Source organism: Homo sapiens, chromosome 19 (assembly GCF_000001405.40).
Source record: "Homo sapiens chromosome 19, GRCh38.p14 Primary Assembly".
In the NCBI taxonomy this organism is placed as follows: Eukaryota; Metazoa; Chordata; class Mammalia; order Primates; family Hominidae; genus Homo; species Homo sapiens.
The window spans coordinates 21,132,280-21,275,761 of record NC_000019.10 but is presented as its reverse complement, the minus strand read 5'-3'; the positions used below and the strand labels follow the sequence as shown (position 1 = coordinate 21,275,761).

Here is a 143,482-nt window from a genome sequence, read left to right as displayed (position 1 = left end):
CCATCTCTACTAAAAATACAAAAATTAGCCAGGCATGGTGGCACATGCCTGTATTCCCAGCTACTCAAGAGGCTGAGGCAGAAGAATCACTTGAACCCGGGAGGCGGGGTTTACAGTGAACCGAGATCGTGCCACTGCACTCCATCCTGGATGACAGAGCGAGACTCTGTCTCAAAAACAAAAACAAAAAAAAGTCAAGTACAGGTTTTTATACTTCCCAATTATTCCATCTGCAGATGAAAGTAACAATACTGGACACATATATTTTACACCTTGAAATAAAAAATGTGAATACTGAAAAAAAATGCTCAACATCACTAATTGTCAGGAAAATGCAGATTAAAATTACAATGTGATACCACCTTACTCCTGCAAGAATGGCCACAATTAAAACATCAAAAAACTAGATATTGCCATGGATTTGATGAAAATGGAGCATTTTAACACTACTGGTGGAAATGTAAACTAGTACAATCACTATGGAAAACAGCTGGGAATTTTTATTATTATTATTATTTTTTGAGATGGAGTCTCACTCTGTCACCCAGGCTGAGTGCAGTGGCGTGATGTCAGCTCACTGCAGCCTCTGCCTTCCAAGTTCAAGTGATTCTCCTGCCTCAGCCTCCTCAGTAGCTTGGACTACAGGCACATGCCACCATGACTGGCTAATTTGTTTGTACTTTTAGTAGAGATAGGTTTTCACCATGTTGGCCAGGCTGGTCTCAAATTCCTGATTTCAGGTGATTTACCCACCTTGGCCTCCCAAAGTGTTGGGAATATAGGCTTGAGCCAGCACACCCAGCCAGGAGATTTTTTTAAAGAACTAAAAGTAGAACTACCATCTGATCCAGCAATCCCACTACTGGGCATTTACATGAAGAAAAAAGTCATTATATAAAAAAGACACTTGCACAGTCATGTTTATAGCAAAACAATTTCCAATTGCAGAAATATGGAAGCACCCTAAATGCCCATCAACCATCAAGTGGATGAAGAAAATGTGATATGTATATACCATGTAATACTCAGCCATTAAAAAATGGAGTAATGGCATTCACAGCAACTTGAATGGATTAGAAGATCATTGTTCTAAGTGAAGTAACTCAGGAATAAAAAATCAATATCGTATGTTCTCATTTACAAGTGGGAGCTAAGCTATGGGGATTCCAAAGCATGAGAATTATATAATGAACTCTGAGGACTTGAGGGGAAGAGCAGGAGGAGGGTGAGAGCTAAAAGACTACACATTGGGTACAGTATACACTTCTTAGTTGCTGGGTGCACCTAAATCTCAGGCATTACTGCTGAAGAACTTACCTATGTAGCCAAACAACACCTTTACCTCAAAAGCTCTTAGAATAATAATAACAACAATTTAAAAAAACCCACAGAAGTTTACGTTGCTATGCTTTGGCATTTTTTTAGAAAGGATTTCACTCTTTCACCCAGGATGGAGAGCAGTAGATTGATCATGGCTTACTGCAGCCTCAAGCTCCTGGGCTCAGGCCATCCTCCTACCTCAGCTTCCTGAATAGCAGGTAATGCAGGCACTGGCCACCATGCCCAGCTAATTTTTGTTTTCTTTTCTTTCTTTTTTTTTTTTTTTTGAGACGGAGTCCCTGTCGCCCAGGCTGGAGTGCAGTGGCATGATCTCGACTCACTGCAAGCTCTGCCTCCTGGGTTCAAGCGATTCTTCTGCCTCAGCCTCCTGAGTAGCTGTGACTACAGGTGCCCACCACCACGCCCAGCAAACTTTTTGTATTTTTAGTAGAAACGGGGTTTCACCATGTTAGCTAAGATGGTCTCAATCTCCTGACTTTGTGATCTGCCTGTCTTAGCCTCTCAAAGTGCTGGGATTACACACTTGAGCCACCGTGCCCAAATGTTAATTTTTGTATATTGGGTAGACATGGGATTTTGCCATGTTGGTATCAAATTTCTGGGTTTAAACAGTCTTTGTTTCTTGGCCTCCCAAAATGCTGGGATTACAAGTGTGAGCCACCATGCCTGACTAGAATCTTATTTTTATATGATATAGAAAAGCTAAATATATTTAGATCTGTAAGTTAGCAGAAAGTTTGAAAAAAATATTTTATTAAAAATATAAAATGGTTTTACCTCCAGCTTAACTTTGTAACAATTCCAACCAAACGTGAAGTTTTCTTGCCAGAACTCAGAGGAGGGCGTGAATCCAATGTGCAGACTTGACAGGTGGAAAGGTGTAAAAGTCCTGCTTGCTCTCTTTGCCAGGAGGCTGGTAGCCTGGGGCAAGTTCTCAGCCCTGCTCACCCACTCCCTGAAAACTAACCTGGTGCTGTCGGGGGGAGAGGCATCATGGGAGCTAGACTGGCCTTTTGGGTTGTGTGGGAGTTGGGTGAGGCCTGTGACTGTCTGCTTTTTCCCACTTTCCTGACAACGTGCATCACCAGCAGAGGCAGCCATAATCCTCCTGGGAACATAACTCCATTGACCTGGGAACCACACCTCATCCCACCACAGCAGCCACTGCAAGCACCTCCAAAGGAGAGTCTCAGCTCAGACTTGCCTAACCCTGCCCCCACCTGATGGTCCTTCCCTACCCACTCTGGTAGACAAAGACAAAATTCATATTCTCTTGAAAGTTCTAGGGTCCTGTCCAGTAGCTGATCCTCCCTATACTACCACAGCTGATGCTCTCTTGAAGGTGCCACCTCTTGGCAGGAGGCCAACCAGCAAAAAACTAGTTCATTAAACAATTACAATTAAGGATGCAACAGAGTCAATTTCACTCCTCTGCAACTTCCACCACAGCAGGTGCTGGTGTCCATGGCTGAGAGACCTGAAGATGATTCACATCACAGGACTCTGTGCAGACACCCTCAAGTACCAGCCCAGAGACTAATAGACCTGCGTCCAGAAGAGAAATAACAATCACTATAGTTCAGCTCTTAGGAAGCTACATCCCTAGAAAAAGGGTTAGGGTATTACATCGAGGGAGCACCCTGTGGGACAAAAGAATCTATACAGCAGCCTTAAGCCCCCAGATCTCCCCTCTCACACAGTCTACCCAAATGAGAAAGAACCAGAAAAACAATTCTGGTAATATGAAAAAACAATGTTCTTTAGCACCACCCAAAAATCATGCAAGTTTACCAGCAATGAATCCAAACCAAGAAGAAATCCATGTAGTGTCTAAAAAAAAATTTAGAAAGTCAATTATTAAACTAATCAAGTAGGTACCATAGAAATGTAAAGTCCAATTTATGGAAATCAATGAATAATACAAGATATGAGGGGAGAAATCTTCAGTGAAAAAAATAGAATAAATAAAAAACAATAACAACTTCAGGAAATAAAAACACACTTAGAGAAATGCAAAATGTACTGAAGAGTCTCAGTAATAGAGTTGAACAACTAGAAGAAAGAAATTCCGAGCTCCAAAACAAGATTTTTGAATTAACCCAATCGAACAAAGGCAAACAGAAAGAATAAAAAAATCAGCAAAGCCTCCAAGAAGTTTGGAATTATGTTAAATTACCAAACCTAAAAATAATTTGCATTCCTCAGGAAGAAGAGAAATCTAAAAGTTCAGAAAGCATATTTGGGAAAGTAATTGAGGTAAACTTTTCTTTCTTGGCTAGAGACCTAGACATTCAAATACAAGAAGCTCAAAAACACCTGGGACATTCATTACAAAATGACCACTGCCTAGACAAATTGTTATCAGGTTATCTAAAGTCAAGGCAAAGGAAAGAATGTTAAGAGCTGTGAGGCAAAAGCACCAGGTAACCTAAAAATATACAAAATAAAAACCTATCAGATTAACAGCAAAAACCCTACAAGCAAGAAGGGATTGGGACCCTATTTTCAGCCTCCTTAAGCAAACCAACTATCAGTGAAGAACTTTGTATCCAGGAAAACTAAGCTTCATAATTGAAGGAAAAAATGTCTTTCCATACAAACAAATGCTGAGAGAATTCACCGCTACCAAGCCAGCACTACAAAAACTGCTAAAAGGAACTCTAAGAAGTCCTGGAAAAATATCAAAACAGGACCTCTTTAAAGCATAAATCTCACAGGGCCTATAAAATATGAATACAACAAAATGTTTTATAAAAACAAAGTATTCAAGCAACAAATAGCATGATAAATAAAACAGTACCTCACATCTCAATAGTAACATTGAATGTAAATGGCCTAAATGTTCCACTTGAAAGATATAGAATTGCAGAATAGATAAGAATTCACCAACCAAGTATCTTCTGCCTTCAAGAAACTCATCTAACACACTAGGGTTAAGGTAAAAATGTGAAAAAAAAAATCCATGCAAATGGATACCAAAAATGAGCAGAAGTAGATATTCATATATCAGACAAACACACTTTAAAACAACAGCAGTTAAGAAAAGACAAAGTGGGATATTATATAATGATAAAAACCCTGTCAAACAGAAAAATATTACAGTTCTAAATATATAAGCACCTAACACTGAAGTTCCCAAATCAGCATGTGAAACTTTCTCTAAGATAGACCATATGATAGGACACAAAACAACTCTTAATAAATTTAAGAAAATCAAAATTATATCAAGTAGTCTCTCAAACTACAGGGGGATAAAATCGAAAATCAACTCCAAAAGGAACCTTCAAAACAATGTAAATACATGAAAATTGAATAACATGCTCCTGAGTGATCATTGGGTCAACAATAAAATCAAGATGGAAATTTAAAAATTATTTGAACTGAACAATAATAGTGACACAACCTATCAAAACATCTGGGATATGGCAAAGGTGAAGCTAAGTGGAAAGTACATAGCCTTAAATGCCTACATCAAAAAATCTGAAAGAGCACAAATAGACAATCTAAGGTCACATCTCAAGGAACTTGAGAAACAAAAACAAACCAAACCCAAACCCAGCAGAAGTAAAGAAATAACCAAGATCAGAAAGGAAAAAAAAAAAAACTTCTTTTATCAAAAACACTGCATTTAATTACTCATCACAGAAGAGAGAAAAAATAATCTAAGTTAATAAATGAAGTGTGTGTGTGGGTGTTTGTGTCTGTGTGTTTGGTTACTATTATAGATTACTAAAATGGGTTAGGACCTTTTTTTTTTGGTCAAATATATAATCCTGAGAAGACAATCAAAACTTTATGTACATTTCTGATACCTGATGGGCTATGTAAATATTTATACAAAAATTTTATTCAATTGTCTTTTTTGTTTTTTTTTTTTGAGATGAGGTTTTGCTCTTGTTGCCTAGGCTGGCATGCAGTGGTGCGAGCTTGGCTCACTGCAACCTCTGCCACCCAAGTTCAAGTGATTCTCCTGCCTCAGCCTCCCAAGTATCTGGGACTACAGGGGTGCACCACCACACCCAGCTAATTTTTGTATTCTTTTTAGTAGAGACGGGGTTTCACCATGTTGGCCAGGATGGTCTCAATCTCTTGACCTCATGATTTGCCTGCTTCACCCTAACGTTGGGATTACAGGCAGGAGCCACCATGCCCAGCCCCTTGTTTCTTTTTAAAGTTTGGCTACTAGAAAATTCAAAATTTTATTTCAGAGGATTTATGACACATTATTTACAAAAGCATATGACCTTATACACAAGGTTGAATGCAAATACCCTGTAAGGTGGGCCTAGCTCATCTCTGACAGTAAGCCCTGCCTGAAAAGGCTGCAGCCTAGGCTGTCACTCTTTCTTCATTCAACCCAGCATCTAATCACATCTTCTGTCAGTCAAGGCCTGAGAGGGTGGGGTTTTAAACATTATCCAATCAGCAACGCTGGGCTGGGAACTGTCCAATCAGGCGCAGCTGGAGTGGAGAGGATGGCTTCTGGGATGTGGGGAGTCCTTTGTCTCTTGCTGCAGCTGGAGCTCCAGGTCTCATTTTCACTGCTCTGTGTCTTCTGCTCCTAGAGGCCTAGCCTCTGTAGCCCTGTGACCTGCAGGTATTGGGAGATCCACAGCTAAAACGGGACGCCCTGGAAGCCTAGAAATGGTGAGAGTGCTGGGTCCGACATCCTGAGAGAGCGGAAGGGGCTGGTTGGAACCAGTGGGAAGTGGTCGTGGTAGGACTTAGGCCTCCCAGCAGTCAGCTCCACAATCTGCACCCAAGTTCTCCTGGCCCATCTCAGCCTCAGTCCCCTTCAGCCATAATATGGTGGCTGTGCCGACAGCCAGCGCCCTGGGTGTCCTGTCTTTTCCCTGTGCAGTGACTGTGCCCTGGCCTGGTGCCCTCTCTGGGCAGCTCTGCACCCGCGGCCCTGCATCTCTCTCAGATTGTGCAGGGACCACGGGAGGGTCATCAGGGGAGAATCCTGACTTGGGATGCGGTTCATAAATAGGAAGAACTTTCGTGCGTGGGGGTCCCAGTTCCTATTTTCTCCTATTAAAAATTTATGGGAGTTACTGCAAAAATATTAAATAACTTAATCAAAGAGTGGTTCTAGAATTGTAGAGCACCCAGCTATGGTTTGTAGTTTGTGGTCTATGGGAGAGACTTGAAGGAAAGTCTTTTATAAAATGCATGATGAAGAAAACCAAGTTTAATAATTGGTTAGGTACAGTTACATGGTACAGTTACACTGTGCCCAGCCTTTTTTGTTTTGTGTTCTTTTTTTTTTTTTTTTTTTTTTTTTTTTTGATGGAGTCTTGCTCCGTCGCCCAGGCTAGCATGCAGTGGTGCGATTTCAGCTCACTGCAACCGCCGCCTCCCAGGATCAAGAGATTCTCCGGCCTCAGCCCCCCAAGTAGCTGGGACTACAGGTGCAAGCCACCACGCCCAGCTAATTTTTGCACTTTTTAGTAGAAATGGGGTTTCACCATGTTGGCCAGGATCGTCATGATCTCTTGACCTCATGATCCACCCGCCTCAGCCTCCCAAAGTGCTGGGATTACAGGCGTGAGCCACCGCACCCAGCCACGTGATGTGTTTTTTTTTTACATAGTGTCTTAATTTGTACATTAAAGGTGAAAAAGTCCTGATTAAGTAATCAGAACTTAATTGGCAGTTGATAGTTGCTGAAGCCTGAATTTTGTTTCTTTGAATGTGGTAATTAAAAATAATGCACCTGAGTTAGATTTTTGTGTTTGTTTTTTTGAAGTAGGAACCCAGGGACTAGAAACACCTCACTCTAATTTCCTGCCACTTAATTATTTTCACACTCCACGGGGAACTGATTTTCTGCTGCCTTTTTCACCTGTGTCCCAGGCAGGGTCTTGGGACCCATCCCCCATTTCTCCAGCCTCAATCTAGCTTGCAATAAGATACTAAATTTCCAGTTTCTTCTTGGATCTTGCTCAAGAGAGAATTCAGGGCGAGTCGTAGAGTAAGGTGAAAGCAAATTTATTAAGGAAGTAAAGAAATAAAAGAAATGGCTTTCTCCTTAGGCTGGTTGCACATTTTTATGGTTAATTTTTAATTATATGTTAAATAAAAGGTGGATTATGCCTCTCCTTTTTAGATCTTTATGGTGTAACTTCCTGATGTTTTCATGGCATTTGTAAACTATCATGGGACTGGTGGGAGTGTAGCAGTGAGGATGACCAGAGGTCACTCTCATCACCATCTTGGTTTTGGTGGCTTTTATCCCGCTTCTTTACTGCAAGCCAGCTTTTTGACCTGTATCTTGTGCTGACCTCCTATCTCATCTTGTGGCTTAGAATGCCTAACCATCTGGAAATGCAGCCCGGTAGGTCTCAGCCTTATTTTACTCAGCCCCTATTCAAAATGGAGGCTGTGTACCTCTGGCAGAGTCTGTGTCTGGCTCTGTAATAAATAAGAAAAAAGAGCACCATCTTAAGTCATAATAGGAAGAGTGTTTCTTTCTATAAACTATTCCTGGAGAACACAAAGGATGAAGAATTTTATTAATCACAGCTATTTACCCTATTTACCAGGGTTATGTATGTGTTTCAGCTTTCCACCTCTTTTTTTGTCCTATACATGTCTTCCATTGGACTTTTCTTCAGTTGTATGTTTTATAATAAACTGGTAAACATAACTACAGTGTTTTTCTGAGTTCTGTGAGTAGGTTGATCAGATAATTGAACTTGAGAAAGGGCTCGGGAGTCCCCAATTTTTAAACAGTATCTCAGACACATAGATGGGCCTATGGGGTTTGTGACTGGCATCTGCAATGAGGACAATGTTGTGGAACTGAGCCCTGAATCAGAGTCTGTGCTGACTCTGGGTGGTGTCAGAATTCAAATGTTAGACATTGAGTTGGTGTTAGAGAATTGCTTGTTCAGCAAACTCTACAGATTTGGTGCCAGAAGAAAGATATCACAGAGGCCTGACCTCAAATGGAACTCTGGGTGTCTGGAAATGGGAGGCTCTGCTCTCCTGTACACAGGCTGTCACACTACCTGTTGTTCTGTGATTCCAGGTCTCCTCCCAGGGTGAGAGAAAATGAAAACTCAGAGGAAAGGACCTCTAATGACAGACCCCCTTGTCTCACAGCTGTCACCCCAGCATTCCCACCCACTCACAAACAAACCTACTGGACATTAATGTGTTCACAGTCCTCCTGGGACTAGGCACCACCATCAGGAACTTCACCACAGCATTTTTGATCCTAGTGTTTCTTGCCAAAAAGCCACAAAAGTGTCTACAAGTCTCCTGGCATATCCCCACCCCAGACACTGAATCTGCCACAGCATCCTGTTTTCTCCATCTACCTAGCATTATGGAGCACCTGTTCATAATCTCATCTGCCTGCATGGACACAGAAATAAATCAGAGTACAGCCCCACCAGGACCACTATCTGTAGAACAAACAATTCTTTCCAGTTACACTGCGCTCTTCTGCACTCGTGGGTTTTTCTTTTCTTAACTTTTCTTTTTGGTTCAGGCATACACGTGCAGGTTTGTTATATGGGTAAAATTGTGTCATGGGGGTTTGGTGTAGATTATTTTGTCACTGAGGTACTAAACATAGCACCAAAGAGGTATTTTTTTCTGATCCTCTTTGTCCTTTTATCCTTCATCCCCAACCAGGCCTCAGTGACTGTTCCTTCCTTGTGTCCCTGTGTTATTATTTAGCTCTTACTTATAAATAATCACATGCATTTGGTTTTCTGTTTTTGCATCAGTTTTCTAACAATAATGGTCTCTAGCTCCATCTATGTTGCTGCGAAGGACTTAATCTTGGTGTGTTTTGTTTGTTTGCTTGTTTTTTTAAGATGAATTCTTACTCTGTCACTCAGGCTGGAGTGCATTGGCATGATCTTGGCTCACTGCAACCTCCACCTCCCAAGTTCAAGCGATTCTCCTGCCTCAGTCTCCTGAGTAGGTGGGATTACAGGTGCCTGCCGTGATGCCCAGCTAACTTTTTGTATTTTTAGTAGAGACAGGGTTTTAGCGTGTTGACCAGCCTGGCCTTGAACTTCTGATCTCAAGTTATCCACCCACCTCAGCCTCCCAAAGTGCTGGGATTAGAGGCATGAGCCATGGTGCCTGGCTTTGTGTTGTTTTTATATGGTCACGTAGTCTTCCACGATTTTTGTGTACCATATTTTGTTTTTACTAAATCTTTATTTTATTTTTGGAAGAGCGTCTCACTCTGTCACACAGGCTGGAGTGCAGTGGTGCAATCTTGGCTCACTTCAGCCTTAACATCCAAGTCTCAAGGCTCAAGGAATCCTACCTCAGCCCGTTAAGTAACTGGGACTATAGGCACACAACATCATGCCTAATTTTTCTTTTTTGTATTATTTGTAGAGATACAGTTTTGCCATGTTGCCCAGGCTGGTATTTTATTTTATTTTATTTTATTTTATTTTTTGAGACAGAGTCTTGCTCTGTCACCAGGCTGCAGTGCAGTGGCACGATCTTGGCTCACTGCAACCTCTGACTCTCTGCTTCAATCAATTCTCCTGCCTCAGCCTCCCGAGTAGGTGGGGTAACAGGTATGTGCACCATGCTCAGCTAATTTTTGTATTATTAGTAGAGATGAGGTTTTACCATGTTGGCCAGGATGGTCTCGATCCCCTGACCTCGTGATCCACCCGTCTTGGCCTCCCAAAGTGCTGGGATTACAGGCGTGAGCCACCACACTCGGCCCAGGCTGGTCTTGAACTCTTGAGCTAAGGCAGTCCACCTGCCTTGATCTCCTAAAGTGCTGGAATTACAAATGTGAGCCACCTCGTGCTACCACATCATATTTTTTCAATCTAGTCTACTATTAACAGGCAATTAGGTTTATTCCATGTCTTTGTTATTGTGGACAGGGGTGAAATGAACATGCATGTGCACGTCTTTTTTTTAATGTTTCCCAATTTAAAACTTTTAATTAAAAAGTAAACTTTAATGTCAAAAATGCAAACTTGGGGAAGACAGAAAAGATCACACAGAAGGTTGTCACTTCACACTCGGAAGGTTGCACAGTCGCCAGGCAGAGGTGCTCCTCACATCCCAGATGGGGAGGCAGCTGGGCAGAGGCAGTCCTCATTTCCCAGACAGTCCTCCCTTCCCAGACAGGGCGGGGGTGGGTAGAGGCGCTCCTCACTTCCCAGATGAGGTGGCAGCTGTGCAGAGGCCGTCCTCACTTCCCAGACAGGGCGGCGGCCAGGCAGAGGTGCTCCTCACTTGCCAGACGTTGGGGCTGCAGCTGGGCAGAGGCACTTCTCAGTTCCCAGATGGTGGGCAGCTGGGCAGAGGCACTCCTCACTTCCCAGATCGGGGGGATGGTGGGCAGCCGGGCAGAGGCGCTCCTCACTTCCCAGACAGGGCAGCAGCCAGGCAGAGGAGCTCTTCACTTCCCAGATGGGGCGGCAGCTGGGCAGAGGCGCTCCTCACCTCCCAGATGGTGGGCTGCTGGGCAGAGGTGCTCCTCACTTCCCAGGCTGTAGGCAGCTGGGCAGAGGCGCTCCTCACCTCCCAGATGGTGGGCTGCTGGGCAGAGGTGCTCCTCACTTCCCAGGCTGTGGGCAGCTGGGCAGAGGCGTTCCTCACTTCCCAGTCACAGTGGCGGCCAGGCAGAGATGCTCCTGCCATCCCAGTCAGGGAGGCGTCCAGGCCGAGGTGCTCCTCACTTCCTAAACAAGGCAGCAGCCAGGCAGAGGTTCTCCTCACTTCCCAGATGGGGCAGCAGCCGGGCAGAGGCACTCCTCACTTCCCAGACAGTGGGCAGCTGGGCAGAGGTGCTCCTCACTTCCCAGTCAGGGTGGTGGCCAGGCCAAGGTGCTCCTCACTTCCCAGACAGGGCAGAAGCCAGGCAGAGGTGCTCCTCACATACCAGTCAGTTGGCGGCTGGGCTGAGGCTCTCCTCACTTCCCAGATGGGGCAGCCAGGCAGACGGGCTCCTCACATCCCAGACAGTGGGCAGCCAGGCAGAGGTGCTCCTCACTTCCCAGATGGGGCAGCGGCCAGGCAGAGGCGCTCCTCACTTCCCAGATGGGGCGGCGGCCAGGCAGAGGCACTCCTCACTTCCCAGAGTGCATATATCTTTATGGTGGAATAATTTATATTTCTTTGGGTATATACCCATGTTGTGGGATTTTTAAGGAATCAGAGAGACCGATGGGATTCAGGAGGATATTTATAATTATTTAGGTGCACTGGCCCAGTCGGATTAACATCCAAAGGACTGAGCCCCGAACAAAGAGTTAAGTTACCTTTTAAGCATTTCATGGGGGTGGAGTGGGGGGAGATCTGTGCAGGGGGAAGCGTACTACAGAAGTGAGAAACAAAGACAATCATTCAATTGAGACATGCATTACATCATTTCTTACTTTTCAAGGAAAAACATGTTTTGCAACTTGAGTGTATCTGTCTAGTGACCTAGCAGCTGCACAGCTAGGAAAACAAAGTCTTCACAATGCCTTGGAAGGCAGGAGAGATAAAGCTCACTAGCCACAGAAAAACAGGCAGTTAGTTTTTAAAGGACTCCAGCTCTTTCTCTTTCTCAGGAGGAGTTAGGTTTTCTTACATACAACTGAGTTTCTGCTTACACACTTTAATTTCTTTCAATTCCTGTTCCATTCCCCTTTTTGGTGCTTTTTATAACAGAGGTGTTAATAGGAAGCACTACTATTTGCCACCTTTTCGTGGAGATGAGCTTCTTCTTCGATTGGCAGCAGCTGATATCTGGTAAATACCACCAACTGCATGATAGTGTGTCAGGCCACTATTGCCTCCGTAGTTGACTGAATGCTCCTAATAAACAGGGGTAAAAGGCAAGGGAGGATGAGGCAGATGCCAAGAGTAAGTAAGAACCCACTAATGAGGGTTTTGAATCCTCGAAAGGCTGAGAACCTTCCTCCAAACAAGGAATCCAGGGACCAACTGAACCAAGTCTGAACTGGAACATGGGCCAACTTGCACATTGTAGCTGTGATTTCCATGAGAGCTCAGCCACTATCATTGATTTCTAGGCAACAGTTGGTTAAATTAAATTTTCCACATACTCCTCCTTCCAAGGCTAAGAGGTAATCTAAAGCCAATCTATTTTGATACATAGCATTCCTCATTTGTGTTGCTTGTATTGCCAATAAATCTAGTGCCCTTGATGTTTTATTGGTTATGATTTCAAGGACTTCCTGCAACCTTATGATGTGCTTGAGCATACAGATGGGGGTATGGTACCCCCATGACCCGTCTTGCACCCAGGTAGCCATCCCATAGAATTTAATGATTCTTTCAGTAGGCCATTCATTATCTTTCCAGTCTCCTATGACCACATCCTTTTTGATATTTGTGTCTATTTTTGTGATTATGCTTCTTCTAATTCTTTTATTTTAATCATAAACTGGATATCCTAAGAGTTCCTCTTTTAGTATATGCAGAAATGGTAACAACATTAGTGTATGTAATAGAAACATGCTTACACTACACATGGGCATGGCAAACCTTCCTCTGGGTATAGACATTTGAAGCATTTGCAGTAATAACATAACAACAGAACAATCAGTATTGACAGGATTATAACTAGGCTTATAAATTGTATCCACATTTACTTATCCAGAGATGGTCCTCTTAGCTTTGGCTATGTGTAGACTAGTCAGCTTCCTGGATGTGACTAGAGCAGAGCTTGCAGGATCCTCAAGCTTCAGCCGTGTGTAGACTGACCAGCCTCCAGAGTGGTCAGAGCAGGGCAGTTGTCCTTCTTACTGGTAGTTGGGTTTCACCATAGGACCATTCGGGTGGGGCAATCTGGGTCTTGTTGGCTAATCCACTGATTGTCATTGAGAGTTACTGCTGCCACTGGCTGTAGCCGGCTATGGTGAATCCAAGGTGTGACACCTGGAACTTTAACAGCAGTGGGACCAGACATGATCACAATATAGGGCCCATCCTATAAGGGCCCCAGGGTTGTTGGATTCCACCTTTAACCCAGACTGAGTCTCCCAGCTTATGTGGATGCACTGGGTCTGTTAGACTTATAGGTATCCTTTCCTTTACCCAGCCTTGCACCTCCTGCATTGCCACTCCCAAAGCCTAAATCTGTCTTCTAAGGGTTAGCTCTCCTAACTCCTTTAAATCCCCTCTAATTGGATTAATGATTGGGGGTGGCCTTCTGAACAATATTTCATAGGGCGAATATCCAGTTTGTTTTCTAGGCATACACCTGACCTGGAGGAGGACCACGGGCAAGACCTGATCCCATCATAAGTGAGTTTCCTGGCAAAACTATTTTAGTAGCTGTTTGAGTGTCCAGTTTATCCATTCCACCTTCTCTGAACTCTGTGGTCAGTAAGCTGTGTGCAGTTTCCATTTGATCTTTAAAAGTTGAGTCACCTGCCTGCCTGCCTGCCTGCCTGCCTTCCTTCCTTCCTTCCTTCCTTCCTTTCTTTCTTTCTTTCTTTCTTTCTTTCTCTCTCTCTCTTTCTTTCTCTTTCTTTCTTTCTTTCTTTCTTTCTTTCTTTCTTTCTTTCTTTCTTTCTTTCTTTCTTTTTTTCTCTCTCTCTCTTCTTCCTTCCCTCCTTCCTTCCTTCCTTCCTTCCTTCCTTCCTTCCTTCCTTCCTTCCTTCCTTCCTTCCTTCCTTTCTTTCTTTCTTTCTATGGTCTCCCTCTGTTGCTGAGGCTGGACTGTACTGCCGTGATCTCGGCTCGCTGCAACCTCCCTGCCTCGGGCTCCCGTGATTCTCCTGCCTCGGCCTGCCCAGTGCCTGGGATTGCAGGCATGCGCCACCACACCTGACTGGTTTTTGTATTTTTGGTGGAGATAGGGTTTCGCCGTGTTGGCTGGGCTGGTCTCCAGCTCCTGAGCTCGAGTGATCTGCCCGCCTCGGCCTCCCGAGGTGCTGGGATTGCAGACGGAGTCTCGCTCAATCAATGCTCAATATTGCCCAGGCTGGAGTGCAGTGGCGTGATCTCGGCTCGCTACAACCTCCACCTCCCAGCCACCTGCCTTGGCCTCCCAAAGTGCTAAGATTACAGCCTCTGCCCGGCGGCCACCCTGTCTAGGAAGTGAGGAGCGTCTCTGCCTGGCCGCCCATCGTCTGGGATGTGAGGAGCCCCTCTGCCCGGCCAACCCGTCTGGGAGGTGAGGAGTGCCTCTGCCCGGCCGCCACCCTGTCTGGGAGGTGAGGAGCATCTCTGCCCAGCGGCCATCCTGTCTACAAAGTGAGGAGCACCTCTGCCTGGCTGCCACCCCGTCTGGGAAGTGAGGAGTGCATCTGCCTGGCCACGCCGTCTGGGAAGTGAGGAGTGCCTCTGCCTGGCCGCCCTGTCTGGGAGGTGAGGAGCACCTCTGCCCAGCCGTCCATCATCTGGGAAGTGAGGAGCACCTCTGCCCAGCCGCCCCATCTGGGATGTGAGAAGTGCCTCTGCCCGGCCGCCACCCCATCTGGGAAGTGGGGAGTGCCTCTGCCCGGCCGCCCCATCTGGGATGTGAGGAGCGCCTCTGCCCGGCCGCCACCCCATCTGGGAGGTGAGGAGTGCCTCTGCCTGGCCGCCCTGTCTGGGTACTGAGGAGCGCCTCTGCCCGGCCGCCCTGTCTGAGAGGTGAGGAGCGCCTCTGCCCAGCAGCTGCCCTGTCTGGGAAGTGAGTAGCACCTCTGCCCAGCCGCCCATCGTCTGGGATGTGAGGAGAGCCTCTCCCCGGCTGCCCTTCATCTGGGAGGTGAGGAGTGCCTCTGCTTGGCTGCCCCATCTAGGAAGTGAGGAGCGCCTCTGCCCGGCCACCCTGTCTGGGAGGTGAGGAGCATCTCTGCCCGGCCGTCCCGTCTGGGAAGTGAGGAGCACCTCTGCCCGGCCGCCTATCATCTGGGAAGTGAGGAGCGCCTCTGCCCAACTGCCCCGTCTGGGATGTGAGGAGCGCCTCTGGCTGGCCACCCTGTCTGGAAAGTGAGGAGCGCCTCTGCCCGGCCACCCCGTCTGGGGGGTGAGGAGCGCCTCTGCCCGGCCGCCCATCGTCTGGGATGTGAGGAGAGCCTCTCCCCGGCCGCCCTTCATCTGGGAGGTGAGGAGCACCTCTGCTTGGCCGCCCCGTCTAGGAAGTGAGGAGCACCTCTGCCCAGCCGCCCATCATCTGGGAAGTGAGGAGCGCCACTGCCCGGCTGCCCATCATCTGCGAAGTGAGGAGCGCCTCTGCCCGGCAGCCCCGTCTGGGATGTGAGGAGTGCCTCTGCCCGGTTGCTGCCCCGTCTGGGATGAGAGGAATGCCTCTGCCCGGCTGCCACCCTGTCTGGGAAGTGAGGAGTGCCTCTGCCTGGCCGCCCCATCTGGGATGTGAGGAGCGCCTCTGCCTGGCCACCACCCCATCTGGGAGGTGAGGAGTACCTCTGCCTGGCTGCCCTGTCTGGGAACTGAGGAGTGCCTCTGCCTGGCCGCCCCGTCTGAGAGGCGAGGAGCGCCTCTGCCCAGCAGCCACCCCATCTGGGAAGTGAGGAGCGCCTCTGCCCGGCCACCCTGTCTGGGAAGTGGGGAGTGCCTCTGCCTGGCCGCCCCGTCTGGGAAGTGAGGAGCACCTCTGCCCGGCCGCCCATTGTCTGGGATGTGAGGAGCACCTCTGCCCGGCTGCCACCCTGTCTAGGAAGTGAGGAGCGCCTCTGCCTGGCCACCTCATCTGCAAAGTGAGGAGCACCTCTGCCCGGCTGCCCTGTCTGGGAAGTGAGGAGCACCTCTGCCTGGCCACCCCGTCTGGGAAGTGTGGAGCGCCTCTGCCCAGCTGCCCCGTCTGGGAAGTGAGGAGCACCTCTGCCTGGCCACCCCGTCTGGGAAGTGAGGAGCGCCTCTGCCCGGCCACCCCGTCTGGGAGGTGAGGAGCGCCTCTGCCCAGCCGCCCATCATCTGGGATGTGAGGAGTGCCTCTGCCCGGCCGCCACCCCATCTGGGAAGTGAGGAGCACCTCTGCCTGGCCGCTGTTCAATCTTCCAAGTGTGAAGCAACAGCCTTTCTGCAGGTGTACCCAACAGCTCCGAAGAGACAGCAACCATCGAGAATGGGCCATGATGACAATGGCGGTTTTGTTGAAAAGAAAAGGGGGAAGTGTGGGGAAAAGAAAGAGAGATCAGATTATTACTGTGTCTGTGTAGAAAGAAGTAGACATAGGAGACTCCATTTTGTTCTGTACTAAGAAAAATTCTTCTGCCTTGGGATGCTGTTAATCTATGACCTTACCCCCAACCCTGTGCTTTCTGAAACATGTGTTGTGTCAACTCAGGGTTAAATGGATTAAGGGTGGTGCAAGATGTACTTTGTTAAACAGATGCTTGAAGGCAGCATGCTCGTTAAGAGTCATCACCACTCCCTAATCTCAAGTACCCAGGGACACAAACACTGCGGAAGGCCGCAGGGACCTCTGCCTAGGAAAACCAGAGACCTTTGTTCATGTGTTTATCCGCTGACCTTCTCTCCACTATTATCCTATGACCCTGCCACATCCCCCTCTCCGAGAAACACCCAAGAATGATCAATAAATACAAAAAAAAAATGTTGAGTCAACTGTTGTACTACTTCTGCCACAAATGCAGGACCATTGTCTGATCCTATGGTTAAAGGCTATCCAAACCTTGCTATATGTCTTTTAGTAGCAGCTTTGTCACCTCTCATGCCTTTTCAGTTCTGTTAGGGAAGGCCTCAACCCACCTGGAGAAGGTGCAAACAGACACTAGCATATACCAGTAACATTCTGCTTGAGGCAACTCGGTAAAGTCTACAAGCAGGTTCTCAAAAGGCACAGCTCCCATTTCCTGAATTCCTGGGGGTTGAGTGGGTTCTTATTTTGGATTATTCAGGGCACAGGATAGACATACATTGTTCATAAACAGCACAGGTGGTTGCAGAGAGCTGTGGCACATAGAAGTGTCAACCTATCAGTCTCTAGGGCCATCCTTCCAATGTGTGTTCCTTGATGGATCTGCTTCACAAACCTTGGGGCTATTGTCTCTGGGATGGCTAGCCTCCCATCAGAGAACAGCCACCATCCACTTTTAATATACTTCCCTGTTTCCTGCCTAAACCAAGCTTTTTCACTTAAAGAGTAATTGGGTACCTCTGGCAAAGGGGGCTCTATAAGGAGAGGCATTGCTAGAGTTCTTTTTACAGGTAAAGCCTTGTTCATTGCTGCCTGCCTAGCCTCTGGGTCCACCTTTCTGTTGCCCTGAACCTTATAGCTTTTCCCAGTTTGGTGTCCTCTGCAATGAATGGCAGCCACCTTCTCTGGAGCCCATAAGGCTTCTAATAATTGTAGAATTTCCTTTTTATTTTTTATTTCTTTTTTTCTCATAGTCTAAAGTCCTCTCTCTTTGTATGTCACCCCATGGGTGTGCAGAGTTGCAAAAGCATATTTTGAGAAGTATATATATTTACTTTCTTCCCCTTGGCCAATAAAAGTGCTCTAGTTAATGTTATTAATTCAGCCTTCCTAGTAGAAGTCCCAGAAGGTAAGGCTTGAGCCTCGACCACCAAGTGTTGTGTCACTACTGCATATCCTCCATATCACACCCCATGTGTTATGAAACTGCTACCATCAGTGAAGTATTCAACATCTGGGCTCTCCAAGGGGGTATCTCTGAGATCTTCCTGGCTTGAGAACACTTTGCCCACTGTATTTATGCAACAGTGGGGAAGGTCCTACTAGCAGTGAGGTAACTCACCATCCTTCCAATCAGGTTCTTCCATAGGCTGCAGGGTAGCTGCGTTCAAGGTATTTACAGTCTTAATGTTGTCTAGGGATTTGCACACAGAAGCCCTTGATACTTCAGCATTCTAGAGTTGGACAGCCAACGATGTTCTCTTTGCTCCATTAAGGTGACTACAGTGTGTGGCACCTGAATTATTAACTTCTGACCTAGGGCTAGCTTGTTGGCATCTTCTATAAGGGTCGTGGTAGCTGCCAATGCCCTGAGGCAGTAGGGCCAATCTAAGGCCACCAAGTCCAGTCTTTTGGATAAGTATGGTACCGGCCAGTGCCAAGAGCCCAACAACTGAGTTAAGACTCCAACTGCCATTCCCTTTCATTCATCCACATACAAAAAGAAGGGCTTTTTTATATCTGGCAATCCTAGTGCTGGGGCCTGGATGAGAGCTTCCTTTATACCCTTGAAGGCCTTTTCCTTTTCCTTTTCCCATAGGAGGGGCTCTCTTTACCCACCTTTGGTAGCCTCATATAAGGGCCTTGCTATAAGGGAGAAGTTTGGAATCCAGATTCAGCAGAATCCCGCCATGCCTAGAAATTCCCTGCTGCCTTGTAACTGGGGTTGATAATGCACATACAGCCTTCTTGCATGCACTTCCAAGCCTGCATTGGCCTTGGGATACCATGAATCCTAGATATCCAACCTCTCAAAAACAGACTTGTGCCTTGTCTTTGGACACTTTACAGCCAGCTTCACGTAGCAGGTGAAGAAGCCTCTCTGTTCCTTGGAAGCATTCCTCCCTCATGGGGGCAGTGAATAACAAGTCATCAATGTATTATAATAGCACACAATTGTCACTAGGTGGCAAAAAAGCCTCAAGATCTGTAGCCAAGGCCTCCTCAAAAATGGTAGAATTCTCAAACCCTTGTGGCAGCCTTGTCCAGGTATATTGTGATTTCCCCCACTGGATAGCAAATACAGGCTGACTTTGAGGAGCAAGCCTCAAACAAAAGAAGGCATCTTTTAAGTCCAGACACATGAACCAAGTGGCATCAGCATGAATCTGTCCCAGCATTGTATATGGGTTGGGCACTATGGCATGAATAGTGACAGCAGCTTTGTTTACTGCCCAGAGATCCTGCACTGGCCTGTATTCCCCATTTGGTTTGCGCACAGGTAACAGAGGAGTATTCCATGAGGACTTGCATTTTGCTATAATCTCATGCATATAAAGCCAATTTAGATGCTTTGTTATTCTATCAATTGCCTCTCAGGGTAGTGGGTATTGATGGACTTGTACTGGGGCAGCATGAGGGTTAAGCTCTACTACCATTGGGGTCTGTTTAGAGCAAGTCCAGGGCGGTTGTCCTCAGCCCCCACATATTACCCACATATTACCCCGTATTACCTGCATATTGTGTAGGTCTGGCTCTGGCAGCCTCCTGTACACAGTTCTTAGAGCCACCATTCCTCAGCCCTTGGGGCAATTAGAGTCAATACCATTGCCTTTGGCTTCCCTATCTCTGGGTCATATTCCTATTAGGTGTAAAGGAAATTTGTGCCTGCAGCTTCTGGAGTAAGTCCCTTCCTAACAAGGGCACTGGGCAATTTGGCATATATAGAAAGTCGTGCTGCACCTCCTGTTCTCCAATAACACATCTCCTGGATTTGCAAAAAGGTCTCTTTTCTTTGGCCCTGGAAGCCCCTACGATAGTAGCACAGTTATTTTTAGGGGGGGCTAATTGGGTGAGTTACCACAGAGAAATCAGCACCAGTATTGACCAAAAAATCCATTAACCACCCCCTACTTCCATAGAGACCATAGGCTCCCCTAAAAAGATGGAGCCCAGTCTGTCTCAGTCCTCAAAATTCTTGGCCCCTGCTAAGCCGATCAGATCGGGATCTGCCTTTGAGGTGCCATGACTAGCAACCAAATACTGCACTCAGATGTTAGACCATTGACCATCATTTCCATCCTTTTCCTATTCAGGGCACTCATCTTTCCAGTGGCCCATTTGCCTGCACCTTGTACATTGGTTCCTGTCCAACCAGGTCCAGCTTTCTTCTCCCAGTCTTGTTTGCTTCCTTCCTCAGCCTCTGCCTTGGCCATGCCTTCTAGCAAATCCAGGGTTACTTTCTGCTAGTGCAGCAGCTATAAATTAAGCTGTCTCCTTGTTCCTACTTCTGTTTGTTCTTTCTTCCTTTCTCTCTGCCTCTTCCTCCCAGTTTATGTATACTTTGTTTGCTATTTCCATGAGTTCACTAATATTTTCCCCAGCAAAGCCTTCCAGCCTCTGAAGCTTTTGTCTTATGTCTCCCTGTGCTTGACTGACAAAGGTCATATTTGTCATATTTTGGTTTTCAGGAGCCTCTGGAATAATTGGAGTGTACAGCCTATATACCTCACAAAGCCTTTCATTGAATGCACTTGGGCTTTCAGTGCACTTCTGATATTTTACTCATATTCATTGCTTTCCTTCCTCCTGCTTTTATCCCATTCAGGAGTGCCCTTTTATATAGCTGCAGCTGTTCAATGTCCCTTGCCTCATTTGGGTCCCAGTTAGGGTCATCATTTGGGTATTGCTCCTCAGCGAACTGGCATGGGTTAGGGGTGGCCTCTGGGACTTCCTTTTCTAACCAGCTGAGAGCTGCCTGATTAACTCTCCTATGCTCCTCTGTATGAAATAAAGTTAGCAAAAATTGTTGACAATCTGGCCAGGTTGGATTATGTGTCATAATAATAGAATTCACCAAATCAATGAGAGCCTGAGGCTTTTCTGTATAGGAGGGTGTGTGCTGTTTCCAATTTAAGAGATCAGTAGTGGAGAAAGGCTGATGAACATAATGCCTAGGACCACCTTCTATCTGCCCCTGGTCATCAAAAACTTGTGTCCTGGTCTCTCAAAGTGGCATCTGCAAAGCCCATGGTTGGCCAGAGCAGAGGTGCCTAGCTGCATCACCCTTTCCATCTTCTTTGTTTTTTTCTAATGGGGGCTTCTGTTCCACTTGGTGGGGAGACTGAGCCTCACTTTCCTCCGAGCCCGACTCTTCAGATGCTCCCAACTCTGCCTCCTGTGTATTCTTGCCAAAAACAGGTAGACTGGCACATATGGGGGGCAGACATCCCATTTCCTCAGGTGGGGCCTGAAGAACTGGTTTCAGCTGAGGCTTTGGGGATTCCTTTTCCTGGGAGATGCTAGGGACTTTAGGTTCCTCTGCTTCCTTTGGTTGGGCTGCCCCAAGCCACTAATGCCTTGCAATATCATAGGCAGGGCTGTAGCCACTTGGGGTGAGTTTGTGGCACATTAAGCCAAGAGTCTACATAGGGAAACTGGCCTGGGTATCCTGGTTGTCCTCCAACTCCAGTGACCACCTTAAACACATAGCCAATTAATTTCCTGTCTATTGTACCTTCAGGGGGCCACCCCACTTTGAAAGTAGGCCTATCTATCTCACAGTATGTCCTTAATTTTTGAGCATCAAGTTCAATCCTATAATCACCTCTAAATCCTTTTTTAAAATTATTTATCATGCATTCCAAAGGAGTCAATTTTGATGCTTTTCCTCCCATTTCCTCCCTTGGGGCACACTTTTGCTCTCACTTTCACTCTCAGATCCACCAGATCAGGTCCTATTACAGGAGTTTTGGACAATGCTTAGCCAGGAACATGCCTTCCCCTGTCACAGCCTGCTGCAGCTGTGGAACTGGTCCTATCAGCCATATGCAGTATCCTGGGTCTGATTTCCCCTGCTCTTACCTTGGAGCACACAGCCCGTGCTAAGGGTTCTGTGCCTCCCCACATCACTCCCCGTGTTGGCCTCTCCAAAGACAGTCTCTTTCACACACCTCCCCTGCCCCAGGACTCCTCATCAGATGAAACGAACCCCTCTCATGTCCTGGGTGGGTTCACATGCACCCACACACTCCCAGTTGTGGTGGCAAGCCATTCTTGCCACCTTGCCAGCAAGCTCTACTTTGCTGCACTTGCTGTTCTATTGGCCCCTTTCCTCCCTTTTTCCAGTTCCTGTCTCCAGATCCAGTGAACCACTTTCACTTTGTTAGTGGGGACACAAGTTTCATCCAAATTGGCAAGCCACTCCTGCTGCCCCCAACCACTCTGGGTTGGATTAGTGGTCATTCCCCAGGAGGTGATGAAGCTCCCCTTCATCCTTATGGGACGGGCTTCCCTGCCTTGGGCCCTTGCTCCTTACCACAGCTCCTGAAGTGCTGGTATCATCCTGCAGCCCCATCCTCAGTTCTGTTGTGCTGCTGGGCAGGATGCTGGGATGTGGGAAGAGCTGGTTTACATCTGGGTGGAGCTCCCACACAGTGCACCTTGGATGCCAGGTCTCCCCTGGCCCTGGGGCTCTAGTCCCACAGGCAAAGGAGACAGTAAATCTGTCATCTGCAATCCCAGGCAAGTTCCTAGAAAATGTTGTGGGATTTTTAAAGAATCACAGAGACCAATGGGTGTCTGATTCCTTAAAAGCATTTCGTGAGTAGGGGGAGATCTGTGCAGGGGGAAGCATACTACAGAAGTGAGAAAAAGAGAGTTATTCAATTTAGACATGAATTACATCACCCAATTAAGAGGTTGCCGGAAGATGGTAATTCTGTTTTTAGTTCTGTTAGGAATTGCCACTCTGCTTTTCACAATAGTTGAACTAATTTATACTCCCACCAGCAGTGTATAAGCATTCTCTCTTCTCTGAAACCTTGCCAGGATCTGCTATTAACTTTTGTGTTTGAGGCAGTCTCACTCTGTCACCCAGACTGGAGTGCAGTGACAAAATCTTTGCTCACTGTAACCTCCGCCTCACGGGTTCAAGTGATTCTCATGCCTTAGCCTCCCAAGTAGCTGAAACTACAGATTTACACCACCATGCCCCACTGATTCTTGTATTTTTAGTAGAGATAAACTTTCACCATGTTGGCCAGGCTGGTCTTGAACTCCTGACCTCAAGTAATTCACCTGCCTCAGCCTCCCAAAGTGCTGGGATTACAGGCATGATCCACCCCACCCAACCTGTTATTGACTTTTTAACAGTGCCATTCTGACTGGTGTGAGATGGTATCTCATTGTAGGCTTTTTTTTTCTTTCTTTCTTTTTGCATTTCTCTAATGTGATGAGCATTTTTTTTTTTTTTTGAGATGGAGTCTCACTCCATCGCCCAGGGTGGAGTGCAGTGGCATGATCTCAGTTTACTGCAAACTCTGCCCCCTGGGTTCAAGTGATTCTCCTGCCTCAGCCTCCTGAGAAGCTGGGATTACAGGCACCTGGTACTGCACCCAGCTAATTTTTGTATTTGTGTATTTTTAGTAAGGATGGGGTTTCACCCATCTTGGCCAGGCTGGTCTTGGACTCCTGACCTCGTGATCCACCCCCCTTGGCTTCCCAAAGTGCTGGGATTACAGGTGTGAGCCACCATGCCCAGCTGTGATGAGCATTTTAAAAATATTTTTGTTAGTCACATATTTGTTTTGAAAAGCATCTCTTCTTTTTTTTTTGCCTACTTTTTAATGAGGTAGTATATTGTTTTCTTGTAAAGTTGTTTAAGTCTCTTTTTTTTTTTTTTGAGAGGAATTCTCACCCTGTCACCCAGGCTGAAATGAAATGGTGTGGTCTCAGTTCACTGCAACCTCCGACTCCTGGGTTCAAGTGATTCTCCTGCCTCAACTTCCTGAGTAGCTGTGACTACAGGTGTGTGCCCCCACACCTGGCTAATTTTTGTATTTTTAGTAGAGACATGGTTTCACTACGTTGACCACGCTGGTCTTGAACTTCTGACCTCATGATCCACCCACCTCAGCCTTCGAAAGTGTTGGGATTATAGGCGTGACTCACCAAGCCTGGCATAAGTTTCTTAATTCTGTATATTAAATCTCTGTAAGAAGAATAGTTTGCATTTTTTTTAATTTTGTAGATTGGTTAGTCTCTTGATATTTTCCTTTGCTGTGAAAAAGCTTTTTAATTTAATTAGGTTCAATTTGTCAATTTTTGCTGTTGTTGCAATTGCTTTTGGTATCTTTATCATGTAATCTTTGCTAGTTTCTATGCCTAGAATGGTATTTTCTAGGTTATTTATCTTGCAGGTTTTTTTTTTAAGTTTTGCATTTAAGTCTTTTATTCATCTTGAGTTGATTTTTATATATGATGTAAGCAAGGGGACCAGTTTCAATCTTCTATACAGTGCTAGCTAGTTATTTCTGCACCATTTATTAAATAGGAAATTCTTTTTACATTCCTCTTGTCAGCTTTGTCAAATATCAGATGGCTGGAGGTGTGTGGCATTATTTCTGGGCTCTCTATTCTGTTGCATTGTTCTATGAGTCTGTTTTTTGTTGTTGTTGTTGTTGTTTTTTACCAGTATAATGTCGCTTTGGTTACTGTAGTGTAGTTTGAAGAGGAGCAATGCAATGCTTCCAGCATCATTCTTTTTTTTTTTTTTTTTTTTTTTTTTTTTTAGACAGAGTCTCATTCTGTTGCCCAAACTGGAGCACAGTGGTGTGATTTTGGCTCACTGTAACCTCCACCTCCCAGGTTCAAGCAATTCTCCTGCCTCAGCCTCCCAAGTAGTTGGGACTACAGGCATGCGTCACCATGCCCAGCTGATTTTTGTATTTTTAGTAGAGATGGGGTTTCACTATGTTGGCCAGGCTGGTCTTGAACCCCTGACCTCCTGATCCATCCACCTCAGACTCCCAAAGTGCTGGGATTACAGGCATGAGCCACCGCAACCAGCCAGCTTTGTTCTTTTTGCTTAAAATTGACTTGGCTATCAGGCTTATTTTGGTTCCATACAAATTTTAAAATATTTTATCATTTTGTTAACAATGTTTTTGGTAGTTTGATAGGAATAGCATTAAATCAGTAAATTTCTTGGGCTGTTTGACCATTTTAATGATATTAATATTTTCTATTCATAAGCATACAATGGTTTTCCATTTGTTTGTGTCATCTCTGACTTCTCTAAGCAGTATATTTTCATTCTTGTCACAGAGATCTTTCACTTCCCTGGTTTGCTGCATTCCTAGATATTCTATTCTTTTTGTGGCAGTTGTGAATGGGATTATGTTTTTGATTTGGCTTTTGGCTTGATATTGTTGATGTACAGGGATGCTACTGACTTAGTACCCTGAAACTTTGCTGAAGTTGTTTATCAATTTAAAGAGCTTTTCTGCTGAGACTGTAGGGTTTTGAAGATATAGCATCTTATCACCTGCACATAGGGATAATATAGTTTGACTTTCTTTTTTCCCGTTTGAATGTCTTTTATCTCTTCCCTGATTGTTTTGGCCAAGACTTTCAATTCCATGTTGAATAGGAGTTTTGAGAGAAAGCATCCTTGTCTTGTGCCAGTTTTCATGAAGGAATGCTTCCAGCTTGTGTCCATTTAGTATGTTTGCTGTAAGTTTGCCATACATAGATGACTGATTATTTTGATGTATGTACCTTGAATGCCTAGTTTTTTGAGGGTTTTAAACGTAAAGGATGGTAAATTTTATTGAAAGCTTTTTAAACATCTACTGAAATAACCTTGTGGTTTTTGTCTTTAGTTCTGTTTATGTGATGAGTAACATTTGTTAATTGTATGTTGAACCAATTTTTTATTTCAGAGATACAGCCAAGTTGATCATAGTGGATTAGCTTTTTGATGTTCTCCTGGATTTGGTTTTCCAGTATTTTGTTGAGAATATTTTCATCAATGTTCATTAAAAATATTGGCCTCAAGTTTTCTATTTCTTGTTTTATATTTGCCAGATTTTGGTATCAGAATAATGCTGTTTTTATATAATGAGTGGGGAAAAAGTCCCTTTTTCTCAATATTTTGAAATAATATTAGTAGAAGTGATACCAGCTCTTCTTTTGACATCTGGTAGAATTCGTCTGTAAATTTGTCTCATTCTTCGTTTTTTTTTTTTGTTTTTTTTTTTTGGTGGGTAGGGTATTTCATACTAATTCAGTTTTGGAGCTTGTTATTGCTATATTCGGGGATTCAATTTCTTATTTGTTCAGTCTTTGGAGGATGTATCTTTGCTCCAAGGTTACAATCCTCAAGCTTGGCCTAGATTAACTCTCTACTTATATTTATGTTGCCTCAGTTTTTTCCTTTTAGGTAGACGTGTTACTTAGAATGTGCTAGAGCAGCCTGTATGAAGGAATCTCCCCTTTGATTGTACTGTGCTTGCTGTAACACCCAAGGATGCAGAGTCCCGTTGATCCCACCTAGAATCTGCACATAAGGTCTGGCCTCTGCCTGGGATTTACAAGACAGGGCTGTACTTTGGATTGAGAATGTACTGAAAACCAACAGAAGGCATTTTCTGCATTGTTAGATGTCAGCATAGACATCTTAAAGCTCCCCTTTGAGAGTGTGGCTCTTTAAGCTTTTCAATCTTGTTCAGTGACCTGCTACAGTTTGTGAGAGGCTCCAGGTGTAAATAGAATCTGATGACAGAATCCATGAGTATAAACAAGCATCTTAAGAGTGAGAAATCAAGGCCACAAAGTATCCAGAGCCATGACCACAATGATACTTACCTGTAAATTCTGATATTGGAGTACAGTATTCTTGTCCTTCTTCATACCCAAGGGCTCACAAATCAGGATAGGTGATCCAGGTTCTGGAGCTCCACCATGGCAGTTCCATTTTCTATTTAGAATCAGCCTGAGTTTCTCCAGCCTGGCTTATCACTGGGCCATCAGCCCTGGGTCACTGCGAACCCTCTCACAATCACCTAGGTGTTTTAAAGACATTTGAGGATGTCCAGGGCAGAATTGTGTCAGGCTGACAAGAGTGTAATCACTCTTCTTCTGCTTCTGTCTTGGTGTAAGAGAAAGGAATCATCCTGTGTTTTTTTCTCCCTCATACGAGAGATAACTTTGGTTGTTACCCAGACGAGAGTTTCTCAAGTTTTCTGGTACTTGGGTGAAAGACAAAGAGGAGGTCTTGTGACTCAAACAAATAAACTAATTGCTTTTATTTCATATGGTCATTCAAAAAATGGATGAAGCAGTCATGGTCCCTACCATCTAGGAGCTTTTAGTCTAGACTAGCAACTGAATACATGGTTGAATTAAGCATTATATTATTAGTACGGTGAATAGATGTTTGCAAAAAAAAAAAAACACAAAAATTTGAGCCACTTTTTTTTAATATTGGCGTGACTTCTGATGTTATTATCTGAAGGGATATTTATGGACTGAAGAGTTGTTGTTGTTATTTGGGTTTGTTTTACTTTTCTAAGAATACATATTTAACTCCTAATAAAATTATCCTAGAAAACTTTAAAAGATTCATTTAAATTCCTTATTAGTTTATGTTATAAAATTGACAGGGCAGTGGCAAAAATAGATGAAAGTTACGTAAACTATGGGATTTAAGTTTCTCTTAGGTAAGCTTAGGAAAAACAGAACTGGAAATACTCCAGTGGCATAAAGAACAAATTTTACATAGGTTCCTCTCCCTGCCCCAGTTCTGATCAGATTCACCCTTTTTGGAGACCTTGTAGGTCTGTCCCAACTCTGGAGTATTTCCTTACAAAACTGATTTATAAAGATTCAAGTTTTGGCTGTTAAATCCTGCTGACTTTCTAGAGCGGTTGCTCACAATATCCTGAAATCCAAAAGCAGATACATAAGAAAAGTAAAGTATACATTTTAAGATCTTAATTTCTAAATTTTGTAGTAAAACCAGTGCTTACAGAAACATTCCATTTAGCAACTTGTTTTCTATTCCTGCGGATCCAGTAGTTGCTCTGCAAGTCATAAACAAGTAAATATAAACAAAAAAATTCTCTAAACTACATTAAACTCTTTTTATGTCTTTATTTCTTTATATATCTTCATCTGTCTATATTTAGCTTTTAGTTTATTGGTTAAAATTGGTGATTGAGAAACAGGAAGAAATAATAATTCTGGGCCCTTTATCTAAATCCTGAGAATTATTGAAAACTTAGTATGAACTCTCAAGGTGTTATTAGGATTTAATCACATAGTGTGTTATTCCCAGCACAGTGCTCTGTTACATACTCTTGAGAACATAGTGCCACTTAATAAGCATTGCATTAGTTCATGTGTACCTGTTGTTTTTTAAATGCAGACTTATTCAGACATTGTTGCCTTCTGTGTCCTCTGTAAACTTTAAGGAGCCAGCAAAGAATATGATACTTTAAGATGAAGTTATTTTGTCTTTATTTGTACCAGAAATATTTGTGTTGTGACAAGAGTGCTGAGTGTAAGGGACACTGTGCTGTGCCTGTTTTCTCTAACTAATGCTAATAATGAGCCCAGGGGGAGCAATATCAGCATTGACAGGGGATTTTTTTGAAACACCCATCCATGGACCCTTTCCAAACCTGCAGAATCACGTTACATAGAGTGGGGCCAACATTACCAAGTGATTTTTGAGCTCATTAAGGCTTGAGAGGCAAGGCTTAGTTAAGTGATTATCAGCCCAGGATTCTCATGAGGATTATGTGGCCAATTTGGAGACATCTCTTTACTCTCCACAGGCTCTCTCCACAGGTTCTGTTTATTGTTCTAGGTGAAAGTATTCACATTGTTTTAATTGTGTCTCATGTGACTCTAAGGTGAGGACAGAATCAAGTGTGTGGGGTTCAAGATACATTCATAAGAGTTAAGTTTCTCCTTTACACTAAAAGGTGGTCACAGAGTCTGTTCTGTTTGGGTTTGATAGGGAGAGGTCAGTGTCACCCATATTTCCATTACTGTAGCAGAAATTGCTGGTGTTTGTGGCAAGGGCGAGCACCTGAAGACAAAAATAAAGAAACATATTTTTATATTCATGGAGCAGCTCATTGTTCCTGAATCTCTGCTGTTATAAAGGACAGAAATGGGTGGGCTTTTTCTACAGGTCTTAGTTCTTTTTTCTGTGGGTGTGAGACTAGCAGGTAAACAGGTGGTGCTGACAACTTTAAAGGAATTTTCTCAAGATGCAGGTGTAACTTCTCCAGAGAATGTCATCTGGAAAGGATTTCCAAAGAAGACAAAAGAGGAAAAATGGCTTTTTTTCAGCTAAACATGTGTCAGATGAAGAGCTGTGTCCACTCTGCCTCCTGGAGTGCCATGCATTTAAGTCCTTGCAAACCTTCACTTCTCTACTTGTGTTTCTTTTCCCCCAATGAATTTGTTTTAACTACTTAAAAAAATTCTTGTGATAGTCAAGGGTCTCTGCAAAATATTTCTCTCCTATATCCCAGAGTCTTCTCTACACTCTCTAAATCATGGCTTCTTATATGCCATGTGGAATTCTTACCAGGAATTCATAATCGGCACTATTAAAAATGTTCCCTTTGTTGCTGTTGAAATGGGAAAATATGGATATTCAAGATTCCTATTGGGGGAAAGCTGGGGTCCTTAGTAAAAATAGAGAACATGTAATGTTGAGGTTTCATCTGTTTTCTCCATTAACTCTATGCAGTACAGGACTAAGAAAATGCTTATTTAAACAGGATAGCATTTATTACCCAGAAAGTTCTGAAAAAAAATTATTGAGAGATACCCACTCTCTAGGGTGCTAAAGAAAGACTACTTTAAATTGTTATTAAAAATTACAGTACATAGAAGATATCTGCATCTTGAACTCTGCATAAAACTGATTTTTCTGTATGGTTAAGTTCAGACTGTACTTTTTGAGGGGCAATATCTCAGCAGTGGTGATGTGTTCTTCTGTGTGCATCAGCACATCATAAAAATTGATCCTAGTGCAGTTGATTTTACAATTTACTTAAAGAGCTCTCTGAAATATTTATTTCACTATAGAGTTAATTATTTTTCTCTTTATTATTAAGTATCTTTGTGTAGCTAAAGAAGAGCTGTGCATAAACCATCACATTTAATATGGCAGCTGCCTTTCTTTCTTAGTTTTCTTTACAAATACCTGTCTTTGAAGAATGAAGACTCTTGTCTTTGTTTCCAGGCCAGAAAAATTGGGTAAAACACAGGGTCTTTCACTTACTAGATGTTTGATAAAATATTCTTTTTCAGCCAAACGCATTGGCATTACTAGTGAGCTTGTTAGAAATTCAGAAACTCAGATTTTATTCCAGATCTTCTGGAAAAAAAATCTGCACAAGATCTTCAGTTTATTATACATATTAAAACTTGAGAGGTGCCTTCTAACTCAGCATGTCTTTTTTGTCTGAAAAATATACACAACTCATTCTTTATGATGCAAATATAGTGCTAAAAATGTACATGTTTGTGTTTATGCCTTTAGTTTTATACTTTATTATTCATAAAAGTATCATCTATGCCCTGGTGTTGTGGATCTTATACCATTCTCTTCTCACAGAGTTAGAGAATACATTAGAGAATATTTCTGTGTGGAAAATTGTTGGATAATTTTAGTCATTCCTATAAGTCAGAACAAATTTTCTTTACTCTCTCATTTAACCATAATTCAAATGATAAATTTTGCCCATTGACACTTGTAAATATGTGTGTGTGTGTGTGTGTGTGTGCACGCACGCATGTGTTTTTCAGGGGCCGTTGACATTTAGGGATGTGGCCATCAAATTCTCTCTGGAGGAGTGGCAATGCCTGGACACTGCTCAACAGGATTTGTATAGGAAAGTGATTTTAGAGAACTACAGAAACCTGGTCTTCTTGGGTGAGAATAACTCTAATACACAATTCCTTATATACCCTAAAAGTTTCATTTCTCTATTTTCTTGAATAATTTTTGGTAATTTATGCTTTGCATACAGGAATTTCTGATCTTTGTTTTTAAAAAATCTTGAGAAATTATCTCTGTAGAAAAAAATTTCTTCAAGATGTTTTATCTTGGCCTGAACGTTTTACTTTCCCAAGCTGGTCTGTATCCTTCACTCCAGAGTAGTGGTAATTTCAAAAATTTAGTAGTATAAAATATTGTTGCCCATATGTTAAAATCTATTTGCCAGCACTTATTTTTGATTCATGAGTACTGGGTAGTGAAATTAAGGAGCTACAAATTTAAAATATTTTCTAAATGTTAAGAACTTTCTGTTATTAAGTAGTAGTTTGGGATTAATTTTCTGGAATATTCTATTACATCCTCTTTACTAAGCACGGTACTAGGTTGGTAATTAAAGAATAAGAGCAAGATTCATGTTATTTATTTTTAATAAAGCAGGTATTGGTTTCTCTAGGCCAGATCTGATCAACTGTCAGGAGCAAGGAAAAGATCCCTGGAATATGAAGAGACACGGTATGGTAGCCACACCCCAGGTAGGTGAGACTAAATGAAACAGTTGACATAGATGAAAGGTTGGAAGATTAAAAAAAAACAAAAGCCAGTCTCTACAGTGTGATTTGGGAAGCTCTGTTCCAAAGCAAATAGTTTCTGGGAAGCCGGAGGTGTGTGTGTTTCGTTTTGTTTTTCTCACATAGGGTCATCTTCTGTCTTATGCCTTTAAATTCTCTAAGGATTCTACTTTCCCTTCGTTGATCTTCCTTCAAGTTCACAGTGAGAGCCAAAGTCCTCTTCATGGCACATAAGAGACTGCACAATCTGACTGCTTTTCCATTGTTTTGGGGGACACACAAATATCTGCATGATTTTGAGAACTTTGTGTTAAACTATTATTTTAGTTATCTTTTTGCATCATGTCTAAAATGTGTGAGAGTAGTGGTCTCTGTTCTGCTGGTTTTTATGTTAATTTTCTGCACATTCCCTCCTGTTTTTATTACTATATTCTTGAAATATAGTTTGAAATTATAAAGTATGATGTCCCTCTGCTTTGTTCTTTTTCCTCAAGATTGCTTTGGCTATTCAAAGTTTATTGTAGTTTCTTGTAAATTTCAAAATTATAGTTTCATTACTGTAAAAAAAAATTTCACTGGAATTTTGATGGGAATTGTGCTGAATCTATAGATTAGAGAATATGATACTTTAACAATATTTATTCTTTCCATAAATATGAAATATTTTAAAATTTATTTGTGTCTTCTCTAATTTCATTGATTTATAGCTTTCATTGTTAAGATTTTTTACCTCTTGGGTTATATTTGTTCTCAGAAATTTAGTATTTTAATTATATTTTTAAAAAGATTGTTTTCTTGGCCAGTACCATGTCTGAGGCCTGTAATTCCAGCACTTTGGGAGGCTGAGGCGGATGGATCACTTGAGTTCAAGAGTTTGAGACCTGTCTGTCCAACATGATGAAACCCCATCTCGACTGAAAGTATAAAAAATTAGTCAGGTGTGGCAGTGGGCACCTGTAATCCCAGCTACTCAGGAGGCTGAACAAGCAGAATCACTTGAACCCAAGAAGTGGAGGTTGCAGTGAGCAGAGATCACATTATTACACTCCAGCCTGGGCCACAGAGCAAGACTCTGTCTCAAAAAAAAAAAAAAAATTAGTAAAATATTTTTTATTTCTACTGTATCCAATAGCTTGTTTTAAGTGTATAGAACAATAACTTATACTTTTATGTTAATTTTATATTTTGTTAATTTACTGAGTGTATTTATTAGACAAATTTCAATGTACTGTCTATGGTTTTTTATGTATAAGATTATATATTCCTCAAACAGCAACTATTTACTTGTCTTTGATTTCAATGGCTTTTAAAAATGTTTTTTATTCATTATTCTGCCACATACTTCCAGTGCTGTGTTAAAATAGAAGCATTGATAATGGGCACAATTGTTTTTTATATTGGTGTCCATGAATTTGAAAAAGCAAACAACTTATATTTTCATATACTGATTTCAGGAGGTAAAGATCTGCTTTTGTTGGGTCCCCAGGGTTCTGGGATGCCCTCTGGGTTTGTAGTGGAGTTGGGTTGTAACTTGGTCACCAGGCTGCTGGGTCTGCTCTAGGGTCCACATTTAGATGGCTTGTTACAAGGGGCTTGGGTAGTTGTAATTCCCATTTGTTTTCTTTTTTCTTTTTTTTTTTTTTTTTGAGATGGGAGTCTTGCTCTGTCTCCAGGCTGGAGTGCAGGCTGGAGTTGCTCGGCTCACTGCAACCTCTGCCTCCCGGGTTCAAGCAATTCTCCTCCCTCAGCCTCCCAAGTAGCTGCGACTACAGGTGCGTGCCACCATGCCCAACTAATTTTTGTATTTTTAGTAGAGATGGGGTTTCACCATATTGGCCAGGATGATCTTGATCTCTTGACCTTGTGATCCACCTGCCTCGGCCTCCCAAAGTGCTGTTTTTTTTTTTTTGTTGTTGTTGTTGTTTGTTTTTTAACAGATTAAATATCCTTCAGGACTTTTATCTGTGGAGCAGACTCTAGGGCAGCTTTCTGCAGTCGGGTCCATATATAGTGGCCCTTATATCAGGATGCAAATGAGTATGGCTTTCACTGAGTACCAGAGAGGATTTCCTCAGGTCACTGTGCAGGTTTCTATGTAGGCAGAACTGGCCATGAACTGCTACCCATGGAGCTGGAACAGAGTCATTGAACTGCTTCAGGGACCACAGTAAAAACCAAGGTCTGTAGGCCTGCCTACATGGCTACAAATGGCTGTCTTTCTCCAGGTCTCTGGAAGGGCAGGGTCTCTACCAGACTGTAACTGGGAGAAGTTTGGGACGGTTACAGAGTAACTTCAGAATTCTCAGTGTGACCAAGTTGGTTGGGCCATTTCTTGGTCTGTAGCCAAGACCAGAGGTCCTATAATTTCCCACCAGAATGAGGACCTGCTCTCTGAAAAGGAATGCTCCTCAATCTTGGGCTTTAGCAGAATTTCACAACTGCCTCCCTAAATATCAAAGCTGTCTCAAAGGCACTTATTTTTGAGGTGAGGTCTCACTTTATAACCCAGGCTGGTCTTGAAATCCTGGCCTGAAGCAATTCTCCAACCTCAGTGTACCATATATCTTCATTACAGGTTTGAGCCATGATGCCTGGTTCTCTCATAAAGGAATTTATGTAAAGAATGGCTGAGAAATGTTCTTGCTGTGGGAGGGATAAGCAAATAGAGCACTTTTCATTTTTTCATCTTACTGATGTTTCTTTTCCTATACATTTTTACTTGCTATTTTCTATTTCAAATTTATCTGTAATTTTAGATTCAGACATTTAGGACAATATGTGAGAATTTACATGTTTTGTCTAAAGTAATTTAGATAATTGGTAGACACTCCATATTTACTAAAATCGTTACTTATAAATTTAAATTTGCTGTAGGCAAAAAAATAAGATTTTCACCTATTTTCGTCCATATATCTAAATGATAACATAATTTATTGCTAAATATTTGTTTAATATATCAGAGGCTCTAATTATATTTTGCAAAATATATTTTTTAAAATTTAGCAATGTAAGGCTATTCTTTGCTTCTAAAGTTGGATTACATCAGTTTTATTTCGTGTATGAATAGCTTATATTTAAAACATAAAAGTTATCGTGGCTGGGCATGGTGTCTCACGCCTGTAATCCCAGCACATTGGGAGGCTGAGGCGGGCAGATCACCTGAGGTCAGGAGTTCGAGACCATCCTGACCAAAATGGAGAAATCCCATCTCTACTAAAAATACAAAATTAGCTGGGTATGGTGGCACATGCCCGTAATTCCAGCTACTCGGGAGGCTGAGGCAGGAGAATCACTTGAGCCCAGGAGGCGGTGGTTGTGGTGAGCCAAGATCATTTCCATTGCACTTCAGCTTGAGCAACAAGAGCAAAACTCCATGTCAAAAAAAAAAAAAAAGAAAAGAAAAGTTAACACTTGCTTCTTTCTTTCTTTCTTTTTTTTTTTTTTTTGAGACAGAGTTTCACTCTTGTTGCCCTGGCTGGAGTGCAATGGTGTGATCTCAACTCACTGAAATCTTCGCTTCCCAAGTTCAAGCAATTCATCTGCCTCAACCTCTCGAGTATCTGGGATTACAGGTGCCCGCCACCACATCCAGCTAATTTTTTTGTATTTTTAGTAGAAATGGGGTTTCACCATGTTGGCCTGGCTGGCCTCAAACTGCTAACCTCAGGTGATCCACCTGCCTTGGCCTTGCAAAGTGCTGGGATTACAGGCATGAGCCACCGTGCCCGGTCACTAGTTTCTTTTAAATGCTTATTTATTAAAAGTTTCTTGAGGCCCGGCGTGGTGGCTCACACCTGTAATCCCAGCACTTTGGGAGGCCGAGGCAGGCGGATCACGAGGTCAGGGGATCGAGACCATCTTGACTAACACAGTGAAACCCCATCTCTAGTAAAAATACAAAAAGTTAGCCGGATGTGGTGGCGGGTGCCTGTAGTCCCAGCTACTCAGGAGGCTGAGGCAGGAGAATGGCGTGAACCCGGGAGGCGGAGCTTACAGTGAGCTGAGATCGCAACACTACACTCCAGCCTGGGTGACAATGCGAGACTGCATCTCAAAAAAAAAAAAAGTTTCTCATCAGGATATTTTATTTATAATTATACTGCATATTCCCTGAAATTTTACTGCCAATGATTCAAAATACCTACCTTTGATGAGTCACAGTTACAGTCAAATACTGTAGTTAGACAAATTCTTTTTTAATGGTTTACTAATGTTGCATACCAAATTTTATCAGTAAACCTGTCTCTTATTGTGCAGTTTTATATTAGTGGTTTTTTTCGTGTACGTTTCTTAACATCAGCTTATTGTGTTTTGGGGTTGTTTTTATGTATTACAATTGTAGTCAATTTGCAATTCTGCTTGTGCACTTTAAGTCAATGTGAGGTTTAATTAAGAGATAAATCAGCCATATGTCTATCACAATCAGATTATATATGTGTGTTTGTTTATCTATAAATATGACCCCAATATTGGTTATGGTTTATCTTGTGTATATTGTTTCTTAGCTGATTTTCAATGGTCGTTTTATCTTGTCTAAGTGAGTAGTCATGGAAATATTTTCACCATTTCCTATTTTCACAGTGCGTTTAATGTTGAATATATATTTCCTTTGTGTAAGAGAAACACTTCTGGGATTTGAAGGTAATTTTTGGAAAGAGTTATAATTCAGTATTATTTTCAGTTTTTCCTTTAGAAAATTAATTGTTGTAAAAACACACAACATAAAATTTAGCATCTTAAATCTGTTCAAGTGTACATTTCAGGACCAGACATGTGGGTGGCTCGCATCTGTAATTTCAGAAATTTGGGAGGCAAAGACAGGAAGATCACTTGAACCCAAAATTTTCAGACCAGCCTGGGCAACATGTGAAGATTCCTTCTTACAAAATTTTTTTAAAAAATAACCAAGTATGATCGTGTGCACCTGTGGTTCCAGCTACTTGGGAGACTGAGAGGGGAGGATTACTTGAGCCTTGAAATTTGAGGCTGAAGTGAGCCTTAATTGTGCCACTTCACTTCAGCTTGGGTGACAGAGTGAGAACCTGTCTCAAAACCAATCTGTACATTTCAAGCATGTTAAGTATATTCACATTGTTGTGCAAAAGACTTCTGAAAGTTTTACATCTTGTGAAACTAAAACCCAGTACCCATTAAGTAACAACAACGCATGTACCCTTTTCCCAGCCCTTGACAAACACCCTTCCAATTTCTGTTTTTATAAGTGTGACTACTTAGGATATCTCATGTAAGTGGAATCATACGGCATCCATCATTTTGTTTCTGGCTTATATAGGTGACATAATACTTGGAAAGCTTATCTTAAAATGTGACAAGATTTTCTTTCTTAAGAATAATATTTCACTGTATGTATATGTCACATTTTCGATGTGTTCATAAATCAAGAGACATCTTAGTTGCTTCAGCCTTTTGGCTTTTGTGAATAAATCGATGTTCAAATAGGTCTTCTTGTCTTGTGTGGCATATTTTGACTATAGATTCATAAATGGGATTGCTATATTTGATAATTCCATTTTTAATTATTTGAGAAACATGACATTTAAAAATAATGACGGTATCTTTGTTTTCTACTAACAATCAACATAGGTTTCATTTTTATTGCATCATCAACAGATTTGGTGTGCTTAAAATTTTATAGTGGCCATTGTAATGGGTGTGAGGCAATTTTTTCATTATTTTTGTGTGTTTCTCTACAAAGTATTAATTTTCTGTGTCATTTCAAATGTTTTTTTCTATATGTGTATCTTTTCTGATGAAAATTTTGTTCAATTATTTGCTCATTTCTAAATCAATTTAGCTTTATTGTTCAATTTTAAGAGTTGTTTATATATTCTGAATATTAACTCCTATCACATGTGTTTTGCAAATATTTTCACTTGTTTACTAGAGGGCATTTTTCACTCTACTGAATATTTTTTTGAGTGTGCAGAAATTTTGAATATAGTGTGCTTACATTTTTCTATTTTTTTCTTTGTTGTTCATGCATTTAATGTCATTTCTAAGAAAATGGTGCCAAGACCTATATCATCTCTTTTTTCTATTTTTTTCTAAGGGATTTGTTATTTTTTTATGTTTAAGTTTTTTATTTGTTTTTGAGATGGAGTTTCACTCTTGTTGCCCAGGCTGGAGTGCGATGGCATGATTTCAGGTCACCACAACTTCTGCCTCCTGGGTTCAAGCGATTCTTTTGCCTCAGTCTCCTGAGTAGCTGTGATTACAGGCATATGCCACCACACCTGGCTAATTTTGTATTTTTAGTAGAGACGGGGTTTCTCCATGTTGGTCAGGCTAGTCTCAAACTCTCTATCTCAGGTGATCCACCCGCCTCAACCTCCCAAAGTGCTGGGATTACAGGCGTGAGCCACAGCACCCGGCCGCATGTCTGTCACGGATTGCCACGGTTATTGCGGGACTGAACGAAGGACGAACAAAGAAATGAGAACCAAAGAAAAAACAATATCTTTTAAGGAAAGGGTCTGGAGAAGAAGAGGGCTCCCAGCTTCTAGTGAGCAAGGGCAGCCACCCTGAGTTTCCACAGCCTCCCAAATTCACTGGGTAGAAAGAGCAGGGAGGAGGAGGTAATGATTGGTCAGCTGCTTGATTGATCACAGGTTCATATTGTTGCTATTAGACTTCAGGTATGCCTAATCACATGAAACACTTGTGCCTGGGATGTGACCGCCCTCAGCATAACCTCTGGGTGGCAAATGTAGTTTGTCAGTTTGCCAACATTCTGCATTCATGAGAACAGCTTGCTGTTTACTCATATAGCGTCCAGTGGTACTCTGAGTTGATCACAACCCTCCCTCACTTTTTTGGCCTGTAACATCTCGTCCTGTTTTTAGTTGAAAAAAGGCAATTCAGACTGTACAGCCCTCAACTGCCAGCTGGTGGTCCAGCTGATCTTACAGATGTACAGAAAATTACAGCCAGCTTGGCCACAAATATGGAGTCAGGAGTTTTTGCCTGACCCTGGCACTCCAGCAGTTTATCAGCTTCTTGTGTGGTTTTCTTGAACTGTTCCTATGTTATGAGGGTTAATGTCAGCATGACTCCAGTTGGAACCTTGTTCCTGAGGGCACCCACACGGTTTGTTCATTTCCTGTAAAGATATGTTTGAAATGCTTGTTCCCTGGTGCCATAAAGAAATAGCATTTGAACATAAATTTAATTTATTCAGCAAGGCCATTTTTACTTCCTGCAGAAAGGGGACACTCACCGGCAGTTTTGCCATGAGAGTATACCAAACAAAGGAGACAGGGTCATTTATAACCTGATGCATCCACCCTACTGCTGTGTTTGGTTTCCATTGGCCGGAATGGGACCTCACATTCTGTATGTGTCCCAATTGTTTAGCAACTTAGAATTTTTTAAAAGAGTCAAAGGCAGAGGAGAACAAAGGAAGGAGGAAGTAACTTGTGGAATGCTGAGAAAGGTAAAAACACCTTCAAATAAGGAAGAGGAACAGGCTATGACCTAATGCTTGCTTGGACTAGTGTAAGCATGTCAGGGCAAATATTTAGGCTACATTGTGAGAGCTAAGAACATAAAGTACATTGATTACTTTATCACGGCTAGCAGATATTTAAGAATGTTAGCACAGGTCTTTGAATAAATTTTGCTTCTAAGAGAAATTATTATTTATTCCTAAATGGGGAGGAAAGTCTCTGAAGAGGAACCTCTACTTTACTTTTTACAGACGCACGAATACTCTCGTCCCCACATTAATAAATCTACCAAAACAAAAGCAAAGGCTTTTGTGGTTCTAACTCAGCTTCTGCCTCTTTGGCTAATTGCCATGGGGTAAACTTTCCATTGATAATGAGAGACAGGCTCTTTCTGATTAACAGAAGGCACAGAGAAAACAAATTGAGGCCCATCCTTCTCGTGCAACAGTACAGCAAAAACAATAGATCCTCAAGATCTATTACCACTTAAGGCCAGTCTCTTGGAATGGCTGCTGTGGATGGCAGACCTTGCTGTAATGCACCCATTGGTTTAATCTGTGCATCAATAGCTCTCAAATCATGCAGCAATCACCATTTTCTTGACTTCCTAGGAATCACAAATACTGGTGAATTCCATGGGCCAACCGACTCTTCTATATGTCCTGCTTCCAATTGCCCTTTTACTAATTGATGGAGTTGAATCAGTTTCCCCTGTGATAGGGGCCACTGATCCACCCATACAGGTTTGTCAGTCAGCCACTCTAGCGGCAAAGCAGTAGGTGGAGGAGAAATATCAATGACCTCCCCATCAGAAGTCCTGATGTCCTAACCCTTTTCTATCTGTGTGTCCAGTTATTGATATTAGATCAGGGTTTCCCTGTAGGGATTTTCCTAAGGCTTTTCCATTCTGATATCCCATTTTCTTTAACATTTAAATCCTGGATTATCAATAGTTTCATTTGTAAGTCTCATATCCCATGCTGTAAGTAAATCTCGACCCCATAGATTAACAGCTATATTCGTAACATAAGGTTGAAAAGTATATAACTGTCCATCTGGTCCGAGACAGGATAGAACTCTGTTGAACACTTTGAGCTGCTCCTATTCTCACTAGGGATGTAGAAGTTAGTTTTAAGGGCCAAGATAGGGCCCAATTATTTTTAGATATTACTGACACATCAGCTCCCATATCCATAAGCCCATAAAAACTCTTTCCTTTAATTTGCACTGTACAGGTGGGTCTATTACATGCTATGGGTTGTGATAGATAAATTTCCCATGTAGTTGTACTTCCAAATCCTTAATTCCCTCCTTTCTCCTTTTGTGAAGATGGGTGCGATTTACATGGAACAAGCAACAGTTGATCTCCTAGTTCAAAAACCCAAAGATCAATTTACAGGGAATAAGCAACAGTTGAGCATTATATTCTAGTTAAAAATCCCAAAGATCTTGTGACAATACCACTACTTGAATTTATCCTTCACAATCAGAATCAACAACTCCAGGGACTACAACAATGCTATGTAAGTTAAGATGACTTCTACCTAAAATTAATCCCATATATCCTATTGGCAAAGGTACCCAAATACCAGTGGGCATCTTATTGGGTTTTTCTCCTTCAATTAATGTAACCCATTCTCTGGCTGGGAGATGTAATCCTGCGCTTCCAGGTGTTCCTGGGGAGAGGGAATCAATGCTCCTCCGGAAACCCACCCCTGAAATGGAGTTGTGGCCTGGACGGGGAATGCCCTCATTGTTTGAGGTGCCCAGGTCCAGGTCCCTTTCTCATTCCCCGACAGGGGGGTGTTGTTTTGATGAAATTTTGAGTGGCATTGATTAGCCCAATGATTTCCTTAATTGCAACAAGGGCAAAGGCCTGGCATTTTTTTCTGTTAGAGGGAAACTGCATTATCAAATCCCTTCTGCCCAGAGATCTGATGGCATTCTTTTTTGAAATGTCCAATCTTTCTACACTTATAGTATTTCCCCCGTTTAGAGTTTGACCCTTGGCTCTTTTTAGATTTATCAACTACTAAATTAGCCATTGCTTGAACCAACATTGTAGAGCGATGAAGCTCAGTTCTCACATCTTGACAGGCTCTGAGAAAATTTCCCAAGCTCTCTGCACATCTCACAGGTGCCAGTGCACATCCACAATAAACGTTTGCACTTTCAAAAGCCAAAGTTAAAGTTAACATTTCTGCAACCACAAAAGAAACAATACAAGCCAATTTTCATCCTCCCTCTTCTGTTCACCACCCTCGATAGGTGCTGTGGGTAGGGCAAAAAATTCTTTTAAATTTTGGAACAATGACAAAAGAACAGTACAAACCAAACTCCAAACAGAAAAGAGAAAAGAAATAGCCAAATTCTTCCCCCATGTTACCCTGATTCAAAAACTTTCCATTCTATGTACCTTTTAGGGCACTGACCAATACCTCTTTAGGGTATATCGCTGCCGGCATACTCGTAAGGGGTTTCTCCTTCACCTGGTCAGTTTCATTTTTAATTTTTTTTCTTTTCTTTTTTTTCTTCTTTTTCTGCTCCTGCAGACCTTCCTTGTTCAAGCTCCTATAGGACCCTATCTGTCTCTGTCCCTATTCTGTCCCTGTTCTGTCCCAGCAAGTCTCTGCTAGTCTTTATCTTTTCCTATCTGTCCCTCGACTGTCCCTATGGGTCCCTATAGGTCCTGTAAGTTCCTTCAGTTCCCTGCAAGTCCCTGTATGACCCTGCAGTTCCCTTCATCAAGTCCCACGTTGGGCACCACTTGCCACGGTTTGCCACGGTTACTGCAGGACTGAACGAAGGAGGATGAATGAAGAAATGAAAACCAAGGAAAAAGCAATATGCTTTAAGGAAAGGGTCTGGGGAAGAAGAAGAGGGCTCCCAGCTTCTAGTGAGCAAGGGCAGCTGCCCTGAGCTTCCACAGATCCCCAAATTCACAGGGTAGAAAGAGCAGGGAGGAGGAGGTAATGATTGGTCAGCTCTTGATTGATCACAGGTTCTCGTTATTGCTATTAGACTTCAGGTATGCCTAATCACATGAAACATTTGTGCCTGGGGTGTGACTGCCCTCAGCATAACCTCTGGGTGGCACATGCAGTTTGTCGGTTTGCCAACATTCTGCATTCATGAGAACAGCTTGCTGTTTACTCATATAGCCTCCAGTGGTACACTGAGTTGATCATGGATCATGACCCTCACTTTTTTGGCCTGCAACACATTTAAGTATTTTTTTTGTAAATTTTTTGTATATGGTTCAAGGAAATGATGTAACTTTATTTTATCAGTGTTGATATTCAGTTTTTTTTTAACATAAATTCAAGATTTTATTGTCTTCATAATAAAGGATGACACTTTAGAACTGGATCACTTGGCCCTTTCTCTTATCTACTCCCAGTTCAAAATGCTTGCATCTTTTAATAGCCAGCATTCTCTAAGATCTGCATTTGGGCTCAATGCACTCAAGACTTAGCACAATCTTCTTTGTAGTTTTAGCCTTTTTCTGGAAAATCGGCTTAGTTTGCCCATCATAGCCATTCTGCTTCCTGTCATAATGCTGCTTTCCCTGGGCATACAGAGAATCCTTGCCCTTCTTGTACTGTGTCACTTTGTGGGGTTGGTGCTTGCCACACTTCTTACAGAAAGTCCAGTGGGTTTTAGGGACATTCGCCATGTTTGTGTGAGTGCTGTCAGCATGGAAAGCGATAGTAAGTTTTTAACATTATTTTTTGAGAAGACTGATCATCTTTTCTCTATTGTGTGCTTATGGCAACTTTGCAAGAGATCATGTAATCATATACAGAAGGCTTCATTTCTGGGCTCTCTATTCTGTTCTTTCATCTTTTTATCTTCCTTTGTGTATGTATCATACTTTTTTATTGCAACTTTTAATGTGTTAAAATCAGAAAGTATAATGTCTCTTTGTTCTTTTTCATGGGTGTTTTGCTAGTTATAGTTTATAATCAAATTTTAAAATATTAAGCAATATTTCTGTAATAAAACTGTGCCATTGTGATTTTTTTTTTAAGATGGAGTTTTGCTCTTTTGCCCAGGCTGGAGTGCAGTGGCATGATCTCATCTTACTGCAACCTGCAACCTCTGCCTTCCCATTTCAAGTGATTCTCTTGCCTCAGTCTCCCAAGTAGCTGGGATTACAGGTGCCTGCCACCCCGCCTGGCTAATTTTTGTATTTTTAGTAGAGACGGGGTTTCACCATGTTGGTTAGGCTGGTCTCGAACTCCTGACCTCATGATCCACCCACCTCGGCCTCCCAAAATGCTGAGATTACAGACGTGAGCCACCATGCCCAGCGCTATTGTGATTTTTATAGAGAATATACTTAATATGTTCACCACTGTAGGTTGTATTGACATTTTAACACAATTAAATTTTTTGACCCCTGAGCAAGAATATGATGAAGAGATGAAGAGTGTGTTTTTTTAGTTTTCTTTCTTTTTCTTTCTTTCTTTCTTTTTTTTTTTTTTTTTGATAAGGATTTCCTATGTGGCCCAGGCTAATTTCAAACTCCTGGGCTCAAGAAATCCTCCTGCCTCAGCCTCCCAAAATGCCAGTATTAGAGGTTGGGAGCCACTGTACTCAGCCTGTGTGTTTCAATTTTATATATTCTTGGATTTGCCATTATTACTTTTGCTTTTAATTTCTAGTTTCATTCAGTTTTGTTAAGAAAACACACATGTATGATTTTGGTTTTAAATTTATTTGTTGTTGTCATTTTGAGAAAGGATCAAACTTGTCACTCAGGCTGGAGTATAGTGGCATAATTTTGGCTCACTGCAACCTCAGCCTCCTTGACTCAAATGACGTTTTTACCTAAACGTCCCAAGTAGCTGAGACTACAGACATTCACAACCATGCCTGGCTAATTTTTTTATTATTTGTAGGGACAGGGTCTCACTATGTTATCCAGGCTGGTCTCAAACTTCTGGTCCCAACTGACTCCCTCACTTTCATCTTCCAAATTGTTGGAATTATAGATGTTAGCCACTACCCCCAGCTGTTATTATTTAATAAGACTTGTTATATTTCCTAACTGAATACGTCATGTGCAAATAAGAATATTTTGTATTCTTTGACTTTTAAGTAGAAAGTTTTGTACATGTCTGTTAAGGGGAAAAATACCTCATAAATGCCTTGACACTATCTTTTTGATAATCAGAAAGTTTTCACTCCATTAATTCAAATGAGAGCTGGTTTATTCAAAGAACCTGACTTCTTCACCTCACACTTACTGTAATCCCAGCACTTTGAGAGGCCAAGATGGGTGGATCACAAGATCAGGAGTTCAAGACCAGTCTGGCCAACATGGTGAAACCCCATCTCTACTAAAGATAAAAGAAATTAGCTGGGTGTGGTCACATGCACCTGTAATCCCAGATGCTCAGGAGACTGAGGCAGGAGAATCATTTGAACCCTGGAGGTGGAGGTTGCAGTGAGCTCAGATCACACCATTGCATTCCAGCCATTTTCACCTGGGCAACAAGGCAAGACTCCATCTAAAAGATGGCACTTATAAGAATGTGTATTGTGTTGTTTTTGACTGGAGAGTTCTGTAGATATCTATCAGGTTCACTTGACCCAGAGCTGAGTTCAAGTTCTGAATATCCATGTTACTTTTCTTTCTCAATTATCTGTCTAATATTGGCAGTGAGGTGTTAAAGTCTCCCACTATTGTTGTGTGGCAATCTAAGTCTTTTTGTAGGTCTCTAAGAATGTGCTTGTTTAATCTGGGTGCTCCTTGAATTGATTATTTTAGCATTATGTAATGCTCTTCTTTATCTTTTTTGGTCTTTGTTGGTTTAAAGTCTGTTTTGTCAGAAACTATGATTGCAACCTCTGCTTTTTTTTCTGCTTTTATTTGCTTAGTGAATTTTCCTCCTTTTTTTATTTTGAGCCTATTTGTGTCTTTGCATGTGACACATGGGTCTCTTGAATACAGCACACCAATGAGTCCTGACTTTTTATTTAGCTTGCCATTCTGTCTCTTTTCTTGGTGCATTTAACTCATTTACATTTAAGGTTAATATAGTTTTGTGTGAATTTGATCCTTTTCATCATTCTAGCTGGTTATTTTGCAGACTTGTTGATGTTTCACAGTGTCATTAGTCTTTGTACTTCAGTGTATTTTTGCAGTGGCTGGTAATTCTTTTTCTTTTCTATATTTAGTCCTTCTTTCAGGAGTTCTTTCAAGGCAGGTCTGGTGGTGACAAATTTCTTCAGCATTTGTTTGTCTGACAAGGATTTTATTTCTCCTTAACTTATAACGTGTAATTTTGCAGAATATGAAATACTTGGTTGGAAATTATTTTCTTTAAGAATGTTGAATATTGGCCTCCAATCTTTATAGCTTGTAAGGTTTCTGTATCAGGGGAACCACCCCTAATATTTCACATAAGTTCTTTTCTATTTCCCTAAGTGTCAGCCAGTCTGAGAAATAAAGGGAAAGTGTACAAAAGACAGAAATTTTGAAGCTGGGTGTCTGTGGGAGACATCACATGTCGGCAAGTTCCATGATGCCCCCTAAGCTGCAAAACCAGCAAGTTTTTATTAGTGATTTTCAAAGGGGAGGGAGTGTATGAATAGGGTGTGGGTCACAGGGATCACATGCTTCACAAGGCAATAAAATGTCACAAGGCAAATAGGGGCAGAGCAATGGGGCAAAATTAAAATTGCTAATGAAGTTTCAGGCACACATTGTCATTGATAACATCTTATCAGGAGACAGGGTTTGAGGGCAGACAAACTGTCTGACTAAAATTTACTAGGTGGGAATTTCCTCATCCTAATAGGCCTGGGAGTGCTATGGGAGACCGGGGCTTATTTCATCCCTTATCTACAACTGTGTAAGACAGACATTCCCAGAGCGGCCATTTCAGAGACCTCCCCCTAAGAGTGCATTCTCTTTCTCACGGCTGTTCCTTGCTGAGAAAAAGAATTCAGTGATATTTCTCCTATTCACTTTCATAAGAAGAGAAATATGGTTTGTTCCACCTGGCTCTCAGGCAGTCAGACCTGAGGGTTATCTCCCTTGTTCCCTGAACATTGCTGTTATCTTGTTCTTTTTTCAAGGTGCCCAGATTTCATATTGTTTAAACACACATGCTTTATGAACAATTTGTGCAGTTAACACAATCATCACAGGGTCCTGAGGCCACATACATCCTCAGCTTATGAAGATGATGAGATTAAGAGATTAAAGTAAAGACAGGCATAGGAAATCACAAGAGTATTGATTGGGGAAGTGATAAATGTCCATGAAATCTTCACAATTTATGTTTTTCTGCCATGGCTTCAGCCAGTCCCTCTGTTCGGGGTCCCTGACTTCCCGCAACATTTCTGCTTAGAATTCCACTGTTAGTCTGATGAGCTTCCCTTTGTAGGTGACCTGGCCTTTCTTTCTGGCTGTTCATATCATTTTTTCCTGCATTTCAACCTTGAAGAACCTGATGATTACGTGTGTTGGGGTTGATTTTCTCATGAAACATCTTACTGAGGTTCTTTGGATTTTCTGAATTTGAATGTTGGCCTGTCGTGTTAGGTTGGAAAAGTTCTTCTGGATGATACACTGAAGTATGTTTTCCAACTTGGTTCCATTCTCTTGATCTCTTTAAGGTACCCCAAACAGTCATAGTTTTGATCATTTTACATAATCCTATAATTATCAGAGATTTTGTTCATTCCTTTTTATTCTTTTTTAATCTTGTCTGCCTGTCTTATTTCAGCAAGCTAGTCTTCAAGCTCTGAAATTCTTTCCTCTGCTTGGTCTACTCAGTTATTGATACTATTGGTTGCATTATGAAGTTCTCATGTTGTGTTTTTCAGTTCCCTCAGGTCATTTCTGTTTCTCTCTAAGGTAGTTTTTTATGATTCTTAGCTTCTTTGCATTGGCTTAGAACATGCTTTGTTAGCTCAGCAAAGTTTATTATTACCCATTTTCTGAAGACTACTTCTGCCAATTTATCCATTTCAGCCTTCACCCAGTTCAGTGCCCTTGTTGGAGATATGTTGTGATCATTTGGAGAAGAGGGGCTCTGGCTTTTTGAGTTTTCAGCATTTGTTTGTTGATTCTTCTCATCTTCATGAGTTTATCTAGCTTTGATCTTTGAGGCTGCTGACCTTTGGATAGGGTTTTTGGGGACTTTTTTGTTGGTGCTGTTGTTGTTGTTGCTTTCTGTCTTTTTGTTTTACTTTTAACAGTCAGGCTCTTCTTCTGTGGGGCTGCTGTCATTTGCTTGGAATCCGCTTCAGACTCTATTTGTCTGGGTTTCTCTCACACCTGGAGGTGTCACCAGTGGAGGCTGCAGAACAGCAGAGATGACTGTCTCCTCCTTTCTCTGAGATCTTAATCCCAGAGGGACACTACTGAGACCAGCTCAGTCATGGATACCCTAAACCAGTGGTGCTAGAGGAATTAAGACAAAGACACAGAAATAGAGTGCAGAGTGGGAGTCAGAGGGGCAACATCCTTTAGAGCTGAGAGCCACAAACTGAGTTTGACCTACATATTTACTGACAGCAAGCCAGTAATAAGCATTGTTTCTATAGGCTATAGATTAGCTAAAAGCATTCCTTATGGGAAACAAAGCATTCTTAGCAAAGAGTAGAGAAACAGGCTCTGGCTGATTATCTGTAGCAAAAACATGTTGTTAAGGCACAGGCTGCTCCTGCTATTGTGTGTGGTTTGAGCAGTTTTCTGCTCCGGGCAGGCCAGATGTTCCTTGCCTGCTCCAGTAAACCAACAACTTCTAGCAGTGTGCATTATAGCCATCATGAGCATGTCACATTGCTGCAGAAATCCAGTTTATGGCCAGTTTCTTTAAGGCCTGTTCCCAGAAGGGCACCAACCTGATGACAATGGGAACACTCCTTTATAAGTTGCCTGACACCACCTTTTGAGGGGGGGGTTCTCACCAAGTCAGGATGCACAAGATCCAGGAACCACTTAACAAAGCACTCTGGTTGCTCCTTGGTGTAGGGGGTGTGCTGCACAGGGGGAGATTCCATACATCTGTACTGCCCAGATTCCTCAGAGCCAGCAGAGGGAAAGACTAAGTCTACTGATCTACAGGAACCACCTCACTGTTACTGTTTTATGTGTTTCTTGCAGACATGTTTTTTCTCATTACCTGTTTTACTATCATAATTTTTGTTTAACTTTGTTGTGACATGGTGTGATTTTTAAAATTTTGTTTTGCATACTTCCTATAATATAATGTAATCATCTTGAAGTATATTGTAACCATCTTGAAAACTGGAGATTATATAAAACACCTTAAAGTTAAAACAGTATCTTTTAATCTCATAATAACATTAATTAAATACAAAAGCTATACTGCTATATTTTCCAGTTTGTTATAGGTATTACAAATTATGTTATCTTATTTTGTATCTATTAACAGATTTGTGCAGATTTATGTTTTTTTTATATCTATAGAAGAACTTCAAAGGTTTTATGTACCATCATTATGACAGTAAAACATTCTATGTGTGTCTTTATATTTATATTTAATAGAGTGCTTTATTTTATATATGGCTTTAAGATTCCTTTCATGAATATATTGATCTACTTGATGGTGTCCAATAATTTTTACATTCTAAATTTTAATTTTCTTTGGCAATATTATATTTTTTGTTATGTATTTCAGGGTATGCCACCTCAAACCAGTTAATTGTGTTTTGTTGTTTTGATTTATATTATAATTCTGTATGACAATGTTTAACTCTGTACAATTTAAGACAGTGTTGAGCAAAATCAACTACGAATCAGCCATATGTCTGCTTCCAATATCATTACCTCTATGTTTGTTTCCCTCTATAAATATTATTGCTGTTTTTAAAATAACTTGTATATTTGTTATGTAGGTTTGTTGTAAATGGTTGTTCAATCTTGTCTAGGTGAGCAGTCGTAAAAATTCTCCTAATTTCAATGTCTATTGTGAATCTATATTATTTTTGTGTGTAAGGAACACTTTGGGATTTGAAGATAATATTAAAACTCTCATAACTCTATATTTTTAGGTATTAGTTTTACTTGTCAAAAACATAACAAAATTTATTATCAAATATTTTTTAATATTCTGTTTAGTCATATTATATTGACAATGTTATGCAACATATCTCTAAAATGTTTTTATCTTTCAAAACGAAATCTCAATACACATTAAACAACAACCAATTTTTCTGGTTTTCTGAATTTTCCAAACACCATTCTGTTTTCTTTTTCTAAGAGTGTAACTGCTTCATATATTTCTTACAATTTCTATCTTTTTGTGGCTGACTCATTTCATTTTGCATAATGTCAAAATTTATCTATAAAGAGTATTAGAGTATTTCCTGCTTATAAAATTCTGGATGATAATATGGTATTTTTCTATTTCAAATTACATCTACTGAATAATTTTGTTACAGAAATTTGAATTGCTTCTACCTGTTGGCTTTCAGTAACAATGCTGCAATAATTATGGGTATGCAAATAACTCTTCATATGATCATGTATATGAAAGTTTATATAAGTGCTGCCTATTTTATTAGTTCACTTTTTAATGACTATACTCATACAGATTTTTTTAAAGTCTATTTTCTTGCTTTTTCTTTATTCTTTTTTTTTTTTTTGAGACAGAGTTTCACTCTTGTCACCCAGGCTGGGTTGCAATGGCATGACGGCATGATCATGGCTCACTGCAACCTCACCTCCTGGGTTCAAGTGATTCTTCTGCCTCAGCCTCCTGAGTAGCTGGGATTACAGGTGCCTGCCACCACACTCAGCTAATTTTTGCATATTTAGTAGAGACTGGGTTTCACCATGTTGGCCAGGCTGGTTTAAAACTCCTGACCTCATTGTGATCCTGCTGCCTTGACCTCCCAAAGTTCTGGGATTACAGGCATGAGCCACTGTGCTCAGCCCCCAAATTGTTTTAACTCTGTAGCTTTGTAATGTGTTTTCAAATCAGAAATTGTAATGCCTTTAACATTGTTTCTTCTTTTGAAGACTGTTGGGTACTTCATTTTCTCTTGATAGTCTATATACTTTTGAGATTGCTATTTCTATTTCCTCAAAAATGGAATGAGAAATTTTTAAAAACATTTTATTGCATGGTGTGGGGGCTCACGCCTGTAATCCCAGCACTTTGGGAGGCTTAGGCAGGTGGATCATGAGGACAGGATTTCGAACCCAGCCTGGCCTGTATGATGAAACCTCATCTCTACTAAAAATACAAAAATTAGCCAGGTATGGTGGTATATACCTGTAGTCCCAGTACTCAGGAGGATGAGGCAGGAGAATCGCTTGAACCTGGGAGGCAGAGGTTGCGGTGAGCTGAGATCGCACCACTGCACTCCAGCCTGGGTGACAGAGCAAGACTCCATCTCCAAACAAAACAAAACAAAACAAAACAAAACAGAACAAAACAAAAGAAACCATTGCATTAAATCTGTAGATTACATTGAGCATTATGGACATCTTCAAAATATTTCAACTTTTGAACAGGAGCATGCTGAAGAGTGTGTTGTTAAATATCTATATATTTGTACATTTTTAATTTTTTTTTCTGTTCTATACTTACATTCCATTTTGGTTATAGAATGTAATCCACAAAATGTCAATTTTAACAAATTTTCAAGACTCCTTTTTTTGGCCTAACAGGTGGTCTATCAAAAAGAATGTTGTATAAGCTATTCATAAGAATGTGTTTCCTGATATTGTTGAGGGCTCTTGTCTATTCCACTGTTAAAAATAATTGTATTATACTGCCTTCAATTCCTCTCTTCACTTACTAATATTCTGTCTTGTTTTATTTTTATTACAGAAAGTAGGGTATTGAAATTTCCTACTATAATTATATTGCTGTTTAGGTGTTTCTTCCTGTCTGTCAATATTTGCTTTATATATTTGAAAACTTGGTGTGAAATACAGACACACACACGCACACAAATTTGCAATAGGTTCCCAGTAAATATATCTATTATTGTTTAATGTCCTTTGCCTCTTTGCTGTTTTGACTTAAAGTACTTTATATAAAATATAACAGTTTTTGACTTAAGATGTAGCTTTTGTAATACTATTTTGACCTCTTCTGCTCTCATTTGGTTAATATTTGCATCCAATGTCTAAATCCATCTTGCCACCTTCAGTATCTTTTTTATCATTAGATGTCAGCTGACCCTTGTAGAAAGGCAAATTGGATCTTGGTTTTTAATAATTGTAAATAAATTTCTTTATTGAAAGTATAACTCTTGATTGGAAAGTTTTCTTAAACAAAGAGACTAATATTTGTTTATTTTTCTATTTGATTCTTGTACCTGTGTCCCACATTTTCTCTCTTTCTGTCTCTTTGTGTCTTTTTTATTTTGATTTTGATATGCTTTTTCTTCTTTCTTATTTTGTGTATCTATATAGATGTATTCTTTGTGCTAAGAAATTTATTTTTGTGTATGTACACATCTTTCCCAGAAAATAATGTATTTTAATATGATTATGTGTTGTTTTGTTGAATCATGTTATTTTCATTGGAAGCGACTGCTTTCAGCACCTTTTATATGTAAGGCAGTGCCAATATACTGTTTTAGAATTTAGTTATTTTTGAGGTTTTTTTCTTTTTATTTGGAAGGACAGATTTGGTGATGGTATTATACTCACTTGATTTTTTTTGAACCTTAAATATATCATGCAGTTTCCTTCTGGCCTGCAAAATTTTTGTTGAGAATCCATTGGATATCCCATAAGAGTATTCTTGCAAATAACACATCACCATTTTTTTTTTTTTTTGAGACTGAGTTTTGCTCTTGTTTGCCCAGGCTGATTGCAATTTTGTGATCTCAGCTCACTGCAACTTCTGCCGCCTTGGTTCAAGCGATTCTCCTGCCTCAGCCTCCCGAGTAGCTGCTATTACAGGCATGTGCCACTACGCCCGGCTAAGTTTGTATTTTTAGTAGAGACAGGTTTCTCCATGTTGAACAGGCTGGTCTTGAACTCCTGACCTCAGGTGATCTGCCTGCTTCGGTCTCTCAAAGTGCTGGGATTACAGGTGAGAGCTGCCATGCCCAGCCAACACATCACTTTTATCTTGCAGCTCCCAAGATTCCCTTTTCTGTGACTTTTAAAATTGTGCTTATGTATGTGTTTGATATAAATATCTTTGTGTGTATCCTAGTTTGTTTGTTGAGCTTCTTCATTTTTATGTCTTTTTTTAAAGATTTTTCAGTTATTCTTTATATATTTTTTACCTCCATAATTTCTTTTTTCTAATATTTTAAGTATTTTTATTCTTATTTCCAGTTTTCTGATATCCTATAGTTCTCTGTGTTCTTTTTTCACTCATTGGGTATTATTCAATTTATTTTCAATTTTTAAAACTAATGTAAACATTTGTTATTGTTTCTTTCTGAAAATTTTATATTATTTTTAATGGAACCACATTGCCCTATTTTATATACATTGTAATTTTTTTTTTTTTTTGAGATGGAATTTTCCTCTTCTTGCCCAAGCTGGGGTGCAATGGCATGATCTCAGCTCACCGCAACCTCGCCTCCCAGTCAAGCGATTCTCCTGCCTCAGCCTCCCTAGTAGCTGGGATTACAGATGCCCGTCACCATGCCTGGCTAATTTTGTATTTTTAGTAGAGATGGGGTTTCTTCATGTTGGTCAAGCTGGTCTTGAACTCCTGACCTCAGGTGATATGCCCGCCTCGGCCTCTCAAAGTGCTGGAACTACAGGTGTGAGCCACTGCGCCTGGCCACATCATAATCTTTTATTCAAATTTGAATATTAAAAAAACTTACCTGTCCCAATCTTTATAATGTGGCTTTCCCCTGGCATACCTTGAACAATTGTCTGAGTTAGAGATTCTGAGAGTCTCTTAAACATGTTCTTCAAATGTGTCTTTTCTGAAATTTTGTGTTTATTTTTTAGTTAAAGGAAATAATTCATCTTTTTTTCTTTCTTTCCTTTTTTTTTTTTTTTTTTTTTGACACAGAGTCTTGCTGTGTCCCCCAGGTTGGAGTGCAGTGGCATGATCTAGGCTCACTGTAACCTCCACTCCCGGGTTCACGCCATTCTCCTGCCTCAGCCTCCTGAGTAGCTGGGACTACAGGCCGCCACCACCACGCCCAGCTAATTTTTTGTATTTTTAGTAAAGACAGGGTTTCACCATGTTAGCCAGGATGGTCTCAATCTTCTGAACTCGTGATCTGCCCGCCTTGGCCTCCCAAGGTCCTGAGATTACAGGCTTGAGCCACTGCACCCAGCCAAATGTGGCAAAGCTTTTAAGTGGTCCTCATACCTTAGTAGACATAAGGTCATTCATATTGGAATTCATACTGAGGAGAAATTCTACAAATGTGAAGAATGTGGCAAAGGGCTTTACTGGTCCTCTTCCCTTACTAAAGAATGTGGAAAAGCTTTTAAACGGTACTTAAACCTTACTACACATAAGATAATTCCTGCTGGAGAGAAACCCTACAAATGTGAAGAATGTGGCAAAGGTTTCTATTGATTCTCATACTTACTAAACTTAAGAAAATTCACACTGGAGAGAAATTCTACAAATGTGAAGAATGTGGCAAAGGCTTTAATTGGTCCTCGACCCTTACTAAACATAAAAGAATTCATACCATACAGAAATCCTACAAATGTGTAAAATGTGACAAAGCTTTTAACCACTTTTCAATCTTGCCTACATATAAGATAATTCATGCTGGAAATCCTACAAATATGAAGAATGTCTCAAAGCTTTTTACTGATTCTCATACCTTACTAAACATAAAATAATTCATAAGGGAGAGAAATTATACAAATATGAAAAATCTTGCAAAGCTTTTAACAAATCTTCATCCATTACTAAACATAAGATAATTCATACTGGAGAGAAAACCTACAAATGTGAGGAATGTGGCAAAGCCTTTAACCTGTCCCCCCAACTTACTGCACATAAGATAACTTATACTGGAGAGAAGCCCTACAAATGTGAAAAATGTGGCAAACATTTTAACCAATCATCAACCCTTACTACACATATGTTAATTCATGCTGGAGAGAAACCCTACAAATATGAAGAATGTGGCAAAGCTTTTAACCAATCCTCAAAACTTACTAAGCATAACTCATACTGGAGAAAAATCTTACAAATGTGAAGAATGTGGTAAAGCCTTTATCCAGTCCTCAACTCCTACTAAACATAACATAAGCTGCTTACAACTGTGAAGAATGTGGCAAAGCTTTTAACCAGTCCTAAAACTTTATTGAACAAAATAATTCATTCAGGAGAGAAACCCTACAAATGTGAAGAATGTGACAAAGCCTTTAACCAGTCCTCAATTCTTAATAAACATAAGAAAATTCATATTGGAGAGAAACCCCATGAGTGTGAAAAATATGGCAAAGGCTTTAGCTAGTCCTCAGTTCTTAACACACATAAGATAATTCATACTGGAGAGAAACTCTACAAATCAGAAAGATGTGATAATGCTTTTGACAATACCTCAAACTTTTCTAACCATAAGAGAAATCATATTGCTGAGAAATCCTAGAAATGTGAAGAATGTGACAAAGTCTTTAAATGGTTGTCATACTTGATTATAGGTGATATAATTCATAGTGGAAAAAATTCCTACAAGTGAGAACAAGGTGGCAAAATTTTTAACTAATACTCACACCTTATTGCAGAGAAAAGCATTCATATTTGAGAAAAATTGTACAAATATAGACTGTGAAAAAGACATTAATATCTGCTCACATCTTACTAACACCAGAGAGTTAATACTTACTAAAAGCATGATAAGTGCAATTACCGTCAAAAGACCTTTCAGAAAATCTTATTCTTTAAAGTGAAGAAGAGGATTTATATTGAAGATGAGCATTACACGTGTAAAGAGGGTTGTAGTAGCTTTACTTGTATCAGATCTTATTGTCCACATTTTGTACTAGAGGAAAACTCTAAAGGAGTTGCTTAAACTTTGTTCAACATCAGGGAATTTATATTGAAGAGTTGTCTTGCAAATGTAATAAATTTGGGAAAACAAATTTTCAAAAACTACAGCTTAGAAAACACCAGAGTTTATACTACAATATGTTTTTGAAAATGCAGTAAAAATGAAAAAAAAAATTTAATTCAAATTTAAGTCTACATAAATATCAGAGAATTTATAGTAGAAATATATAAGGAACTGACACTTCAGATGTTATACTAAATCAGAGTTCTGAGTATAGAAAATAATCTAAAACTAAAGTTGGTATAAAAATTATTTGTATATAACTTTAAGAGGAGTAAAAGTTTTTTGCAGAGTAATAACTACATTCAAAGTATACTTTATTTCTTGAAAAAATTACAGATTTTTTGAAAGCAAATGATGTAATTCAACTGTCATTATTTTCTGCTGTTTCTTCATTCTTATTCACTTGTGAAAGTTTGTGATCATTTCTTGCTGCATCAAAGGTATGAGAGATTCTTTTTCATTAGGTGGGCATTATTTATGATCTTTTCTATGTACAAGTAAGGATATTAGAATGTAAGATGCATGATGAAAATCTAAGTGGAGAGATTCTTTGTGGTTAACTTACACTATTGAGTGATGCACGAGGTAGGTGTTAAGAGTGATATTCTTTGCATTACGAGAAAACTAGTAGTATATTATTCATATATTGTACTAATTGTACTTTTATATGATAAAATGCAGTACATTTTAAAAATTTTAGATTATGTGTGAAGTTAATCGTTTCAACATTTTTAACATGTTAAATACTATTGTGCATTCAATGAAGTGTTATTTTACCACAAAGATTAACCTTTTCCACTTTGCCCAAAAATATAGGTAAAAAATGTTAACAATATACTATTTGGTAACATAATGGACTAACATCTTTAGTCATCTCTTTTGCCAGTGGCTTTAAACTGCAAATAAGTTAAAGAATATTGTTCCTGTAGGTTAAATTTTTATTCTTAATCATTTAATTTGTTTTTCTTAATTTCTGTGGGTACATGAGTGTATATACTTATGGCATATATGGCATATTTTGATACACAAATACAATACATAATACTCACATCGAGATACATGTGGTATCCATCACCTCTAGCATTTATCCTTTGTATTACAAACAATCCAATTGTACACTTTTACTTATTTTAAAATGTACAATTATGGCCGGGTGCAGTGGCTCACGCCTGTAATCCCAGCACTTTTGGGAGGCCCTGGCGGATGGATCACCTGAGATTAGGAGTTTGAGATGGCCAGGAACCTGGGAAGTGGAGGTTACAGTGAGCTGAGATTGCACCACTCCACTCCAACCCAGGTGACACTGCAAGACTCCATCTCAAGCAAAAAAAGAAATAAAAAATAAAGTACGATTAAATTATTATTGACTACTGGGATATTTTTATGGTTATTATAGAAATCATATGCAAGTATAAATTAAATACATACATTTCTGAGTTCTGAGTACATATCTTAAAATTTTAAACATATATATATTTGAACTTGTGTCCTGTCTGCCTGCAAACACATACAGACTTTTAGGTTTGATATACAGAGGGTTAAATATACATTACTGTAGAGATAAACTTTAGGTGTAAGGAAATGATGGAGTAAGTAAGTCTGTGTTAGTATAAGTTTGTACTTATTTTCATAAGAAATATTGGAAAAATTATTTTAACAAGGTAACTAGTATAAAACTAAAAGCCTCAAAAATGCTGAAAGCAAATGTATACTCTCTGCTTTGTATTGAATTTACTACTATAGTTATTGTATATGAAATTGTTTTTTAATTTTCATTTTGAGATAGTTAATGTGTAGAAATGCTACTGACTTTGATGTTACTTTTGTATTTTGAAAGCTTAATAAATTTGTTTATTTTTAATAGTTTTTAGTAAAATCTTAGGCTTTTCTTTTCTTTTCTTTTTGAGATGGAGTCTCACGTTTGTCACCCAGGCTGGAGTGCAGTGGCATGATCTCGGCTCACTGCAACCTCTACCTCCCAGGTTCAAGCAATTCTCCTGCATTAGCCTCCAGAGTAGCTGGGATTACAGGTATTGTGCCACCAGGCCTGGCTAACTTTTTTTTTTTTCTTTTTGTATTTTTAGTTGAGATTGGGTTTCACCATGTTAGCCAGGCTGGTCTCGATCCTCCTGACCTCAGGTGGTCTGCCTGCCTCGGCCTCCAAAGTATTGGGATTACAGGCATGAGCCACTGCACCCAGCCAGTCTTAGGGTTTTCTATACTTCAGATTATGTATAAGGATAAAAGATAATTACACAGGAATAATTAACTTCCTTTTGTCCAATCTGGATGCCTTTGATTTTATTCTCTAATTTCTTTGCCTTAGATTCATTCTATGTTTAGTAAGACTGACTTTAGCAAGGATGAGTGGGCATCCTTGTCTTGTTCTAGCTCTTGAGTAAAATCTTGCAACATATCCCCATTTAGTATGTTGTTACCTGTGCATTTTTTGGTTGTATGTGGCACTTATTGGCTGAGGTGCCAATAATTTGATCTATAACAAATTTTTTCAGAGATTTATCATAAAGGAATGTCAAATTTTGCCAAACTTCCATTGTGTGCATCTATTCTTTTGTACTCTGCATCTATTTAAATGTTAGAGATGTGAAATCACAATTAATTCTATATATATACAAAAAATCATCAGAGACTACTATGAACATCTCTATGCCTGCAAACTAGAAAATTTTAAGAAAATAAATAAACTCCTGGATACACACAAATTTCCAAGATTGAACCAGGAAGAAACAGAAGTCTTGAACAGGGCAAAAATGTATAAAATATATATGATGAAATTGAATTAGTAATAAAAAACCTACCAACCATAAAAGCCCTGGATTATGTAAAATCACAACAAAATTTTACCTCATATACAAAGATGAGCTCGTACTACTACTGAATGTACTCCAAAAAATCAGGATGGAATTCCACCCTAACTCATTTTATAAAATCAATATTATCTTGATACCAAAATCTAGTGAAGGCACAACAAAAAAAGGAAACTACAGGCCAATATTTTTGGTAAACATTGAAACAAATATCCTCCATGAAATACGAGCAATCTGAGTTCATAAGCAAATCAAAACGTTTTGCCACAATCACGTGAGCTTAATTCCACCTATGCAAAGATATTTAATCATATGCAAGTCAGTAAGTGCAATTCACCATGTACAGATAATTAAAAAATTATACAATTAACACAATAGACACAGAAAATGCACTCAAGGAAATCCAATATTCATTCATGAAAATATTCTCAACAAAGAAACCATTAACAAAACATACCTCAAAATAGCAAGAGCCATGTATTAAAAATCCTCAGCCAACATTATACTGAAAAGGCAATAGCTGCATGCATTCTCCATTAGAATAAAAATAAGACAAAAATATCCATTCTAACACTCCTATTCAACATAATTTTAGACATCCTAGTTAGAACAATCCAAGAAAATAAAGAAATTAAAAGCATCTAAATAGAAAAAAAGGAAATTAAATTATCTTCACTGATAATGCTCTACCTAGAAAACCTTAAAGATTTCCAGAAGTATTTTAATTTGAAAATATAAATTATAACTTAAATACCTTCATTTTAATGCATTTTTGGTTAATATTATGGCTGATTGACAACTTAAGTTTTAAGAAAATTTTTTGGATCGAGGCCATTAATTATTACCATAATTTAGACAAAATAGCAATGAAAATCAATGTTCATTAGTGAAACAACTATGATGTAGCCCCTGGTAACCATTTCTCTCCCACCCAACATGAAAGCACCATCTTTGTGTCATCTCTTCCAGTTCCAAGAAAGAGGCTTCTGATCAAATTGATCGGCATACAATTTTGTAAAGTTTAACTCTTTTAGTCTGAAAGTTATCCATTACCAGAAAAATTAATATTTTGATATGTATTTATTCTATTCTATTCAAATTATTCAGAAAAGCTAAACTGCCAAAGCATGTATTTAACTTTTTCAAAAATTCAAAATGCTTAAGGAACATTTTTTATAGAAACTAATACTAAAAACAATTTTAGATTTTTAGAGTACATTTCTCAAATACTTCAAGTTACCTTCCTCTGGCAGTAGATATGTATTTTTCTATATTGCTATAATACAGCTTTGGCTGTCCTTTGTGGCCAACCCTATCATTTCTATTCTTTTTTTTTTTTGCAGTATTATGTGATGCATTTTACATTTTAAAAGTTGTAGTCCATGCATTGTAATTTTTAAACAATTGAAAAACGTTTTTCCATGTTAAACTCTCTGCTTAATCAGCAGTAACTTTATTTTCACTCTTCAAAGGCATTTTTAACTGCCTGAAATGCAAAGAGGCAGTTCAAATGTGTTTGCTGAGCTGGTCCTCTCCAGTGTCAGTCTATTCACATTCACACAGGTGATCTTCTGGTGTAACAGGGTGCACTTCAACAGCATTATCACAGCAATATGGAACAGACGTAATAGAATAAAAGAGGAATCACTGCCTTCCAGGAAAAGGAGCTAATCTTATTTATTCTGTGTATGTGAGTATGTGGTGGTTGTAAGCTTGAGAATAAAGACTAAAGTTACAGAGAACGCTTTACATTAGTAGTGCAGTGCAGTGCAGGTCCTATACAATCTTCTTGTTTGTCAAACATACCCTGAATGGTTTTGTCAAGTGCTCTGTTTCTGTATCCATCACTTATTCTATTCTGATAATTATTTTCTACTTCATTAATTTAGATATTCACTCAACATCATCCAAAATCCTGTCCTTGATGCTTAAGTGCTCAGATATAAAATATTATTGATAAAAAGATGGTTTTATTTTTTCATTTTACTACAGAGAATTTGATGCCAGTAAACTTTAGTTCCTTGAAACTTTGAAAACATGCTTCAGTTTTTATTTAGTTTGGAAAGCTAAATTTGGTCAAAAGTAAATATAACAATAAATGAATATAAATCATTTTGGAAGTGAATTCAAATTATTACGTAAGATATTAAATTTGACAGATATATTTGTGTCACAATATTTTTTATTTTTTTAAATTTTTTTTTTGGTGAGATGGAGATTTACTCTTGTTGCCCAGGCTGGAGTGCAATGGCACGATCTCGGCTCACTGCAACCTCCACTTCCCAGGTTCAAGCGATTCTCCTGCCTCAGCCACCTGAGTAGCTGGGATTACAGGCATATGCCACCATGGTCAGCTAATTTTGTATTTTTAGTAGAGATGGGGTTTCACTGTGTTGCCCAGGCTGATCTTGAACTCCTCACCTCAGATGATCTGCCTGCCTCTGCCTCCCAAAGTGCTGGGATTACAGGCGTGAGCCACTGTGCCTGGCAGAATTTTTTAAAAATTTCAATACATAAAGTGTAATGAAGCTGAAACTTGAAAAATATACATGCTTTTACAATCATTTAAATTTTTAATTTAGCAGTTTGGGCTGTGTTTAAAATGTAGATATTGACATATTCCCAAAAATACTGTTAATGAAGAATACAAAACAAAGCACGATAGTGTTGATGGCTGTTGTGAGACCTTGGTTCTTAGTTTCAAAAATTTAAACAAGAGACACAAAACAATGAAGATGCAACATAGAGGGATTTATTGCAAAGTTGAAATACTATTTTAAAAATTAGGTGCAAAATAGCCCCAAGAGAGAAGGGATTCAGGGTGGGCTGCTTATAAGAATGAGACAGCAAAGACTGGAACTAGAGAGACTCCATCTATGGGAGTCTTAGATCATTATTTATGAAGAGGTGGAAAGTGGTGTTATTAGTTAGCATGTTCTGAGTGGTCTTGTTGGTGTACATACACAGTGGCTGTACATGCTTATGTGTCACATATCTTATTAGCATCTTTAATCTCCACTCACTTGTGTGTTTTTTACTATTATAATGAGTAAAAGGTCAGAGGACAAGTAAAATCAAAATGTGCATGTTCTTTACAGGGGAGTAAAGAACTCTCTTCCCTACTGAAGAGAGCTGTGCTTCAGTGAGCTGAAATACAATGCAAATGTTGGGGCTTATTGTGTTGCCAATATGCTGTCACTATGCAATCGCCATGCCTGCTGCATGTCCCAAGGACATGGTGACCTTCTTGGCTACCTAGCCTCCCTCAACAGTACTTGTCTTAGTTTATTTTCAACTATCAACTCTGAGAGTAAGATTTCGCTGTTATGTCAATATTGTCAAAAGTGGGAAAATGAAATTTTTAAAATCACACATTTGAGCTTGATTTGGGTCACTAGCTGTGTACCCAGGAAAAATTATTTTATGTCCCTGGAGCGTCAGTCAATATGTATGCATTGGTGAATGTTTTTGTTTTTGGTGTAGGTTTTTGTTTGTTTACATTTTAAAAGATATTTTTTCCTAATTTATGCTGATGTTAAGCTACACAAAACTTACCAAGAGCTCTATTTTACTACATTTTTCAACCAAAAGGTTGAATACTTAAGTATTGAAAGTGGCATTCTGGATTATCCTTTTCCATGTGATGGAGTCTGCATTTATCAGACTACATTGCAGTTTTTCCTTATGTGGTGCAAGGTTATAAAAATGCCATCCAGTTGATTTCTTAGGTAACAGTAGAATGTGTTTTTTCAGACAGTAGCATGAGATTTCCTGACATGCTACCTTTAGACACAATGAAAGAAAATGAATAAATGTGTATTAATTTGTCTTTATTTATAAGGTCATTAGAGGCTAAGTCATGGCAACACGTGTAGTTCAATCCAAATATTTTTGTGTAAAATTTTGTTGAGCCACATCCATCTGTATATGTGACACTAATTTGGTAACAGCTTCTTTATACTAAGCCAGAATTCATTTTACCTGGTGGTTTTGTTTTAAATATGTGAGTTGTATTATATCACATTTAATTAAGCAATATAAATTTAGTTCAGAGGTTATAGAAAGAAAAGTACAGGCACACTAAAAATGAATTGGAATCTGGCACCTGACACTGATTAACAGTTTAAGCAAATTTGACTAGATGTAAATTCCTGTAAAAAATACTGAAAGAAGGAATGTTAACTAAAAATATCTTCAACAACATAATAAATAGACTTATGAGATTTGAAAAAAAAGTTGATTTGTATACCATTATCAATATTAGGTTAAATTAGAAAATTGTGAACACATCATACAAAAAATAAAACTAGTAAACTATCCTCAGACTTCATCTGATTAAAACAAAACTTCTGGGTATTTGAAAGCATCAAATTATTGATGAGAAATATCTATTTTGAACAGATTCTTGATCTTTTATACATATTACTACTAAGTAAAACCTAATACAGCTCTGATTTCTGAAATATTTATGAATGTCTATCACTGTAGTGAAAAATCAAGAAATTTAAATCTACTGTCTAAATTTTGATGAAAATATTGTTATTTTAATTGAATACCAGTATTCATATAGTATGGCAAACCACCCATTTCTTTAGTATTCTGCTATTTTATAAAATATCCTAGAATTTGTGGAGACATTTGTAAAAATAAAAAAGTTCTAAAAAAATATAGACATCAGAAAATAGTGATATTAGTCCCTCTCCCTCGTCTCCCTCTCCCTCGTCTCCCTCTCCCCGGTCTCCCTCTGATGCCACCAAAGTTGTGAAAGCCGAGGCTGGACTGTACTGCCGCCATCTCGGCTCACTGCAACCTCCCTGCCTGATTCTCCTGCCTCAGCCTGCCGAGTGCCTGGGATTGCAGGCGCGCGCCGCCACGCCTGACTGGTTTTTGCATTTTTTGGTGGAGATGGGGTTTCGCTGTGTTGGCCGGGCTGGTCTCCAGCTCCTGACCGCGAGTGATCTGCCTGCCTCGGCCTCCCGAGGTGCCAGGATTGCAGACGGAGTCTCACTCCCTCAGTGCTCAATGTTGCCCAGGCTGGAGTGCAGTGGCGTGATCTCGGCTCGCTACAACCTCCACCTCCCAGCCGCCTGCCTTGGCCTCCCAATGTGCTGAGATTGCAGCCTCTGCCCGGCCACCACCCCGTCTGGGAAGTGAGGAGCATCTCTGCCTGGCCACCCATCGTCTGGGATGTGAGGAGCCCCTCTGACCGGCTGCCCAGTCTGGGAAGTGAGGAGCGCCTCTTCCCGGCCGCCATCCCGTCTAGGAAGTGAGGAGTGTCTCTGCCCGGCCGCCCATCGTCTGAGATGTGGGGAGCACCTCTGCCCTGCCGCCCCATCTGGGATGTGAGGAGCGCCTCTGCCTGACCGCGACCCCATCTGGGAACTGAGGAGTGTCTCTGCCTGACCGCCACCCCATCTGGGAGGTGAGGATCGTCTCTGCCCGGCTGCCCCATCTGAGAAGTGAGGAGCCCCTCCGCCTGGCAGCCGCCCCATCTGAGAAGTGAGGAGCCCCTCCGCCCGGCAGCCACCCCGTCTGAGAAGTGAGGAGCCCCTCCGCCCGGCAGCCGCCCTGTCCAGGAGGTGGGGGGCAGCCCCCGCCCGGCCAGCTGCCCCATCCGGGAGGGAGGTGGGGGGCGCCTCTGCCCAGCCACCCCATCTGGGAAGTGAGGAGCCCCTCTGCCTGGCCACCACCCCGTCTGGGAGGTGTTCCCAACAGCTCATTGAGAACGGGCCATGAAGACTATGGCGGTTTTGTCGAATAGAAAAGGGGGAAATGTGGGGAAAAGAGATCAGATTGTTACTGTGTTGGTGTAGAAAGAAGTAGACATGGGAGACTCCATTTTGTTCTGTACTAAGAAAAATTCTTCTGCCTTGGGATGCTGTTAATCTATAACCTTACCCCCAACCCTGTGCTCTCTGAAACATGTGCTGTGTCCACTCAGGGTTAAATGGATTAAGGGCGGTGCAAGATGTGCTTTGTTAAACAGATGCTTGAAGGCAGCATGCTCATTAAGAGTCATCACCACTCCCTAATCTCAAGTACCCGGGGACACAAACACTGCGGAAGGCCACAGGGTCCTCTGTCTAGGAAAACCAGAGACCCTTGGTCACATGTTTATCAGCTGACCTTCCCTCCACTATTGTCCTATGACCCTGCCAAATCCCCCTCTGTGAGAAACACCCAAGAATGATCAATAAATACTAAAAAAAAATAAAAAAATAAAAAAAATTAAAAAAGTGATATTAATGTTAGGTTATATACATAGTTTCCTGAACCCTACCATAATATATAAAGTTTTTTGTGTACAACAATCTTAGATTACCTAAAACAAAATGAAATTCTTTTTTCTTTTTCTTTTTTGAGATGGAGTTTTGTTCTTGTTGCCCAGGCTCGAGCGCAATGGCACGATCTCGGCTCACTGCAACTTACGCCTCCCGGGTTCAAGCGATTCTCCTGACTCACCCTCCTGAGTAGCTGGGATTACAGGTGCTGCCACCATGTCCAGCTAATTTTTTGTATTTTTAGTAGAGACGGGATTTCATTATGATGGCCAGGCTGGTCTCAAACTCCTGACCTGAGACAATGCACCTGCTGCAGCCTCCCAAAGTGCTGAGATTACAGGCGTAAGCCTACATGCGCGGCTAATGAAATTTCTTTCTTATGTTATGCTTAACATAGAAAAGTCCAAAATATATCCAGACAGACAGGAATTATGACTGCCACTTTAAAAAACACATGTTTTGGTGTGATGCAATGTTTTCTGTACATGCAGATGGAAAACCAAACTTTAAAGTTTTCAAATCATAAACAGGAGCATTATTTGTGACTCTAAGCTTTAAATATATAAAACAAATACATTGTTTATTCTTCTTAATTTAAAATATAGTGGTTTTTGAACAATTCAAGTAACGTTAGCCTATCAAAAACTTCTTAAGCCATATATATGACAACCGCATTTTCAAAATTATGAGAACTTAGAAAAAGTAAATGAAACCCCTACAGTTTAGTTAAAAACATAATAGACCACTATTTGTATTTGCCCTTGTGATGAGAATCACCTTTATTTATTTAGGAACAAACAGAAAATGCTGTGGTGGCAACTTGCTGGGTGGTGACTGTGATGAGATTTACTGCCTTGGAGATGGTGGGATCCAATGGACCAGAATCGTCATCACCTTACCATGTTCACGGCTGTATTTTATCTTCTATCATTTATTTCCCAGACTCCTTCATCATTTCCATTTCTATCCTTGGTGATGTTCATGCAGCTTCACCCTCAGCTGCTCCAACAGTCTGTCCATTTGGCTCAAGCTCTCCAGCAGTTTCTCTGGTTTCTTCTGATCCTGGTGTCTGAGATTTATCAGCAGAGCCTTGTTTTCAATGACCATGGCTATTGCTGCCTCCTGCCAGCAGGGAAGCTCCTGCAGCAGCCAAAGCACCCTCACCCTGGTACGCCTCCACTCTAACCCTTGGTCATGGCCCAGCTTGGTGCGCAGAAACCCATCAACCAGAGCATTTCGTGCAGCTGGGCAAGCTTTCCTCGGCATGTGGGGCAGTTTCCCCATCATCTTTGTGCTGCCACCTCACCTTTCATCAGAGAGACAGATAGGATGATGCAGGGGCTTGGAGATACCATGGAAGAGTCCAGGGGAATGAGGAGCAGCTGGGCTGGGCAGCCTCAGGCCCAGTGCGTGGCAGTGCCAGGTCTGACCCACAGACCCTGACACAGTGATGGATGAAAGACGTACACTGACACAGATATTTTGCCTGTCACTGCAGCTAAGAGGCTGTGCTAACAGAATGAGCAGCACCCACCTCCATAAGCCGGTGAAGTTTACATGTATTTATTACAGATTAAATGACAAAAGTCTCGAGTAAACACTATTAGTGGGTAATTAACATTGTCAATCCCCCAGTAGAGAGCAGTTCTGCCCACAAATGATCAAAGGTCGGTCTTAGGACAACATGAGCAAACAAGGTCTTTAGATAAGCTCCCCTACATTCCTTTGTATCTACATCTGTCTAATTACCGCTGGGAAAGAACAGCCACCTTTGGCTCATTCCTTCCTGAAGATTTGCAAAAACCTCCTGGCCTTCCAAGAAGGTTTGCATCTTTCTCTATAAGTTTTTCCACACCCTGACTGAACTCATACATGGAGGCACCCCTCATGCCTGACCAGAGATCAGCCACTGCCACCTGGGGGGGACAGAGGGGCCTAGGTTCCACCAGCCAGCCTCACTCTGCACAAGCAGAGGTAAAAATTATTTTCTAAAAAAAAAAAAATTATGGAGAATAACTTAGAGATTTGACCCAATCAAATTTTTATATTTTTCTTTTCTTTTTCTTTTTATTTCAGCTTTTTCCTCTTAAATTGTGCTCTACTGAAGTCAGATTTCATGTTCTTTCCTCATGGGGCAATTTTGATGTAATTATAATGGTCACAAATGTGGAAACTAAAAATTTTGCTATATTTTTACCTGCAAGTGCTAGGTTAACATTAAACTTTCAATAGTGCTTTCTGAATTTTATACTTTATTATTTTCTATTTGATTCTGTTAACTATAGGAAATAAAAATAATAAAATCTTGATTTGCATAGTTTCACATTTTACAAAGAATATGTATGTATTCATTCTTTTAACTGATAAATGTGTGTTGACCACACACAATATGCTATCCTTTTGGCAGCCTTAGAAAATAAAATAGAAAAGAAAGTATTGGTCTCTACTCTCATGAAACTTTCAGTGTAACTTCATAAAATCATCACGCATTCCTGAGAAGTGGATACCTCTGAATTTTCCTATAAACCTCCTAACCTGGCTGGGCACAGTAGCTCATGCCTGTAATCCCAGCACTTTGGGAGGCTGAGGGAGGCAGATAACCTAAGGTCAGGAGTTCAAGACCAGCCTGATGATCATGGAGATACCCCATCTCTACTAAAAATACAAAATTAGCCAGGTGTGGTGGCATATGCCTGTAATACCAGCTACTCGGGAGGCTGAGGCAGGAGAATCACTTGAACCCAGGAGGCATAGGTTACAGTGAGCTGAGATTGTGCCATTGCACTTGAGCCTGGGCAACAAGAGTGAAATTCCATCTCAAACAAACAAACAAACAAAAAACAACCTCCTAACCCAAAAGTGACCAGTATCTGAATTTCATATTGTCGTTTATTTTAAGCAATTTTTTTTTGACAGAGTCTTGCTCAGTTGCCAGGCTGGAGTGCAGTGGCATGATCTCAGCTCACTGCAACCTCCATCTTCTGGGTTCAAGCAATTCTCCTGCTTCAGCCTCCCGAGTAGCTGGGACTACAGGCATGCAACACCATGTCCAGCTAATTTTTGTAATTTTAGTAGAGACGGGGTTTCACCATGCTGGCCAGACGGTCTCGATCTCTTGACCTTGTGATTCACCCACCTTGGCCTCCCAAAGTGCTGGGATTACAGGCGTGAGCCATGGTGCCTGGCCTACTTTATGCAATTTTATCTATAAACAATATACGTTTCAGTGTTGCTTGTTTTTTGACTTTAGATCAATTCTACAAGTTTTCATCTGTGACTTGCTTTTTTATTTACAATTGTTTCTATTTTTCCATGTTGCTTTGCATAGCTATAGTTGTCCATTTTTACTGCCGCAGTGTGAATATACATCAATTTATAAACGAATTCTACTGCCAGTGGTTATTTGTGAATTCCAATTACTTTATTTTTATCAACTCTTGGAATTACTAGACATATTTTTTGACAAAATGGAGAATCAGAAAAGTATATAATTTAGAGTTTTAATTAGCATTTCCATAGTCACTAAATAAATTGGTATTTTTCAGAGGTTAATTGGTCATATGTGTTTTAAGATGTGCCATCTGTCCATTTTTAATGTATTTCATTTCTTTGTATATTAATACATATTCTGTAGTGCATATTTTCTAAATACTAATTTTTGTAATATGTGTTTTTTACATATTTTTTCTTGGTTATGATTTGCCTTTCCACCATCTTTATTCAAACATGTTTTTCTAAGTTCTTGATAATCAAAAGTTTTTAAAATTTCATCTAATTTATAAATATGTTTATGCAAGTTTTTATATTGTGCCATGTTTAAGAAATTGCTTTACACCCACAGTTATCACAACAATATTATCTTGTATTTTCTCCTAAAAGTTTTAAATTCTGAATCTATGTGAAAAATTGTCGTGTCAGTTGCTGTGTGGGAATCCAATCTATCCAGGTAGAACCAATTGTTTAGGTACTAGATTATTGACTTGTTATACTTTAAAGTATAGTTGTAAAACTGATCTCATTTTAATGCATTGGCTGGGACCATAAATCCAATGTTTAATAAAAATCTTGACAGTAGCATCCTTATAATATTTATGATCTCAATAGTTTATCATGCACATTTGCTGTAGTTTATTTTAGATACCTTCTATATTAAGGCACGTTGGCTCATGCCTGCAATCCCAGCACTTTGGGAGGATGAGGCAGGTGGATCACGAGGTCAAGAGATTGAGAACATCCTAGCCAACATGGCAAAACCCCATCTTTACTAAAAATACAAAAATTAGTTGGGCGTGGTGGCATGCACCTGTAATCCCAGCTACTTTGGAGGCTGAGGCAGGAGAATTGCTTGAACCTGGGAGGCAGAGGTAGCAGTGAGCCGAGATTGTGCCACTGCACTCCAGCCTGGGTTACAGAGCAAGACTCCATCTCAAAAAAAAAATAATAAAAATATTTAAACATGATATTGTTTTAAACAATTTTATGTTATTAAATTTAAAAATTTAGATAAAATTATTTTTCCAGAAAAGTATGTGTCAAAAAGTGACTGAAGAAGAAATAAAAAAGGATAAATAAAAAATCAAAAAGGTATGTTTTTAATTTCACACAAAATATCCATACATTATAAAAGAACAGCTTGATGAATGTTTACACAATGCATATACCAGGAACCCAGCATGCAGTGATGGAAGAGTGTGAACAACCTGGGCACTCCCCCTGTTTTTGGAACAGGAATTAAAAGAAATTAAAGAGTGTGTAAGCAGAAACTCAGTTGTATGTAAGAAAACCCAATTCCTCCTGAGAAACAGAAAGAGCTGGAGTCCTTTAAAAATTAACTGCCTGTTTTTCAGTGGTTAGTGAGCCTTATCTCTCCTCCTTTCCCAAGCATTGTGAAGACCCTGATTCCCTTGCTGTGCAGCTGCAAGGTCACTAGACAGACAAACTCAAGTCACAAAACATGTTTCTCCTTGAAAAGTAAGAAATGATGTAATGCATACCTCAATTGAATAACTGGCTTTGTTTCTCACTTCTGTAGTATGCTTCCCTCTGCAGAGATCTCCCCCCACCCCACTAAATGCTTAAAAGGTAACTTAACTCTTTGTTCAGGGCTCAGTCCTTTGGATGTTAATCCGACGGCTGGTGCACCTAAATAATTAATGAATATCCTCCTGAACCCCAATGGTCTCTCTGATTCCTTAAAAATCCCACTACATTTCTTGGGGGTGGGGGGCTTGCCTGGGGTTGGAGATGACAGATTTACTGTCTCCTTTGCCTGTGAGACTAGAGCTCTGGGGCTAGGAGAGACCCAGCATCCAAGGCACACCACAGGGGAGCTTCAACTGGATAGAAACCAGCTCTCCCCATATTCTGACACCCTGCCTGGCAGTGCAATGGAACTGGGAATGGGGCTGCAGGATGATACCAGCACTTCAGGAACTGCAGTAAAGAGAAAGTGCCCAAGGCAGCAAAGCCCATCCCATGAGGATGAAGGGGAGCTTGATCACCTCCCGGAGAATGAACACTAATCCAACCCAGAGTGGCTGGGGGCATCAGGAGTGGCTTGCCAATTTGGATGCACCTCAAGTCCCCACTAACACTGGAACTGGAAAAAAATGAGGAAATGGGCCAATAGAGCAGCAAGTGCAGCAAGGTAGAGCTTGCTGGCAGGGTGGCAAGAGTGGCTTGCCACCCCAACTGGGAGTGTTGAGGGTGCACGTGAACATACCCAGGACATGAGAGAGGCTCACCCAGGACATGAGACAGGCTAGTTTCATCCAGTGAGGAATCTTGGGGCAGGGGAGGTGTGTGAAAGTGTGTGAAAGAGATGGTCTCAGGAGAGGCCAGTGCGGGGAGTGACATGGGGAGGCAGAGATCCCTTAGCATGGGCTGTGTGCTCTGACATGAGTGCAGGGGACATCAGACCTAGGATGCTGCATACGGCTGAAAGGACCAGCTTCACAGCTGCAGCAGGCTGTGACAGGGGAAGGCATGTTCCTGACTAAGCAGCATCCAAAACTCTCATAATAGGACCTGGTCTGGTGGACCTGTGAGTGAAAGTGAGAGTGAAAGTGCACTGCAAGGGAGGAAATGAGAGGGAAAGCATTGAAACCAACTCCTTTGGAGTGCATGATAAAGAATTTTAAAAAAGGATTTAGAGGTGATTATGGGATGAAACTTGTTGCTCAAAGGTTAAGGACATACTGTGAGATAGATGGGCCTGCTTTCAATATGGGGTGGCCCTCTAAAGGTACAATAGACAGGGAATTAATTGGCCGTGTGTTTAAGGTGGTCACTGGAGTTGCAGGACAACCAGGATACCCAGACCAGTTTCCCTATATAGACTCTTGGCTCAATGTGGTGCAAACTCGCCCCAAGTGGTGACAGCCCTGCCTAGAGGGATATTGCAAGGCATTAGTGGCTCAGGCAGCACAACCAAAGTAAAACAGAGAAACCTAAAGCTTCTAGTGTCTCCTAGGAAAAGGAATCCCCAAAGCCTCAGCTGAAACCAGTTCTTCAGGTCCCACCTGAGGAAAGGGAATGTCCACCCCCATATGTGCCAGTCTACCCATCTTTGGCCAGAGTAAGGCAGGAGGCAGAGTCAGGAGCATCTGGAGAGTCGGATTCAGAGGAAAGTGAGGCTCAGTCTCCCCCACCCAGAGAAAAAGAAGCCCCTATTAGATAAAAACAGGGAAGATGGACAGGGTGAGGCAGCTAGGTGCCTCCACTAAGGCCTACCATGGGCTTTGCAGATGCCAATTCAAGAGACAAGGACACAAGTTTATGATGACCAGGGGCAGATACAAGGTAACCCTAGGCTTTATGTTTATCAGCCTTTCTCCACTACTGATCTCTTAAATTGGAAACAGCATACCCCTCCTGTACAGAAAAGCCTCAGGCTCTCATTGATTTGGTGAATGCTTTTATTATAACACATAACCTGACCTGGCCGGATTGTCAACAGCTTTTGCTAACTTTATTTAATACAGAGAAGTGTAGGAGAGTTAATCAGGCAGCTCTCAGCTGGTTAGAAGGGGAAGCCCCAGAGGCCATCCCTAACCCATGCCAGTTTGCCTTGGAGCGTTACCCAAATGAGGACCCTAACTGGGACCCAAATGAGGCAAGGGACATGGAATGGCTGCGGCTATATAGAAAGGCACTCCTGAATGGGATAAAAGCAGGAGGAAGGCAGGCAATGAATATGAGTAAAATGTCAGAAATGCGCCAAAAGCCTGATGAAAGCCCAAGTGCATTCTTTGAAAGGCTTTGTGAGGCATATAGGCTGTACACTCCAATTATTCCAAAGGCTCCTGAAAACCAACACATGATAAATATGACCTTTGTCAGGCAAGCACAGGGAGACATAAGACAAAAGCTTCAGCAGCTGGAAGGCTTTGCAGGGAAAAATACTAGTGAACTCCTGGAAATAGCAAACAAAGTATACATAAACTGGGAAGAAGAGGCAGAGAGAAAGGAAGAAAGAAAAACCAGAAACAGAAATAAAGACACGGTTCAATTTACAGCTGCTTCACTAGCAGAAAGTAAACCTGGATTTGCTAGAGGGCGTGGTCAAAGCAGAGGCTGAGGAAGAGGGCAGACATGACTGGGAGAGGAAAGCCTGTCCCCTTTGGACAGGAACCAATGTGCAAAGTGCAGGCAAATAGGCCACTGGAAAGATGAGTGTCCCAAAAAGGCAAAGGATGGAGATGATGGTCAATAGTCTAACACCCGAGTGCGGCGTTCTGTTGCTAGTAATGGTGCCTCAAAGGCAGATCCTGATCTGATTGGCTTAGCAGGGGCCAAGAATTTTGAGGACTGAGAGACCGCGTTCCATCTTTTTAGGCCCTGGGGTCGGGGGGTGGCTATGGTTTCTATGGAAATAGGGGGCTGATCAATGGATTTTTTGGTCAACACTAGAGCTGATTTCTCTGTGGTAACTCACCCAATTAGCCCCCCCACAAAGAACTGTGCTACTATTGTAAGGGCTACTGGGGCCAAAGAAAAGGGACCTTTTTGCAAATCCAGGAGATGTGTTATTGGAGGACAAGAAGTGCAGCATGAGTTTCTATATATGCCAAATTGTCCAGTGCCCTTGTTGGGGAGAGACTTACTCCAGAAACTATACAGGCACAAATTTCCTTTACACCTAATGGGAATATGACCCTGGAGGTAGGGAAGCCAAAGGCAATGGTATTGACTCTAGCTCTCCTAATAGCTGAGGAATGGCGGCTCTATGAACTGTGTACCAGGAGGCTGCTGGAGCTGGACCTACACAATACGTGGGGAATGCTTTTCAAGGTACCAGGTGTATGGGCTGAGGACAACCCCCCCGGACTTGTTCTAAACAGACCCCCGGTGGTAGTAGAGCTTAACCCTCATGCTACCCTGGTATGAGTCCGTTAATACCCATTACCCAGAGAGGCAACTGAAGGCATAACAAAACATGTAAATCAGCTCTATGAACATGAGATTATAGTGAAATACAAGTCCTCTTGGAATACTCCTCTGCTGCCCGTGCTCAAGCCAAATGGTGAATACAGGCCAGTGTAGGACCTCCAGGTGGTAAACAAGACCACTGCCACTATCCATGCCACAGTACCCAACCCATACACAATGTTGTGACATATTCCTGCTGAGGCCGCGGGGTTCACATGTCTGGACTTAAAGGATGCTTTCTTTTGCTTGAGGCTTGTTCCCCAAAGTCAGCCTATATTTGCCTTCCAGTGGGGGCAATCGCAGTATACCCGGAGAAGGCTGCCACAAGGGTTTAAGAATTCTCCCACTATCTTCAAGGAGGCTTTGGCTACCGACCTTGAGGCTATTGCGCCGTCTAGTGACAATTCTGTGCTATTACAATACATTGATGACTTGCTATTAACTGCCCCTAAGAGGGAGGAATGCCTCCAAGGAACAGAGAGGCTTCGACCTGCTGTGTGAAGCTGGTTATAAAGTGTTCAAGGACAAGGCAGAAGTCTGTTTTTGGGAGGTTGCATATCTAGGATTCATAGTATCCCAAGGCCAATGCAGGCTTGGAAGTGCACGCAAGGAGGCTGTATGTGCATTGTCCACCCAGTTACAAGGCGGCAGCAGGTCAGGGAATTTCTAGGGGTGGTGAGATTTTGCCGAATCTGGATTTCAAACTTCTCCCTTATAGCAAGGCCCTTACATGAGGCTACCAGAGGTAGGGAAAGAGAGCCCCTCCTATGGGAAAAGGAACAAGAAAAGACCTTCAAGGATATAAAGGAAGCTCTCATCCAGGCCTCAGTATGTGGGTTGCCAGATGTAAGAAAAACCCTTCTTTTGTATGTGGATGAACGAAAGGGAATGGCAGTCGGAGTCTTAACTCAGTTGTTGGGCTCTTTACATTGGCTGGTAGCATACTTATCCAAAAGACTGGACTAGGTGGCCTTAGGTTGGCACCACTGCCTCAGGGCATTGGCAGCTACTGCAATCCTCATAGAAGATGCCAACAAGCTAGCCCTAGGACAGAAGTTAAAAATTGGGGTGCCACATGCTGTAGTCTCCTTAATGGACCAAAGAGGACATCGTTGCCTGTCCAACTTTAGAATGCTAAAGTGTCAAAGTTTTCTGTGTAAAATTTCCAGATAACACTACAGACTGTAAATTTCTTGAACCCAGCTACCCTGCTGCCTGTGGAGGAGCCCACTTTGAAGAATGGTGGGTTGCCTCACTGCTGGCAGGACCTTCCCCACTGTTGCACTGTATTCAGTGGACAAAATGTTCTCGAGCTAGGAAGAACTAAGGGATACCCCCTTGGAGAGCCCAGATGTTGAATACTTCACTGATGGTAGCAGTTTCATAACAAATGGGGTGCGATATGCAGGGTATACAGTAGTGACCCAACGCTCGGTGGTCGAGGCTCAAGCCTTAACTTCTGGGACTTCTGCTCAGAAGGCTGAATTAATAATAGCATTATCCAGAGCACTGTTATTGGCCAAGGGGAAAAAGTAAACATATATACTGACTCAAACTGTGCTTTTGCAACCCTGCACACCCATGGGGCAATATACAATAGAGAGGACTTCTGACTACTGAAGGAAAAGAAATACAAAATAAAGAGGAAATTTTGCAATTATTAGAAGCCATATGGGCTCCAGAGAAGGTGGCTCTCATTCATTGCAAAGGACACCAAATTAGGAAAAGCTATGAGGCACAGGGCAACAGGAGGGCAGACCAAGAAGTTAGGTGGGCAGCAATGAGCAAGGTTTTACCTGAAGAAATAACTCTAGCAATGCCTCTCTTTGTAGAGCCCCCTTTGCCAGAGGTACCCAATTACTCTTCAATTGAAAAAGCTTGGTTTGGCCAGGAAACAGGAAAATATATTAAAGGTGGATGGTGGCTGTTCTCTGATGGGAGGCTAGCTGTCCCAGAGACAATAGCCCCAAGGTTTGTGAAGCAGATCCATCAAGGAACACATGCTGGAAGCACGGCCCTAGAGACTTTGATAGGTCAACACTTCTATGTGCCACGGCTCTCTGCCATCACCCGTGCTGTTTGCGAACAATGTCTATCCTGCGAACAATATCTAATCCAAAACAAGGACCTACTCGACCCCCAGAAATTCAGGAAATGGGAGCTGTGCCTTGTGAGAACCTGCTTGTAGACCTTACCGAGTTGCCTTGAGCAGGAGGTTACTGGTATATGCTAGTGTTTGTTTCACCTTCTCGGGGTGAGTTGAGGCCTTCCCCATCAGAACTGAAAAGGCACAAGAGGTGACAAAGGTGCTACTAAAAGACATCAATATCAAGGTTTGGGTTGCCTTTAACCCTAGGATCAGACAATGGTCCTGCATTTGCGGCAGAAGTAGTACAACAGTTGACTCAACTTTTAAAGATCAAATGGAAATTGCACACAGCCTACTGACCAAAGAGTTCAGAGAAGGTGGAACGGATGAATCAGACACTCAAACAGCTACTAAAAAATTTTGCCAGTAAACTCACTTATGATGGGATCAGGTCTTGCCCATGGTCCTCCTCCAGGTGAGGTGTACACCTACAAAACAAACTGGGTACTTGCCCTATGAAATATTGTTCAGAAGGCCACCCGCAATCATTAATCAAATTAGAGGGCATTTAAAGGAGTTAGGAGAGCTAACCCTTAGAACACAGATGCAGGCTTGAGGAGTGGCAATGCAGGAGGTAAAAGGCTGGGTAAGGGAAAGGATACTTATAAGTCTAAGAGATGTAGTGCATCCACATAAGCCAGGAGACTCTGTCTGGGTTAAAAGGTGGAATCCAACAACCCTGGGGCCCTTATGGGATGGGCCCCATATTGTAATTATGTCTACTCCCACTGCTGTTAAAGTCGCAGGTGTCACACCTTCGATTCACCATAGCCAGCCGAAACCAGTGGCAGCAGTGACTCCTGACAATGACCAATGAATTAGCCAACAAGACACAGATCACCCCGCCTGAATAGTCCTACGGCGAAACGCAACCACCAGTAAGAAGGACAACTGCCCTGCTCTGATCACAGTGGAAGCTGGTCAGTCTACGCGTGGCTGAAGCTTGAGGATCCTGCAAGCTCTACTCTAGTCACATCCCAGAAGCTGACTAGTCTATGCACAGCTGAAGCTAAGAGGACCATCTCCAGATAAGTAAATGTGGATACAATTTATAAGCCTAGTTATAATTCTGTCAATACTGATTGTTCTGTTGTTATGTTATTACAGCAAATATCTATGCCCAGAGGAAGGTTTGCCATGCACATGTGTAGTATAAGCATGTTTCTATTACATACACTGATGTTGTTACCATTTCTGCCTATACTAAAAGGGGAGAAATCTCTAGAAGGATGCTCACACTGTGTACATACTACCTGGGTAACGAATACCATAGTTAAAACTCTACTGTACCATACCTACTATGAATGTACAGGAACCAAGTTAGGAACCTGCACATACAACCAGACCACCTATTCAGTCTGTGACCCAGGAAATAATCAGCTATATTTATGTTATGACCCTAAGCTCTTACCCTATGAATTCTGGTTTGAGGTACATATTAAATCAGAGGGAGAAAAAGAAGGAGAGCTTATAGCTTGAACCAAAGAAGCCCCTCCCTCCTATAAAGAGCCTATTTCCTTGTACTTTGATGCCTGCCATGCTGCATATGTTCAAATCCTAAAAAAAACAGAAGGAGTCTGCAGTGGTTTGACACAAGAGAGGCTTAGCAGCAGTCCTAAACATCTGTATGGAGAACCACAAATCAGATGCTCAGACTGTAACATTCCATGGTCTACACAAATACAGCTCCAACACCTTTATTCAGGAAGGACTGCTCTGCTAAGTGGTATGTCAAACAAACCAGATTGTAAGACAAGAACATGCAATCCTTTAAATTTTACTGTCTTAAAGCCAGAGCTACCTTTTTGTTCTACAGGACAGACAGCACTATTATGAGTTCATAGAAAAAGAGCAGGCCTTGGAATTCCACTACTAATTGTCAAAAAGACTAGATGGACTCAAATGCATCCAACCTCACAATTCCAGGCCCATAAGTCATTCTATAAGCATTTTGATCAGACAGTGCCTGAGTTTCCCCCATCAACAAAACACTTATTTGCTCAACTAGCTGAAAACATAGCTGGCAGCTTAGGAATTTCCTCATGCTGTGTATGTGGAGGAAATAATATGGGGGACTAGTGGCCATGGGAGGCAAAATAATTAATACCATAAGATAACTTCACTTCGCTTAACCCTGCCAGTGAACCAACAGCCTTTGCCAGTGTCTGGTTGTTAAAAACCTCCATAATTGGAAGGTATTGTATCGCTCAATGGGGAAAGGCTTTCACAGAGGCAGTAGGAGAAACAACCTGCCTAGGGCAACAGTATTATGATGAGACTAAAAACAAAACTATGAAGAAACACCCAGACTGACTCCTACTTACCAGATCCAAACCCTTTCTCTTGATTGTCTACTATAAGCCACTCTTGGCATCAGCTAGAGGCTGCAAATGCTTGAAAGGCACCCTCTGGCCTGTATTGGATCTGTGGAGCACAGGCATATCAGCTACTGCTAGCTAAATGGACAGGGGCATGTGTGTTAGGAACAGTCAAGCCATCCTTCTAATTCCTCTAAAGCAACAGGAACTCTTAGGATATCCAGTTTATGATAAAAATAAAGGAAGAACTAGAAGAAGCATAATCACAAAAATAGACACAAATATCAAAAACGATGTGGACATAGGAAACTGGAAAGAAAATGAATGGCCTGAATCACGAAATATTATGGGCCAGCTACCTGGGCGCAAGATGGGTCACAGGGGTACCACAACCCAATCTATATGCTCAACCTCATCATAAGGTTGCAGGCAGTCCTAGAAATTATAACCAATGAAACATCAAGGGCACTAGATTTATTGGCAATACAAGCAAAACAAATGAGAAATGCTATATATCATAATAGATTGGCTTTAGATTACCTCTTAGCCTCAGAAGGAGGAGTATGTGGAAAATTTAATTGAACCAACTGTTGCCTAGAAATTGATGATAATGACCAAGCGGTCATGGAAATCATAGCTACAATGCGCAGGCTGGCCCATGTTCCAGTTCAGACTTGGTCTGGATGGTCCCCAGATTCCTTGTTTGGAGGATGGTTCTCAACCTTTGGAGGATTCAAAATCCTCATTGGTGGGTTCTTGCTTATTCTTGGCGTCTGCCTCATCCTCCCTTGCCTTTTACCCCTGTTTATTATGAGTATTCAGTCAACTATAGAGGCAATAGTAACCCGACACACTACCGTGCAGTTGATGGTATTAACAAAATATCAGCCGCTACCAGAAGGAGCAGCTCAGCTCTGTGAGAAGGTGGCAAATAGTGGTGCTTTCTATTAACACCTCTGTTATAAAAATGCACCAAAGTGGGGAACGGAACAGGAATTAAAAGAAATTAGAGTGTATAAGCAGAAACTCAGTTGTATGTAACAAAACCCATTTCCCTCAGAGAAAGAGAAAGAGCTGGAGTCCTTTAAGAATTAACTGCCTGTTTTTCTGTGGCTAGTGAGCCTTATCTCTTCTCCTTTCCCAAGCATTGTGAAGACTCTCTTTCCCTAGCTGTGCAGCTGCAAGGTCACTAGACAGATAAACTCAAGTTGCAAAACATGTTTCTCCTTGAAAAGTAAGAAATGATGTAATGCATGTCTCAATTGAATAACTGTCTTTGTTTCTTGCTTCTGTAGTACGCTTCTCCATGCACAGATCTCCCCTTGCCCCACAAAATGCTTAAAAGGTAACTTAACTCTTTGTTTAGGGCTCAGTCCATCAGATGTTAATCTGACTGGGCCGGTGCACCTAAATAATTAATAAATATCCTCCTGTACCCCATCGGTCTCTCTGATTCCTTAAAAATCCCGCTACATTTTATTCTCCTTTTCAATCACTGTTCCTCTAAGAGCAACTTATATTCTAGCTATTTATACAATAAATGAGTTTTGCCTGTTTTTGAACTTTAAATAAATGGATTAATACAGTAAATTCTCATTTTTGGCTAGCTTATTCTGCTCAACATTGTTTGTGAGATAGATCTCTGTTGCTGCCTGTAGTTGTGCTTTGCTTTGAAAGTTGTGAATATTGCAAGTTGTGCTTTCTATATTCATTGATCTACAATGTTCCATTATATAAATACACTACAATTTCTTTATTCCACTTTTTATGAACATTTTGGTGATTTTCCAGATTGGTCAGTGCTTCTGTAAACAGTCTTGTGCATTTTTAAAAGAAAAATTTTTGTAACTATGTAGATATTTAACCACAAATATAACTAAAGTGTATTTGTATCTTCAGCTTGTATAGGCATTGGGGAGCCCTCTTCCAGGATGTAGTACCAACTTACCTATGCTACCAGCATTATATGAAGAATTATTTATTCTCAAATTGTCTTTATTTTTCAAACCTTACAATGTAAACTCTGTGAAGACCGAGACCTTTAATTTCATTCACCACTATATTTGCAATTTTTAAATAAATTTAATTTGACTTTGAAGCATTTATTTTCTTAAAAATAACTGTGGTAAAATTGGTCAGTTTGTTTTTCTCTGAACATAATTTTCTTTTACACAACTCTGTTTTTTTACACAGAGAATTTTTCTGCCAAAAATTTATTCTTTTTTTGATCATTCTCGGTCAGGGTTATTTCTCCCCAGTAGAGACTGTAACCAAGCAGGTGCAATTTCAGCACAATCTTTTTATTATTGTTTTTGAGACATAGTCTTGCTCTGTCACCCAGGCTAAAGTGCAGTGGTGCAATCTTGGCTCACTGCAGCCTCTGTCCTCTGGGTTCCAGTGATTCTCCTGCCTCAGCCTTCTGGGTAGCTGGGATTACAGGCACACACCACCATGCCTGGCTAATTTATTTATTTATTTATTTATTTTAGTAGAGACTGGGTTTCGCCATGTTGGCCAGGCTGATCTGGAACTCCTGACCTCAGGTGATCCACCTGCCTTGGTCTCCCAAAGTGCTGGGATTACAGGCATTAGCCACCGTGCCAGGCCTCAGCACAGTCTTGAAGAAGATAGGCCTTGGCTGGACAGGTAAGCTCTAAGCAATTGTAAATAACTATCTTGTAAAGATGTATAATTTTTATCTTGTATTTATTTGCCATAAATATTTATTAAGTTGTAATTTTCACAACATTCCATTTTTATTCTGATATCTACAACTATATCTACATAACACCAATTCCAGTATTTTAATAAACAGAAGAAATGTATATATAGCCTTGCAAAAAATATAAGCCTGATACATTCATATCTGTATAAGATTTGTAGAATTTCCTAAAGTTCAAGGAAGTACACACACACACACACACACACACACACACCATTAAATTCAAATCAAATAGATTTATATTTTGTCAAATTGAATGCTATATAAAATTTATAACCAGATAACACAAAATATAAATCGAATCATGAATACACTGATGATAATATCTACCACAACTTACGAATATGATTTCCAGTTAAAAAGAGAAAAATAATTGCTTTGCTGGATTTTCAGTGTGTGCTAATCACTATCACCATTACAAAAGATCAATTTAATTACAGATTATCCAAAGATGTATCACACATCTAAATATTAAACTTTACACTGCAATAAAATATTTAAATCTGCAAGAAGACACTAGAACATATGGTCAATAATACCATGAGCTGCCACAGGTTTTTAATAGATAATGCAAATGACAATCAACTATATGCCACCACAAGAGAAAAACTGGTACTGGTGAATCTCATACGTATCAAGGAAGAAAAAAATGCAGAATTCAATATGCAAAAAAGATTGTTTATACCAGGTATATACATCATAATCATGGTTGTCTGATACATTAAGTGTTCTGTATTAGAGTTTGCAAAATATACATAATTCTATTGCTAATGAGGAATTAGCCAAAGCCCAACTATTCAATCGCCCATAAAGAAAAATTTTTTAGAAAATTGTGTATCTTTTAAAAAAGTTGGAAGTGAAACTGTTGACCACTTCGGAGCTTTAGAAGTTCCTTTTAATGGTAGTTAGATGGCAAGAGCTGGCATTTTGGTTACATCAGCCAATTCAAAACTCACAGAGAGAAGTTACCAGGTATCAAATTTTAAGGCAGATTTTATTCATTAAAAGCATCTTAAGAAGCAGCAGAAATTGCAGAAATGAAGCAATTCAGCATTTCTACTAATAATAATTTGTATTAAGCATGTCGTTAGATTCTGTGTTGGCCATTTGACATCTGCGATTCTTAACTGCTCCATAAACCTGCTGAATCACAGGGCCACAGGAGCAATCACTGTTGTTTACACGCTTTTTGTCAGGCAGCTCTCATGAGCCTGCAAATGTTGTTATTCCCAACCACTGACACCAGCATTCATTATTTTACTTTGTATTCAATAGGAAAAAGCCCCACGTTTTTGCTTCCAATCATCACGTTCATAAAGCAATAGTCCCACCTCCCTGATAACTCTGCTTTCTCACCCTTGCATAAGACCGCCTTTGTGAGGCCCCCAGGGCCTGCCTTGCCTCTTGTTTCTGGTGGGAGTGTATTAAACACCTTTTAATGGCATTCACCTTTCTTTTGTAAATTAAAATCCTAGCAAAATTCGAGAAATCATGTTTCTGTGCTTTGTTACCAGAAATAATATGGGGTTGGGCCAGGCATGGTGGGTCGCACCTGTAATCCCAGCACTTTGGGACGCCGGGAGTTTGAGACCAGCCTGGCCAACACAGCAAAACTCGATCTCTACTAAAAACATAAAAATTAGCCAGGTGTGCTGGTGGGCACCTGTAATCCCAGCTACTTGGGAGGCTGAGGTAGGAGACTCACTTGAACCCAGGAGGTGGAGGTTACAGTGAGCCAAGATCGCACCACTGCACTCCAGCCTAGGCCACAGAGCAACACTGTCTCAAAAAAAAAAAAAAAGTAATCGACATTTTGATAAAAAAACAAAAACTTATTTTGTAGGCTGCTCTAGGCAGCATAGACATTTTCTATTCATTCTTCAAATCCATGAGCATAGAAAGCTTTTTTATTTGAATTGTCTCTGATTACTTTCAGTAATGTTTTCTAGTTCTTGTAGAGATATTTTACCTCCCTGGTTTGATGTATTTCTAAGTATATTATTTTTTGTTTATGGCTATTGTAAAGAAAACTGTTCTTGATTTTGTTCTCAGCTTGAATGTTATTGGTGTAAGGCAATGCTATTCATTTTTGTATATCAATTTTGTATCCTGAGACTTTGCTGAAGTCATTTTTAACCTTAGGAGTCTTTTGGTAAAATCCTTAAAGTTTTCTAGGTAGAGAATTATATCATGAGTGAAGGTAATTTCACTTCTTCTTTTCCTATTTGGATGCCATTTATTTTTTCATTTTGTTAGATTTATCCAGCACTTCCAGAACTATGTTAAATAGAATTGTTTAGATAGTCTTATTTTTTTTCTAATGAGAAATGCATGCCCCTTTTGTCTGTTCAGTATGTTAGCTGAGGATTTGTCATAGATGGCTCTTATTATTGTGAGGTATGTTTCATCATTGCTTAGAGAATATTTTCATAAATGAATACTGGATTTTCTTGAATGCTTTTTCTGCATCTATTGTGTTAATCATATAAATTTTTGCTTTTAATTGTATGGTGAAACACACTTATTGACTTGTATATGATGAAACATCCTTGCACATGTGATATAAAGTTCACAAGTGTGGCAAAATAACTTTTTGATTTGCCTGTGAACTCAGCTTGCTATTATTTCATGGAGGATTTTTGTTTCAATGTTCACCCAAAATATTGGCCTATAGTTTTGTTGTTGTTGTCTTCACTAGACTTCGGTATCAAGATGACACAGGTTTTTATTTTATTAATTAATTTATTTTGAGATGGAGTTTCACTCATTGCCTAGGCTGGAGTGCAATGGCGCGATCTCGGCTCACTGCAACCTCCACCTCCCGGGTTCAAGCGATTTTCCTGCCTCAGCCTCCCGAGTAGCTGGGATTACAGACATATGCCACCACGCCTGGCTAATTTTGTATTTTAGCAGAGATGGGGTTTCACCACGTTGGGCAGGCTGGTCTCAAACTCCCGACCTCAGGTGACCCGCCCACCTCGGCCTTCCAAAGTGCTGGGATTACAGGCGTGAGCCACCTCGTGCAGCGATACAGATTTTATATAATGAGTTAGGGTGGAACTCCACCTGGATTTTTTGGAATACATTCAGTAATACATTCAGTAGAAGTAATACCAGCTCATCTCTGTATATGTGTTAAAATTCGGCTGTGATTTTATATAATCCAGGGCTCCTTATAGTTGGTAGGTTTTTTAAATTATTAATTCAATTTCATTATATATTTTATACATTTTTGCCCTGTTCAAGAGTTCTGTTCCTTCCTGGTTTAATCCTGGAAAGTTGTATGTTTCCAGGAGTTTATTTATTTTCTCCAAATTTTCTATTTTGCAGGCATAGAGATGTTCATAGTAGTCTCTGACTTTTTTTGTATGTATGCAGAATTAGTTGTGATTTCACATCTCTAAAACTTAAATATATGCAGAGTGCAAAGAGAAAAAAATGGATGCACAATAGAAGTTTGACAGAATTTGACATTCCCTTATGATAAATCGCTGAAAAAATTAGGTATAGAACAAATGCACTTCAGCCAATAAATGCCATATATAACCAAAAAAACTGCTAACAACATACTAAACAGGGATATGTTGTAAGCTTTTACTCTAAGAGCTAGAACAAGGCAAGGATGCCCACTCTAGTCAGACTTACTAAACATGGTACTAAATATCCAAGACAAAGAAATTAGAGAAAAAAATCAAAGGCATCCAAATTGAGGAAAAGGAATTATTCCTGTATAATTTTCTTTTATCCCTATACATAATCTGAAGTATAAAAAAGCCTAAGACCTTAGTAAATCTTAAAAATTATAAACAGGCAAGGTGCAGTGACTCCTGCCTGTAATTCCAGCACTTTGGGAGGCCGAGGTGGGCGGATCACAAGGTCAGGAGTTCAAGACCAGTCTGGCCAACGTAGGGAAACCCCATCTCTATAGAAATAAAAAAATTAGCTGGGTGTAGTAGGAGGCGCCTGTAGTTTCAGCTACTTAGGAAGCTGAGGCAGGAGAACCGCTTCAGCCAGGGAGGCAGAGGTTGCAGTGAGCCAAGATCGTGCCACTGCACTCGAGCCTGCGTGACAGACCGAGACTCCATCTCAAAATAAATAAATAAATAAACAAAATTTATTAAACTTTCAAAATACAAAAGCACCATCAAAAAGTCACAGCATTTCTCTACATTAATAACTATCCCAAAATGAAATTCAAAAACAATTACATCTACAATAACTATAGTTTGAAATAAATTTAACCAAAAAGTTGAAACGCCTTACATTCTAAATAGAAATTAATACATAAATGGACTATTCATGAACTGACATTAATATTTGTATTACACAAAATGACCTACAGGTATAATGCAACCTCTATCGAAATACGTGATATACTTCATAGAAAAGTTTTAAAAGTATATCTAAAATTCATATGGTATCACAAAAGACCCTGAATAGCCAAAGCAATCAAGACAAAAGAAGTGACTAACTTTGAAATACACTACATAGCTATGGTAACCAACAGTATGGTACTTGAATAAAAACAGAGACATAGGTCAATGGAGCAGAAGAAAAAAACAGCAGAAATATATCCATGTATTTACAGTTGATTTTAAATACAGGTGACTTTAAAGGGAAAGAACAGAATCTTCAATTAAGAAAACTTTATATCCACATGCAGAGATAAAAATTGAGACCCTCATCTCACACCATATGTAAAAATAAACTCGAAATAAATTAGTACTTAAATGTAAGGCCTGACACTCTGAAACTACTACTGCCAAAATATAGAGCAAAAGCCCTATAACATTGTTCTGGGCAGCAAATTTTTTTTTTTTTTTGAGACAGAGTTTCATTCTGTTGCCAAGGCTGGAGTGCAGTGGCATGACCTTGGCTCACTACAACCTCCGCCTCTGGGTTTAAGCCGTTCCCCTGCCTCAGCCTCCTGAGTAGCTGAGATTATAGACACGTGCAACCACGCCCGGCTAATATTTGTATTTTTAGTAGAGACAGGATTTCACCATGTTGGTCAGGCTGGTCTCGAACTTCTGACCTCGTGATCCACCTGCCTCGGCCTCCCAAAGTGCTGGGATTACAGGTGTGAGCCACTGCGCCTGGCCGCAAGTTTTTTGATTTAACCTAAACATCCCAGGACACAAAAGGAAAAATAAGTCAGATCACTTCAAATTAAAAAGCTGCTGGACAAAATCTGATACAATCAACAGAATGTGACAACTAGAACATGGGAGAAAAAATTTGCAAATTATACATGTGACAAGAGGTTAATATCAAAAGTGTATTTAAAATGACAACAATAAAAAATTATTAAAAATAATAGGCCGGACGCGGTGGCTCATGCCTGTAATCTCAGCACTTTGGGAGGCTGAGGTGGGCACCAGAGGTCAGAAGTTCGAGACCAGCCTGACCAATATAGAAAAACCCCGTCTCTACTAAAAATACAAAATTAGCTGGGCGCAGTGGCATTTGCCTGTAATCCCAGCTACTTGAGAGGCTGAGGCAGGACAATCACTTGATCCGGGAGGCAAGGGTTGCAGTGAGCCGAGATTGTGCCATTGCACTCCAGCCTGGGCAACAAGAACAAAACTCCATCTCAAAAAGAAAAAAAAAAAAAAGGAAATAGCTGAAATAAATATTTTTCAAGAAAAGTCATACATATGTCCAACGGATATATTTTTAAATGCTCAATGTTGACTATTATCACAAAAAGACAAGCCAAAAAAAAAATCCCTATATCAACTCATTCCTGTTAGAATAACTCTTATTAAAAGAAAAAGAAAAAAGTGTTGGTAAAGATGTGAAGAAAACGGAATCCTTGCACACTGTTGGTGTGAACGTAAATGAGGATAGCCATTACGAAAAACAAAATACAGATTTATCAAAAAAACTACCAGGTAATACAGCAATCGCACTACTGGGTATATATCCAAAACAAAATAAGAATAAAGAAACATTTGCACTTCTGTTTGCAGCACTTGTTTCACAATAGCCAAAATACAGAATAAACAGTTCAACATCTAATGAGTAAATAAAGACAATGTGGTTGATATACATAATGGAATACTATTTATTATTTAAATGAGAAAAATGCCTTATTTTCCCTCTTGAGACCGAGTCTCACTCTGTTGCCCAGGATGGAGTGCAGTGGCATGATCTCAGTTCACTGCAACCTCTGCATCTGTGGTTCAAGGGATTCTCATGCCTCAGCCTCTGGAGTAGCTGAGATTACAGGCCTGCACCACCACACCCAGCTGAGGTGTTTTTTGTTTTTGTTTTGTTGTTTTTGTATTTTTAGTAGAGATGGGGTTTTTCCACGTTGTCCAGGCTGGTCTCAAACTCCTGGGCTCAAGCAATCCACTGGCCTTGGCCTCCCAGAGCTGGGATTACAGGTGTGAGCCACCACTCCTGGCCTTAAAAAAAAAACAAAAACTATTATTCTCAATCACATGGATGAAGTTGGAGGACATTGTATTAGTTGGGATAAGCAAGGCACAGAAAGATTAGTGTCTCATAATTTCACTTACACATGGATTCCAAAAAACTTAATCCCATTGATGTAGAGAGTAAAATGGTGACCATCAGATGCAAGTTATTTATAAGAAATGGAAGGCTGGAAACATGTTTGTGAAATAATACATAATTATAGTCAAATGGAAGAAATAAGTTCAAGAGATTTATTGCACAACATGGTGACTATAGTTCATAATAATGTATTTGGATTTTTGAAAAATGATGACAGTGTCATGTGGTCTCAAAACAAAAATGTTCACCATATGAGGTAAAGTTTTTTTTTTTTTTGATAGTCACTCTGTCCCCCAGTCTGGAGTGCAGTGGTGCAATCTCGGCTCCCTGCAACAACCACCTCCCAGATTTGAGCCATTTTCCTGCCTTAGCCTCCAGGGTAGCTGGATTACAGGCATGTGTCACCACACGCTGCTTATTTTGTATTTTTAGTAGAGACAGGGTTTCCCCATGGTCGCCAGGCTGGTCCCGAACTCCTGACCTCATGTGATCTGCCTGCCTCGGCCTCCCAAATTGCTGGGATTACAAGCATGAGCCATCATGTCTGACCAATGTGAGATAAATTATTAATTACCTAGAAATAATAATTTAACTATATATATACTTCAAAATATTACGTTCTACAGAAAAAGTACAGATTCTACCTGTCACATTAAAATATTTATAAAACATAGAAGAATAACAATGTGTCAAATACTGTGTCTTTGTGATAATCTTGGTTAAATAGTATCAAAAATATATAGTTTTGGGGCTATTATTGTCATTTAATTTTTTAATCATAACCATAGAAACTTCTGATATTTAACAGCATGGTTTGGACCCAGCACATTGCATGGGAGGAGCCAACGTACTTTAGGATTTTTACTTTAAGCTTGGGGCACCTGGAGTTTCTGGTGCTGATGGTAACGGTATGAAAGACACTCAAAGAGCAGGTGTTGCTTATGGTCCCATGACTGGCCACTCTGTGAACACAGTAAACTAGTTTGCATGCAAAGTAACAGAAATGTTTTAATCCAAACGCTGTCATGATCTCCAAATGTTTTTCAGAGAAAATGACCCAAGAGTTGGCTACAGTTTGGTGACTAAAAATAAAAACTGTAGACTAAACCTCTCCCACTAAAAAATATATAAAAAATGAGTGAAAAATTTCTCCAAATTGTAAAATCAATATAGAAAAGACATTATTTTTCAAAATTTTAAATCCACTGAAGTCATTTCATTATTTTGTAACCTTTAACACTCACACTTAAAAATAAAAGATTCTGCATGGAAATATAAGTTGTGCTGTAAGTATATCATAGAAAATTAACTTTAAAATTGTTTACTTACCATTAACTCTCTTAAAAATTTAATTTCTGTATTTTCAAGCAAGTTTTATATTTGCCACACTTTGTATAAGAATCTAGTAAGATTTTTCTTTTAAAAACAAAGCTGACTAATTTAATTATCTTACCTGTGGACAGTATTGCACCTTTTATCTTTTTTTTTTTTTTTTAGACAGAATTTCGCTCTTGTTGCCCAGGCTGAAGTGCAGTGGCCCAGTCTCGGCTCACCGCAACCTCTACCTCCCAGGTTCAAGCGATTCTGCTCCCTCGGCCTTCCGAGTAGCTGGGATTACAGGCGTGCGTCACCACGCGTGGCTAAATTTGTATTTTTAGTAGACACAGGGTTTCACCATGTTGGTCAGGCTGGTCTCAAACTCCTGACCTCAAGTGATCCACCCTCCTTGGCCTATCTCAGTGCTGGGATTACAGGCGTGAGCCACACCTGGCTGCCTTTTAACTGTTCTGATAAGCAAACTCTACAGTTAAAACCAATTTTTGTGTGCACTAAAAATACCAACTTCCTCATCAAAATCTACAAAGTACCATGTGAAATGAAATGGCATGAAGACAACAGTAAGAAAACTGTAGCTATAACTCAGAAAAAGAATAGCTGTGATGCATACATAGTTGGAAAATGCATAAGACAAATCTGAAGAGAAGTAGAAAATAAAAGAATTTCTCTTTTTTTTCAGATGGAGTTTCCCTCTTGTCGCCCAGACTGGAGTGCAATGGTGCAATCTCGCCACACTGCAACCTCCACCTGTCGTGTTCAAGCGATTCTCCTGCCTCAGTCTCCCGAGTAGCTGGGATTACAGGCATGCGCCACCACACCGGGCTAATTTTGTATTTTTTAGTAGAGATGGAGTTTCTCCATGTTGGTCACCTGGTCTCAAACTCCCGACCTCAAGTGATTCGCCCACCTTGGCCTCCCAAAGTGCTGGGATTACAGGCGTGAGCCACCACGCCCAGCTCTTTTTTTTTTTTTTTTTTTTTTATATGGAGTCTCGCTCTGTCGCCCAGGCTGTAGTGCAACGGCACAATCTTGGCTTACTCCAATCTTCACCTCCGGGTTCAAGCAATTCTCCTGACTCAGCCTCCCGAGTGGGATTACAGGCACCCACCACCATGCCTGGCTATTTTTGTAGTTTTAGTAGAGACTGGGTTTCACCATATTCATCAGGCTGGTCTCAAACTCCTGACCTCAGGTGATTCATCTGCCTCTGCCAGAATTTCTCTTTAAATTCAACAAGATTCAGTTTTACAGTCTGGAAAAAAAATGTCCTCTCTATATGAACAATCAATCTTCACCATTGATATTTTTCATCTTTGACTTGAAGTTACAAACTAACTTCAGCAGGAATATTTATGAATTATTATGGATAATCTATTACACAGTGAAAACTGTAATATATGTTTGCTACATTTATATATAAAAACATCCTCATGACTAATGAAGCCTCCCTAGTACTTAGCTGAACAAATTGACTCAATAAATATGCTTATGTCAATTATAAAAAGTGAAAGGAACAAATCACTAAAGAAAACCTATATATTGTTCTCCTCTTAAAAGAACAAAATGGAGTGCTCTAACTAAATAAAATGTAACTTAATACACTACTTTTGGAATTACATCTAAAGATTATTTTGTGTGCACTAAATTTCATAAAAATTCTTATAATCGCAGACCAGCTCACATAATGAATACTTCATAAAATATAAAACAAAAAAAATGTAAGAAACAAAAAAAGTATGGGTCTAGCATGAGTACCAGGCAAGTATATACAGAGAATTTGCTTGGGAAGATTCAGAACTCTAAGTCATAGACTGTACAGTAATAAATTCAATACAAACCAAAAAGTATACATTTGCTTTCAGCATTTTTTAGGTTTTTAGTTTTATAGTAGTCACCATATTAAAATGATTTTTGTTCCCGTATCATTCTTTCCTTCTGAAAATATGTACAAACTCATACTCACACACACATACTTAACTCCATAATTTTCTTACACCTAAGATTTGTCTTTAGACTAACATGTATTTAACTCTATATGAATCAAAACTAAAAGTCTGTATATGTTTGCAGGCAGACAGGCCACATGTTCAAAGAAAAATATATAGAAAATTTGAAAATATATTTTACTTTTTGAGATGGAGTCTCGCTCTGTTGCCCAGGCTGGAGTGCAGTGGGGTGATCTTGGCTCATTGCAACCTCCACCTCCCAGGTTCAAGCGATTCTCCTGCCTCAGCCTCCTGAGTAGCTGGGATTACAGGCACATGCCACCACGCCTGGCTAATTTTTGTATTTTTAGTAGAGACGGGATTTCTCCATATTGGCCATGCTGGTCTCGAACTGCTGACCTCAAGATCCACTCCCTCGCTCAGCCTGTCAAAGTGCTGGGATTACAGACGTGAGCCACCACACCTGGCATGAGAAAATATTTATTAAGAATTTAGAAATGAATTTCATTTATACTCGTATATAATTTTTATTATGACGATAAAAATAACACTGTGGTAAATAAAAATTTAATTGTACATTTAAAAATTTTTTTTTAAAGTGTAGAATTGGATTGTTTGTAAAACAAAGGAGAAATGCTACAGATGATGGATGCCTTACTTAACCCTGCTACTATTATATATTGTATTCTCCTATTAAAATATGCTACAGGCTGGGCGTGGTGGCTCAAGCCTGTAATCCCAGCACTTTGGGAGGCTGAGGCGGGCGGATCACATGAGGTCAGGAGTTCAAGACCAGCTTGGCCAATATGGTGAAACCCCATCTCTACTAGAAATACACAAATTAGCTGGGCATGGTGGCTGGCACCTGTTATCCCAGCTACTTGGGATGCTGAGGCAGAAGAGTTGCTTGAAACCAGAAGGCAGAGGTTGTAGTGAGCTGAGATCATGCCAATGCACTCCAGCCTGGGCGAAAGAGTGAAACTCAGTCTCAAAAAACAAACGAACAAACAAACAAAAGAATCTCTCTCTTTGATGTAGCAACAATTAACCCCATGCTTTCACATGTGAATCCAATAGGAATGAAGAAACAACAGGAAATAATTTCAGAGTTGAATGATGACATTATTCAATTTTCAAAAAATCTGTAATATTTTTCAAGAAATAAAGTATACTTTGAATGTAATTATAACTCTGCAAAAAACCTTCTGATCCTCTTAAAGTTCTATACAAATAACTTTTCTACCAACTTTAGTTTCAGATTTTCTATACTTAGCACTCTGATTTAGTATATCTGAAGTGTCAGTACCTTATATATTTCTACCATAAATTCTCTGATATTTGCATAGACTTAATTATGGATTAAATATTTTACTTTTACTGCATCTGGAAAAAATATATTCTAGTATAACTGTTGATTTCTAAGCTGTAGTTTTTGAAAAATTGTTTTTCCAAATTTATTATATTTGCACAATTTTTCAATATAAATTCCCTGATGTTGAACAAAGTTTGATCAACTGCTTCAGAGTTTTCCTCTAGAAGAAAATGTCTACAAAAAGATCTGTGATACAAGTAAAGGCACTACAACCCTTTTTATATTTGTGATGTTCAACTTCAAAATAAATACTCTTCACTAAAAAAGCTTATATTTTCTGAAAGATCTTTTGACAGTAATTGCACTTATAATGCTTTTATTAAGCAGGAACTCTCTGTGTTGAGTAAAATGTGAGCAGATAATGATGGCTTTTTCACAGTCTTTATATTTGTATAATTTATCTCAAGTATAAATGCTTTCCTAGCAATAAAGTGTGAGCATTAAGTTTTGCCATATTGTTCACACATGTAGGCGTTTTCTCCAGTATGAATTATCTTACCTACAATGAAGTGTGACAACCATTTAAAGGCTTTATCTCACTCTTCAGATTTCTAGGATTTCTCACCAGTATAATTACTTTTATGGTTAGAAAAGTTTGAGGCGTTGTCAAAAGTAGTCACATCTTTCTGATTTGTAGAGTTTCTCTCCAGTATAAATTATCTTATGTCTGTTAAGAATTGAGGGCTTCTTAAAGGCTTTGCCATGTTTTTCACACTTGTGGGGTTTTTGTACAGTATAAATTTTTTTTGAGACGGAGTCTCACTCTGTTGCCAAACTGGAGTGCAGTGGTACAATCTTGGCTCACTGCAACTTCCACCTCCCAGGTTCAAGTGATTATCCTGCCTAAGCCTCCCGAGTAGATGGGAATACAGGCACGTGCCACCACACCCAGATAATTTTTGTATTTTTAGTAGAGACAGGGTTTCACCATGTTGGCCAGGATGGTCTCGATCTCTTGACCTTGTGATCCACCCACCTCAGCCTCCCAAAATGCTGGGAGCCATTTTGCATAAGCCACCGCACCCGGCCAATATTTAATGCTTAGTAAGAGTTGAGGACTGCTTAAAGGCTTTCCCACATTCTTGACATTTGTAGAGTTTCTCTCCAGTATGAATTATTTTGTTTAATAAGGTTTGAGGACTGGTTAAATGTATTGTCACATTCTTCACAGTTGTAGGGTTTCTGTCTAGTATGAATTTTCCTATGTTTAGTAAGAGTTGAGGATTGGTTAAAGGCTTTACCACATTCTTCACATTTGTAAGATTTCTCTCCTGTATGAATTATCTTATGTTTAGTAAGATTTGAGGATCGGTTAAAAGCTTTGCCACATTCTTCACATTTGTAGGGTTTCTCTCCAGTGTGAATTCTCTTATGTGTAGTAAGGATTGATGACTGGCTAAAAGCTTTGCCACATTCTTCACATTTGTAAGGTTTCTCTCCAGTATGAATTATCTTATGTGCAGTAAGTTGTGGGGACCGGTTAAAAGCTTTGCCACATTCTTCACATTTGTAGGGTTTCTCTCCAGTATGAATCATCTTATGTGTAGTAAGGTTTGAGGACTCATTAAAGGCTTTGCCACACACTTCACATTTGTAGGGTTTCTCTCCAGTATGAATTCTTTTATGTTTAGTAAGGGTTGAGGACCAATTAAAGCCTTTGCCACATTCTTCACATTTGTAAGATTTTTCTCCAGTATGAATTATCTTATGTTTAGTAAGGTATGAGAATCGATTAAAAGCTTTGTCACATTCCTCACATTTGTAGGGTTTCTCTCCAGCATGAATGAACTTATGTGTACTAAGGGTTGAAGACTGGTTAAAAGCTTTGCCACATTCTTCACATTTGTAGGGCTTCTCTCCAGTATGAATTATCTTATGTGTAGTAAGGTGTGAGGACCGGTTGAAGGCTTTGCCACATTCTTCACATCTATATGGTTTCTCCCCAGTATGAATTATCTTATGTGTAGTAAGGGTTGAGGACTGCTTAAAAGCTTTGCCACATTCTTCACATTTGAAGGGTTTCTCTCCAGTATGAATTCTCTTGTGTCTAGTAAGGGTTGAGAACCATTTAAAAGCTTTGCCACATTCTTCACATTGGTAAGAATTCTCTCTAATATGAATTCTTTTATGTTGACTTAGGTGTAAAAGCATGCAAAATGATTTGCCACATTTTTTACATTTGAAAGGTTTCTTTCCAGTATGTCTTGTCTTATGTCTATTTGCATTTAAAAATTTATGAAAGACTTTCACATATTTATCACATGGAAATATTTTGCTCTGGGTAGTTGTCAAACACTGGTTTAGCTCATTATAACCTTCTTTGTGCACCTTATACTCATCTACACTTGCGGAGCCTTTTCTTAACTGTAAATTCTCATGTTCACATTTGCCATATCTTCTCAGTATTACTTGTTGAAAAGAATCTTTTATGTCTTGCTCTGGCCAAAGGTCTTTGGTAAAATAAGAACACATAGCTGAAAGAAATACAAACAACAAATTATTCAACTTACTAGACTCTGATAAACATACTTTACAAATCTAACCTACATTATACAAACTACATAAACAAGATGCCATAATAAAATACCATAGGCCCTAAATCCTTCATAGACATATAAATCTAATAAAAATATACTGACCAAAATATATTTGAGGACAACTTATAAACAAGTGTGTAAAGTTCCCCAGGTGAGCACACAGGTGAGTACACAGGAATGCAAAGACACAGAAGAAAAAGAAAAGTCTGTTACATTTACCCAACACAGTTCTTCCTACTCAACAATACAACATAGTGCCTTTCAAAGTAAATTGCTAACTTTTCGTTTCTTTTTTAATAAACAAGTAAAACACTGGCACATACATCTATATTACTTGCTTCTAGGGGCCCTTCCAGAAACTGGTCTCCCATAACATAAAGTGCTGAAAGAAATGGTGGTATATTTTGGAATTACAGTTTACTTCTGCTGAGACCAAAGGTAAATGTTACAGCAACAGAGAGACTGCAGTACCACAGACAGGGAACAGATACAGCAAATGACTGCTGATTAAGATGAAACAGAAACTCCTTTAACTAAAAAATAAACACAAAATTTTAGACAAGACACATTCAAAGAACATGTTTGAGAGTCTCACAGGATCTCAAACCAAGATAATTGTTTTCAGACTATGCCAGGACAAAGCTACATTATAAACAATGTGACAGGTAGCTATATTTAATGTCCAAATATTAATCAAAGATTACAATGAATACAAAATAGGGCAAAATCGCTCCACCAAAATTATAAGATTTTCAGAAAGAAACCATAAAAAAGATGTATACATTAATTTTAAAAATTTAAAATAAATTGAATACTCAATGAGTAAAATAAGGACACAGACAACTATAGAAAATCAGAAAAAATGAGAATAACAAAAATATTTAAAATATCCAAAAACAGAAATTGTAAAGGAAAATATAACTAAAAAATTCTGAAAGAAAAAATAATGTCAAAATGAAGAAGCTCAACAAATACACTAGGATACACATAAAGATATTTATAACAAACACATATATAAGCACAATTTCGAAAGTCACAGACAAGAAGAGAATGGAGCTGCAAGATAAAAACGACATGTCATTTACAAGCATAGTCTTATGAGATAGCCGGTGAACTGTCAACAAAAACTTTGCAGGCCAGAAGGAAACTGTGTGATATAGTCAAAGTCCTGAAAAAAATAGCTATAAAGTGAGAATAATACCATCAGCATATCTGTCCTTCCAAGTAAAAAGAAAAAAAACCTTTAAAAATAACCAAATACTGAAAAAGTACATTGGCTTTTCATATGCCTTACATATAAAAGATGCTGAAAACCGTTGCTGCTACTGAAAATAACATGATTCAACAAAACAACACATCATATAAAAGACATTATTCTCTGGGAAAAAAAATGCACATACACAAAAATGGAATTTCTTAGCATTATAATAATAGTGCAAAAAATATTAATTATTCTCTAAAATTTGAAAGGTACAAGAATAGAAATCATTATAAACATTTGTTAGCAAATATACAACATAAAATATACAATTAGCAACATCAATGACAAATTTGAAGGCAGATATAATGAGAAAAAATTTTTGGATGCAACTGAAGTTCTTTTTTTTTTTTTTTTCTTTTGATATGGAGTCTCACTCTGTCGCCAGGCTGGATGGTGCAATCTTAGCTCACGGCAACATCCGCCTCCTGGGTTCAAGTGATTCTCTTGCCTCAGCCTCCCGAGTAGCTGGGACTACAGGTGTGCACCACCATGCCCAGCTAATTTTTGTATTTTTAGTAGAGATAGGGTTTCACCATATTGGCCAGGGTGGTCTCGATCTCTTGATCTTGTGATCTGCCTGCCTCGGCCTCCCAAAGTGCTGGGAATATAGGTGTGAGCCACGACACCTGGCCTGAAGTTCATTTTTTACCAGATTAAAATACATTGTTGTATCTTTTAGAGGTTTTATATAATCCCCAAGGTAACCCCAAGAATACGTTTGCGTAAGTACACAAAACAAATGAGAAAGAAGTAAAAGCATACCAAGATAAGTACAACAAAGACACAAAGACAGAAAAAGAGAAAATGAGGAACAAAGATACAAGAAGCAAATACAACAATTAACAAAATAACAATAGTAAGTCTGCATAAGTGGAGAAAAATAAAATTCTTTTCAGACAAGCAAATGCTGAGGGAGCACATCACCACCAGGCCTGCCTTGCTAGAGCTCCTGAAAGAAGCACTAAGGTTAAGAAGAAAAAACCATTACCAGCCATTGCAAAAACACACTGAAGTACAAAGATCAATTATGCTATAAAACAACTACATCAACAACTCTGCAAAATAAGCAGCTAGCACTACTTGGACAGAATCAAAATCACACATAAAAATACTAACCTTAAATGTAATAGGCTGAATACCTCAACTGAAAGACACAGAAGGGCAAGCTGGATAAAGAGTCATGACACAGTTTGGGACCAGCCTGACCAACATAGTGAAACCCCATCTCTACTAAAAATACAAAAAATTAGCTGGGTGTGGTGGTGGGCGCCTGTAATCCCAGCTACTCAAAATCCCGCAACTACAACGAAACTGAACAACCTACTCCTGAATGAATTTCCTGAATGAACAACTTGCTCCTCTTTATTTCTGGGTAAATAATACAACTAAATCAGAAATCAAAAAATTATTTGAAACCAATGAGAATGAAGAGACAATGTAGCCGGGCGTGGTGGCTCACACATGTAATCCCAGCACTTTGGGAGGCTGAGGCGGACAGATCACCTGAGGTCGGGAGTTCGAGACCAGCCTGACCAATATGGTGAAACCCCGTCTCTACTAAAAATATAAAAATTAGCCTTGCTTGGTGGCCGGCACCTGTAGTCCCAGCTACATGGGAAGCTGAGGCAGGAGAATTGCTTGAACCTGGGAGGCGGAGGTTGCAGTGAGCCGAGATCACACCACTACACTCCAGCCTGGGGTCAGAGCGAGACTCCGTCTCAAAAAAAAAAAAAAAAAGACAATGTAACAGAATCTCTGGAACACAGCTAAAGCAGTGTTAACAGGGAAATTTATAGCACTAAGTACTCACATCAAAAAGCTAGAAAGATCTTAAATGGACACCCTAACATCATAACTAAAAGAACGAGAAAACCAAGAGCAAACAAAACTTCAAGCTAGCAGAAGACAAGAAATAACCAGATTCAGAGTGGAAGTGAACGACATAAAGACCCAAAAAACCCTTCAAAAAAACTCAATGAATCCAGGAGCTGGTTTTTTTTGACAAAACTAATAAAATAGACTGCTAGCTAGACTAATAAAACAAGAGAGAAAAATGCAATAAACAATAAAAAATGATAAAGGGGCTATCATCACTGACCCCACAGAAATAAAAACAATGTTCGGAAAATACTATAAACACCTCTGTGCACATAAACTGGAACATCTAGAAGAAATGGATAAATTCCTGGACACATCCATCCTTTCAAGACTGAACCAGGAAGAAGTTGAATCGCTGCATAGACCAATGACAAGTTCTGAAATTGAGGCGGGAACAGCCTACCAACAAAAAAAGTCCAGGATCAGATAAATTTATAGCTGAATTCTACCAGAGGCACAAAGAGGATCTGGTACCATTTCTTCTGAAACGATTCCAAATGATGGAAAAGGAGGGGCCTCTCCTTAACTCATTCTATGAGGCCAGCATCACCCTGATATCAAGACCTGGCAGAGATATAACAAAATAAAACAACAACAACAACACACACACACACACACACACACACAAACCTTCAAGTCAATATTCCTGATAAACATCAATGCAAAAATTCTCAATAAAATGCTGGCAAACTGAATCCAGCAGCACGTCAAAAAGCTTTATTCCCAGGATGCAAGGCTGGTTCAACATACAAAAATTGATGTAATTCAAGTCAGCTTTATTCCCGGGATGGAAGGCTGGTTCAGCATACAAAAATCGATGTAATTCATCACATAAACAGATCTAAAGACAAAAACTACATGATTATCTCAAAAATGCGGAAAAGGCCTTCGAACAAATTCAACATCCCTTCATGTTAAAAACTCTCAATAAACAAGGTATTCATGAAACATACATCAAAATAATAAGATCTATGACAAACCCATAGCCGATATAAAAGGGCAAAAGCTGGAAGCATTCCCCTTGAAAACTGGCACTAGATGAGGATGCCCTCTCCCCACCACTCCTATTTAACATAGTATTGGAAGTTCTGGCCAGGGAAATCAGGCGAGAGAAATAAATAAGTGATATTCAAATAGGAAGTCAAACTGTCTCTGTTTGTAGATGACATGATCCTAGATCTAGAAAGCCCCATTGTCTCAGCCCAAAAGCTTCTTCATCTAATAAGCAGCTTCAGCAAAGTCTCAGGATACAAAATCAATGTGCCAAAATCACAAACATTTCAATACACCAACAATAAACAAACAGAGAGCGAAATCATGAATAAACTCCCATTCACAATTGCTACAAAGAGAACAAAGTACCAAGGAGTAAATCTAACAAGGGAAGTGAAGGACCTCTTCAAGGAGAACTACAAACCACTGCCCAAGAAAATCAGAGAGGACACAAACAAATAAAAAAGATAGAAAGAATATTGTAAAAATGGCCATACTGCTCAAAGTAATTTATAGATTCCATGCTATTCTGACTAAACTACCACTAACATTCTTCACAGAATTAGAAAAAAAAAAAATTTAAAACTCATATGAAAACCCAAAAGACCCCATCTAGCCAAGATAATTCTTTTTGTTTTTTGAGACAGAGTCTCACTCTGTCACCCAGGCAGGAGTGCAATGGCATGATCTCAGCTCATTGCAACCTCCGCCTCCCAGGTTCAAGCGATTCTCCTGCCTCAGCCTCCCAAGTAGCTAGGATTACAGGAATGTGCCACCATGCCAGGCTAATTTTTTGTATTTTTAGTAGAGACAGGGTTTCACTATGTTAGCCAGGCTTTTCTCAAACTCCTGACCTCAAGTGATCCACCCGCCTCAGCCTCCCAAAATGCTGAGATTACAGGCGTGAGCCACTGTGCCTGGCCTAGTCAAGAGAATTCTAGGCAAAAAACACAAAGCTGGAGGCATCATGATATCCAACTTCAAACTATACTACAAAGCTGTAGTAACCAAAGCTGCCTGGTACTGTTATAAAAACATACATATAGACCAATGGAATAGAATAGAGAACTGAGAAATAAGATTGCATATCTACAACCATTTGATCTTTGAAAACCCTGACAAAAACAAGCAATGGAAAAGGATTCCCTTTTAATAAATGGTGCTGGGAGAACTGGCTAGCCATATGCAGAAAATTGAAATTGGACCTCTTTCTTATGCCTATAAAAAATTAACTCAAGATGAATTAAAGACTTAAATGTGAAACCCAAAACTACAAGAACCCCTGAAGAAAATCTAGGCAATACTACTCAGGACATAGGCATGGGCAAAGATTTCATGATGAAAATGTCAAAAGCAATTGCAAGAAAAGCAAACATTGACAAATGGGATCTAATTAAACTAAAGAGCTACTGCACAGCAAAAGTAATTATCACCAGGTGTGGTGGCTCACGCCTGTAACCACAGTGCTTTGGGAGGCCAAAGGGGGTAGATGAGGATGGGGTCAGGAGTTCAAGACCAGCCTGGCTAAGATGGTGAAACCCCATCTCTACTAAAAATACAAAAATTAGCCGGGCATGGTGGCAGGCGCCTGTAATCCCAGCTACTCTGGAAGCTGAGGCAGAGAATTGCTTGAACCCGGGAAGTGGAGGTTGCAGTGAGCCAAGACCGTGCCACTGCACTCCAGCCTGGGTGACAGAGCAGGACTCTGTCTGAAAAAAAATAAATAAATAAAATAAAATAAATTATCATCAGAGTGAACAGACGATCTACAGAATGGGAGAACATTTTTGCAATCTATCCATCTGACTAAGGTTAATATCCAGAGTCTACAAAGAATTTAAACAAATTTACAAGAATTACACAACCCCATTAAAAAGTGAACAAAGGCCGGGCACAGTGGCTCACGGCTATAATCCCAGCACTTTGGGAGGCCGAGGTGGGAGGATCACCTGAGACTGGGAGTTTGAGACCAGCCCTGACCAAAATGGAGAAACCCCACCTCTACTAAAAATACAAAAAATTAGCCAGGCATGGTGGCACATGCCTGTAATGCCAGCTACTCAGGAGGCTGAGGCAGAAGAATCGCTTGATCTTGGGAGGCGGAGGTGGCAGTGAGCTGAGTTTGCACCATTGCATTCCAGCCTGGGCAACAAGAGCAAAACTCAGTCTCAAAAAAAAAAAAAAAAAAAGTGAGCAAAGAACAAGAAGAAACACTTCTCAAAAGAAGACATTTATGTGGAGCTCAACATCAGTGATCATTAAAGAAATGGAAATCAAAACCACAATGAGGTACCATCTCACCCCAGTCAGAAAGGTGATTATTAAAAAATCAAGAAATAACAGATGGTGGGGAGGCTATGGAGAAATAGAAATACTGTTACGCTTTTGGTGGGAATGTAAATTAGTTCAACCATTGTGAAAGCCAGTATGGCGATTCCTCAAAGACCTAGAACCAGATATACTATTGGACCCAACAATCCCATTACTGGGTATATACCCAAAGGAATATAAATCATTCTATTATGAAGATACATGGATGTGTATCTTCATTGCAGCAACATTCACAATAGCAAAGACATGGCATCAACCCAAATGCCCATCTATGACAGACTGGATAAAGAAAATGTGGTACATATGCACCATAGACTAATATGCAGCCATAAAAAGGAACAAGATTATGTACTTTGCAAAGACAGAGATGGAGCTGGAAGCCATTATTTTCAGCAAACTAATACAAGAACAGAAAACCAAACACCATATGTTCTCACTTATTAAGTGGGAGTTGAACAATAAGAACACATGGACATATGGAGGGAAACAACACACACTGGGGTCTGTCACGGGGAGGGAGAGAATCAGGATAAATAGCTAATGCATGCAGGGCTTATCACCGAGGTGAGAGGTTAATAGGTGCAGCAAACCACCACAGCACACATTTACTTATGTAACAAACCTGCACATCCTGCACATGTATCCTGGAACATAAAATTAAATTAAATTAAACTTAAAAAAAGAACAACAATAAAACTGGTAATAGTAACTTTATATCTTTAAGCAGTCATTTTAAAAATTAGTTAAATTACTTAATAAAAATAATGTAATCTCAGAACTTTGGGAGGCCAAGGGAGCTGATCACTTTAACTCAGGAGTTTGAGACCAACCTAGACAACAGGGCAAAAAACTGTCTCTACAGAAAAAAGTACAAAAAACTATCTCGGTTTGGGATGGCAAACATTTGCAACCCAGTTACTCAAGAAACTGAAATGAGATCATCTGAGTTTGGGAGGTTGAGGCTGCAGTGAGTCGTGATCATGCCACTGCAAACCAGCCTGGATGACAGAGTGAGACTTTATCTCAAAAATAAATACATTGGCCAGGTGCAGCGGCTCATGCCTGTAATCCCAGCACTTTGGGAGGCCAAGGCGGGCAGATCACGAGGTCAGATTGGGACCAGCCTGACCAACATGGTGAAACCCCGTCTCTACTAAAAATACAAAAATTAGCCACTACACCTGTACTCCCAGCTACTTGGGAGGCTGAGGAAGGAATATCGCTTGAATCTAGGAGGTGGAGGTTGCAGTGAGCAGAGATCGATGCCATTGCTCTCCAGCCTGGGTGACAGAGCGAGATGCCATCTCAAAAAAATAAAAATAAAAATACATACATAAATACATACATACATACATTTATAAAAAGAAAAAGAAATAAGATGCCTTAGTAGCTTAAGTTAAAAAGTATACAATTTGCTGTCTATAAGAGAGGCATTTTAGCATTGAGTCAAATAGGTTGAAAGTAACAGAACTGAAAAAATCTATATTCCATGCAAATAGTAACCACAATTGGGTGAGGTGGTAATAATTATATTGTATATAATATGCTTGTATATAACAGCATAGGACATATGCTTGTATGTAACAGCATAGGACAAACACGATATTATATAACGGTCAAATGAGTCAATTTACCAGGAATCTGTAACTATCATATCTATTTATATGTATACATACATATGACATAAGGGCTCCAAAATATATAAAGCAAACGTTGACAAAGGTGAAGGAAGAAATACATAGCAACATAATTGTGGCGATCAAGACATCATTTGCAATAATAGAAAATTCAGATAAAATATCAGTAAGAAAACAGAAAACAGGCATTATAGACTGTATTAACTATTTTGCATATAGAGGAATACCTGAGTGTGTAACTTACAAAGAAAGAAGGTTTATTTGGCTCACAGTTCAGCAGACTGTACAAGAAGGATGTAACAGCATCTGCTTCCGGTGAGGGTCTCAGGAAACTTACAATCATGGTGGAAGACAAAGAGTAATTTTGGCGCCTGTAATCCCAGCTACTCAGGAGGCTGAGGCAGCAGAATCGCTTGAACCCAGGAGGCAGAGGTTGCAGTGCGTCGAGATTGCACCATTGCACTCCAGCCTGGGTGAGAGAGTGAGACTCCCAAAAAAAAAAGAAAAAAAACCAAAGAAAGAAAAAATAATTGAACTAAATTTTCATCAAAAAAGATATTCAAATGGGAAAAACCATTTGAAAAGAAAAGCAAAATTAATGATTTGTAGAGAAACTCATAAAAATAAAAATGAGGCCAGGCGTGGTGGCTCACGCATGTAATCCCAGCACCTTGGCAGGTCGAGGTGGACGGATCATCTGAGGTCAGGAGTTCAAGACCAGCCTGGCCAACACTGTGAAAGCCCCATCTCTACTAAAAATATAAAAATTAGCCTGGCATGGTGGCGGGCACCTGTAACCTCAGCTACTCAGGAGGCTGAGGCAGGAGAATTTATGGAACCCAGGAGGCAGAGGTTGCAGTGAGCCATCGTGCCAATTGCCTGGGTGACAACAGCAGGCCTGGATGACAACAGCAAGACTCCATCTCAAAAAATAAAAAATAATAAAGAAATAAAATCTCATTACAATGGCCACTATACTATATGTTTAAAAATATACTACATGTTTTTTAAAACACAAAATCTGTTGATGATACAATGAAAATAAAGCCTATGCTGATTGTTGGTAGAAAAGAAGGAAGCAGCCATTATTTAAAAATGTTATACATGCTTCTTAAATAATTAACAATGGAATTATCAAATACAGCAATCCCACTCTTACGAAGCTATATCCAAACTATCCAACACAGGACCTAGAAGACATATTTGAACATCCATGTTTATTGTACCCTTACTCACAAAAGCCAAAAGGCAGAAGCAACCCAGGTGTCTCTTAATTTATAAACACATCAAAAATGAAACATATATATTCAATGAAATATCACAGAAATCAAAGATCAAATGTTTTCATAATTAAATCAAATATTATCAAAGAAATCTTGTCACATTTTAAGATAAACTTTGAAAATATTATGTCACTTGAAATAAGCCAGAAACAAAATGATGAATACTATATAATTCTACTTATATGAGATAGCTTAAGTAGTCACACTCATAAAAACAGAAAGTGGAAGGGTGTTTGTCAAGCACTGGGGAGAGGGTAAAATGGCATCTTGTCACTTAAATGGATATTGGGTTTTAGTTTCACAACATGTGAAATTTCTAGAAGTCTTTTGCAGAACAATGTGAATATATTTAACATCCCTGAAATGTACAGCTTCTTTTTAAGACAGGGTCCACTTTGTCACCCAAGCTAAAGTGCAGCGGCACAATTATGTCTCACTTCAGCCTCAAACTCCTAGGCTCAAGTAATCCTCCCTAAATCTCCCATATAGCGGGGTCCACAGGTGCATAACACTATGCCTAGATATTTTTAAAAATTTTTATAGAGAGGAAATCTCCATATGTTGCCCAGGCTAGTCTCAAACTTTGGGGCTCAAATGATACTGCTGTGTTGGCTTCCCAAAATCCAGGGATTACAAACGTGAGCCACCACCATGTCTGGCCCTGAAATGTGCACTTAAATAGATTTAAGATGCTAAATTTTATGTTATGTGTTTTTATTGTTTCTTTTTCTTTCTTTTTTTTTTTTTTTGAGATGGAATCTCGCTCTCTCACCCAGGCTGGAGTGTGGTGGCATGATCTCGGCTCACTGCAACCTCTGTCTCCTGGGTTTAAGTGACTCTCCTGCCTCAGTCTCCTGTATAGCTCAAATTACACACATACACCACCATGTCTGGCTAATTTTGTATTTTTAGTAGAGACAGGGTTTCACCATATTGGCCAGGCTGGTCTGGAGCTCCTGACCCTAAGTGATCTGCCTGCCTCTGCCTCCCAAAGTGCTGGGATTATAGGCATGAGCCACCGTGACTGGCCTGTTATGTTTTTACAACAATTAATTTTTCTAAAGGAAAAACAGAAAAAAATACAGAATTATAAATCTTCTCAAAATATCCTTCAAATCACAAAAATGTTTTTCTCACACAAAGAAAATATATATTCAGGCCAGGTGCGGTGGCTCATGCCTGTAATCCCAGAACTTTGGGAGGCCAAGGCAGGTGGATCACGAGGTCAGGAGATTGAGACCATCCTGGCTAACACGGTGAAATCCCATCTCTACTAAAAATACAAAAAATTAGCCGGGCATGGTGGCAGATGCCTGTAGTCCCAGCAACTCAGGAGGCTGAGGCAGGAGAATCACTTGAACCCGGGAGGTGGAGGTTGCCGTGAGCCGAGATTGTGCCACTGCACACCAGCCTGGGCGAAAAGGCGAGACTCTGTCTAAAAAAAAAAAAAAAAAAAAAAAAAAATATATATATATATATTCATCATTAGAAACATGGTGAAAATAAGACATAATGAAAATATTTTCATGACTACTCACTTAGACAAGATAAAACAGCCACTGAAAATCAGTTAAGAAAGAATATATATGAGATAAGTCATAACCAATATTGGGGTCATATTTATAGATAAACACACACACATATAATCTGATCGTGATAGACGTATGGCTGACTTATCTCTTAATTACACCTCACATTGACTTAAAGTATACAAACAGAATTGCAAATTGGCTAAAATTATATAAGAAAAACTAAAAAACACAACAAGCTGATGTTAAGAAACCTATACTGAAAAAACGCTAATAAGAAACTGCGTAATAAGAGACATGTTTACTCATAAAATCTGGTATGCAACATTAAAGTACCATTAAAAAAGAATTGTCTAGATAACTACAATAGTTGACTGTGTACTCAGGGAAGGCAGGTATTTTGAATCATTGGCATGCACTGTATGGCAGTAAAATTTCACAGAATATGCAGTATAATTAGAATAGTCTAATAAGAAACTTTTTAAATAAGCATGTAAAAAATATGATAAATTTTACGTTTTAAATATATGCTATTCTTACACAAAATTGAAACCACTGTAATTCAACTTTAGAAGCAAAGAATAGCATTACATTGCTAAATTTAAACGTATATTTTGCAAAGTAGGGTTACAGCCTCTGATATGTAAAACAAATATTTAGAAATAAATTATGTTGGGCCGGGCACAATGGCTCACGCCTGTAATCCCAGCAATCTGGGAGGCCGAGGCAGGTGGATCACAAGGTCAGGAGTTCGAGACCAGCCTGGCCAATATGGTGAAACCCCGACTCTACTAAAAATACAAAAAAGTAACTATATGTGGTGGCACACGCCTGTAGTCCCAGCTATTCAGGAGGCTGAGGCAGCAGAATAGCTATAACCTGGGAGGTGCAGGTTGCAGTGAGCTGAGATCATGCCACTGCACTCCAGCCTGGGTGACAGATTGACACTCCATCTCATAAAGAAAGAAAAGAAAAGAAAAGAAAAAAAAAAGAAAAGAAAAGAAAAGAAAGAAATTATGTTATCATTTAGATATATGCTGAAGAAAGTGGGTGAAAATCCTATAATTCCTTTTTACCTGCAGCGAACTTAAATTTATAAGTAACCATCTTAGTAATATGGAGTGCCTACCAATTATCTAATTTACTTCAGGCATAACATGTAAATTCTAGCATATTGTCCTAAATGTCTGAATCTAAAATGACAGAGAAGTTTGAAATGGAAAATCGAAAGTAAAAATGTATAGAAAGAGTAACATCAGTGACATAAAAAAATAGAAGGTGCTCTATTTGATTATCCTCGCCACAAAAAAAAATTTATTCAGTCATCCCTGACAAAAAATGCCTTCATGAGACAGCCAGCCATCATGGCTCACATCTTTAATGGCAGCTACATGGTACATTGAGGTTGGAGAATTGCTGCAGGCCTGGATTTCCAGACCAGATGATAAACAAGATCCCATCTCCAAAGTAAGTGCCTTTAAGAGAGCTTTGAGATGCAGGGAGGGAGTTGTGAAACTCTGCTAAAGCCCAAGATTGAGGAGTGTTTTTTCAGAGGACAGGCACTTATTCGTGTGGGAAATTACAGGACCCTTGGTTTTGGCTACAGATCAAGAAATGGTCCACCCAACTTGGTCCAACAGAGAATTCTGAAATTAACTCTGTAACCATCCCAAACTCCTCCCAGTTACAGTCTAAGAGAGGTCCTGCCCTTCCAGAGACCTGGAGGAAGACACCTATTTGCAGCCATGCAGACAGGTTTACAGACCTTGGTTTTTACTGTGGTCCCTGAAGCAGTTTATTGACTCAGTTCCAGCTCTCTGAGCCGCAGATCATGATCAGTTTTTCCTAAACAGAAACCCACACAGTGACCTGAAGAAATCCTCTCTGGTATTCAGTGAAAGGCAAACCCATTCACATCCTGATAGGGCCATTATATAAGGAGCCAACTGCAGAAATCTGCCCTGGTATCTGCCCTACAGATCAAAGTCTTAAAGAATATATACAATCTGTCCAAAAATAAAATGGGAATTACAATTACCCAAGCCCTTGTGACAAGCCATCTAAAGGTGGACTCTAGTGCAGACCCAGCAGCCTTGTGACAAAGCTACAACCCCTCTTCACTACAAACCCAGAGGGCATTCCATCACCCTAGGGACACAACAGAAAAAGATCTTTACCTCCTGAAACCTGTTTATAAAAGCTAAGGAGTTGTTTGCTCCTTCAAATTCACAGATACCAATATAAAACTATATTGCGCCCATTGTCAATGCTTCTATTTTAAGGTAGCACTGAAAGTATGTGGCACAAGAATTAGTCAAGAACATTTTTTAAAAGCCATTGGAATTAAAGAGAAATAAGTAAAAAGTTGCTGTTTGTGGATCATATGATCTTATATATAAAAAAACCATAAACAGTACATTAAAATTTGTCTAAACAGCCAGGCGCAGTGGTTCACACCTGTAATCCCAGCATTTTGGGAGGCTGAGGGGGGCAAATCACAAGGTCAGGAGTTCAAGACCAGCCTGGCCAACAGAGTGAAATTCCGTCTTACTAAAAATGCAAAAAAAAATTTAGCTGGGCTGGTGCCGAGTGCCTGTAATCCCAACTACTTAGGAGGCTGAGGCAGGAGAATCGCTTGAACCTAGGATGCAGAGGTTGCAGTGAGCTGAGATTATGCCATTGCACTCCAGCCTAGGCAACACAGTGAGACTGTGTCTCAAAAAAGAAAAAAAAGAAAAATTTGTCTAAACTAATAAATACAGTCAGTAACTTAACAAAATATAAAATTAACATAAAGTTATGGTTCCATACACTTAAAACTATCTGATACAATAGAGGAAGAAAACAGTCTTATTAATAATAGCATTAAAATAAATTTCTGAGAACAAATATAACGAAGAAGGTAAAAAATCTTTACAATGAAATATATATCAATGAAAAAAATTAGAGAAGACAAAAATAAATTTTAAAATATTTCATGTTGGCCAGGCACAGTGGCTTACACCCATAATCCCAGCACTTTGGGAGGCCGAGGTGGGCAGATCACAAGGTCAGGAGTTTGAGACCAGTCTGAACAGCACGGTGAAACCCCAACTCTATTAAAAATACAAAAAATTAGCTATGTGTGGTGGCACATGCCTGTAGTCCCAGCTACTCAGAAGGCTGAAGCAGGAGAATCGCTTGAACACAGGAGGTGGAGGTTGCAGTGAGCCAAGATTGTGCCACTGCACTCCAGCCTGATGACAGAGTGAGATTCTGTCTCAAAAAAAAAAAAAATTCATGTCTTGGATTGAAAGAATATTGTTAAAATGCCATATTATCTAGAGTAATCTATACATTTAATAAACTCCCCATGATAATTCCAGTGGTATTTTTTTCACAATAGAAAATACAATTCTAAAATTTACAAGAAATTGTAATAAATTTCAAATAGCCAAAGCATTCTTGAGAAAAAAGAACAAAGCAGAGGGACATCATAATTTATAATTTCAAACTATATTTTAAGACTATAGTAATACAAACAGGATGAAATATGCAAAAAAATTAACAAGAAACCCCTAATGGAACAGAAATCACTACTCTCACATATTTCAGACAGGATTCAAAAAGAGAACTAAAAAATAATTTAACAAAGAATTTTTCAAAATTATACAGATATTTGTGCGTCCCCCAAAACAATAAAAAAGCAGTCAGATTATATGCCATGACAGTCTTTTATATGCTATGACAATATGCTTTGGCTCTCTTGTAGACTTGAAGGAAGATCCCCCAAGGAAAAGTAGAATTCTTAGAGAATTTAAAAGCATAAGACAGAAGATGTCCCTATGTAAGAAAAAATTTTAAGAAAATATTCAGGCCTCCCAGAAACTACATGCTTTATAACACAGCTTCCCAAAACACATTGTAAGGACTGGCACATTTTTTTTTTTTAAGCTTTGGACCTCTCATCTGTGTCATCTGTTTTTTTTCACTCTCACCTACCTGGGGGTTCATCCACCATCTCATGTCTCTTCATATTCCAGGGCTCTTTTTCTTGCTCCAGACAGGTGACTGGGTCTTGCTTAGAGACAGCAACACCTGCTTTATTAAAAATAAATAACATGAATCTTGCCTATATTCTCTAATTACTAACCTAGTACTGTGCTCAGTAAAAAGGATGTGATAGAATATTTTAGAAAATTAATCCAAAGGCTGGGCGCAGTTGCTCACACCTGTTATCTCAGCACTTTGGGAGGCCGAGACGGACAGATCACCTGAGGTCAGGAGTTTGAGACCAACCTGTCCAACATGGTGAAACTCCATCTCTACTAAAAATACAAAATTAGCTGGGCATGGTGGCAGGTGCCTGTAGTCCCAGCAACTCCAGAGGCTAAGGAGGAGAATTGCTTGGACCCGGGAGGCGGAGGTGGCAGTGAGCCAAGATAGTGCATTGCACTCCAGCCTAGGCAACAAGAGCAAACTTCCATCTCAAAAAAAAAAAAAAGTGTTTTAGCCAGGCGCAGTGGCTCACGCCTGTAATCCCAGCACTTTGGAAGGGTGAGGTGGGCAGATCTCCTGAGGTCAGGAGTTTGAGACCAGCCTGGCCAACGTGGTGAAACACTGTATCTACTAATACAAAAATTTGCTGGGTGTGGAGGTGTGCACCTGTAATCCCAGCTACTTGGGAGGCTGAGGCAGGAGAATCGCTTGAACCCAGGGTGGAGGTTGCAGTGAGCCAAGATCGCACCATTGCACTCCGGCCTGGGTGACAGGGTGAGATTCCATCTCAAAAAAATAAATAAATAAAATAAAATTAATCTGAAAATACTGATTAAAGAGAGACATCTCTAACTATTTAGAAAATATTTTAAATTTGTAGGTTTTTAATTTTACTACCTGAATCAAAAATTGGTGATGGCAAATAGATTTTAAGATATGGGCAGTGATATTTTATGCCACTAAATTTCTGGAATTATCACTAATCTAGAGTGAAGGATACACATCAGCTCAGGAATGTGGAAAGTTCAGATCAAGATGAAACACGTTGAAGAAATTCTTTTCCACACGGACAAATCATCAAGATTTTCTTGAAAACTGGGATTAGAAACTCATTTATACAAAGCATAAATTATCAAAAAAATTCTACAAAAAAAGAGACATGAAACATTTAGGGCATATTAAGAATTGTGTATGAAAGTTATTCTCACCCAAGAAGACCAGGTTTTTGTAGTTTTCTAACATCACATTCATATATAAATTCTGCTGAGCAGGGTTCAGGCATTCCCACTCCTCCAGAGAGAATTCTATGGCCACATCCCTAAATGTCAATGTCTCCTGAAAAACACAAGCACAGAGACACACATATATTTACCAAGTGGCCATGGGCAGAATTTATTATTTGAATTAAGGTGAATTGAGAGAGTAAAGAGAACTGATTCTGACTTATAAGAATAACTGAAATTATCCAATAATTTTTAACACAGAAATATTTTCTAATGTATTCTCCTACTCTGAGGGCAGAGAATGGCCTAAGATCCACAACACCAGTGCATATATGATACTTCTCTGGATGATAAAGTATATAATTAAGGACACAAACACAAACATATACATTATTGAGTGCTATACTTACATCATAATGAGTTGTGTATATTTTTCAGACAAAGAAAAACATGTTGAGTCAGAAGGTACCTCTCAAATTTAAATGTGCACGATAAACTGGAGATCCTGCCATGAAGATTTTTTTATATTTTTCAGAAGATCTGGAATAAAGTCTGAGTTTTTAAAATTCTAAAAAGGTCACTAGTAATGCCAATGTTTTTATCCCAGGAAGACTATTTTGTCAAACATTAGGCAAGTGAAAGAGACTGTGTTTTTCCCAATGTTTCTGGCTTGTAAACAAAGTCAAGTGTCTTCATTTTCCAAAGACAGACACATGCAAAAAAAAACAAAAACAAAAAAACCTAAGAAAAAAGGGCAGGCACCAGATTAATTGTGATGGTTTATGCACATTAGCTGTATAAAGATACTTAATAATAAAGATAAAAATAATTAACTCTATAGTGAAAAAAAGTCACAGAGCTCTTTAACCAAGTAAATTATTAACATCAACTACACTAGAACAAATTTCTATGATGTGCTGATGCACACAGAAGAACACAGCATCACTGCTGAGATATTGCCCCTCAAAAAGTCAATTATAGACTGAATTTAACCATTAAAAAATCAGTTTTATGCAAAGGTCAAGATATCTCCCGCATTCCATAATTTTAATAATGATTTTAAGTAGTCTTTCTTTAGCACTCTAGAGAGCAGGTATCTCTTAATAATTTTTTCACAACTTCCTGGGTTTAGATGAAACCACAACATTATATGTTCTCCATCTTTACTAAGGACCCCAGCTTTTCCCCAGTAGGAATCTTGAGTATCCACATCTTCCCATGTTCAACAGCCACAAAAGGAACACTTTTAATATGGCAGATCATAAATTCATGGTAGGAATTCTGCATTGCATATAAGAAGCCATGATGTAGAGAAGGGTCTGGTGCATAGGAAAACATTTTTTTTTTTTTTTTTGAGTTGCCCAGGGTGAAGTGCAATGGTGTGATCTCGGCTCACCACAACCTCCGTCTCCCAGGTTCAAGTGATTCTCCTGCCTCAGCCTCCTAGTAGCTAGGATGACAGGCATGTGCTACCATGCCTGTCTAATTTTGTATTTTTAGTAGAGACGGGGTTTATCCATCTTGGTCAGGCTGGTCTTGAACGCCCAACCTCAAGTGATCCACCTGCCTCGGCCTCCCAAAATCCTGGGATTAAAGGCATGAGCCACCGCGCCCAGCCAGAAACAAATATTTTTTAGAGACCCTTGACTATTACAAGAATTTTTTAAAGTACCTGAAACAAACTCACTGGGGAGGAAAAACACAAGCAGAGAAGGTTTCCAAGTACTAAACACATGGCACTCCAGGAGGCAGAGTGGACACAGCTCTTGATCTGAGACATGTTTAGCTGAAAAGAAGCCATTATTCCTCTTTCTCCTCCTTCTCTGGAAATCCTTTTCAGATAAAATTCTCTGGACAAGTAACACCTGCATCTTGAGAAAATTCCCTTAAAAGCATCAGCACCACCTGCTTACCTACTAGTGTCACGCCCACACACAGAAGGACCAAGACCAAAAAGTCCATGCATTTCTCTCCTTTATAACAGAAGAGATTCAGGAAAAAATGAGCTGCTCCATGGAAATAAAAATATGATCTGCCATATTAAAAGTGTTCCTCTTTTCCTGTCCACAGGTGCCCTCCCCTGCCACAGACACCAGCAAATTCTGCTACAGTAATGGAAATATGCACCACACTGCCCTGTCCCTACCAAACCCAAACTGAACGGGCCCTGTGACCACCCTTTAGTACAAAGGTGGCACTTCACTCTCATGAATGTATTTTGAAGCCCTCATATTTGATTCTGGCCTCAGCTTAGAGTCACATGAGGCCCTTCATTAAAACAACATGGATGCTTCCACCCAGAACAATAAATAGAAACTGTGGAAAGGGCACAAGTAAAGAGATTTCTGCAATTTTTTTTTTTTTTTTGAGATGGAGTTTCACGCTCTTACCAGGCTCGAGTGTAATGGTGCAATCTCAGCTCACTGCAACATCCGCCTCCCAGGTTCAAGCGATTCTCCTGCCTCAGCCTCCTGAGTAGCTGGGATTACAGACACACACCACCACACCCAGCTAATTTTTGTATTTTTAGTAGAGTCAGGATTTCACCGTGTAATCCTAATGAGAGAAGTGGGCTGATAAGCACTGCCTCTCAAGCTTTAATGAGCTTAAAAATTACTTGGTAATAGGATCAGGAGCAGTGACTCACGCCTGTAATCCCAGCACTTTGGGACACAGAGTGGGGCGGATCACCTGAGGTCTGGAGTTCAAGACCAGCCTGACAAACAGGGAGAAACCTCATCTCTACTAAAAATAAAAAATTAGCTGGCGTGGTGGTGCATGCCTGTAATCCCAGCTACTCAGGAGGCTGAGGCAGGAGAATCGCTTAAACCCAGAGGGCAGAGGTTGCAGTGAGACGAGATCGTGCCATTACACTTCAGCCTGGGTGACAGAGCGAGACTCCGTCTCAAAAAAAACCAACATTACTTGGGAATTTTGGTCCCAATCTATGTAATGTGAATCTGCAGGTTTGGAAAAAGTCCATGAATGGGTATTTCAAACAAGTCCCCTGCCAATGCTGATGTTGCTACCCCTGGGTTCATTATTAGCAGTAGTTAGAGAAAGCGGGCACAGCACAGAGTCCCTTACACTCAGCTCTGTTGTCACAACACAAATATTTCTGGTACAAATGGAGACAACCAATCTCCATCCAAACGTTTCGTATTCTTTGCTGGCTCTTTAAAGTTTACAGAGGAAACAGAAAGCAGCAATTTCAGAATAATTCTGCATTTGAAAAACAACATGTAAACATGTAATAATGCAATGTTTATTAAGCAGGTACTATCTGCTCAAGAGTATGTTACAGAGCACTATGTGGGGAATAACACATTATGTGACTTAATCCTCATAACACCCTGGAAGTTGACTCTAAGTGTTCAATAATTCCCAGGATTTAGATAAAGGGTTCAGCATTTTTATTTCTTCATCTGTTTCTCTGTCATTTTTAAAAATAAAATGTATAGAATAAAAGCTAAATATAGACAGATAGGAGGGATACAGAATGAGAGAATTTAATGTAGTTTAGAGAAATTTTTATTGTGTTTATATTTACTTTTTTGTTACTTGTGGAGCAACTACTGGATCTGCAGGAATAGAAAACAAGTTGCTAAATGGAATATTTCTGTAAGCACTGGTTTTAACACAAAACTTAAAAATTAGGATCCCAAAATATACAGTTTATTTTTCTCATTTACCTGCTTTTGGGTTTCTGAAATTTTGAGCACCAGCTCTAGAAAGGCAGCAGGATTCACCAGCAAAAACTCTCATCTTTTTAAATCAGCTTTGTGATGCAAGACTCCAGGGTGGGGCCAGACCTAAATAAGGGCTCCAAAAAGGGTGAATCTGGTCGGGTGTGGTGGTCATGCCTATAATCCCAGCACTTTGGGAGGCTGAGGTGGGTAAGTCGCCTGAGGTCAGGAGTTCAAGACCAGCCTGGCCAAAATGGTGAAACCCTGTCTCCACTGAAGATACAAAAATTGCCGGGTACAGTGGCTCATGCCTGTAATCGCAGCACTTCAGGAGGGTGAGGCAGGTGGCACCTGAGGTCAGGAGTTCAAAACCAGCCTGTCCAACATGGTGAAACCCTGTCTCTACTAAATATACAAAAATTAGATGGGCATGGTGGCAGGTGCCTGTAATCCCAGCTACTCAGGAGGCTGCAGCAGGACAATCGCTTGACTCCCATAGATGGAGGTTGCAGTGTGCCAAGATCATGCCACTGCATTCCAGCCTGAGCTACAGAGCTAGACTCCATTTCAAGAAAACACACACACACACACACACACACACACACACACACACACAATTAGCTGGATGTGGTGACAGGCACCTGTAATCCCAGTTACTTGGGAGGCTGAGGCACAAGAATTACTTGAACCTGGGAGACAGAGGTTGCAGTGAGCCGAGGTTGCACCACTACACTCCAGCCTGGGAAACAAGAGCAAGACTCCAACTGAAAAAAGCAAAAAACAAAAAAACAAAAAACAAGGGGTGAACGCTTGGTGCGGTGGCTCACGCCTGTAATCCCAACACTTTGGGAGGCCTAGGTGGGAAAATCACCTGAGGTCGGGAGTTCGAGATCAGTCTTACCAACATGGAGAAACCTTCTCTCTACTAAAAATACAAAAATTAGCCAGGCATGGTGGTGCAAGCCTGTAATCCCAGCTACTCGGGAGGATGAGGCAGGAGAATCACTTGAACCAGGGAGGTGGAGGTTGTAGTGAGCCTAGATTGCGCCACTGCACTCCAGCCTGCGCAACAAGAGCAAAACTCCATCTTAGACAAACAAACAAACAAACAAACAAAACAGACCTGGGTTAGGCACTGGACCCTCTGTAGAATTCTGTTCTCTATGCCACTGGGGTATTTCCAGTTCAGTTTTTCCTAAGTTTACCTAAGAGAAACTAAAATCCCAGAGTTTATGTAACTTTAATCTGCCCTTTCAATGTTATAACATATAATAATAAGCAACTTAAACAAATCTCTCAAGGTTTTCTAGGATAATTTTATCAGATGATATATATGTATTCTTAGCAAGGTAAAAGAAACACGAATAATAATAAAATTCTCCTGTCCATAAATATCCCTTCAGATGATATCAGAAGTCACAACAATACAAAAAAAGTGGCCCAAATAAAGCTCAAGTTTTTTTGTACACATCTATTCATTGTACTAACCATACAATACTTAATTCAACCATGTACCCAGTTGCTAGTCTAGACTAAAAGTTCCTGGATGGTAGGGATCATGACTGCTTTATTTATTTATTTATTTATTTATTTAGAGATGGAACTTTGCTCTGTCACCAGGCTGGAGTTCAGTGGCATGATCTCAGCTCACTGCAACCTCCACCTCCCAGGTTCAAGAGATTCTCCTGCCTCAGCCTCCTGAGTAGCTGGGATTACAGGCACGTGCCACCAAGCCCAGCTAATTTTTGTATTTTTAGCAGAGATGGGGTTTCACCATGTTGGCCAGGATAGTCTTGATGTTTTGACCTCGTGATCCACCCACCTTGGCCTCCCAAAGTGCTGGGATTACAGGCATGATCCACCGCACCTGGTTCATCTATGTTTTGAATGACCATATGAAATGGAAGCAATTAGTTTATTTGAGTCACAAGACCTCCTCTTTGTCTTTCACCTAAGTACTAGGAAACTGGAGAAACTCTCATCTTGGTACCAACTAAAGTGACCTCTTATATGAAGGGAGTAAAAAACACAGGATTACTTCTTTCTCTTATACTGAGAGAAGCAGAATTAATCACTCTTGTCAGCCTGACACAGTTCTGCCCTGGACATCCTCAAATGTCTCAAAGATGCCTAGGTGATTGTGAGACGGTTCTTAGTGATCCACGGCTGAGGGCCCACTGATAAGCCAGGATGGAGAGACTCAGGCTGATTCTAAATAGAAAATGGAACTGCTCTGGTGGAGCTCCAGAACCTGGATCACCTATCCTGATTCATTCACTTTTGGGTAAGAGGAAGGACAAGAATACTCTGCTCCAGCATGACATTTTACACGTAGGTATAGTTGTGGTTGTCATGGCTCTGGATATTTTGTGGCCTTGATCTCTCACTCTTAAGATGCTTGTTTAAACTTAAAGATTCTGTCATCAGACTCTATTTACACCTGGAGCCTCTTACATAACTGTAACAGGTCATTGAACAAGATCTAAAAAGCTTAAAAAGCCACATTCTCAAAGCGGGGTTTCAGATGTCTATGTTGACATCTCACAATGCAGAAAATGCCTCCTATTGGTTTTCTGTATATTCTCAATCCAAAGTCTGGCCCTGTCTTGTGAATCCCAGGCAGAAGCAAGATGTTATGTGCAGATTCTAGGTGGGATCAACCTGGCTTGCATCCTTGGGTGTTACATCAAGTAAAGTACAATCAAAGGAAAAATCTCCTCATAGAGGCTGTTCTAGCATACTCTAAGTAATATGTCTACCTAAAAAAAAAAAAAAAAAGGCTGAGGCAACATGAATATAAGTAGAGAGTTCATTTGGGCCAAGTTTAGGACTGCAACCTTGGAGCAAAGATACATCCTCCAAAGACTGAACAATAACAACAGCAACAAAACAGAATCCCTGAATAGGCCAACAAGTTCCAAAATTGAATTAGTAATAAATAGCCTAATAACCAAAAAAAGAACAGGACCAGACAAATTTGCAGGTGAATTCTACCTGATGTACAAAGAGCTGGTATCAATTCTACCAAAATTATTTTAAAATACTGAGTAAAAGGGACTCCTTTTCAACTCATTATATAAGAATAGCATCAGCCAGGTGCAGTGGCTCATGCCTGTAATCCCAGCACTTTGAAAGGCTGAGGTGGGCAGATCATGAGGTCAAGAGATCAAGACGATCCTGGCCAACATGGTGAAAACCCGTCTTTACGAGAAATACAAAAATTACCTGGGTGTGGTGGCCCAGGCCTGTAGTCCCAGCTACTCGTGAGGCTGAGGCAGGCGAATCACTTGAGCTCGGGAGGTGGAGGTTGTGGTAAGCCAAGATCGCGCCACTGCACTCCAGCCTGGCAACAGAGTGAGACTCCGCCTCCAACAACAACAACAACAACAAAAAGAATAGTATACTCTTTTTGTATACTATATATATATATCATAATTCTATATAGAATTCTGATACCAAAACCTGGCAGAGATAAAACAAAAAATAGAAAACTTCAGTCCAATATCCTTGATGAACACTGAAGAAAACTTTCTCAACAAAATACTGGCAAACCAAATCCAGGAGAACATCAAGTTAATCCAGTGTGATCAAGTAGGCTGTATCTCTGGTATGCAAGGTTTTTTCAACATACAACAATTAATGAATATTATTCATCACATAAACAGAACTAAAGACAAAACCCACAAGATTATCTCAATAGATGCTAAAAACACTTTCAATATAATTTAACATCCTTCATGCTTAAAACCCTCAACAAACTAGGCATTGAAGGTACATACTTCAAAATAATGAGTCATCTATGACAAACTTACAGCCAACATACTGAATGGACACAAGCTGGATGCATTCCTCCTTGAAAACTGGCACAAGACAAGAATGCCTTCCCTCAAAACTCCTATTCAACACAGAATTGGAAGTCCTGGCCAAAGCAATCAGGAAAAAGATTAAAATAAAAGACATCCAAAAAAGAAGAGAGGAAGTCAAACTATCCTTATGTCCAGATGACAAGATTCTATATCTTCAAAACCCTACAGTCTCAGCAAAAAGCTGTTTAAACTGATAAACAACTCCAGCAAAGTTTCAGGGTACTAAATCAATGGCATCCGTTTACATCAACAACATCCAAGCCAAAAGCCAAATCAAAAACATAATCCCATTCACAACTGCCACAAAAAGAATGGAATATCTAGGAATACAGCTAACCAGGGAGGTGAAAGATCTCTATAACAAGAATGACAAAATACTGCTTAAAGAAGTCAGAGATGGCCAGGCCCAGTAGCTCACACCTGTATCCCAGCACTTTGGGAGGCCGAGGTGGGCGGATCATGAGGTCAGGAGTTCGAGACCAGCCTGACCAACATGGTGAAACCCTGTCTCCATTAAAATACAAAAAAAATTAGCCAGGCATGGTGGCATGTGACTGTAATCCCAGCTACTTGGGAAGCTGAGGCAGGAGAATAGCTTGAACCAGGGAGGCAGAGGTTGCAGTAAGCTGAGATCGCACCATTGCACTCCAGCCTGGGTGACAGAGCAAGACTCTGTCTCAAGAACAACAAAAGTCAGAGATGACACAAACAAATTAAAAAAACATGTTATGCTCACAGATAGAAAAGATCAATATTATTAAAATGGCCAAACTGCCCAAAGACATTTACCAATTTAATGCTATTTGTATCAAACTACCAAAACGCTGTTAACTAAAAAATAACTATTTTAAAATTTATATGGAACCAAAATGAGCCTGAATTGCCAAGGCAATTTTAAGCAAAAAGAACAAAGCTGGAGGCATTACATTACCCCACTTCAAACCACACTCACTAGAGGGCTACGGTAACAAAAGCAGAACGGTATTGGTACAAAAACAGACTCGCAGAACAAGGCAGCAGAATACAGAGCAAAAAAAAAAAAAAAATTCATTAAAAAGTAGACAAATGGCCGGGTGCGGTGGCTCACGCCTGTAATCCCAGCACTTTGGGAGGCCGAGGCGGGCGGATCATGGGGTCGGGTTTGAAACCTGGCCAACATGGTGAAACCCCGTCTCTACTAAAAAAATCCAAAAAAATTAGCCAGGCGTGGTGGCGCACACCTGTAATCCCAGCTACTCGGGAGGCTGAGGCAGGAGAATAGCTTGAACCTAGGAGGCAGAGGTTGCAGTGAGCCAAGGTCCCACCACTACACTCCAGCCTGGGACAGAGCAAGACTCTGTCTAAAAAAAAAGAAAAAAAAGTAGGCAAAAAACATGAACAGATGCTTTTCAAAAGAAGACAAACGTGGCTAACAAGCATGTGCAACAAATGCTCACCACTAATCACTAGAGAAATGCAAAAAACAAGCAAAAAAAGACCACAATGAGATACCACCTCACACCAATCAGAATGGCTGTAATTAGAAAGTCAATAATAGGCTGCATACAATAATCCCATGGCAAAACTCTGTCTCTACTAAAAATACAAAAATTAGCCGGGCGTGATGGCACATGCCTGCAGTCCCAGCTACATGGGAGGCTGAAGCAGGAGAATTGCTTGAACCCAGGAGGCAGAGGTTGCAGTGAGGTGAGACGGTACCACTGCACTCTAGTCTGGGTGACAGAGTAAGACTCCATCTCAAACAAACAAACAAAGACATAAAACAAAACAAACCTAACTGCCTATTAATGGTAGACTAGATTAAAATAATATGGTATGGTTGGGTGAGGTGGTTCACACTTGTAATCTCAGCACTTTGGGAGGCCGAGGCAGGTGGATTGCCTTAGCTCAAGCATTCAAGACCACCCTGGGCAACATGGCAAAACTCATCTCTACAAAAGATAGAAAAAGAAGTTAGCTGGGCATGGTGGTGCATGGATGTAGTCCCAGCTACTTTGGGGGCTGAAGTAAGAGGGTGCCTTGAGCCTGGAAGGTTGAGGCTGAAGTGAGTCAAGATTGCACCACTGCACTTCAGCCTTTGTGACAGAGTGAAACACAGTCTCCAAATAAATTAATTAAATAAAATAGAAGATTTAATAAAAAACAAAGTACGGTACATAAACATCATGGAAGATTATGTGGCCATTAAAAAAAAAAAACAAGATTAAGTTATTTGCAGCAACATAGATGATGCTGGAGACCATTATCCTTAGAAAGCTAAAGTGAAACAAAACCAAATGCATGCTATCATTTATAAGAGCTAAATAATAATAACACATGGACACAAAGAAGGGAACGACAGACACTGAGGCCTAGTTGAGAATGCAGAACGAAAGGACAAAAAGGATCAGAAAAAAATACCTGTTCGGTTTTACGCTTAGTACCTCAGTGACAAAACAATCTACACCAAACTCCCATGACACAATTTTACCTATATAACAAAGCTGCACATGGACCCCTTAACCAAAAAGAAAAGTTAAAAGAAAAAAAAAATCCATGCGTGGGGAAGAGTGCAATGTAGGTGCAAGGAGTTGTTTGTTCTACAGATGGTGGCCCAGGTGGGGCTGGACTCTGATTTATTTCTGTGTGCCTGTAGGCAGATGAGATTATGAACAGGTGGCCCAGAACCCTAGCTTGGTGGGGAAAACAGGTTGCTGTGGCAGATTCAGCGTCTGCATGTGGGGATATGCCAGGAGACTTGTAGACACTTTTGTGGGTTTTTGTCAAGAAACACTAAAATCAACAATGCTATAGTGAAATTCCTGAGGGTGGTGCCTAGTGCTGGGAGAGGTGTGGATACATCAATGTCTAGTGGGCATATTTGGGTGTGGGTGGGAATCCTGTGGTGGCAGCTTTGTGAAAAGGGGGTCTGTCATCAGAGCTCCTTTCCTTGAAGTTTTCATCCTCTTCAATCCTGGCAGGAGCCCTGGGATCCCAAGACAATAGGTAGTGTGAAAGCCTGTGTGCAGGAGAGAAGAGCCTCCCATTTGCAGACACTCATTTTATACCAGGACAGGGCTCTGGGATATCTTCCTTCTGCCACCAAATCTGTAGAGTTTGCTGAACACCAAGCAATTCTCAAACAGCAACTCAGTGTCTAACATTTCAATTCTGACACCACCCAGAGTCAGCATAGACCCTGATTCAGATCTCAGTCCCACAACATTGTCCTCATTCCAGATGCCAGTGACAAACCCCATAGGCTCATCTATGCTTCTGAGCTACTGTTTAAAAATTGGGGACTCCGCAAGGTAATTTATAGATTCAATGCCATCCCCATCAAGCTACCAATGACTTTCTTCACAGAATTGGAAAAAACTACTTTAAAGTTCATATGGAACCAAAAAGGAGCCCACATTGCCAAGTCAATCCTAAGCCAAAAGAACAAAGCTGGAGGCATCATGCTACCTGACTTCAAACTATACAACAAGGCTACAGTAACCAAAACAGCATGGTACTGGTACCAAAACAGAGACCTAGACCAATGGAACAGAACAGAGCCCTCAGAAATAATGCTGCATATCTACAACCATCTGATCTTTGACAAACCTGACAAAAACAAGAAATGGGGAAACGATTCCCTATTTAATAAATGGTGCTGGGAAAACTGGCTAACCATATGTAGAAAGCTGAAACTGGATCCTTTCCTTACACCTTATACAAAAATTAATTCAAGATGGATTAAAGACTTAAATGTTAGACCTAAAACCATAAAAACCCTAGAAGAAAATCTAGGCAATATCATTCAGGACATAGGCATGGGCAAGGACTTCATGTCTAAAACACCAAAAGCAACGGCAACAAAAGCCAAAATTGACAAATGGGATCTAATTAAACTCAAGAGCTTCTGCACAGCAAAAGAAACCACCATCAGAGTGAACAGGCAACTTACAGAATGGGAGAAAATTTTTGCAATCTACTCATCTGACAAAGGGCTAATATCCAGAATCAGCAATGAACTCAGACAAATTTATAAGAAAAAAACAAACAACCCCATCAACAAGTGGGCAAAGGATATGAACAGACACTTCTCAAAAGAAGGCATTTATGCAGCCAACAGATACATGAAAAAATGCTCATCATCACTGGCCATCAGAGAAATGCAAATCAAAACCACAATGAGATACCATCTCACACCAGTTAGAATGGCGATCATTAAAAAGTCAGGAAACAACAGGTGCTGGAGAGGATGTGGAGAAATAGGAACACTTTTACACTGTTGGTGGGACTGTAAACTAGTTCAACCATTGTGGAAGTCAGTGTGGCGATTCCTCAGGGATCTAGAACTAGAAATACCATTTGACCCAGCAATCCCATTACTGGGTATATACCCAAAAGTTTATAAATCATGCTGCTATAAAGACACATGCACACATATGTTTATTGCAGCACTATTCACAATAGCAAAGACTTGGAACCAAGCCAAATGTCCAACAATGATAGACTGGATTAAGAAAATGTGGCACATATACACCATGGAATACTATGCAGCCATAAAAAATGATGAGTCCATGTCCTTTGTAGGGACATGGATGAAGTTGGAAACCATCATTCTCAGCAAACTATCGCAAGGACAAAAAACCAAACACCGCATGTTCTCACTCACAGGTGGGAATTGAACAATGAGAACACATGGACACAGGAAGGGGAACATCACACACTGGGGCCTGTTGTGGGGTGGAGGGGGGAGGGATAGCATTAGGAGATATACCTAATGTTAAATGACGAGTTAATGGGTGCAGCACACCAACATGGCACATGTATACTATATAACTAACCTGCACGTTGTGCACATGTACCATAAAACTTAAAGTATAATAAAAAAAAAATTGGGGACTCCCAATGGGTGCGGCGGCTCATGCCTGTAATCCCAGTACTTTGGGAGGCCAAGGCAGGTGGCTCAACTGAGGTCGGGCGTTTGAGACCAGCCTGACCAACATGAAGAAACCCCGTCTCTACTAAAAATACAAAATTAGACGGGCATGGTGGTGGGCGCCTGTAATCCCAGCTACTAGGGAGGCTGAGGCAGGAGAATCGCTTGAACTCGGAAGGCAGAGGTTGCGGTGAGCCAAGATCACGGCACTGCACTCCAAACTGGACAACAAGAGCGAAACTTTGTCTCAAAAAAGAAAAAAAATGGGGACTCCCACAGCCTTCCTCAAGTTCAATAATTAGATCAAGCTACTCACAGAACTCAGCAAAACACTGTAGTTATGTTTACTAGTTTATTATAAAAAGTACAACCCAGGAAAAGTCAAATGGAAGAAATGTATATGACAAAGAAAAGAGGTGGGGAACAATGAAGCACATACATAATCTGGGTAAATAGCTGTGATTAATAAAATTCTTCATCCTTTGTGTTCTCTAGAAATAGTTTATGGAAAGAAACACCCTTCCCATTATGACTTAGATGGTGCTCTCTTTTCTTATTTATCACATAGCCAGACACAGACTCTGTCAGAGGTGTACTGAACCAGAGCAGCCTCTATTTTGAATAGAGGCTGAGTAAAAATAACGCTGAGACCCACTGGGCTGAATTCCCAGATGGTTAGACATTCTAACTCACAAGATGAGATAGGAGGTCAGCATAAGATACAGGTCATAAAGACCTGGCTGATAACACAGTTTGCAGTATAGAAGCTGGATAAAACCCACCAAAATTAACATGGCGATGAGAGTGACATGTGGTTGTCCTCTCTGCTACACTCCCACCAGTGCTATGATAGTTTATAAATGCCATGGCAATGTCTGGAAGTTATCTTAAAATAGTTGAAAAAGGAGAGGCATAAATATTCCACCCCTTGTTTAGCATATAATCAAGAAATAACCATAAAAATGTGCAACTAGCAGCCACTGCTCTGCCTATAGAGAAAGCCATTCTTCTATTTACTTACTTTCTTCATTAACTTGCTATCACTTTACGGACTCGCCCTCAATTCTTTCTTGAGCGAGATCTAAGAACCCTCTCTTGGGGTCTGGATCAGAACTTCTTTCCGGTAACATCTTTCTGGTAACCACAAAGGGACTATACTTAAGAGACCTCTGACCCAAAGGAAAATCATCTGTGTGCACCAATCGGCTGACTTTGGGTGAGTGGTGTGCATATGCCTGAGTAAAGGATGGGATTGGGTTAGAGGCACAACTTAGGAGAATTAGAGTCTCTCCTAAGACACAGTGGGTTAAAGGCTCCTCTTAATAAAAGACAAGGATGCTTGACTGAACTTGGATTTGAGGCCGAGCTTAGAAAGGTTATATTCCTTCCTAAGATTCAGAAAGTTACAGACCCCTCTCAGTAAAATCCGTCTCAGCTAAGAACTGGTTTGACACTATGGGACATTCATTGCTATTCTTTTTGGATTAATCTGTCTTGCACTCTTTGCTGATGGCTATGGGTGACAGAATTAGGCATCTACAGGACCATGGGACATGGGGATCTTTTTCTTGTCCAAAAGGGAAAACTTAAGTGTTAATGGGACTGTTGGGAAAAAAATCTCTTTCCTACCAAGAAGCGGCCACCTGAACTTTTTATTATCGCTGCAATGAGTAGGTCTTTCTCTGGACCCCTCAGCTCTTTGCCTTCCTACCCTGCCACAGACAATGCTTTTTCTCTCTTTTCTCTTTCTTATTTTATATTACTCAGAGTAACCATCTTGCCTAGAGACCAAAAGATAAAACTCCTGATTATTAAGTTGAATTAACAATGACAGGGCCCAACTGGGGCCAAGTTTAAGTCTTGCCAGTTTCATATTGGTTGTTAAGAAGAGTGGCTAAGGTCTATGTTGTCACATATATTTTGATCTGGCCAGAAAAAGATAATTTTTCTTTTTGTTGTGGCTTGGCCCACGGGGCTGTGGTGCAGCCAGCCACATCACTAGGGCCACTCGGGGAAATGGAACCCAGAAGCCTGGCATGCTGGCAAAAGTGTACAAATTTCTGACGAGACTTCTAGCCTCTCTATGCAAACTGATTGAATGAATGGTGAAAAAAAATACTGTTTATCTTCTATGTAAAGTTCTAATTAATATGGGAATGCATTTGTGAGGTTAGTCTTAAGCTGTAACAAATCTGTTGTACTTTGAGCTAATAAATTTGTCTTTCTGTATTCTTCTGTCATTAAGAGGGGTACCTTAGGATAGAATGCAGGCCTAGGACCCCTTAAGGCTGCTGTTCAAGATGGCTCAGAAAAGTGCTCAGTCATGGCCTTGGAAGCTCCACCTTGTGACCACATGACAGTATTTTCTCTTGGTCTCCACCATCATAATGGTGGCCCAGGTTCAGGATTCAATTCCCGGCTTAGGGAATGAGTACTTTCTTATTTGATATTTGGGTGAGCTTTACCATTTGTTGATTCTCTTCCCCTCCAGGAACCACCTTGAATTTTCTTTTCAGAACACCTGTGAAGTTACTTTTGGTAAAATTCAAAAGCCAGAGATATTGGCTGTTTGACCTGAATAAAGTCTGGTAATAAGAAATTTAAAAGGACTTTTTAAAAGAGCACTGATCACTGTGGTCATTGGCTCACACCTGTAATCCCAGCACTTTAGGAGTCCAAGGTGGGCTGATCACAAGGTCAGGAGATAGAACCATTCTGGTTAACATGGTGAAACCCCATCTGTACTAAAAATACAAAAAATTAGCCTGGTGTGGTGGTACTCGCCTGTAGTCCCAGCAACTCAGGAGGCTGAGGCACGAGAATCACTTGAACCTGGGAGGCAGATATTACAGTGAGCCAAGATAGCGAGCGCCACTGCATTCCAGCCTGGGCGACAGAGCGAGACTCCATTCCAAAAAAAAAAAGAAAAAAAAAGCACTGTGGTTAAAAGTCAGCTTAAGTACAGCAGATATTCAAGCTCTAACAGCCTGGGACACCTTGGGAAAAACAGAAGAGGTGCCGCAGGCCCTCTTTTGAGAAACACTTTTTCCTCATGAAACTCCAAAAATTGAAGGTGGATAGAGCCTTCTCAAAATCTAAGGTTCTGTTCGTTTTGCAATGCGTTATCTGATGTTTTTGACTTTGGGGGGTATCAGAAATTACTTCACATTATAAAAGAAACTTGGCATGTAATAACTAGGTGAGAACTATACTTTTGGAATGGCTAATGGCAATTATGGGGAAATACTCAGTTCTTCATATTTGGATCAGAGAAACATAATCTTGACCACCTAGGAAATATGGAGGTATCCCCAACCCCTACTGAGAAATAAGACTTCCCTTGGGATTAACTAATTCTCTCCTTTTTAGATCCAAGATCTGATTTAAAAATGGTACCCTTAATTTAGGAGGATCTGTTTTGTTTTCCAGCTCTGTTTACTTTTTAGGCCATAAAAACGACATGCTTTCCTGGCCCTGGGCTCCACGCTGAAACTAGTAATCCAGTTAAGAAACTGACAAAGAAGCTCTCCTCCCCCGACCCAAGATGCCAAAAGGAAAGAAGGCCTAGGGGAAGAAGGTGGCTCCAACCCCTGCTGTTGTGAAGAAGCAGGAGGCCAAGAAAGTGGTGAATTTCCTGTTTGAGAAAAGGCCTAAGAATTGTGGCACTGGGCAGGACATCCAGCCCAAAAGGGACCTCACCCGAAATGGCCCCACTATATCAGGTTGCAGCAGCAAAGAGCCATCCTCTATAGGCGGCTGAAAGTGTTTTTCTGTGATTAACCAGTTCACCCAGGGCCTGGACCACCAAACAGCTACTCAGCTGCTTAAGCTAGCCTACAAGTACAGACCAGAGACAAAGCAAGAGGAGAAGCAGAGGCTGTTGGCCCGGGCCGAGAAGAAAGCTGCTGACAAAGGGGACATCCTTATTAAGAGACCACGTGTCCTTCGAGCAGGAATTAACACTGTCACCACCTTGGTGGAGAAAAAGAAAGTTCAGCTGGTGGTGATTGCGCATGATGTGGATCCCATCAAGCTGGTTGTCTTCTTGCCTGCCCTGTGTCATAAAAGGGGAGTCCCTTACTGCATTATCAAGGGGAAGGTAAGACTAGGACGTCTAGTCCACAGGAAGACCTGCACCACTGTCGTCTTCACACAGGTTAACTCAGAAGACAAAGGTGCTTTGGCTAAGCTGGGGGAAGCTATCAGGACCAACTACAATGACAGGATGAGATCCGCCATCACTGGGGAGGGAAGGCCCTGGGTCTCAAGTCTGTGGCTCAGATCGCCAAGCTCAAAAAGGCAAAGACTAAAGAACTTGCCACTAAACTGGGTTAAATGTACACTGTTGAGTTTTCTATACATAAAAATAATTAAAATAATACAAACTTTCCTTCAAAAAAAAGAAAGAAATTGACAAAGAAAAACCTTACAACTACTGAATCTTCTGTCTTTGTATTTACATGTGTTGTGTGTGTGATATGAAAGAACTCTGATTAATTGGTTTAAAAATAGTAAGAGCGTAAATCAAATATTTTGTCAGAAAAGTTAAAAGTGTAACACCTTTTAGTTCATGTGACAAGTAATCTTTTGGAAATAAAAACAGTTTTAAAGATCATTGGGAAAATAAAAAGTCTTCAAAATATAAACATTTGATCTAAGTTATATAGGTCACATATTAGATTTACCAAATATTTCAAGGTCATAAATTGGCTCTTTGACTTTTAAAAATTGTTCAATTTACCTATCTTGAAGCCAGTAGATTCTAAATAAGGCCTTGAGACATATGGAATTAGCCATGTCCCCTACATATACAAAGGTTATAAAGAAAAGAGACTTTATATAAGAAAAGATGTTGTATAGTAAATTCTTATCCTAAAGTAAAATGACTGGTTATTTAAAAAGAGGGATGTTTAGGACAAATCAGAAAGCCCAAACATATTGTAGATGGTCTGTATAAGTCATGAAATAATTCACTGAAGGAAATTTATGCAAGAAATGTTGTACAATTTAAAGGTCATTAGGCCTCTTAAATTAAGACTTCTCAAAATGCCACTATGACTGTTCACTGTACAACTTGCCTGTTTTACAGCTAAGTAAGGCCTGGGACACATCAAGTTAGCCACACCCCCTAACTATTAATACACTGGAGTCAGACCTTATATACACTTGTGTCTGTGTCCTAGACTTCACTCCTAGTATGTAATTAAAATTCCTTACTTACCAAGGTTTTCATCAAAAGTAAAAGTTGCTAAGAGTTAACATTGTAACATCTAATTTTGACTACTAAAAAACAGTTTTACATGCAAGGAATTCAGAGAAAGTGAAATATGTTTTTGATAAAAGGTTATATAAGAAGACATGGAAATGTGGATTTTTTTGCCTAGATTAAAAGGTTAAAGGAATGTTTTAGATTAGATAGAATAAAACTGAAGGTTTAAACAAATTGTGGAAGATTTGCTAAAATTTAATTGCAAAAGAGATTCTGTGTGTCAACATACTGACTAAAGTTAAATAGGTATTATTTTTTCTAGAAATTGAACATTGAGATAAAAATGACAGACTTCTCTTAAAGCACTGATCTACTCTAACAACAAGGACTTTGTGAAGAGTTATAAAAGGTTTATGAGAATACTACCTTATGGTCAAACATTAAAATTGGATAGATTTGTCTATAAAGATTCATTAAGAGGCCGGGCATGGTGGCTCATGTCTGTAATCTCAGCACTTTGGGAGGCCAAGGCGGGCCGATCACAAGGTCAGGAGTTCGAGACCAGCCTGGCCAACATGATGAAAACCAGTCTCTACTAAAGATACAAAAAAATTAGCCAGGTATGGTGGTGTGCACCTGTAATCCAGCTACTCAAGAGGCTGAGGCAGGAGAATCACTTGAACCCAGGAGGCAGAGGTTCCAGTGAGCTGAGATCCTGCCATAGCACTCCAGCCTAGGCAACGGGGCGAGACTCTGTCTCAAAAAAAAAAAAATTAAAAAAAATTCACTAAGAATTGGGTTTGACATAAATCATACACAAATATAAAATAGTAAAAATTTGGCTCATTTAGTATTAAAATCACACAGAAAAGGCTGTCAACTGTGAAATCATGTTTGACTATTTTTGGACTATATTTGTGTAAATATGTTATTGGTATGTGTTCCAAAATTAAGGGAAACTCCTGTAATTCTAATATGACTAATGTAACTAATATGATAATATAACTATCCTCAGTCTGAGTCAACATGCAACCTTATTTTATGTCTCTTCTAAGAACATGCTGACTTCATGGTAAAACATCATTAATAATCACAATCGTTACATAAAATTATTATATGACACAGAGCTAACCAAATTTCCTTGTCAATCATGGTTTTTTTTTTTTTTCACTGTGACTGCCCTAAGACTTTGCCATCCAGACAATCATCTTGTGTTGGTACTCTTCAAAAGATGATTTATAGTTAACTTTGACAGATGTTCTATTTTTTTTTTCTTTTGAGATGGAGTCTTACTCTGTTGCCCAGGCTGGAGCTGGAGTGTAATGATGCAATCTCAGCTCACTGCAACCTCTGCCTCCCAGGTTCGAGTAATTCTCTTGCCTCAGCCTCCCAACTAGGCTGGGATTACAGGCGTCCACCAGCACATCCAGCTATTTTTTTTGTATTTTTAGTAGAGACAGGGTTTCACCATGTTGATCAGGCTGGTCTTGAACTCCTGACGTCAGATAATCCACCTGCCTTGGCCTCCCAAAGGGCTGAGATTACAGGCAGGAGCCACTGTGCCCAGCAACAGATGTTCTTAAATGCAAGTTTGTGATAACTTTAGAAATTGTGACATTAGAATAGAGAAAAAACATTCAGTATACATGGAGAACTGGAATGTTCATGACAATCAAACAGAACAGGAATTAACTGAAGGGACTGAACTAATGGAAGATGAAAGTAATACTTTTTGACTTCACATAAAATGTCACTGATCCTTTGTTTCAGGGTCAAGAAAACTGAATAGTTAGGCAAAAATATCATCACCCCTATTCAGCATGAAGTAGTTACAGAAAATGGATCTTCATCCCTCTACAACCCTCAGGATTAAGTGTGCCCTTGTGAAAAAGATGGGGGAGATGTCAGAGGAACCAGAGCACATCTATTTTGAATAGGGGCTGGGTAAAATAGGACTGAGACTGACTGGGCTGCATTCCTGGATGGTTAGGCATTCTAAGTAACAGGGTAGGAAAGAAGGTCAGCACAAGATACAAGTCATAAAGACCTTGTGGACAAAACAGGTTGCAATAAAGAAGTCAAATAAAACCTACCAAAACCAAGATGTGACGAGAGTGACCTCTGATTGCCCTCACTGCTACACTCCCACAAGTGTCATGACAGCTTACAAATATGGAAACATTAGGAAGCTATCCTATATTGTCTAAAATTGGGAGGCATAAATAATCCATCCCTTGTTTAGCATATAATCAAGAAATAACCATAAAAATGTGCAAACAGCAACCCTTGGGCTGCTCTGCCTATGGAGTAAGCCATTCTTTTATTCCTTTACTTTCTTTCTTCTTCTTTTTTTTTTTTTTTTTTCAGACAGAGTGTCACTCTGTCACCCAGGCTGGAGTGCAGTGGCACGGTCTCGGCTCACTACAACCTCTGCCTCCTGGGTTCAAGTGATTCTTTTGCCTCAGTCTCCTGAGTAGCTGGGATTACAGGTGTGCACCACCAAGCCTGGCTAATTTTTATGTTTTTAGTAGAGACGGGGTTTCACCATGTTGATCAGGCTGGTCTCAAACTCCTGACCTTGTGATATTTTCTTAATACTTCCTTTTACTTTACTGTATGGACTCACCCTGAATTTTTTCTTGAGCAAAATCCAAGAACCCTCTTTTGGGGCTTGGATTGGGACCTCTTTCTGGTAGAACTCTGCACATTTTCTTATTTTTCCAATTAAAAGAATCAGCTGCATTTGTCTTCAGTGGTCTAAATAAAATTTTTCACAGGCTCCAGAACTTTGAACTATCCTCAGTCTGATTCAACATACAACCTTATTTTATGTCTCGTCTAAGAACATGCTGACTTCATGGTAAAACATTCTCTGATCTAAAATCTGATTTTTCACGGTTCATTTGCCATTCCCCTCCCACCTTCTTTCTAATCCTGTTTGCTCCTCCCTAGGAAAGAAAGCCCTTGTCAGCCTAAACTTTCCAATACTTACAGTTTTTATAATTGGTACTTCTTCCTGTTGCAATACTCTTTCGGAATTTTTTTTTACATAAATCTAACTTTGATATTCCAAAGCCTAGAAACTGCCTCAAAACAATAACAACATCATCAGTAAGATCCTCTCAGTCCCCTTTCATCTTAATCCTAACTGCATTTGCCTGTGGGTCCCCAGCTTTCCAGGGCTGTGTCAGCAGAAAGGCTTCTTCCATGGCTGGGTTGAGCAGACTGGGACATCTGCAGGGGAGGATCCCCAGAAAAAAACTAGCTGGGCTTTTATTTGTTTCTTTGTTTCTTTTTGAGATGGAGTCTCGCTCTGTCGCCCAGGCTGGAGTGCAGTGGCGCGATCTTGGCTCACTGTAAGCTCCGCCTCTCGGGTTCATGCCATTCTCCTGCCTCAGCCTCCCGAGTAAGCTGGGACTACAGGCGCCCACCACTACGCCTGGCTAATTTTTTTGTATTTTTAGTAGAGACGGGCTTTCACCGTGTTAGCCAGGATGGTCTCGATCTCCTGACCTCGTGATCCACCCACCTTGGCCTCCCAAAGTGCTGGGATTACAGGCATGAGCCACCGCATAGGTGGGCCTTTCATAACCTCCTTTTGTAGGCTCAATATTAGCCTTAGCTCTTAGTCACTGGGCTCAAGCTTTAATTTCCATGTTAGAGTTACTCACTTGGTTTTCGAAACTATGTGTTTGAAAAATCCAGCAAAATTACTCAAAGGTACTTACATTTTGTACCTAAATAAGAGAAGCAAAAGTATCCATTCCTTTCAGACAACATATCTATTATTTTATTGTTTTCATTAAAAACCATGTAGTAAACAGTTATATGGGAATACTTCTAGGTGATACCAAGTTTCATCTCATAAAATGTAGCATGAAACTCAGAAATCAAGATAACAGGATTTGAACAGAGATATTTAGTCACAAATTCACCCTGCAAAAAGAGCAACTGATGTTTTCATGAATCTATGTAACTCACCAATTATCTACCACATTATCTCATGGAAATGTATTCATTCTGTACAGCCAGAATGAATAGAGATTTTTCCCTATTCTTTTCCTTGGTAGCTAGCATTCTAAAAGCTAAGCCTTGGAATTCTGTTTGAATGCACCCAGCCATAAAAAAAACACACCTGAGGAAACTTGTAAACTCACTCTGGGAAAGAAAAAGGTAAATGAGAATTTTTAACAAATGGGATACATAATTAGATATTAATTTTTTTTCTAAAACCCACCTCTTTTATGCCCTTTGTAAATATTTTCCTACCTGCCAGGCACAGTGGCTCATGCCTGCAATCCCAGCACTTTAGGAGGCTGAGGCAGGCAGATCATCTGAGGTCAGGAGTTCGAGACCAGCCTGGCCAACATGATGAAACCCTGTCTCTACTAAAAAAAAATACAAAAAATTAGCTGGGTGTGGTGGTGTGTGCCTGTAATCTCAGCTACTTAGGAGGCTGAGGTAGGAGAATTGCTTGAACCTGGGAGACAGAGGTTGTAGTGAGCCAAGATCAATCCTTCTGCAGCCTGGGCAGCAAGAGTGAAACTTGTTTCAAAAAAAAAAAAAAATTCCTACCTTTCAAGCCCTACTAATATAATGCAATTTACAGCTAAAAAAGTGAGGTCAAAATAAGTAAACAAATATTTTCAAGGTGACAAACCCAGGGAGTGGCAGTGCTGATTAAAAAACAAATGTGTGTCTGACTCATGTTTCAAGTCAGGCCATTCAATCACTTGGGAGATTCTTCCACCCACTCCTGCTCACTTATGTGCTCATGAACCACCCATACAGGAGACACTGCAGTATTTCTCGGTGACTGCTCCAGGTGCATTTTACTTTGCAAGTTCTTACACCATCTCACTAGAGTCAGGTTTTTTTGTTTTTGTTTTTGTTTTTTTCTGGTCTTTTGGGATACTATTTTATCTGTCACAAATTTTTCACTTTTTAACACTATTTTTCTTCCACTATATTTATTTCATTATCTTTCTGCCCCCTAAGACAATCCAGGGGGCATACATTATTTCTGTGTTTTCCCATCAGTGCCAGCATCGGACTGGCTGACCAGCAATGTGTCCCCAAGAAATGAAAGCTGGGTTGGGCGTAGACAATTTTAATGTCTCAAGAGGTTACCTTTTCAAAATAAGAGTAAACTAGAAGATTCCTCTCAGCCCCAGGGCATCCACTTGCTTCCTTGAGAGGATACACTCCATATTTCAAGTCGTCCTATGGAAGAAAATAAACCAGAAGCTGATATTCACTAGGCACTTTAGCTGACATAACCACGGTGGATATCTTAGTTCATCCCCAGACAGCACTGAAACCCACGACCAGAAAAAAACTAAAAGGTGGCTGAGGACACATCACCCCATAAAGTTTCCAAAGGAAAACCTTGACCGAAAAACATTCTGACAAGATCTCTGTGCCTAGAGAAGATACAAGGAGAAAAGGCACAGAGAGTTTTAACAATACAGTATCAGGGGATTATTCTTTGCTTTCTTCTCATGGGAAATATTTACAGATATTTTTTTTAAAAAATCTTTTAAAAAACTTTTTGAAAAGCGTCATTTAATGCTTTGTCAAAAAATAATTAAAATACGGTATAGAAAAGTACACTAAAAGACAAATAGGCGATAACGTGAATTAGGGAGGAAAAGCTGGCATTTGGAAACACCAGAAGGAACTGGAAATTTAGTATCTTACTGCAAGCCAGAGGGAGGCTGGAGAAATGAGGAATGGGGGTTAGACTTAAGACCCTGCTTGGGACACAGGTGAAAAATGCAGCGGAAAATCAGCTCCCCATGGACTGTGAAAATAATTAAAAGGCAGGCAATTAGACGGAGGTGTCTTTAGTCCCTGGGTTCCTACTTTAAAAAAATCTAACTGACGTACATTTTTCAGTAAATTACTACATTGAGAGAAACAAAACTCAGCCCTAACCAACTATAAACTGCCAATTAACCTCTGATTACATAATCAGGAAATTTTCACCTTTATTGTACAAATTAAGAAACTATGTAACTCTACCTAACCAATTACTGAATTTGGTTTTCTTCATCATGCTTTTTATAAAAGTCTTTTCTTCAAGTCCCGCCCATGAAGCACAAATTACAAACCACAGCTGGGTGCTCCACAATTTTTGAATCACTCTTTGATTAAATTATTTAATGTTTTTATAGTGACTCCCATATATTTTTAACAGAAGACAAGAGGAACTGGGAACTCCACGGAACAAAGCTCTTCCCATTCATGAACCCGCACCCCGAGTCAGAACTGTCCCCTGAAGACCCTCCCGTGGTCCCTGCACAATCTGGGAAAGACGCGGTGCTGCGGGTGCAGAGCTGCCCAGAGAGGGCTCCAGGCCAGGGCACAGTCACTGTGCAGTGAAGAGACAGGACGCCTGGGGTCCCGACTGTCAGCACAGCCGCCATCTTATGGCTGGAGGGGACTGAGGCCGAGCTGGGCAAGGAGAACTCGGGGCGCAGACTGTGGAGCTGACTGCGGGGAGGCCTGAGTCCCGCCACAGCCACTTCCCACCGGTTACAACCAGCCCTTCCCCTCTCTCGGGATGTCCGACCCGGCACTCTCACCATTTCTAGGCTTTCAGGGGGTCCCGGTGTCTTAGCTGTGGGTCTCCCAATACCTGCAGGTCACAGGGCCACAGATGTTGGGCCTCTAGGAGCAGAGGACACAGAGCAGCGAAGGGGAGACCTGGAGCTCAGGCTGCGGCGAGAGACAAAGGCCCCGCCACATCCCGGAAGCCGTCCTGTCCGCTCCAGCTGCGTGCCTGATTGGACGGTTCCCAGCCTAGCGTCGCTGATTGGATAACGTTTAAAACCCCACCTTCTCAGGCCCTGAGTGACAGAAGATGCGAACAGATGCTGGGCTGAGTGAAGAAAGAGTGACAGCTTAGGCTGCCGTCTTTTCAGGCAGGGCTTCCTCCCAGAGCTTAGCCAGGCCCACCCCAGAGGGAATTTGTATTTAACCTTGTGTGTAAAGTCACATGCATTTATAAATAACATACTGTATGCCTATTCACAAATGAAAAGAATATAATAACAATTATTTTAAAATTTCGGATTTTATGACCTTCCCGGCTTCTGGTCTTTCAGCAGGCCGTCTGAAATTTTAGAACGGAGGTAATTTTCTGAAATAAAATGTGAGCCATATGTAAATTTTAAATTTTCTAGTAACCAAACTTAAAAAAAAAAAGTAACAGGTTGAATTGATTGTAACAATTTAATTAACCCAATATATCAAAAAATTTTCATTTTAATGTGTGAGAAATATGTGATTATTAATAAAGTATATAAATATTTGAAACTAAATCTTTGAAACTAACTCTGTATTTTACCTTTCTAGCACATCGCAGTTCAGACCAGGAACATTCCAGGCACTCAGGAGCCACACATGACCAAAGCTTCCACATTGAAGTGCAGCTCTGATGTCGGGAGGTGAAGGGCCCCAGCAAACCTTTTCTGCCAGAGGTGAAGGAAAAGCCTCTCCCTACCAACATCTCCCTTCAGTTCTGAGGGTGGAACAGATAGTGGCCATAGAAAGAGCAGAGGGCAGCAAGAACAAAATAACCACAAGGAGACCACTGATAGCCACCTGTTGCCCATTTTCTTCCAGAGATCAGACAGTGAAGAAAGAATGTTGGGGCCACAGGATAATAAAACTCTGTGTCTTCAGATCTGTCCACACTCTTGACCTCAAATGTTTAGATATGGAGAAAACAGATTAAAGGCAAAACTTATTTTGCTATTGGCCTTGGCCCTAATGGTCAGGCCGTAGTTATCTGTTTTCTCCTGTGGTGTGTGGGACTGTGTGGGTATAAGCACCAATCACATGCATACATGTCTACGTGTATTTCTGCATTACTCAACATTCTCTTACAAGTCACCCAACTTTAAATCAGGGGAAAAAATCAGTACCTATAGGGTGCCCACTGTTAGAAGGTAACTAGTAATCAACCTGTCATAGAATCCTGGTGTCCTATCTGCACGGGGTGCATGTATTAGTTAGCTATTGTAGCATAACAAATCGTCCAAAACTTATTAGTTCATAATTGAGATGGTCAGCCATTTAGGCTAGACTGAGTGGGGCCGTTCTTCTAGTCTCAGCTGAGCTCTTTGAGACACGTATCATCAGCTGCTTGTTGACTAGCCAGCTGTGCTTCTGGGGGTGAGCTTCTAGTTCTGGGGCTGTCAACAGGGCACCTTGCTTCTCCTTCCCATGGTATCTTATTTTCCAGCTGGCTAACATGGCTTTATTCAGGGAGATGGCAGCATTCTGAAAGAAAAACAGAAGCATTCAAGACCATTTGAGCCTGGGCCCCAAACTAGCCCACTGTCATGTTCACAAGTTTCTACCACTCTGAGCCAATAAGGCCAGCCAGATCTAGGGTTTGGAAAACAGATTCTGGATCTTGATGGAAACAGTTGTAAAAGCACCTGGCAATGGGCATGGATACAGAAGAGATTAAAAATTGCCACCATTTTGCAATTAGTACCAATCTACCTCTTTTCCATATGTGGTTCATAGAACTCTTTCACATCAAGAAAATTGTCCAAAGACCCACAGATACTAAGTGGCTGGGCTGAGACTCAGGATTAACTCTGTCTGACTCCAAAGCCCATGTACCTCCATAGATCACACTACAAAGTAGCTGCCCTGCCCTAGACCCTTGAAATCCTGGAGAGTGACACTTGTACAGAAGAAACCAGATTCCTTCAGATTTGTGCTCAGTACTGTTTATCATTGGGAATAATCATCTCAAGAAATTGCAGAAGCACTAGCTGGCTCACACCTGTATTGTTAGCACTTTGGTAGCCTGAGATGGGAGAATTACGTGAGCTCAGGAGTTCCAGTGCAGCCTGGGCAACATAATAAGATGCTGTTTCCATGAAAAATAAAATAAAATAAAATTTAGCCAGCCATGGTGGTGCATGCCTGTAGTCCCAGCTACTTAGATGGCAGAGGCAGGAGGATTGCTTGAGCCTGGAAGGTGAAGGCTGAAGTGAGCCATGATTGGTTACACCACTGCAATCAAGACTGGTTGATAGAGTGAGACCCTGTCTCAAAAAAAGAAAAGAAATTGAAGAAGCATTTTGAAAAGACATAGAATAATTTAAGGAAATAGCTGAGGGATGAGTTTAGGAAATCGAGGCCCAACAACACATTATTTATTTTTCATCATATAAAAAAATTTGAAAACTTTTAAGAGAAAGAAACTTTTTTTTTTTTTTTGAGACCAAGTCTTGCTCTTTTGCCCATCCTGGAGTGCAGTGGCCTAATCTCTGCTCACTGCAGCCTCTGCCTCCTGGGTTCAGCAATTCTCCTGCTTCAGGCTCCCGAGTAGCTGGGATTACAGGTGCGCGCCACTATGCCCAGCTAATTTTTTTTGTATTTTTCGTAGAGATGGAGTTTCACCATGTTGGCCAGGCTGGCCTTGAACTCCTGATCTCGTGATCTACCCGCCTTGGCCTCCCAAAGTGCTGGGATTACAGGTGTGAGCCACCGTGCCCAGCCTAAAAGAAAAAAACTTTAGAGAAATTATATTTAACAGAGTTTATTTGAGCATAGAATAATTTGCAAATTGGGCAGCCTGTGAATCCAGAACAGGGTCAGAGGGACTCCAGCACAGCCACATGATGAAAACAGATTTATGGCAGAAAAAGCAAAGGGACATACAGAAAATAAACATGAGGTGTAGAAACAGCCAGATTGACCACAGCTTGGGATTTGCCTTATTTGAACATGGCTTGAACACTTGATGTTATTTTATTGGTAAAAACACGGTGGTTGGTACAATAATAAGTTACAGTCTATTTATGTATAAATAAATCAAATGGTGCCATCTCGACTCACTGCAACCTCCGCCTCTCGGATTCAGCCATTATCCTGCCTCAGCCTCCCAAGTGGCTGGGATTACAGGCGCTTGCCACCATGCCTGGCTAATTTTTGTATTTTTAGTAGAGACGAGGTTTCACCATATTTACCAGGCTGGTCTTGAATTCCTGACCTCAGGTTATCCACTTGCCTCAGCCTCCCAAAGTGCTGAGATTACAGGAGCGAGCCACTGCACCCAGCCCTGATAAAATAGTGTTAAGCAAAGCTAACTAAATGGACTGGATTGTTTTTGTAATTGAGACTGATGACAATCAGATTCACTGAGAGTGAAAAAAATGTGTTGACTATTATAAAATAGTCATTGGATGTCTTATGCACCAGATAATAGAACCTCATGTATCTTCTGCTACTGAAGTCTAATATGATTAAATGCAGCAAAACTTCAGTGCATTATGGCAAAGCATATTTTCACCAGGTAAAGAATGCTTTTAATGGTCTACTGACTGAGGACAGTAAAACTCTTTATAATCTATAACCCAGAGATTGAGTCTGCTTGCCATCCACACTGCAGCAAGACTTCAGGACCTTGAACCTTGGGTTAATAATCTCATGACTCAGAAGGGCCCCTCCAAACATTTGCAATTGTATATCCATTGGAGATCTTAAGGTAAAGCTAACCAGTAAAGTTTCTTCTCAAAAGTGGATGGCAACATTGATATAGATAGCTTTTTTTTTTTTTTTTTGAGACAGAGCCTTGCTCTCTCATCCAGGCTGGAGTGCAGTGGTGTGGTGGTGGCTCACTGCAACCTCCACCTCCCGGGTTCAAGCGATTCTTCTGCCTCAGCCTCCCGAGTAGCTGGGACTACAGGTGTGTGCCACCATGTCCAGCTAGTTTTTGTATTTTTAGTAGAGTCGGGGTTTCACCATATTGGCCAGGCTGGTCTCGAACTCCTGACCTTGTGATCCACCCACCTCGGCCTCCCAAAGTGCTGGGATTACAAGCATGAGCCACCGCACCTGGCCCAGATAGACTTTTTTTTTTATAAGATCAAAAATCAAGACATCTTTGCTATCATACACTCTTTGTTCGCTGTTTTTTTCTTATGGCTCTACAAATGACAGAAATTAAAAAAGGCCTCTTGTGTGCACTCATGGCATACACTTATATGTAGAAGATTTTGGCTGGGCGTGGTGGCTCACACCTGTAATCCCAGCACTTCAGGAGGCTGAGGCAGGCAGATCGCCTGAAGTTCTGTGCAGTCACTCCAGGAGTGCACAGGAGTGCAGTCACCGCTCAAGAAAACCGATAACCACAGCCAGACAATTAGGGCCAAGGCCAAATAGCAAAATAAATGCCTTTAATCTATTTTCTCCATATCTAAACATTGGAGTTCAAGAGTGTGGACAGAACTGAAGACGTAGAGTTTTTTTCTCCTGTGGCCCCATCATCCTTTGTTAACTGCCTGATCTCTAAAAGGAAGGTGGGCAACAGGTGGCCAGCAGTGGTTTACCTGTGGTTATTTTATTCCTGCTGGCCTCAGCTCTTTCTATGGCCACTATCTGTTCCAACCTCGGAACTGAAGATAGATGTTAGTAGGGAGAGGCCCTTCCTTCCCCTCTGGCCCTTCACACCACTGACATCAGAGCTGCCATGTGTGGCTCCTGGGTGCCTGGAATGTGCTTGGTCTGAACTGCAATGTGCTAGAAAGGTAAAATATGCAGTTATTTTCAAAAATTTAGTTGCAAATATTTATATACTTCATTAATAATTACATATTCCTCACACATTAAAATGATATTTTGGATATATTGGCTTAACTACATTCTTACAATCAATTCAACCCGTTCTTTGTTTCTTTTTAAAGTTTGGCTACTAGAAAATTCAAAATTCACATGTGTCTCACATTCTATTTCAGAGGATTACCTCCTTTTTAAAATCTCAGGCTGCCTACTCAAAGGACTGTAAACCAGGAAGGTAAAAAAGCTGAATTTTTTTTTTTTTTATTTTTTCATGGAGATGGAGTCCCACTTCGTCACCCAGGCTGGAGTACAGTGGCATGATCTCAGCTCACTGTAACCTCTGCCTCCCAGGTATAAGTGATTCTTCTGGCTCAGCCTCCTGAGTGGCTAGGATTACAGGTGCACGTCACCACACCTGGCTAATTTATTTTGAGATGGAGTTTTGCTCTTGTTGCCCAGGCTATAGTGCAATGGCACAATCTCAACTCACTGCAACCTCCACCTCCCGGGGGTTCAAGCAATTCTCCTGCCTCAGCCTCCCGAGTAGCTGGGATTACAGGCATGTGCCACCACACCCAGCTAATTTTGTATTTTTAATAGAGATGGGGTTTCTCCATGTTGGTCAGACTGGTCTCAAACTCCCGACCTCAGGTGATTCACCTGCCTTGGCCTCCCAAAGTTAATTTTTTAGTAGAGGCGGGGTTTCACCATGTTGATCAGGCTGGGCTGGAACTCCTGACCTCATGATCCTCCTGCCTCAGCCTCCCAAAGTGTTTGGATTACAAGCATGAGCCACCACGCTTGGCCAAAAAAAGCTGAAATTTTAAAACATGTGTTATTATGTTATTTTCGTTTGTGTATAGCCATGTATATTTTTTTGAAATGGAGTCTCACTCTGTCGCCCAGGCTGGAGTGCAGTGGCATGATTTCTGCTCACTGCAACCTCCACCTCCCGGGTTCAGGCAATTCTCTACCTCAGCCTCCAGAGTAGCAGATTGGCTCCTGCAGCCCACATGTGCCACCTGCGCCACAGGTGCTGCCCACCATGCCAGGCTAATTTTTGTATTTTTAGTAGAGGTGGGATTTCACCATGTTGGCCAGGCTGGTCTTGAACTCCTGACCTCGTGATCCACCCACCTTGACCTCCCAAAGTGCTGGGATTACAGGCATGAGCCACCGTGCCTGGCCGCCATATGATATATTATTTACAAATGCGTATGACCTTATACGCAAGGTTGAATGCAAATATCCTCTGGGGTGGGTCAAGCTCACCTCAGGGAGGAAGCCCTGCCTGAGAGGGCTGCAGCCCATCATTTAATCATATCTTCTGTCACTCAGGGCCTGAGAGGGTGGGGTTTTAAACGTTATACAGGCTGGACGCCATGGCTCATGCCTGCAGTCCCAGCTACTCAGGAGGCTGAGGGAGAAGAATTGCTTGAACCTGAGAAGCGGAGGTTGCAGTGAGCCATCATGCCACTGCACTCTAGCCTGAATGACAGAGCGAGATTCCGTCTCAAAACAAAACAAAACAAAACAAAAGTTATCCAATCAGTGACTCTGGGCTGGGAACTGTCCAATCAGGCATGCAGCTGGAGCCAGCAGGGCGACTTCCAGGTTTGGTGGGGCCTTTGTCTCTCACTGCAGCTTGAGTTCCAGGTCTCATCTTCATTGCTCTGTGTCTTCTTCCCCTATAGATCCACAGCTAAGACGCTGGGACCCCCGGAAGCCTTGAAATGATGAGAGTGCCAGGAATGGGAAGAACTTTGTTCTGTGGGGTTCCCAGCTCCTACTTTTGCCTATTAAAACTTTATGGGAGTCACTCCAAAATATTTAAGAATTTAATTAAAGAGTGGTTTTAGAATTGTAGAGCACACAGCTATGGTTTGTAGTTTGTAGTCTATGGGAGAGGCTTGAAGGAAAGTGTTTTGTGTTAGGCATCTGAGCCGAAGCTCAGCCATTATAACCCCTGTGACCTGCATATATGTGTCCACATGGCCTGCAGGAGCCAAGAAGTCTGTAGCAGCCAAAAAACCACAAAGAAAGTGAAACAGCCAGTTCCTGCCTTAACTGATTAACCAACATTACAACATTCAACCATTGTGACTTTTCCTTGCCCCACCTTAACTGATCAATCGACCCTGTGATTGTCCTGTGATTCTTCTGGACAATGAGTCCCATGATCTCTCCACCATGCACCTTGTGACCCCCTCCCCTGCTAACAATAGATAACTACTTTTAACTGTAACTTTCCACTGTCTACCCAAGCCCTATAGAGCTGCCCCTCTCCTATCTCCCTTTGCTGACTCTCTTTTCGGACTCAGCCCACTTGCACCCAAGTGAATAAACAGCCTTGTTGCTCACACAAAGCCTGTTTGGTGGTCTCTTCACCTGGATGTGCTTGACATTTGGTGCCATGACTCGGATCAGGGGACCTCCCTTGGGAAATGAATCTCCTGTCCTCCTGCCTTTTGCTCCATGAGAAAATCCACCTACAAACTCGGGTCCTCAGACTGGCCCAAAAAACATCTCACCAATTTTAAATCGGGTAAGCAGCATCTTTTTATTCTCTTCTCCAACCTCTCTTGCTATCCCTCAACCTCTTTCTCCTTTCAATTTTGGCACCACCCTTCAATCTCTCCTTTCCCTTCATTTCCTTTCCCTTTCTGGTAGAGACAGAGGAGACGCGTTTTATCCATGGACCCAAAACTCCAGTGCTGGTCACAGACTCGGGAAGACAGTCTTCCCTTGGTGTCTAATCACTGTGGGGATGCCTGCCTGATTATTCACCCACATTCTAGATGTGTTTGATCACCGCGGGGATGCCTGCCTTGATCCTTCACCTTGGTGGCAAGTACCACCCCTCTCTCTCTGTGTCTCTACCCTCTCTTTTCTCTAAACTTACCTTTTTACTATGGGCAACCTTCTGCCCTCCATTCCTCCTTCTTCCCTCTTAACCTGCATTCTAAAAAACTCAAAACCTCTTCAACTCTTACCTGACCTAAAACCTAGCATCTTATTTTCTTCTGCAACACTGCTTGGCCCCAGTACAAACTTGAAAATGGCTCTAAATGGCCAGAAAATGACACTTTTGATTTCTCCATTCTACAAGACCTAGATAAGTTTTGTCAAAAAATGGGCAAATGGTCTGAAGTGCCTGACGTCCAGGCATTCTTTACACATTGGTCCCTCCCTAGTCTCTGCTCCCAGCATGACTCATCTCAAATCTTTCTTCTTTCTCTCCTGTCTGTACCTTCAGTCTCCACCCCAAGCTCTGGGTCCTTTAAGTCCTCCTTTCCTATGGACCCATCTGAACTTTTCCCTCCTCCCCAGGCTGCTCCTCCACTGCCAAGCAATTCTTCCTCAGCCTCCACTCCCCCACCCTATAATCCTTCTATCACCTCCCCCCTCACACCTGGTCCAGCTTACAGTTTCATTCTGTGACTAGCCCTCCCCAACCTGCCCAACAATTTCCTCATAGAGAGATGACTGGAGCTGAAGGCATAGTCAAGGTTAATTCTCCTTTTTTCTTTATCCAACCTCTCTCAAATCAGTTAGCATTTAGGCTCTTTTTCATCAAATATAAAAACCCAGCCCAGTTCATGGGCCATTTGGCGGCCACCCTTAGACACTTTACAGCCCCTAAACCGTGAAGGGCCAGAAGGCCATCTTATTCTCAATATGCATTTTATCACCCAGTCACCTCCTGACATTAAAGAAAGCTTCAAAAATTGGAATCTGGCCCTCAAACCCCACAACAAGAATTAATCAATCTTGCCTGCAAGGTGTTCAACAATAGACAAGAGGCAGCCAAGTGGCAACATCTTTCAGAGCTGCAACTGCTTGCCTCCGCTGTAAGACAAACTCCAGCCATGCCTTTGGCACACAAAAACTGCAGAACAACCAAACCGCAGCCTCTGGGCACTCCTTTAAAACCTCCTCATGGACCTTGCTTCAAGTGCCGCAAAACTGGCTACTGGGCCAAGGACTGCCCACAGCCCAGGATTCCTCCTAAGCCATGTCCCATCTGAGCAGGACCCCACTGGAAATCAAACTGTCCAACTAATATTGCAGCCACTTCTAAGGCCCCTGGAGCTCTGGCTCAAAGCTCTCTGGCTGACTCCTTCCCAGATCTCCTTGGCAAGACTGATGCTGCTCAATCGTCTCAGAAGCCCCCCGGACCATCATGGATGCCAAGCTTCAGGTAACTCTTACAGTGGAGGGTAAGTCCGTCCCCTTCTTAGTCAATATGGAGGCTACCCCCTCCACATTACGTTCTTTTCAAGGGCCTGTTTCCCTTGCCTCCGTAACTATTGTGGGTATTGACAGCCAGGCTTCTAAACCTCTTTAAACTCCCCCACTCTAGTGCCAACTTGGACAACATTCTTTTATGTACTCTTTTTTAGTTATCCCCACCTGCGCAGTTCCCTTATTAGGCCAAGACATTTTAACAAAATTATCCACTACCCTGACTATTCCTGGAATACAGCCGCATCTCATTGCTGCCCTTCTTCCCAACCCAAAGCCTGTTTTGCATCCTCCCCTTGTAACTCTCCACCTTAATCCGCAAGTATGGGATACCTCTACTCCCTCTTTGGCAACTGACCATGCACCCCTTACCATTCCATTAAAACCTAATCACCCTTACCCCACTCAATGCCAGTATCTCATCCCACAGCAGGCTTTAAAGGGACTGAAGCCTGTTATCACTCGCCTGCTACAGCATGGGCTTCTAAAGCCTACAAATTCTCCTTACAATTCCCCCATTTTACTTGTCCAAAAACCGGACGAGTCTTACAGGTTAGTTCAGGATCTGTGCCTTATCAAATTGTTTTGCCTATCCACCCTGTGGTGCCCAACCCGTACACTCTTTTGTCCTCAATACCTTCCTCCACAGCTCACTATTCC

At 40.6% G+C, this 143,482-nt stretch overlaps 1 protein-coding gene and 3 pseudogenes across 14 annotated transcripts, besides 4 other annotated features; 1 reads left to right on the top strand and 3 right to left on the bottom strand.

The window, feature by feature from the left end:
- Positions 11,718 to 11,918: a silencer, noted in NCBI's record as "peak3409 fragment used in MPRA reporter construct". NCBI's record gives its function as "represses an SCP1 promoter by STARR-seq MPRAs in K562 erythroleukemia cells {active_cell/tissue: K562}" and the evidence as "EXISTENCE:reporter gene assay evidence [ECO:0000049][PMID:32103011]".
- On the bottom strand, positions 42,064 to 42,456 carry RPL36AP51 (ribosomal protein L36a pseudogene 51; annotated as a pseudogene).
- Positions 53,682 to 54,277: an enhancer, noted in NCBI's record as "OCT4-NANOG hESC enhancer chr19:21404287-21404882 (GRCh37/hg19 assembly coordinates)". NCBI's record gives its function as "activates a minimal SCP1, AML or CMV promoter by ChIP-STARR-seq in primed H9 embryonic stem cells {active_cell/tissue: H9 hESC(primed)}" and the evidence as "EXISTENCE:reporter gene assay evidence [ECO:0000049][PMID:30033119]".
- ZNF431 (zinc finger protein 431) lies at positions 79,709 to 133,722 on the bottom strand. Of its 14 annotated transcripts, none has more exons than NR_138052.2 (7): positions 133,629 to 133,722; positions 132,119 to 132,211; positions 124,564 to 124,683; positions 109,301 to 109,427; positions 108,096 to 108,194; positions 91,165 to 93,139; positions 79,709 to 85,897 (listed from the first exon to the last, which is right to left on the bottom strand). NR_138052.2 is itself a non-coding variant. In NM_001319127.2 (6 exons), exon 6 carries the CDS (start codon positions 93,135 to 93,137, stop codon positions 91,728 to 91,730), a length of 1,410 nt encoding a protein of 469 aa, NP_001306056.1. In that variant the 5' UTR covers positions 93,138 to 93,139; positions 105,880 to 105,959; positions 108,096 to 108,191; positions 109,301 to 109,427; positions 132,119 to 132,211; positions 133,576 to 133,722; the 3' UTR covers positions 79,709 to 91,727. The 14 variants fall into 14 exon arrangements, 4 of the variants coding, with proteins under 4 accessions (NP_001306056.1, NP_001306055.1, NP_001306053.1 ...); XR_007066665.1 differs by having other exon boundaries at positions 83,580 to 84,608; positions 133,576 to 133,722; XR_007066666.1 differs by having other exon boundaries at positions 83,580 to 84,608; positions 124,564 to 124,611; positions 133,576 to 133,722.
- On the bottom strand, positions 86,670 to 87,222 carry VN1R82P (vomeronasal 1 receptor 82 pseudogene; annotated as a pseudogene).
- Positions 125,304 to 126,174, top strand: RPL7AP10 (ribosomal protein L7a pseudogene 10; annotated as a pseudogene).
- Positions 131,236 to 132,435: an enhancer, noted in NCBI's record as "P300/CBP strongly-dependent group 1 enhancer chr19:21326130-21327329 (GRCh37/hg19 assembly coordinates)". NCBI's record gives its function as "activates an origin of replication core promoter dependent on BRD2, BRD4, P300/CBP, MED14 and CDK7 cofactors, with strong dependence on P300/CBP, by STARR-seq in HCT116 cells {active_cell/tissue: HCT116}" and the evidence as "EXISTENCE:reporter gene assay evidence [ECO:0000049][PMID:35650434]".
- Positions 133,217 to 133,696: an enhancer, noted in NCBI's record as "active region_14382". NCBI's record gives its function as "activates an Ori minimal core promoter by ATAC-STARR-seq in GM12878 lymphoblastoid cells {active_cell/tissue: GM12878}" and the evidence as "EXISTENCE:reporter gene assay evidence [ECO:0000049][PMID:35858748]".

Coding starts and splice junctions, on each gene's coding strand:
- ZNF431 (NM_001319124.2), bottom strand. Junction 109,428..132,118: donor TTTACTCTTATTTTGAAAAG/GTAACCTCTTGA, acceptor TGTGTTTTTCAG/GAGACATTGACATTTAGGGA. Junction 93,140..108,095: donor GATGGTGGATGAACCCCCAG/GTAGGTGAGAGT, acceptor TATTTCTTTCAG/CTATGTGTTCTTATTTTACC.